At 37.5% G+C, this 126,374-nt stretch overlaps 5 protein-coding genes, 1 long non-coding RNA gene and 1 pseudogene across 6 annotated transcripts in view; 3 read left to right on the top strand and 4 right to left on the bottom strand.

The window, feature by feature from the left end:
• Window positions 1–7,679: 7,679 nt before the first annotated feature.
• Window positions 7,680–9,541, top strand: LOC124172320. Its single transcript, XM_046551764.1, has 3 exons — window positions 7,680–8,447; window positions 8,554–8,698; window positions 8,780–9,541. The coding sequence occupies exons 1-3, from the start codon at window positions 8,293–8,295 to the stop codon at window positions 8,921–8,923; spliced, it is 444 nt and encodes a 147-aa protein (XP_046407720.1). The 5' UTR covers window positions 7,680–8,292; the 3' UTR covers window positions 8,924–9,541.
• Window positions 9,542–11,554: 2,013 nt separating this feature from the next.
• LOC124172561 (RISC-loading complex subunit tarbp2-like) lies at window positions 11,555–23,506 on the top strand. Its single transcript, XM_046552004.1, has 2 exons — window positions 11,555–11,669; window positions 22,725–23,506. Exons 1-2 carry the CDS (start codon window positions 11,555–11,557, stop codon window positions 23,504–23,506), a joined length of 897 nt encoding a protein of 298 aa, XP_046407960.1.
• Window positions 23,507–23,741: 235 nt separating this feature from the next.
• Window positions 23,742–24,209, bottom strand: LOC124172019 (annotated as a pseudogene).
• Window positions 24,109–65,462, bottom strand: LOC124172018. The gene is made up of 4 exons (XM_046551418.1): window positions 65,089–65,462; window positions 64,656–64,793; window positions 30,756–30,828; window positions 24,109–24,363 (listed from the first exon to the last, which is right to left on the bottom strand). Exons 1-4 carry the CDS (start codon window positions 65,236–65,238, stop codon window positions 24,224–24,226), a joined length of 501 nt encoding a protein of 166 aa, XP_046407374.1. The 5' UTR covers window positions 65,239–65,462; the 3' UTR covers window positions 24,109–24,223.
• Window positions 65,463–66,787: 1,325 nt separating this feature from the next.
• On the bottom strand, window positions 66,788–71,372 carry LOC124172020. Its single transcript, XR_006868046.1, has 4 exons — window positions 71,016–71,372; window positions 70,336–70,548; window positions 70,064–70,200; window positions 66,788–67,233 (listed from the first exon to the last, which is right to left on the bottom strand). It is a non-coding gene; the product is annotated as an uncharacterized LOC124172020 (long non-coding RNA).
• Window positions 71,373–89,255: 17,883 nt separating this feature from the next.
• LOC124172017 lies at window positions 89,256–117,255 on the top strand. The gene is made up of 6 exons (XM_046551417.1): window positions 89,256–89,688; window positions 89,802–89,939; window positions 94,807–94,926; window positions 96,208–96,280; window positions 114,264–114,385; window positions 117,044–117,255. The coding sequence occupies exons 1-6, from the start codon at window positions 89,521–89,523 to the stop codon at window positions 117,164–117,166; spliced, it is 744 nt and encodes a 247-aa protein (XP_046407373.1). The 5' UTR covers window positions 89,256–89,520; the 3' UTR covers window positions 117,167–117,255.
• A 7,840-nt stretch (window positions 117,256–125,095) lies between these two features.
• Window positions 125,096–126,374, bottom strand: part of LOC124172560 (zinc finger protein 2 homolog) — a gene marked incomplete at its 3' end in the record, with an annotated part of 13,404 nt that continues 12,125 nt past the window's right edge. Inside the window, exon 4 of the mRNA XM_046552003.1 lies at window positions 125,096–126,374. This exon is cut by the window's right edge and continues 643 nt beyond it. Within this exon, the coding sequence (XP_046407959.1) occupies window positions 125,096–126,374 (1,279 nt within the window).

The raw sequence follows: 126,374 nt of genomic DNA, 5'->3' as shown, positions 1-126,374 counted from the left end.
GTCCCCGCAGAAAAACCTTAAATCAGGATTCTACTGTATTATTTAATGACCTCTTACTGGTTGAGAGTAGTGAGAAAATGTTGAACTTTCTGTGTTGAAAAAAAGTTATTTTGTTGAGAAAATATTTCGGAGGAACTCCTAATTTTGATGCAACACGTTTTATAAATTAGTGTTAAGCCTTTCATAAAAAGTTATAAGTTTCTTACTTTCAGCCTACATTTATGGATGATGGGGAGCCAATTGAAAGTATTACTATGGGCAACAACAACAATGAGTCTTCATCGGAGGCATTGGGTGAGTACTCGCAAGGGGCTGCAAATAAATGTATACATGGAGGAATTTTGTTGATTGAAAAATGATTGTGGAGGATGAAGCTAATGACTTAGAAATCCATCTGTACTTTCTTGTTTTTAGTTTGCTTGCCAATTAAAATGGGGGAAGAGTTATCTTTTCAATGAGTGTGTAATTATGTGTTTCTTTATGATGATTTTCCCAAGCAAAAATATTTTTCTACTGATTTTTTTAATTATTTAACCTTTTCCCCAGGGATGGCTTACGAAACTAAACGAAAGTCAAAACCAGTAAAATTTCAATAATTTCGTTCCCAGAAACAAAATGTAGAAACGAAACGAAAAGGAATTAAACCCGAAGAGCTAAACTCAGGGTCGAAATGAAATTGGAGTCAAAACTACTTCGGGTCGAAATTAAACTAAACCTCTGGGACGAAACGAAACTCGAATTACGTTTCGCACCGGAGGGACCACGTGATTCACCTTCGAGCGGTTTAGTTTCGACCCACCACCGTCTCAAAAGATTCATCCCCAAAATCGAAAGGCCAGTATGTGTTCACCGTTATCCCGTTAATGGTAAATAAATTGACCCCGTACGGTCACAGTCAACGTCATAAGGACGGCAAAAAGAATAGCATACCAAAAAGGTGTCGATTCTTGGGTTTTAAACGGTGCCCAAGTCAATGGTATTCTCCTAATACCCGTATTATCCACGAATTGCCCTTCAAGATAAATAATGAGGTCAAAGGTCATAGAGTTAACCGCCTGGCCATCATGACACCAACGCGTCGAGCCATAGGTTTTAAAAGGTGCCCAAGTCATTTTTGAAGTTCATGGATCCGTATTGTTATTTGTTGACCTTCGGAGGTCATAATGGGGGTCAAAGGTCAGTGAGTTAACCGACTGGCCATCATGACAACGAACATGTCGAACCATAGGTTTTAAAGGGTGCCCAAATCATTTTTGCAGTTAATGGATCCGTACTGTTTTTTGTTGACCTTCGGATGTCATAATGGGGGTCAAAGGTCAGTGAGTTAACCGACCGGCCATCATGACAACCAACATGTCGAACCATAGGTTTTAAAGGGTGCCCAAATCATTTTTGCAGTTCATGGATCCGTATCATTATTTTTGACCTCAGAAGGTCATAATGGGGGTCAAAGGTCATAGAGTTATTTCCCTAAATGCCCTTTTCACTAGTAAAATAATTAATATGGCATTTCAACTCATATAGTCGCCTTCCAGAATCCTCTCGTAAGCCACACTAACATTCTAGAGAACGAACTTGAAGTTTCATGTTAGAACCGTAAAAATATTTGAGGCGCCGCACAGTGGGCGGAAATCGGAAAAAGCCGGACAAAATTACAAAATGGCTTTTTTTGAGTTATAAACTTGAAACTTCGCAGGTATACTCAAATATGATTGAAATTTATTGATATGTACTTCATTTGACATTGGTCTTATCCGTTTCTGAGATACAGAGGCCCAAACGTGAGCAAATTTCCATGAAAACGCCCGTCCTCAATTTTCTCTGAAAATCTTTCAAAGTAAGTGAATAGTGAAGTTATGGGTGGATTCTTGCCGAATAAAAAACCACATAATCTGTTAGCATGGTGTTCTTTCTTTAATTTTCCGTAATCTTAAAGAATACAGCCCATAAATTCTTACCGTGCAGTAACAAAATGGCGGATACTGTTTTTCGACAAAGTTTTACATTTAGGTAGATTTTCAAATAGGTTTTCGGCAAGGTCGCGCAGAGTAACTTATATAAGAGCATTGTTTGAAGATTTCTTGAGGTCTTTATGCAGTTTTCTTTGAAATAAGTTTGCGTCGCCGGAAATTACATTGATTTTTCGATCGCGCGGCAGGGTTCTTCTCCGCGCGTCGGGAGTTGGATTAGCCGCGCCGCGGTAAGGTTATTGAAGCTGTATGGGTTTTAACGCTCAACATTCACCGTTTTATGTTTTGCTTCAAGACACCGATTCTCAAATGGTCTATGGTGAAGACAGTCGAGGTTTTTCATGCGATGTACTTGCACGTTTCATCGAAGTTCAAGGGAACGAAAAAATGAACAATTTTTGTGTCGCTTCAAAATTTGGCTCGCTGAATCCATAATATTTCCGGAATATGCCTTGCATTACTTTCTCAATACTTGTACGGGAGTAGGTATTTTTGTAAAAATCTATTTCTTTCAAATTTATTGAATAAATACTATTCCACATTTAGCTTTACGTTACAAAATTCATACTTTATTCATACGTACCGACGGATCAATATTGACATAAATGGCGTGAATAAATTATTCTGCGACAACGTTGCGCTTGATAAAGGAAACTTACCCATGCGGGACTCGAACCCGACACTTCTTTGACAGGCGAGCATTTTACCCCGCCGCCACCCAAGTCGGCAAATTGAACAAACAACGAACTGCAAAAAGCGTCATTAAATCTAATGTTTTACTCTTGAGATGAAGAGAATAATGATCAAGAAGATGGGTAATAATGCAGTGTTCAGTGACTTAACATTACTAATCATGAACATAGATTACTGATGGAAACTAAATAATCAAAATTTTATGGACGAAAATTATGGATCGCGTGACAATCTCATGTTCTGCACCAATACAGTAAGCACTAGAAAGTTGTTGAAGCAGATACGATGAAGAGAGGGTAGTTTAGGTAGACATTTCCACGGGAACTTCTAGATTTTTTAAAACATGTATCATACCCTCAGTTCTACTTTGACTGTGGTGAAGGAAAGTTAAGTTCTCTTGAGTGCGCAGAATTTGTGAAAGTGATTTTAATTTGCTTGTGGAGCGTAGAAATTTCAAACTTCCACTTGCCTGTAAGTACGTTTTTTAATAAATCCCCGAACATCTTTTTCAAAATAGTTATTTTAATTTATATTATCAATTTTAGCAGAAAATTTTCTTAGCATTCCTTTCCTAACTAAAATAAATTTAAATTTAAATTATCAAATGCCACTGTTTAAATTCCAATCGATACGACATATCCAATATGCATTCAGAAAATCATATGTGGCAGTGAAGCGTACACAAACCAACAGAATATTTATCGATATCAGGTGAACGATATTTTACATCTCCTAAGCTATTCATACCCGACGCTATTGCACCGCAGATTTAGAACCCCATGATTCAACTGTCCTTTAGTGTGTTGCAAACTAAAAACTATCGTTTTTCTTAATTTCGAAATGACTATACTTCCCTGTAGGATAATAAATTGTATGGGTTTTAAGATTAAGAAAAAATTAGGAAAATAAGGTAAGCAATGTAAGCATTACTTTTCCGTTGATCATGGCCAGTAGTGAACAGAACTTGATCGTGTAAAATCCAGAGTTGAAATCATTAAGGCCATCCACCTGCCTTTCGATATAGGTAATGTCTTTCTGATTTTGTAACTTCTTTTGTCTCTTTTCTTTCACCTAAAGCGGATGGGATGGAAAAGTCGTGTCGACGTCGGCAGTGGATTTTCCCAAATAGTGTCATCTAAAATTGTAGAGCCTATATGTGAGAAGTGCCTCCGATGCAATTTAAATTCTTAATCAAAAGTTTAGAGATAAATGTAATTAACCAAGAGAAAGTGGAAACTTAAGTCGTTACCTGTAGCGCCTTTGTTACCTGCTGCTTTTTAATCAAACTAAGAGATACAAGGGAACTCATAACTAGGAATTCATCTGAAGCATCCACTTGTTGCCACATTTGCTTATATTGAGAGTGGCCCGAACTTCCATCAAAACCGTACTTACAATTAGAGATTAATCTGTAGTTCACCACACATTTTAATTCTTGGGAGGTGGAAGTGGTGGCTAAGCAGGCTATTGTTCCCGATATGGTGTGGTTCAGTCGTGCTTGAAGGTTTACTTCGCACATGGTTTCAGTTATTTTAATTCCTTCGTTGTAAGCTGCCTTTTTTGCTATCGCTATTCTATCATAACTGGGATGCAATTCGTGTCTATGGCTCAGAGCTGTCCTACGAAAAGGCCGATGTTGACGCTTGGTCAAATCAGAGGCATTCATCAATGACAGTGCCTCTTCCACTGTCATCTCAGGGTGGACCTTTTCACTCGTCCTCCTCTTTGAAAGAACTCTCTTAGCCCGAGTAGGGGTCGTAGTTGTTATTTCTGCAATTAGGTGAGCTGCTGCAGTGTCTCCCCTCTTTCTCAAACTCACAGATGCCTCGAGAGCAAGCTCAGCAGTAGGTTTTAAAGTTTGAATTTTCTCCTGCGTGATCTAACACATTAGGTGCGACATTTTTTTAACGCCCTGGAATGCCTGGCAAATATAATATGAATTTTGTAGCATGAAGCTATAGGGGGAATTTTATTTAGTCAATCAATTTGAGAGGAATAGATTTTTACAAAAATACAATACTAAACCGGCTGTCGTTGAAGAATCGGGAAAGTGATGCATAACAAATTCTGGAAATGTTATAGAGTCAGCGAGCCAACTTTTGTATCGACACAAAAATCGTTCATTATTTCGAGAACTCTCTACCCATTTCTTAAGGTATGGCCATAGGATGCGTTTTGTCAGGAAGTCATTGAGAAATTTCAAAGCATCAGGGCCTTGTCTTGAATTCAGCCTCCGCGATAAATAATGGAGCAAAACTTTTTACCGAGTGAATGATTTTTTTACCAATTTCAATATTATTTTGTAGATATCAAGTCATGTAATAATGTGAGGTGGCATTTTCAATGGAATGGCGGATGGAGTCTATATAAAATTTAGAAATAATAAATTGGTCGAACCTATGGTTATCCAATGCCCTAATGCGTACACGGGGAGGAGCGTATGGTAAACGTGTAAAGACATGGTAATCTGTATGTCAAAGTAGAACTGAGGGTATGATGCACATTTTAAAAAAGCTAGAAGTTCCCATGGAAATACCTCCGTTAAGACGGCCAAGGGCTCCGCTCCAGGGTGTAATAAAACAACCGTTTTCGAAATTAGAATCCTGAGGGTCAGGGATCGGTGATTGAAGAAGGTATAAGGGTCTCAGCTGGTATCTTTCTGGTAGGTCTTTTTGTATGAGTCCCAGGAAAACAACTCACTTTGTCGAGGTTTGAACGCTTTTAATAGAAGCATGGTCTTCGATCGTATCCAAAGATAACGAAATGAACTTCGATGAAACGTGCAAGTACATCGCATGAAAAACCTCGACTGTCTTCACCATAGACCATTTGAGAATCGGTGTCTTGAAGCAAAACATAAAACGGTGAATGTTGAGCGTTAAAACCCATACAGCTTCAATAACCTTACCGCGGCGCGGCTAATCCAACTCCCGACGCGCGGAGAAGAACCCTGCCGCGCGATCGAAAAATCAATGTAATTTCCGGCGACGCAAACTTATTTCAAAGAAAACTGCATAAAGACCTCAAGAAATCTTCAAACAATGCTCTTATATAAGTTACTCTGCGCGACCTTGCCGAAAACCTATTTGAAAATCTACCTAAATGTAAAACTTTGTCGAAAAACAGTATCCGCCATTTTGTTACTGCACGGTAAGAATTTATGGGCTGTATTCTTTAAGATTACGGAAAATTAAAGAAAGAACACCATGCTAACAGATTATGTGGTTTTTTATTCGGCAAGAATCCACCCATAACTTCACCATTCACTTACTTTGAAAGATTTTCAGAGAAAATTGAGGACGGGCGTTTTCATGGAAATTTGCTCACGTTTGGGCCTCTGTATCTCAGAAACGGATAAGACCAATGTCAAATGAAGTACATATCAATAAATTTCAATCATATTTGAGTATACCTGCGAAGTTTCAAGTTTATAACTCAAAAAAAGCCATTTTGTAATTTTGTCCGGCTTTTTCCGATTTCCGCCCACTGTGCGCCGGGTTGTAACGGGTGTCTCTCGTCGGGTTTGCAAATTCAGCCTATTTCGACTTGAGGCCCGTCCACCACGTAAGCACGCGGATAGCTAACAGTGGAGTGAATAATAATAAGAAAACAAATAAGATAATAAGCAACGGAAAAAATTAAAGGTACTATCCAGGGTTTCTAATGACCTTGAAGAAAACGACACGTTTCAATAGTAGCTGTTACAAGCCAAGGTAAGATATTTATTTCTTCAACTATTTTGGATATTTGGCAGCACACAGAAAGAACAACAATTTAAAAATACATTCTCGCCTCATCGGCTAATATAGCAATCCTAATCACAAAATAATGTTTTCCCCCAACTAATTTAATATTTGGCAGCTCACAGAAAGAACGACAAATTTACAATACATTCTCGCCTCATCGAGGCCTATAGAAATCCCAACCACAAAGTAAAGTTTGGCATAAGGCGCACGTGGTCCCGAAGACCTGACATAAATGCACATGAATTGGAAACAGCAAGGAACACAAACCAAAATCAACGCTAAGAATTTAGATCCCAATAACGGGCACGTAACAGAAAATCCGAAAAGCAAAATTGAACATTAGAAATCATCAAAGCCCTTTAGCCACATACATCAATCCCTCACTCACATACACACGCACTGGTTTGAATTTTTAAGCACACTTGATGGAGAGATGTGGACTCCTGAAAGTTCGTAGGCCAAAGAGAGCTTTTTCGTGGCGAGCTCTTCTCTCTAGCATTTCCCTCACGGAGGGCAGCAGCAGCGTCGCACACTAGCAGACGCTTCATTCCGGTGGCACATACACCTGCGCGCGCCTCCTCGCCGGCGGGAATCCAAACTGGGCGCTCTGGTTAGTCTGCGCCATGCGTTAGCCTGACCTTTTCTCTTGCGGTGGTCAGCCGTCAGAAGAAGAAGGCGGGTATCGCCCAGACCACGGCCAGGGGTGACCAGTCCCTTTGCCGCGGACCCGTGGATCGCCGATGTTCTGAGTGCCCACAAACCTCAAATACATGCACACAACTTTATAAAAAAAACAAAACACGCTTGATTATTGACGTACGTGGCTATCGGATTTGAGTTTATTCCTCCCAATTACAGAGGCAATGAACTTAGATTTAAAAAATACGAAATCTAAAGAAAATAATTTGTGGCTGAGATAACAAAAGAAAATAATTTGTTTTTTTTTTCTTTGGAGCAAAATAGATACAATATATTCACACATTCCAAAATAATAACAGAGTGCATTAGTATTTACAAAAAAAAACTTAACATTCCTCTAATTGCTTTACAATCAACATAAGGCAATAGAAACAAAATAAATATAGCTTTTTAATCCTAACACCTCCCACCTGCTCCTTTGCCTCCGAACTTTCGGGATTCATTCTCCAACGTTTGAGGGTTACAACACGGTACATTAACCCGTACGGGTTAATGTATGAATGCGTGTCTGTTTGCATGTCTGAATTCATGGACGTTTGCGTGAACGAGAAGCATGAATGAGCGGTTCCACGGTACATGCGTTCGCACAAGTTATCACACATTTTCTCGTTATACGAGGCGTTTAGTTTTTGTCTATTCCATTTACATTGCGCAAAATATAAATGTGTAAACAGTATCATCAGGTAGGAAGCAGACGATACCTACCAGAAAATAATTCCCTTTTCGTTGTTTTCTGTGGGGGAGATAGGACCACCTGGTGGTAGAATCCGGAATATACCTATTCAGTTGTTTGGCTCGTGTAATTCAGTTTGTTTACGGCGTTTCTGCTTCTGGTTTTCACCTCGCTTTCTTCTGACTTCTATTTATACTCTCGTGATACCGACCCTGGCACCTCTTGGACTACCCGTTTGATCGATAATTGACGTTGCACCTTCGTTTGGCCCTACTCTCCCGTTATTGACCTTGGCATCACCTGGACTACGCATACGGAAACTGGAGTTTGGGAGTCAATTTGAATCCAATTTTGTGAATAATATGGATTCAAACAAGGCAGCGATTGCAGCCATAGCAGTCATATCCATTATGCTTGCTGCTGCAGAAGTTATGAGAAGACAAGGGAGGAGGAGGAGATTTGGACCAGGCCATGGATCCGGAGGAGAGAAGAAGGTCGTGGGGTGTTGGACATGGTGCATAGGGAGCTTGCATCGGAAGACCGTGATGCTTCCAAAAATTTTTTAAGAATGACAGAGGAGCAATTTTTTGAAATCCTGAGCATGGTCAGAGACGACATTCAAAAGCAGGGCACTGGAATGAGAGAGTCGATATCTCCGAAAAAAAGGTAAAGTTTTTAAGTTCGTGTTGATGAAAAAGTAATGATGACTGATATACTGTGTCGTTAAACGTGGGATAAAGTAAAATTAATGGAATGAAATAACTGGTTCCAGGCTATCACTAACCTTGCGATTCTTGGCTACCGGAGAGACCTATCGATCTATGATGTATGATCGAATACACCACAGTACCATGGGGGGGATTATTCCAGAGGTCTGCGAAAGTATTTACCGAAATCTTAAAGGAAAATACCTCAAGGTAATTATCTTATAATTTTTACCCTTACGAGAATGATAACTGGCGCATAAGATCAATTTCTACAAAGTTTAAATCTTTCAGGTACCACAAACACGCAAGGAGTGGGAGGATATTGCCAATGAGTTCGAAACAATATGGAACTTCCCAATGTGCCTCGGTGCAATTGACGGGAAGCACATAGCGTTCAGCCCACCTGCCAGCGCGGGATCCCATTATTTTAATTAGAAAGGGAATCACTCTATTGTGCTGCTGGCAGTTGCGGATGCCAATTGTAAATTTATTTATGTTGACGTCGGGGTCAATGGAAGAATTAGTGATGGTGGTGTGTTTCGGCAAAGTAAATTGTCAACAGCTATTGCCCAGAACTCTCTCAACTTCCCACCCCATAAAAAAACTACCCAATGGACAAGTGGAAGTACCATTTGTGTTTGTGGCTGATGATGCCTTCCCGCTCACTACCCGCATGTTAAAGCCCTACCCGAGTATAGACCTCAATGAAGAGAAGTGGACGTTTAATTTTAGACTTTCGAGGGCCAGGAGGGTAGTGGAGAATGCGTTCGGTATTCTGAGTAACAGATTCAGAATTTTCCTGACCACTATAAATCTTAGTCCTGCAAAAGTGGATAAAATTGTGCTTGGATCAGTTGCCCTACATAATTACCTTTGTGAAAAAAATGGTGTAACATACATAGGAAATGCAGAGGATAGTCCATTGCTGGAATTAACCCAACAGGCTGGGAATAGACCAGTGAATTCCGCAATTACTGTACGGGATGAATACAAAAATTATTTCAGAGATAATTAACTGAAAAAACTGTAAGATTGAAAACGAAAATAAAATTGAAAATATGATTGAGTACATTTCACAGGTTTATTCACCATTGTCATAAAACACCTTCCAAATTTGAAACATAATTTTATTTTATTTTCAGCATTCTTAATCGTCCTAAGTTTGGAGGCAATGGTGACCCCAAAGCTTCCCTCCAAGTCCTCAGTTATCTTTGAGGTCAGGTTTCCAAGTGCCTGAGAGGCACTTTTAAACAGAACACTGGCCTCATCTGGTGATGCCACTTTTCTCTTTTTGACGGACCCAGATGGCCCAGGAGTAGGCGGAGTATGTCGGCTAGGGCCAGGAGTAGGAGGAGCACTCGCTGGACGGACCTCGTCATCGACGAATACAAGGTCCAGCATCGCCTCTGTCCCTGCCCCCTCCAACTCTCCTTCCTCTACCACAGGAATCTCGTCCTCATAGACAAGAAAGTCCTGTAGATCATAAGAAATGACCTGATGTTAATCTTTAAGATAGAAAGAGCAAATATTTACAAATTATTTTTTTAAATTGTCTTTTCTCATGAATACCGCAAGGTAGAAAGTGGCAGCTTACTTAAGTAGTCTGTGGCATTAAATTTTGTGTGAATTAGGCACAGTATTATAATAGTTATTGGTCGTCTTAATCATCCATAAGTTTAATCCATTATTTATTGTAAAAGGCTTAATCATCCACAGTAGAATGAAGTAAGTATAACTCAAGAAGACAGTTATTATGAAGATGTTTAAATCTTTAACGTAACGTCCAAGATATCTTTCTTACAAAATTTTTAAGGAAGGATAAAACCTACTTCAGCTTCCTCATCAAGAGTAGATGCTCTCCCTGGGTGAGGTGTACTCATCAATGAATGTTAATTCGTTGAAATAAAAAAGTGATGGCACATAAACCTGGAAAAATCAGTATAAAGAGTATGCAATTACATAGCAGGTATGACAAGATCAGCAGTAAAACGTCTGTTATTATATAATATATATTTACCGATTCCACCCCTACTCCCCTTTTTTTGGACGATATCACCTTCCTCCTCTCCGCCAAATAGTTGGTTCTCAGGGAATACCACTTCTTCCTGCATTCCTCGGAGGTAGTATTCGGTCTGGAGGTAATGCAAAGAAGCCAACTTATCATACTATTCATCTTAAGCCAACTTATCACTATTCATCGCCGTTGAAACAGTATCACAATTAATTGAAAATAAAAAAGTATGAAATATTTTAGTGAAGCATCAAATTTAATAGGGTAGTTTCCTATAATTTTTTATTGCCTACATCGAAATATTATTACTCCTGGAGTACGTATTTCAAGCATTTAACATTATGAATACACCAATGGTGGTAACGAATCGCAATCAATGCCTTTCGTTTTCTTTGATGAAGGAAACTACCCTATTGTTTCATAATACGCTAAAATATAAAAGTCGACTTGGCTTTTGATATTTACCTTGCAGGAATCATCCCCTCAGCAATCTTGCGGAACCCGATCATTCTCTTCCCCTTATTTTTGTACAAGCTATTCCTAGGGTCAAAGAGGTAAGGCCTCTCGCTGACCAAAAGAATCAGCCTCTCCACTTGGCCCCTGGACCACGACATCACTTCAACAATAAATATACCTTGAGTGTCGTCCAAACAATGCGAAGGTCAAAATAGGGATAAAGCCGTCGAAAATTACGCCGAGGTATATAAGTTCCGAAAGAGTAGTCCAAATTGTTGCAGGGGTCACACCGGTGGAGTAAGGGCCAAACGAAGCAAAGGTCAAAATCACAAATTAATCCAACGTAAACAATCACGAAAGCACAAGAGCACAAGCGAGATGACAACTAAATGTGTCGTTTCCCACCAGGTGGCTCTGTTATCAACTTGTGCGAATGCATGAACCAAATTAGAACAGGTTCTATTTTCCGTTCACGCGTTCATGCATTTGTATATTTTGGGGTGGTTACACGGTGCATTTTGGCGTTCATTCTCGCGTTCATACATTTAGACATTAACCCGTACGGGTTAATGCACCGTGTAACCAGGCCTTTAAGAAAGATGTCTTACCTTGCGTGGCCATGCGAGCACTTCCTGTCGGTTTTGAGTGGTGGGGGAAACGTGGGAGCCGAAAGGAAAGGAGTTATCGCTGAGTTTGGATGGGGAAGGAAATCAGGTAAGGAGGGAGACAGCCGCCTCTAACAATAGCTACTTTTAGGAAAAATTGTTTATCTGGCGTATCAGGTGACTTGATAATTGACACATTTTGAGTATTTTTTAAAAAATATAACATCCGTGGCAAGTTATGTATAGTTGGAAACATGAAGAAAACTATTATTACAAAAAAGAAGTAATCTTTGAATCATAATGTTACGGAAGTTATATCAGAGCTACTCCAAAAGTATTTTAAAGATGTATTTTTTTATTTTAGAATGGGTAAATACCAAAACTCTGTACATATTTAAAATGCAAAATAAAATATACACTGTAAGCGCTAAGCTTAATAGGAAGGGCCAGGTTCGTAGAAGGCAGAATGAGATGACAAGTCAGATGTCTGGTTCCACATGTTTAATTCACAGAGAAAAGGTAAAATCTCCCCTTCTGACATACAGCCACTAGTTGTCACCCTTATAATATGCAACACTCCTACATTCGTAGGGTAGGCTTGAGTGCACAAGATTCAGGATATGCTTGATGTTTTATCAAGGGTTTTTGTAATGTGTAGCAAATCAGCGGTGTATTTTTACAGACATAACGAGAAAAATGAAAAAATGCTACAAAAAATACAAAATACCGCTCCTATGACTTGGGGGTCAGAAAATAAACTACGAATTCCTGTGTAAATACCTTTTAAAATATAAAAACATTTCTATGGAAACTAAAGAATCTTAAAAAATATAACCTCCGTGGCAAGTTATGGATAGTTGCAAACATGAAGAAAACTATTATTACAAAAAAGAAGTAATATTTGAATCATAATGTTACGGAAGTGTTATCAGAGTTACTCCAAAAGTATTTTAAAGATGTATTTTTTTATTTTAGAATGGGTAAATACCGAAACTCTGAACATATTTGAAATGCAAAATAAAATATACACTATAAGCGCTAAGCTTAATAGGAAGGGCCAGGTTCGTAGAAGGCAGAATGAGATGACAAGTCAGACGTCTGGTTCCACATGTTTAATTCACAGAGCAAAGGTACAATCTCCCCTTCCGACATACAGCCACTAGTTGTCATCCTTATAATATGCAACACTCCTACATTCGTAGGATAGGCTTGAGTGCATAAGATTCAGGATATGCTTGATGTTTCATCAAGGGTTTTTGTAATGTGTAGCACATCAGTGGTTTATATTTTACAGGCATAACAAGAAAAATGCTACTTAAATACAAGATACCGCTCAAAATGTATTCGAAATGAAAAATACCAAATACTTTTGACTTGGGGGTCAGAAAAACAAAGTATGAATTAATATTTAAATACCTTCAAAAAACACCAGATTTTCTTTAAAGTCAAAATAAAAATCTCAATGAGAAAAATTTTTGCATGAAGAAGATCAGTAATGGTACTGGGTACACAGCACAGCGTTGAGGGGTCAAATATGCCGTATGTGTAACATTTTAATCGAAAAAAAATAAATGAACAAACAGGTCTGCATTCTCCAGCCACTAGTTGTCATCCTTATAATATGCAACACTCCTATATTCGCAGGAAAGGCTTGAGTGCATAAGATTCAGGACATGATGTTTTATTAATACAATGTCCCCTTCCGACATACAGCCACTAGTTGTCATCCTTAATTATATGCAACACTCCTACATTCGTAGGATAGGCTTGAGTGCACAAGATTCAGGATATGCTTGATGTTTTATCAAGGGTTTTTGTAATGCGTAGAACATAGGCGGTTTATTTTTTACAGGCATAACAAGAAAAATGCCACAAAAAATACAAAATGCCACTCGAAATGTATTTTAAATCGAAAATACTCAGTAGTTTTGACTTGGGGGTCAGCAAAACAAAATATGAATTACTATTTAAATACCTTAAAAAAACAGATTTTGTTCAAATTCAAAATCAAAAATATCTCAATGAGAAAAATGTTTGCATGAAGAATATCAGTAAGTGTACTGGGTACACAGCACAGCATTGAGGGATCAAATGGGGAGTCGAGCCGTGCATATAACATTTAATTGAAAAAAATATACATCTACAAACGGGCCTGCAATTTCCAGCCACGAGTGGTCATCCCATGGCCCTTATATACTGGTTACTAATCTTCAGAAGTTTCGCATTGAATTCGACAGGGGGCGCTGTTGCCTCAACCTTCCGACACCAAATAGTTCCTTTTTTGAACCAATGGTAGCGCTAGTGTTGCTCAGAGTTTCCACGGACAGAAAATTTAACATGGTGATGATAGGGAAAACGCTGACTTGTGGTGTTTTTTTCCGTTTTTTCAGTGGTAAGGAAGGTCTCTGGAGGTTTTATTTTTTTACAGTATGAAACTGTGTGTAGTGGCTAGAAATTGGTGCTATTAGCTCAGAAAAGTCAGCGATGGTTCAGGAGTAGTGACTTGAAACAAATCCCGTGCCCTCGCTCGTAGTGGGATCCCGTTTACTTATCTGTGAACACCATGGCTTACGACAAGAGATCGTGTTTTGTGCGTGGTTTTAAGTCAGGATATAATGCTAAGAAGAATTAAAATTCCAAACTGGGCATTATAAACTCCCATTTGTGGAAGGCGGCGGTAAGTACACTGAATGTTACATGTTGTATTTTTGAATAAGTTGTTTCTCAGTGAGAATGTAACTAATTCGTGATAACGGTGAAGGCCCGAAGTCTCACAAAATTTTAGCAATGAAGTTTAATAACAATACACATGTTTCAGCTGCGTGTCCGTATAACAGCATTCGTCAAAGATGAAACACCTATCCCGCTTAATATATTTAGTCGACCTTATTCCAAGATGGCAGAATGTGGTGTACGCGTTAATTTTAATTTGTAAGTAATGTGTGCCGCCTACTGCCTATCGCATGGCACAGTGAGTGTTCGCATTTAAATTTAATATTTTTTAAAGATTGTTTTGTTCTATCTGAAGTACAATCAAACTCTTGACAAGTTATTTTTAAGTTTGTTTTTATCTGGAATGGAGTTTTTATGTTGTTATGGGTTGGGTTTCTTGTTTATATACATTACTATCTGGGAAGCCCTTTGATTTTGAGCAGCTCGGAGATGAGTTAGAGAATTTTCCTAATTTTTTGTTCATTGAAGTTGGCCGTTGTGAGTGAAAATGCAGTTGTTTATTTCTCTTCGTCACAAGATTCATAAGTTTTGTTCATGGTAGCAGAGAGGAGTGCTACTCGATCGCAGTCTACTACACACCGCAAATAAGAGTATTTTTTCTGTATCTTGGCCTCTATTTTTAACGTATATTAGTGCCTTACAGGGTTAGTCTTGAGGAATTTAAATGAATTGCAATTTAAACGACCGATAAATCTTCTTTTACGTTATCTTAGCTCGATCGGATACAAACCATATTTGTATGATGATTTTGATGTGGCAGACACAGATTTTCAATGTAGCTGTTGAGTGTGTGGAGCCTATAATTAGTAAGGCTACAATATGCTTTAAATTGTGACTCCAAAAAGTATAACTATGTTTGCATAATTGCCATTAAATGAGACAAAAGTCATCCCCGCATTGATATGTTTTGGAATTGTCGCCGCGTTAGTTCCATGTCCAGGGGCAGATTCAGGATTTCTTTCTGGGGGGAGGGGCACAAGCAAGGCCGTATCCAGGATTTTGTTCTGGGGGGGGGGGGGCACAAGGATATCTCATAATGCAAAGAGAACTCAATGATAATGTGACCGTATTAAAAATCTTGCATATTTTTGAGGGTCTTTGGGGGGGGAGGGGGGAAATGTGCCCCTGTGCCCCCCTCCCTGGATCCGCCTATGTCCATGTCTTAAATAAGGAAAATACTCAGAGTTGGTGAAACCCTTTTGGAGATAAAAATTTATTCTTGCTTCAGCTTCAATAGGTCTTATTTACCAGCCGAAATTATAAAACTAATAATTTACAGCACATAGCGCATTTCCATGGTGAAATTGTTCAGTTTATGTCATCGTTCCTACAATAAACTGCATTACACTCTTTCTCGTCCCGATATGCTGTCGAACCGCCGTCAACACTACAGGTAGTTCTACATTTCCCCTAGTGGAGGCGCGACTGTGCCCACAGTTTACTTTGGAGGGGTTGGAGGGGTAAAAGCGTACGCTGAGGCAACAATTTTGAGCCGTAAATTAGTAACCAGTATATAAGGGCCATGGGTCATCCTTATAAAATGCAACACTGTTAAATTCGTAGGCCAGAGTGGACTGCATAGCATTCAGGATATGCTAGGTATTTTGTCATGGGTATTTGTAATGCGCAGAAAATCAGTGGTTTATTTTTTACAGTCGTAATGAGAAAAATGTGAGTACAGTCGAAAACATTGGAAAACAAACAACAACAACACACAAACAAAAACAGTCAAAGGATCGGCCTTATTTTCTCGCTTCTGGAGGTTTCTTTCTTACCCAGATTTTCACATAAAAAGGTTCTGGTGAGACACCTCTAATTTACAGAGGTACAAATAAGGAAGTAGGGGGTAAGAGCAATGAATCTGCACTCATTAACTCATTATGTAGGCAATCATATACACACTTTAAATTATTCACAATGTTTACAAAGGAAGCTATATAAATAACATAAAATATAATCTATAAATATCTTTTAGATTGTCCTATGGCATTATTAATTAGTTCTTTCGATCCCATAAATCTCATTAATTTTTTTTTCCTTTTTGAAACAACTCTACAACACATCTCGATTCACTGGATTCAAAGATGCAACAATTTTAACTATTGAAATTTTCTTCTCATCCCAGCAGTGCCAAACCATTTTTCCTTAAGATCAAATCCTCGTGACTCCCTTCAGAATGGATGTAAGTAAATGATTGCTTCACTAAAAATAACTTTGCAGTCTTCTGCTAATTGGAAACATCACCATTTACCCAGGTCTCCGTTGACGGGGAATCGAAGAAATGCATTTCAGTACACCATAATCATTCATGCTGAGTGGTGTTCTTTCAGGTTGTGATGTAATCCTCCTTGGGTGTACTCTCTGTGTGGGGTTATTTTTAGGCTTGGAGATCGCTATGATGACTTCAACAGGTACAAAAAGATAAGAATTTTTAGGTGTCAACAAAATATTGAAGAATTAATTATTTGCAAGTTATTCTGATGAAAGTGCATCTTTGACAAGCAAGGATGTGTCACACAAGGGTGTGAGAGAAATCACAAGCATGATTTTAAGTACTCAACCACCAAAACCATTGCATTAGTCTTCACAACAGATTGTGAATGCAAGAGGAAAACTCACCTCATTCCCTTCCTTTTCAACTACCAGTTCACCATGTAAACGTATCTCAACTTTCTCAGATTCCAACATATCCTCCTTCAAGGAATGCATCACGAATTAATCATTAGAAAAGAAGAAATTGGAACGATCTCAGAAGGAAACAGTGAAATTTGAATAATACTTTATCTCATTATGGTACAAATACTTTTGGGTATATTCACTAAAGGGAGAATTTCCCTGCAGCATCCGAAATTCTCTGCAATAAAATCATCTACCTTCTCATAGAATTTGAAATGTGTTCCTCCATATTCTGTCAAGCAAGTAAAGTTAAGCATTCCAAAGTTGTCTTTACCCTTTGCAGTCCACACAAGAGGAACACGTGACACTCACCTCACCACTGCATAATGAAACACTTGCACTCTTTCACAAATTTAATCACTTTTTCCTACATACCTATTAGTCTCTTGCCAAATAATTTTACTGACAGTTCCATCACAGAATTAAGTCTTATATTGCTTTTGCTTGACATGAAACGACGATTTGGTTCCAGGATGATGGTAAAAAATATTCTACACTTCAGCAGATAAATCTTTCTGATTTAGAAGTTCACCATTGAGATATCCCATGCTTGACACATTCCACACTCCCTAAACATGATCATGGCTTCAAATGCACTGAATCTCAAGATAGCTAACTAACTATGCATTTGTTCCTGCAATATTCCTTCCTTAAATCAACTAAAGAAATAGCCAAAACTCATTTCACCTGTTTCTAATTATGTTACTGTTACCTAATTATTATTTACTGTGATATATCTTATGTGAAATGTTTTAGAGAAACTTTTGTTAAGCTCTCAAATGTCCTGATGGCAAACCCCACAAAGTGGCACTGCTGCAGCCTGTGTCGCGTCTTGTCAGATATTGGATCACAAGATTATTTTGGTCGTCTCAAGGAACCTCTCCTATTGGGAAGTTAGGATTTAAATTCGACTACAGTTGCATCAAAATTCATTAGTTTTCTCTCTGTATAGTGTTTGCGCTCAAATACAATCTTACTTATGAGGTAAAGATAGTAACTACTAAGTACCATTCATTTAAAGTCAGTTTAACTAGTATGTGCATTTCATGTGGCTCATCATGAAGTACTTCCACATACATGTAGTGCTTCTCCTTATTATTTAATTTTCTCTTAATTATTTGATATCTTCCAGATTTATTTTTTTTATGATTTGATGCCCAAACTTCATGCTCATTGTCTACTAAATGGTTTATTGCTCCAACATTGCTTCAATTTCCTTGCCCATAGCTGTAGTGAGACATGAATCACCTTATATCCTGTAACCCTGTCTCAACGTGTGACATGTTTACTAAGTGATCGTATTGGTCTCCTATCATGTGGAGGTTGTCATTTATCATTTGAGTCACCACAGTTATTTTTGTAATTTTCTGTGATGATTGCATTCCGCCAACTACCTGTATCTCTTTGCAACGAACTGTTGTCACTGATATTTGATGCATGTGCATGTCACATGTCCATGGAATTGCAAACTTCAAGTGAATTAATTTCCATTATGTCATATTTTAATTTAAATTATTTTACTTCTGTTTTCAGTTATTTTATAAATAAATGACCATGCACATAGAAGTAAGAGTTACCAAGATTACTCATATTATTAACTCCCTGAATGCCAATTAACTTAGGTAAAGAAAACATGCACAATGATAATTTTCTTAAATACACTGAGTAAGTTTGTCATAAGACTACATTCATTAACATAGTTTCTTATGTTGGAGTAGCATTAGTGAGGCTTAAATACACAATGCGAAAGATCAATACTACTGATACGTTTATTTTAACTTCACATCAGCACTATACCCTAAAGGTGTGAGATGTGTCAAAAATTATATGTACCATCCTTATGGATAAGTCACCCAGCTGGTAAAAATAGTGAAGCACCTGGAGCCTGAATCTGTAGGATAAATGTTTCATACCTGTGTGTGCAAGCCAGTGTATGACTCCTTGTAGAGAAGGATCTGAGCAAATTAATCATGAATAAAATTTCTCTCCATTGTGTGTAAGCAAATGCGAGACAAAGCTGCACGCAAAAGACTGCACAATAATATCAGGAATAGGCTTGCTATCCCAATTGTATACCATGTGATTGCTGAGGGAGAGAACCTTGAATGAAATATTTACAGAATATCTTGCATCAGAGTGGTTTCTACTGTGTCTTTGTATGCAAATGCATCAGTAGGTTGATCGTCCTAGAGAAAGATTTTGCACAATCATTTCACGAAAAAGGTTTTACTTCTGCATGTGTGCATTTAATGTTTCGATCAAATTTTGCAGTGATAACGTCTTTGTGTTCGCATGAGTACAGTGAGGTTTCTCTCATTAGAGAACGACTTTGCACAATAATTAATGAAAAAGACTTCTCTTCTGCATGTGTACGTAAGTGAAGCACTAGTTTGTATTTTCTACTAGTGAAAGATTTTGGGCAATTATTATACAAAAAAGTAGATGGGTAAAATAGCAGATTTCTCAATCTTGAATATCAAATTGAAATAGTAAATCATTGCTCGAATATTCGAATATGTACCTCAAATACTAGAATTGCATAAGGCATATTGAACGTATTTCTTATTCTATTTCCCTTGATGAATGTATAAATATAAAGGTATACAAGGGAACCTCGATCAACTGTTTTTCAAGGGGATGGATGAAAAAACGATGAATGCGTGAATGTTTGACTAGGTGGCCTATGCCGCACGAAACTCAAGATTTTGGCAATTAATTGTGATTTCCGTTACAGGATTCAAACAGGAATTTAGTTGATTAATGGCATATTTTAATATGATGGAAACAATTAGGGCATATAGTTGATTTGACTAATATCTCTTTCAAATATGCAAAGGGGACACCACCTCGCAAAAAATGATTGCATGCCATCTCGGCATTAAAATGCTACCATGGATTTCTGTCTGATGTATTCTTATCTACCAATCGCCATTTCAGTGGCTCGCCCATCTGATACTGGGCCTCATCCAACTTCTTATTTTCAACAGGTAGATCACTTTGCCCTGACTCCTACTGTCAAGTGCTAGCGGACAAGCAGAGGCAATTTGAAATCACACACGTGCTTCTCCGCCAGGCTTTCTTCATCAGTTATTTTCAGTCAATCTTTGGAAGTTCTCACAAGATAAGCAGATGAATTCGAATTGCTAGCAGAGAGAAACCAAATATCCTGAGAAAAATATCCCTTCATCTGTAGCTGTTACAATACATTTATAGCATAACTCATAAATTGTAACTTGATATATATTTGCAAAAAAATACCCCATCAACTTCCCAGAAGCTCGGCTGCGAGGATATCGAGTTTCGCCAGAATGCAAAGTCTCCATCGTATTTGGCATTTATTTCCTTACGTAAATGCTTAAATAAAGTCAGAAATATGTCGTGTTTGGTCTTATTCTTTTTTTGCATTATGCACACATTACTAATATTTCAATCCAATAAAGGTATAATATCAATTACCAAAAGTCATTGTTAGACACCTCTTGGGCTAGCAGATAACTCACGCAGCAGTTGACCTCCAGAAATGGGGAACTTAGAAGCAGGTAAGCAGAAAAAGGTCAGTGAGGAGAAAGAGGGAAGGGTGAAGCATGATTCTATTACTCTCCTGTAACTTGATATTTTCTTTTGAAGCTTTACATTTATGGTCTTCGTAATATGAACCCTGCGCGAGCTGGGGCCTTTTGTTTGATTTTGGAGAGGAGGAAAGCATCGGAGAAGGGGCCGATGGCTGATGGATAGAGGGGGTAGAGGATTTTGGGTATTGTGCTATGTAGTTACTATCTCACAGCATTGAGGTTCTCCTGGGGGGGGAAACTGGGGATTTTCCGATTTTTTCACCCGATCATTTTCGGTTCCCATGTCGAACTCTTTACACCACTCTAATCCGCGAATTTGATGTATTTCGTCAACTTGCCTGTAAATGGCACTGCATGCACTAAACGACTAGAGTTCTCTACAATTTGCCAAGTAAACTACCAACGATGTGCGTGCGACAGTGTATGGTACAAAATTGAAAGCATTAGAGATTTTACCTGTAGCATAATTATTCGAGATCTCAAATACTTTCTAGTATTTTAGCATTCGCGGATACTATTCGTGCATTTCTGCAAAAAAGGTTTCTCTCCTGAGTGTTTTTGCATGTGATTGGTGAGGGAAGAACTCGAAGTGAAAGACTTGCTGTAAATCTTGCGTGTAAACGATCTCTTGCCAGTGTATGTACGCAATTGTCCGATGAGACTTTATTATCTATTGAAAGATTTAGTGCAGTGACAACATGAAAAAGATTTCTATCCTGGGTGCGTATGCGTGTGTAGGATGAGTTTCTCCTTTATGCTGAAAGTCTTTGCGCAATAATTGCACGAAAAAGACTTCTCTCCTGTGTGTACACGCGAGTGTTGGACGAGTTTGTCCTTTCTAGCAAAAGTCTTTGCGCAATAATTGCACGAAAAAGGCTTCTCTCCTGTGTGTACACGCGAGTGTTCAACGAGTTTGTTCTTTTTAGCAAAAGTCTTTGCGCAATAATTGCACGAAAATGGCTTCTCCCCCGTGTGGGTGCGCAAATGCGTCATGAGGTTGCCTTTAAGAGAGAAAGACTTTGCGCAATCACTGCATGAAAAAGGCTTCTCTTCCGTATGCGTGCGCATGTGTTGAGTTATGTGAAACTTCGAAGCGAAAGACTTTCTGCAGATCGTACAGGGATAACGTTTTCTTTCTTTGTGCGAACGCATGTCATTGCCAAGAATGCATCTCCGCGTGAACGACTTGTTGCAGACGCTGCAATTGAAAGGCCCTCCTTTTGCACCTCCTAGCGCATCATTTCTGAGGTTTCTCGTGCAAGAGGTGGTGGACTCTGAGGACATATTCTTCGTGTATGGTTTCCCATCCCCATCAGAACTTCCCACTCGTTCCGCAGTTTTCCTCTCTCCAATTCCACCACAGATTTCTAACACGGGCGCATTTACTTTTTGCATCGCCCCTCGTCTTTTCCTTTTCAATCCCATCAATGTCTCAGAGGTGGACGACTCACGAGAATTATTACTTTCTTCTCTTGATGCGGGGACTGTGAAAGACTCATCTTTTCCCATAGATGATTCATCATTAGGATCCAAATTGCTGGTACCAGAATGAATTTCCATGTGTTTGATCAGATCATCATTGGTGTTGAATCCATATCTGCAGTGGGAGCAATAATATATCTTTTCGCTTGAATTTTTACGATTTCTAGGATTTTTGATGAAGCAATAACTCATCTCTTTTTTGTTTTCCATTACTGCCTCAATGCCACTTCTTCTGTTTTCACTGACTCTGATCAACCTAAGGCTACCTGTGATATTTGGTGCATCCCTTCTATCCCCTACAACAGTCGTTGTGGCTCCATTTCCACTGTTTCTAGATGCTGGAATGTGTTTCATATAACTGTGTCCATCATCAGGAATTGAGTTAGACAGTACCTTGTCAGCATGATGGGCAATGCCTTCTTTCAAATCTTTATCCATCACATTCATTCCATCCCCACATGGGGATGCCACAGTCTTGGATTGTGTCACATGCCGGGGAGTTGGATGATTGAAATCATTGTATTATCTGTTATGCATTAATTTATATTGATTCCACACCTTGTGGTGAGTGGTAGCTGTTCAGAGAAATAATGATCAGCGTTGTACTACCACTTGAAAATGCTTGAAAATTTCATTTCATGGCCGCAAACTTGAATGATCTGTAACCTTAAAATAAATAAATAAATAATCTGATAAATTAGTTCGTGCGCAGCTTCTGGTTACAAGTGGCGTTACCACAAAAGTGGCACTTGATAAGGATGACGCTGCGTCTGTGGCTGTCTCCCCGTATGCTGAGCAGGTGACGGAGAATTCTGTTGGTGCGCTGGCAGAGCTGTGTGCGCAACAGAACCTCAAAGAACCAGAGTACCAACTGGTGGCTGAGTCTGGTCCTGCGCATTCGAAAACATTTGTCATTCTCTGCCAGGTGCTTACGCTAAGGGAGCAGGGGAAGGCTCGCACAAAAAAGCAAGCCAAACAAATTTCTGCCAAGCTGATGATTGACAAGATAAGGGAACATCTGGCCATGGCCTCACCTTTGATCAGTGAGACGAGAACGGTGAAGCAAGCTGAGAAGGTGAAATTTGAGGAGAAAAATTATCAGGCTGCCATTGATGGCTACTGCTCCATCAAGGATAAAGATGGTGGGAGTTCAGCTGGCAAGAATGTGAGCCAAACGCTCAGTACGTCTCACCTGATGCTGCAAGAACTCTACGGTCCTCAGCTGTCAATTTTGAGAGGTTTTGCGTTGAGCCACACACCCAAGGAGACTTTGGAGAAGTTTGCAGAAGGGAATGACCTTCCTCTTGATTACATGTTCATGAAATCTAATCTTGGGAATGCATTGTGCGCTGCTAGTCTGGGTACCACTCCGGAGTTGGTGAAATTTGGTGAAGGTCCTGACAAGAGTGCAGCTGAAGAGATGGCGTCGGTCAATCTTCTTCACGCTCTGATGATGATGATCGGGCGCTGCGAGGAGGAGTGACCATAAAGCGCAGCAGCTCTGCGCTTTTTCAAATAACGGTGGTGCAGTCGACCACCATGTGGAGAGCCTTTATTTTTTCTGGCTGTGCTTGAAATGCATTTACATATATCTTTTGTTCTCTTGCTGATGAATTAAATTTATCTATGTTTTGTATAAAAAAAATAAAAAAAAATAAAATAAAAAAAAGTTCTTGCCGTCATTGTGTTTCTTGTCATCTGGATTTTTTTTCGGAGCGTGGTAGGGTAGTCCATCAATGCAGGTTCACTGTCGATTACGATCCAATCGTGACCATCCTCGGTTTTTCTTAACGGCGCCTCCTCCTGCTCCTGCTTCGCCTCCTCCTACCTCCAGACCTCTTGGAGCGGCCCCCCTTGCTGCGGGATCTCCTCCTCCGTCCTCGGCTCTTGGAATTTCGTCGTCTGCGGCGGCCGTCCACAGCGTCCAAAGCCACGCCTTCAGGTCTGGCGGATTTGTATCTTCCACCTTTTGCCACCACCATTCCCTTGTCCACAGCTTTCATCAGGGCAAGGGCGACGTCATTTTCGGTGATTTCTGGTCCAGTCTTGCAGTTATTTTGTAGGTAGTTGGTGATGCCCTACGTGGTGGCCCCTTCGGTTTCATGGATTGCCTGGATAGCCTCCACTACTTTCCCCGCCAGACGCGGGTTTCTTCTCTTTTCTACTCCCTTTACCGCCATTGTTTGGCAGGATTTAGATGTTACGGGCGGAGAACCCGGCTTAAAACTGAAGCTGATGAACCAATACAATCATTTTTAAGGTCAATCCATACATTTCTTTCTGCCAGCAGGTGTGAAGTTGGTGTTGTTTCTACCAGCACTCGGTCAGGAGTTGACAGCCCTAGAAAAGAAAATCATATTACAATCGAGGACTCACAGATCTAATTTTTAAAAACCATTTGATAGATTGAAACCTATTCCCTTTAATTAATATTTTTGCTGGTTGCTAAACACAAATAAGGTTTCATTCTCTTTTGGCAATTTCAATATTGGTTCAATTATGTCTGAAAAGGGAAGGCAGGCATCCATAATAATCACTATATTGAAATTGTTGATGAAAAATGAAATCATCCCCTATAAAAATTTGTTCATTCAAAAGACAAATGTGTGCTCAGTAATTTTGTATTATGTAAATTGTAATGTTCTTGAAGCTGATATTTTAAATGACAAATAATTTTTCATTTAGGAATACTTAAGGAGAGAATAATGTTTTCCTTTCGTTCCTTTGCAAGTAGATCAGAAGTCAGTCTTTTTTGGTAATTTCAATAAACTACAATTTTGTCCAAAAAGAAAAGTCAGGCATCAAGAATAATCTCATATCAAGCTTGAAATTGCTGAAGAAAAATGAAATCATGCCCTTTTAAAAAAAATGCATTTAAGAGACAAAAACATGTGTTCAGTGGTTATGGATTATACACATCGTAATGTTCCTTAACACTTTCAATGCTGACCATGTAAAACTCAAAATCGACCCCCGGTGCGGCTGTCGTTTTTTAATGCAAAACGCATGCATGGGTGCCAAAAGAGCTGGAAAAAATAATGAAAAAATTTTCTTGGCCCTAATTTGTTAGCTATGAATTTTTTTATTTATGACGTGATATCACGTCACCCGCACAGCGGGATATTAACGTAATGCGGGTTGCATACTGTCGGATTTTTCCCCGTGCCACCGTTTTCTTTCAATTTTTTTTCTGCGCTATGTATCCAAAAAATACGAGGAAAATGAATTTGTTATGCTCTACTGGTATCGCCATTGGTATTTTGCCACTGCCATAGGGAAATTTTTGGCTTAGATGGATGTAATGCAAGTTATAACTACAAGGAATCGCCGTGAACAGCTGTTTGATTGTGATGGTAATTCTGCGCCAGATATTTCGGCGTATTCCTTGTACTAGTAATCCTAAGTATCGGGGTAGGGTTCGATAATATTGAATAATTTCTACATTTTCTTCTGAAGCCACTATTCTCGTCACAAATTCCTTCACTCGTTTCGTGTTTTCAGCTCCAATTCCTTTCTTCCCATACGACCACCCGTAAGCATCAGATATTTAGCAAAAATGGTTTTCACATACCATTATGTATTCCCTTTACTGCAGGTGCTTGAGATGGGTGGCACTCTGCTTTCGAGATTATTTTCCGACGGTATATTAGGGTGTTTCTTGACGTGCACCACTCCTGCCGGCTGTTCTAAGTTTGGAGGGGGTACGTAGATGAAGAGAGGGGTGATAGTAAGATTTAGTCGGTCCACTTGTGAGAACTAGGAATAACCTTTTTGGAAGTACCATCGGCACATCAAAAAGATGGGGAAGGTATGGGGAAAGATTTTGCTGATACGTGTCCTTTTAGGGGTATAGGCTCCGTTGGCGAAATAAAAATGGATGTGGAAACAAATAATCAACCCATAACTTCCTCATTACTATCTTCTGAACTCAAGCCAATAATATATTTTTCAATATGATGTTACCGAGTTAGAAATTAATGCATAAAAACTGGAACTAATAGTATTTGCAAGCAAACATCTTACAAGTAATCTTCATTTAGGCCACGTATCGCAGTTCTTACTAAGAATATTCTGCGAAAATCTGAAAATGATGTAAATTTTTACCGCAATAATATTTTTTCATTTGGTGCATTATAATATCAATTCGAGTAAACCATTCAATAATACGTATTGCTAGGAATAGATTTGCAGCATCTATGCCCCTTATTACTTACCCGATTACCGAAAGCAACGATACGTTTTCTTTCTAATTACACGAGAGAAAGACTAATTCCATCGTGCTAGGAAATCTCTAGTAACTTCTTATTTATGTAAGAGCCCTAGACTATTGAAAAAAGGAGCACATAACATGAAAAAAAATATTTTATTTACCCAAAATAAATTCAATACAATCGAAATGATGACCATTTTTAAATTATATATTACATACCACTACGTACAGTCATGTATGTTTTACCAATGTAGGAAATACCTCTCACAAATTTTATAACAATATGTTTAACCTATAATACTATTGCAATATATGATACAAAAATATATAATACTATTTATGCCTTCTTATGAAAGAAAGAAAAAAGCTCGGGATAGAGTAGAGGAGACCTAGCAGCCAATGTAGATATCTGCGGTCTCTTTCCTACGCCCAAGAGTGCTTGAACCGCAATAGTGCAATACTTGCACCATCAATTTTTCTGTCTGCTACCTTCCTCTTGGATGAGTTCAGGGAAGTGAGATTGAGATATTGATGGTAAAAGTTGCTTGGGATAAGGAATGTGGGATGGAAGAATAAAGGATCTAATGACAGAAAGACGGAATTTATAAGGGTAATCTTTCCGGCGGGTTCACGATAAATGAAAAAGCGTGCATAGCTTTCGGGAAGGAATTATTAGGGAATCAATGGAGGAGTGAAATGAATCTGAAAGGGACGGATTTTTTAGAGGAAATACTCAGGCTCTGAATCGTTTGGGCCGGTATTCGCTGAAAAATGTAGGGCTTGAAGAATGCTAAAGAATCCATCACGACTCATGTATATCCGAAAGCAAAGCAGGTCAAACAAGATAGCAATGCTCCATAAGTCGGATATATTGGTTATAGGAATTGTGAAACCTTGTGAAATGTTATAAACCTTGTGAAATATTAGGCCTATAGAGGTAAAACTCTTCATAGGTCAATTGCTTCCAATTCCTAACCTATTCTTTCGAAGATTATGAGAAAGTATGTCTGTATACGAAAGAGGGTGTCTGGGAAAAGGAGACGCAAAAAACACTTGGGTCGTTGGAAGGGGGTGGAGTGGTGAGAGCTGGGTTTTCTATGAAAGTGATATTTTGAGGGGTCACTGAACTAAGGGTCCACCGCAAAGGACAAACGGTATTGTTAGAGGGTTCAGGAAAGAATAGGACAAAGGGGATGGGCCAGTGATTGACATAAAGGGATCTGGCGTAGAAGGAGGCAACGGAGTACCTGACTGTGAGGGTTCAACCTCCTCCCCACCCTCCTCCTCTCTAATTTCTAGCTCGGAGTCTTCAGAGAATGCCTGATCCCGCTCTCATCCAGGAGCTCCCCCTTCTTCGTGTACATTCTTCTAGAGAAGGCAGAGAGCTAAGAAGGAAATGTTTGTGCCCTTGCGGAGGTTTCCTCCCTCGACGTCGATGGCTGCAAGTCCTGATGGAAGGTCGAAGACTGCTGATCATCTACAAAAGCTGATGAATAGAGAATTTCACCTCTTTCAGGCGGCATCGACTACCGGCCAGCATGAAAAATTTTCCGTTTTACTACTCGCTTCCGTACCATCTGCAATAAATACATTGTATTTTTTTTTAATTCCGATAAATAACAGGATCAAAGTAAACACTCTCGGTGAAATAGGTCAAAGCTGAAATGCTACAAACAGCTTTACTAATGTAAAACTATGTTTAGGAACTAAATATTCACAATGGCGAGACAAAGAATTGAAAGCACCCATAAGCCATTGATTTCACGGTTATCGAGAAAATAAAAGCATTTTTATATAGTAACTCCTTAGCACTTTTTCGCCAATCCATGGGATAATGTGCAAACAGTGATTTGCAATTATAATAAGAATGTTTATAAGTGCATAATATACATACATCAACAATAAATATTATAAATAACTTACACTTTTTTCGTAAATAACTTCCTTCACTCTCGTAATATTGCCGCTTGTCGATCCCCTCCCTGCTTAGGAGTTGCACTGATAAACAAAGGAAGGGTGCAAAAGTTAGAGATATGTTACGTTGCATAAAAAAATGTAATGGCATTTTCAAATTTACATTAAAGTTTAACTAATCACAGTACTTCATGTATTAATTGAATAAAACTTATTAGCATCAGACAATAAAGGTTCGAAAAATGAAAGGCTCGCAAGAAGAAAAAAAGGCAGGATGGAAAAAATCTATATTCTCGCTAAACATTATTAAAGCAGAATAAAAAATTAGTAAACACATAAGTTAGTTCCAGTTAGTAAATACTTATGATTTGTAAAATAAAACTCAAATAAAATTTGTCATACTCACGCGTTAGTAGAAATAAATAAAAATAATAGCATAAAATACAGGGGAGAAAATGAATGGAAATTGGCTTACCTTAAGATAAAAGAAAAAATTTCTCCCGATCCTCCCAGGAAAGGTTGCTTGAAACGGCGTCCACAAATGCGCTCCTAGATCCCTGCTGAGCAACTTAGGGGGGCAAAATGTCATAATAGAACTGAACCGAGCTCTTACGGAGGGCCGGAACCCTCGGGGTACGCATGACGTGATATCACGTCATCAGCACCAGGGGATAGCGCACCATGACGTGATATCACGTCATGCCGCACTCAAGGTGTTAAGTTAATATTTAAAATGGCATAGATTTTCCTTTTGAGAATACTTGAGGAGAAAATAATGCTGTCCTAATCCTTCAACGTGAGAGCACAACAATTATAAAAATATTTAAGGAATATAATTCCTTTAATGTTAAAATACTCCAGATTTTAAATATAAGTTTAATTTTAGCAGCTACATATTACTTTTCACACCAATAAATAAACATTTTTCATAAAGTACTTAGCAATGGAAATCACGTGTGAAATCACCATGGAAGAGGCCACAATTCATGCATTTTTATTTAAAAATTCACACCACATTTTTGTCGAAAAAGGAATGCATCAACCATGAATCAAGCGTAGTTAACAATCAGAGGTAAATTTGATTAAAAAAATAAAATTTCTTATAAATTAAATAATTTCCTCCTTTTGTCCGCTTGAGGATAACAGTTAAAAAGTCATAAAGGGAGCAATTACATTTTTCCAGGTTGAATATGATATCCATCTAAATCATTTGCTGATCAACCTCCTGATGAGATCCACATAAGTATATTTAAATATTAGGGATTATCATTTTTTTAATCAATACCAGCAAACTGTAGCACACAAGTTATTAAAATTGAGTTGTGCTGCAACTTAGCAGTATTGATTTGTCTTCTGGTATTTATTTCTGAAATCCATAATTTATCTACTTACTTTCTGTTACAAAGTATTTTCTGACATGATTCACTGTTACACCTAACCAAGCAGTTGCCATGCCTACAAAAATAATTGAATAAGACTGTGCATTACAAACTTCAAGCTAATTTTATAAATTCAACGTGCTAATACCACTTCTGTGCTTACACTCTCAGTACCTTGTGTTCACTCAACTGGCTGTAATTAATGCTAGACATCCATTTTAAATTCAAAAATGCCTATATAATGTTAGTATTTCTTTTGGAAGAATAAATTTTTGAAAATCAATTGCAATATTTTGTAAAAAAAATGCACTAGCAATGCAATGAGTTGAATGTGGATTCGTGCTAAGAAAGGGTTCTACGGTCCACTTCAGTGGTTGGAGTAAGGGACCGGCTGGGTCCCAAATAAGAAGGAAAAGGATACCAGGGTAACTCACCCCAAAAAAAAAGAACTCCATGCGGAGAGGTTTCAAATATTATCATGCTACCCATAGCACAGAAAACGTTTTCCTTCCATAGACACAGGGCAGAAAGAATTCAGAATGACATTTGAGCGTCAAAACTAGGCAAAAAGTAGGCGGTGGAGTAGTGCTTAAATGGGTGGAAAGTACTACCGGTGTTATGTATTTCAACATGGATGTATCGCATTTCTGCCAAAAGAAGTCGGAAACAATTTCATTCAGTCATTTCACTGAATTCCACCCACATGTTTTATGCAAATACCACCCTTAGTTGTACAGGCACTGGTTTCTCATGCTATGCACTTGTAATGTATCATTAATAATTAGAAATTTTTGTCTATAACACCAGTCATAAAGAACTCATTTGTTGAAGTTCATTGACTGGACTAGAGTGCAGATCTTATACGAATCTTTCACTGCCATTAATGCAATATGTCACTAAAATATGAAATTTTACTAGTCAATGGTCGCACAAGTTAAATATCAATAGACTTCAGCCGAACAATATATTTTACATTAAAAGGACTTCTTCTGTGCATAAATGTTAAAGGAAATTGTGATAATTCATTATATTTAATACATTACATTTCATATTATTAGAAATCCAGACCACACAAATGTAAAGATAAACATTCTCTCATATTTAAGTGACATGTAAATTAAATAAAACAAAAGTTACACATGGATGACTAACTTAGGTTCTTCATGCTTCAAAAGAGTTACAACACCCTCTCCACGCACATATATTTGCAAGACCTAGAGTTTACTCACCTATAGCCTCAGTCATAGAGTCATTGGTCATTTCAGAATTACCAATCACTTTTTCGTCCTCTGTAAACATATGCTGAAAGTAGGAATCAACTCATTAATCAATGCACATAAGAATCAATATTCTTTTAACCCTCATATGGATTTACAAAATTAGTTACGTCGTTGGATTCTCGGCGCCGCAGCGGCGCCGCGTCATTTATTGCTATTATCTTTCAAAGTTAGCCAGAATTTACAAGTTTTCCAATTGATAATGGTAAATACATCTATTATCTTTATTTCTTACAGTGTTTTGCTAGATTTAAACCCTTATTGTTGAAGTTATAACAAAAAATCTTGAACGCTGCATTCTTTTCCATTTCTTGCCGTAATGCTCTTTATTTCAGTTCCCTTTGTTTGTTATTTTTGAGTGAAAGTTTTAATTTCATGTGTTATTGTTGTTTGAAATATTTTTATAATATGCAGAGCTTAACAAACTCCGCTTTTTAATGATTATATTGTTTATAATTTTATGTATCTAAATACTAAAAATGATGACGGAATAAAATTCGTTTATGCCCATATGACATAATTTTGCTTCACTGCGTCCACCCATTTGTTATATCTTTGCAGTTTATATAGAAGGAAAAGTTATTAAACGTTAATAATGGAACAGCTGTAGGTTAAGTGAGAAGAGACGAGTGTTACTTTCGTGATTTTTACAAGATTCTGGCGATCAAGACAAATCTTACGAATATTCTGGGAGCTTATGTCCTGCATTAAAAAAATCAAGTCTTATGGGTTTTGAAATATAAATAATATGGGATGACAAGCGACGTGTCAAAGAACCCTACGCTTCTTTGGAGTTGAAGCTAGAAGAGTCGGTACTCTTTTCCTACCACGGAGCCCTATTACCCCACTGGGGGCGTGTAGCCCAAGGGAAAGGTTTCCTTAGATATGGACGGGTAACTGTTTTGCGTGGGAGTGATTCTAGATTAGGTTTTACTCCTGGATTGGTGGGAAATCAAAAAAAAAAAATTCTTAGAAGTATGTGTTATTGGTGGTAGGGAAGAAGGATTAGCTGCCTTTTTTTCGTCCAGCTCTGCGTGAGAAACCGATGAAAGAATGCTCTGGGGTGACAAAAATACCCTCACTTTAGAAGGACTTCCCTTACATTTTCTTTCCGTTTCCTTTCTTAGCGTTTCACTGACCCAAACATTGAGACTGTCCATACCTTCCCACTAAGCTCCCTTATTCGTCATTCACCACCTTCTTCCCCCCTCCCACAAAACTTGATTGAACTTATCTCCACCCTAATGACCCACCCGAGCTGGACCTTCTTGGAAGGAAGGGAGGGCCACCGCGGGGCGTTTTGACAAGGCTTTTGTTCCCTGACCCTCATGCAGCGTTGCAAGGATGAAGAAAAAGCATTATTTTGTATCTAATTGCCTCCTTGCACTCCCAACCTTTTTCGCGATAAGGATTTTCTACTCCTACCTGTCCTAACGATCTGGGTATTCCCCGATCCTTGGCAGTCGAAACACAACCACCACTTCACCTCAAAACAACCTCTTGGCATTCCTTCTCCTCTCTCCTCCTCACTCACCCCTTTACGTTAGTAACATCCCCAATGCATAAAACATCTGTGCATTTCAGTACACAAAGAAACGAGAAATATGTTCACAAATTTTCACCTCACGGTAAATTGTCTTTTCACCTATTCATAATGAAACGATTTTTACCATGTAAAGTCTAAACTCATCGTCAGGAAAGAGAAATTATTTTACTATCACACAATTAGTTGGGTAGTTATCTGGATTTCACCCCAATGGTAAACTGTCATGTCATCAGTAACTATATAAACGCTTGCAATTTTGTATAGACTATCTTAGACGCAAAGGGATTTTTTTTTCGAATGAAAGGTACAAGACATATAACAATAACTGTGCGATGTGTTCTTCACGGTAGTCGGTGAAACTTCTGAATCTCCTGGCAAGTTACAGTTACTCATTCAGCGAGAAATATTCACACAACGGTGAGGAAGCATTATTCTATGAATTCGGATAATGCATTGTGTTAAAGTTTTCTTAGAATTGCGGCTTGGAGTAATTCTAAACAGAGTCACCCTAGGGTTTACCCAAAGGTGACTTTCACCACGGCAGGTACGTGGGCGCGGAGCGGAGAAGGTGTCCAAGCAAAACTAAGTCGGAAGCCACGGAAAAAACAAGATAAACTTGGCTAGCCATGAGTTTCTATGAATAATTCTTGCGAAAAGATGAAGTTTTGCCAATGAACATTATAACGAAGCAAACATAATGATTCTTAGCTAAAAGAGGAAGCACAATTGGTATTGTATTATTTTTCTTTTGTTAAACAATTTCACTTGGTTTATAAGTTTAAAAAATTAAATAATAGGATTATAAATATATTATTGCATTTCATATGAAACATAATTGCTTTGACATTAGCGTTGAGAGTGCAGACCCTGACGTAGCGACGAGGAAATTCTCGGCCCAAGCAAAACTAACTCGGAGGCCCATGAAAAAACAACTTTGACTAGCCATGAGTTTTTATGAATAATTCTCGTAAAGAGATGAAGTTTTGTCAATGAACATCATAACGAGGCAAATATATTGATTCTTAGCTAAAATAGAAAGCAAAATTGGTATGGTAATATTTTCCTTTTGTTTTTCAATTTCATTTTGTTTATAATGTTTAGAAATATAAATAGTATGATTATAAAGATATTATAGCATTTCATACGAACTATAAGTGCTTTGAAATTAACATTGGGAGTGCAGTCAACGACGTAGCGACGAGGAAATACTGAGCGCCGCAGCGGCGCCGATAATCCAACGACGTAACTTTTTCCATTAGAGGCCAATAAAATGTAACCTATCGATACTATGCTAACAAAATTTTATATGTAGACGAAGAAAGCAGAAAAAACAGACTACTGAATATTTCAAAATGATTCATTCGAATAGAAAATTTTTACACCATTTTTAAAACGACGAGCGCCGCTAAGGCGCAGCAAATCCATATAAGGGTTAATACACCATTCTTTTACAATATAGAACTATCATCCACACATATACAGCAATGAACACTTTGTAATTTCTTTGAACAATGAGACAGTCTTTGAATAATGTTCATTCTAAATTGAATAACTGTGCCATTCCTGTAATCATTTATACAATTTTTATCGTTGACTTCATTTTCTCATGATTCATACCGAATGTAGAGCTACTTTTATAGCAGATAGTAATTCCATTACCCAACGGAAAACTAGACTGTCCATGGAAGCGATATACATTAATAACATTACCAACCCTACCAAGGTTATAATTCCTGATTCTTCATTACTTCTGTGGGTACACATCAGACTCCCTTGAGAAAGCGACCAGAATCGGTCGGTTATGTTGGGCCATCCCAGTAATTGACGCGGTGACATAGCCCAAAAGTTTTTATTCAACAGTAATAATTCCTGTGCTGCAAAGAATTAAGGCTATATTTTGGTACATGGCAATTTTTTTGTAAAGTAAATATCTGCGTAAACGAAACGACAATTCTTCTGTTTTGGTCCATTATAAAACTAGGGGATTCCATATTTATTTAAGAAAATCATTCACTTAATTGTTCACCCAACTGCGGTCCTAACCATGGTCAGTAAGACCTTAGGCCTACACTATCATCTGAACAGGAATAGGGTGGTTTCGTGTTACAGTAAAACCTCAATGTAGTGAACCTCTTTACATCGTAAACCTCCATACTTCGTACCAACCCTCTGATCCCATCAGATTTAGATGTAAATTTATAGGCAAACCTCTATATAGTGACCCTCTTTATCTCGTAAAACCTCCATGTATCATGCCAACGAGACACCCCCAAGACCGCCTAACTACCTCAGCAAATCGTACCGAGACAACTAGAGACCGCGAGAATGCAGCCGCGATTATGTAAATGGAATGACATTTTCAGCAATAAATTTTTCACGCTTATTTTTTATACACCTTAAATAATTACGTTAACCTTTAGTTAGGGCAATTTTGTTCCATATGAGAGCATACCTGGCAGTAAATAAGAAAAAGGCATCCAACTATCGTAATCAAATTAAGTGACAGTAAATGAAGACGGAACACATCGTTTTCTCTCGAATCATGGACAAAATTGCGCAATAGCACTTGCTTTCTTTTACTTATGGCTTTATTTTCTTGCAAGTGCCTACATACTATGTTCAGTTAATAAAAGGGGCCACCAGCGCACCCTGAATCACTTGCTGGTGGAAACATTTCAACTATCTTCACTCCCGTCCATGGAGACTGAATTACTCGACCGCATTGCTACTTCCGCTTCTAAAATGAAAATATTTCATGAATTCACCGCGACTTGAAATAAATCAAATACAGTTTTTCAGTTATTTTATTCCCATATTTCTCGGTGTAGCACTTTCTTACTGTTGTAATGTGAAAACTAATATTTTGTAGGGTTTTGCATTTTGACGTTCAAGGTGATGATGAATGTTTGTTTTGTTTCTTATTTACGTTGCCAATATAAAAAAGTGATTGTTGTGCGGCCTTGGGATATAGAAGACGAATAAAATAGTTTTTTGTAACGAAGGCCTAAAGGAGACTTTTTTCGTTTTTGACAGATTATGAGACTTAAACACTAAGTGTTGATGCGAAGCGAAGTTTTCTTTTGATGGTGTGAACGGCGAATACGTTTGAGGTTAGAAGAAGTGAACCCCATAATTGTTCTTTGTAAGTTCGGAATCATCAAAAATGGCGGAAGAAAAGAAGACGTGTATCCCAATACTCGACAGCGATAATTACGATGTATGGGCTGTAAGAATTGAAGCTTTTTTAATGAAGAAAGATTGTTGGGAAGCGGTAAAAGGTTTCCATCCATACATAGCATTCGGCAGTGATGGAAACGAGATAGAAATGGAAGACGAAAGCCAACTCCCACCACAAGAGGTTAGGCGCCGTCAGCGACAAAATCAACAGGCCAGAGCCATTATCATACAATACGTAGATGATTCATTTTTGGATGATATCGTGGGACTGGACCTAGCGAAGGATATGTGGGAGGCATTAAGAGACATGTGCACCACTTACGACGTGTTCCAGGAGATAATGTTCCTAAAGGAAATGGTAAATACCGAAAAAACGGAAGACCTTTCCAGGATGGAGTACATGAGCAAGATCCAGAATTACAACCGTAAAATTACTAAGTGTGGCATTAACCCTTTCACTGCTGTTCAATCTCCGGAAACCTTCTCCTCACATGCGGCGAAAATGTTAAAAAGCGTTTCCTGAGCCCATGGAGCAGGTACTTCCAGGATGGGTGTGGTACACCCTCCGAAGGGTCGCTAATCCCTGACCCTATCCTCGACGAACTCACCCACGCAGGACCGTCTCATCGGCCCTACCAGCGGGGGCCCTACCTCCGGAAAATGACCGCTCTGACTGCAATTTTAAAATCAATCAATCAATCCGATCATCACAATATGATTGTTTTCATCGCACTCCTGCCAGTCAAGCAATCAAGTACGTCTTTAAACCGTGTCTCTGCGATAAAAAATAACGATTTTGTTAACCTTGGAACAAAACGTGGCTGCGGACCACCGGAAAAGAGCCTTTATATCAAAGTTAACAAAATCATTATTTTTCATCGCAGAAACACGTTTCAAAGACGTACTTGATTGCTTGATTGGCTGGAGTGCGATGAAAACAATCATATTGTGATGATCGGATTGATTGCTTTATTTTCAAATTGCAGTCAGAGCGGTCACTTTTCCGGAGGTAGGGCCCCCGCTGGTAGGGCCGATGAGACGGTCCTGCGTGGGTGAGCTCGTCGAGGAAAGGGTCGCGGATTAGTGGGTCCCTTCGAAGTGCTTCGGCGAAAGTGCTGACCGCATGGCGAGGAGGAAGAAAAAGTACGTCCACCGCAGTCTGCCGTGCGGACGTACTAGGTACGTCCACAGCAGTGAAAGGGTTAATCTCCCGGATAGAGCACTGGCTGCGTTCTACCTCATGGGTCTGCCTCGAGAAAAATATGCTCGGTTTATACGAAGTATTTACAGAACAAATGAAGGAGACATAACATCCAAATATGTTAAGTCCCAACTCCTGCTAGAAGAGAAGAGAATGAAAAATGAGGATTACGCGAAGACAGAAGAACACAAGGTTCTCAAGGTAAAGAAGAAGCCAAACAAACCTAAAGTAAGTAGTGAAAATAAATCACAAAATGCTCCAAAGAAACCTATTGGGAGGAGATACATTTGTTTCACATGTGGAAAGGAGGGGCATACTGCAAGATTTTGTCCTGCCATACAGAAGCAAGATGAAGAAGAGAAGAAGTCATCAGCATCAGTAGTATCAAGAGGCTATAAAGTACTCTGCATGCAAAGAAATCCAAACCATGCAAACAACGGCATATGGATACTGGATTCAGCAGCATCGGATCACATGAGCCCTAGGAAAGATTTGTTTGTTGATTTCAAACCCCTCTCTGGAGAAGTAACTGTGGGTGATGGTACATCGCTAAAAATAGAAGGTCAAGGACAGTGACCATCCAGATGTCGAATGAATGTGGTGGATGGAAAATAAAGTTAACTGATGTGTTATATATTCCTTGCCTCCAAGACAATTTGATTTCGGAAGGGAAATTAGAAGAGAAGGGCTTGACCATTGTGAGGAGAGACGGAAAGACTACTGTTAGCGACGAAAAAGCTACGCTGTTCCAGGGGTATCGTGTTGGTTTCCTGTATTACCTCACTACTGAAGGGAGTGCTTCTATTTCACAAATAAGAAAAGAAGCTGAAGAACATGAAGGTATGAAAGCATGTAAAATTGCAGCAACAACATGGCACAAGCGTTTGGGACACCTGCACCATGAAGGGATAATGAAGATAGAACCATTGCGGAACTTAATGCCATGATCACCAAGTATTTGGACGCATGCATTATTATTTTTTTTATAAATTATATAGCTCCAGTTAAAAAATAAGATCATTACCCATAATTGAGAGATAATATTTAATAACAAAGCTTTTTAGCAAAGAAGACTTCTTTTTAAATCATTTCATATTGCTATCAACCAAGGCTACTCGTTACATAAAGGCAATCCACATTAATTTATTTTTATTTTTTACTCTATTCTCAAACCACTGAATACAGCTCATATTGGCCATTTTATATTGGGTTATTCAACATATTTAACAATCATGTGTGCATGAACTACCATTCCCTGAATAGAGGAAACCTACACTGGTGGGACTCAAACCAAGGAGCTCTTGTTTGGCAGGTGAGGACTTTACCCTACTGCCACCGAGGCAACCAAATATCAAATAAAAATTTAGTTCCCATTGCCTTTTCTAACCTACAGACTAAAGTGACTTCACTTAAGTCTAATCTTTATTGTGGTGCAGTAGCTAAGCTTGAGCTTTAAGTCAACTTCAGCACCATGATTGTCTACATCTGGAAATAGTTATGTTGACAGATGAAGATCTACGAGAGGAATTAAGTGATTCTGTGATCCAAAGCCATGGATACTTGAAGTAAACTTCCAAGCTCTGCAAATTAGCCATTTTGGACTTAGAAGGTCAAAATAAAAGACTGATTTCAGTCCCTGAGCAAACGCTATTTGGTGAGAGGTGATGGAGCCAGAGGAATTTAGAATTACTAAGGTTGACTTCATGGAATGACATATTCATAACGTACTCATAATCGAAAACACTTAGTCAATTCCACTCCTTTATTAAAACCATTGATGTTAAATTTTAACTTGCCATTCCTCCCACGTCTAATGAAATTGCCATGCCATATCCCCCTCGGCATCCTATGCAATGGTTTCAATGGCAGTGTGTGGGATTTTACTAAGTGCATTTGTTTACGTTATTTTCGATTATGACTCCATGGAATCTTTAATGTTTCAACGGATCCTCTACCGTCGTCTCAGTCTTAAAATTCCTTAAAATGTTTCTAAGTTTTATAAAACGGGTGATACCATGAGCAACAGGCATGGCAATTAGTTTTCACAGAAATAAAACCAACAATTAGATGAGAGACTCCACTAAATAAATTTGTCGATTTAATAACCCCAACACTAGAAAGTTAGCTAACGAAATAGAATGCTCAAAAACCACGTCATTGAATACAGTAAAACTTAACGTAACCAACGGGATGAGCCAGGGGTGGTGGGATGGGTATTATAATGTAGCATTTACAACATTTGAAGAGCATCAACCGTGTGAAAACATTTGCCTATGCAACTTAAGTACGGGTTCTAAGTAACTTAAGTGGAGGTGTACTTAAAAGAAGCTGGTGCCACCTAAACTACATCATCAATTGTAGTACCTTAAGTGACCAACTCAAGAAATCAGCCATTGACATAGCTATTAAAGCTGAACTCCCCTGGGATTTTACCAATTTCACTTTTTTCAACTGTTTGAAGTGAAGTCATCAGCACTAAAATCTCAGTCAGCAGAAGAGTTATGGTATCCTAATTTTTTTATCTCACTCACTTGAAGATACTCGGAGAAAATGAAAGTCGTGCCTCGCCATTTTATCTTTTCTAGGAGAAAAATTTCGACTCGGTTCATAATTGGTAGAGGCGTTTAGAGGAGGCATTAGCAATTTTGTATATTGCGATCTCATTAACCTGTTGGAGACCTATTTCTATGGCCATGTCTAGAAACATTTGACCCGCATGTGACTTGCAAAACAATGTGGTTCACACCACTGTTTGCTAATAATTATTCCAATGTATAGCATATTGTAAGCGCTCATGGAGAGAAAGTCATATTTAATTTTGTTACAATTTTAATTAATTTATAAAATTGGAGATGAAAAAAATGTTTCCTACAGAGTGTAGGACACATTTTTACACCATCAGTACACAGCTATGCCATATTTGTGATTATCTGGGAAAAATCAGTGGCAGGAGCAGGAGGCTGCTGTGGGCCACTCTGCGATATACAAGGATAAATATTTGAGAGGAAAGTGTAGGTGCAAATTAAAAAACATCCACTCCGGTACAATTATTTATTTAAACCTGAAGCATTATGGCATATTTTGGGAAATATGAAGTTCACGTAAAATTCCTTTAATTTTTCCACCATTTATATTGCACAAAAAGTGATTTTCCCTCGGCTTTCTATTAATTGAAAAACCTAGAGGATACCACAACATAAAATCACAATATGTATTTTTTATTTAATATTTCTATCTGTTTCTACACTTCGTAGATATCTCTGCTTCTTCTGCGTAGCTTATTTCCTTCTTTAACTTTCATGAAGGTAACTTATACTTTAAACTCCTTCCCTAGGAATATCTTCTATATTATTTCTACTGTATAGATACATTTTTCTCAACTTATACGCAACCAAACTCTACAAATTAGGTACCAAAATGCACAGAATTTATCAGAGAACATGCGACGGCATATCTTACTTCCTAAATATTGCTAATGTTTCCTAAAATTAGTTTTTAAATACTTAAAAAAAAGGGTCAATATTCCTGATGTTAACGGCGCACAAACTGATGCATTTGTTCATTTGCAACAATATCTCGCGTTCTTTAAATAACTTTTATCAAAATGCGGCTGATTCCACATTCAAGTCTCCTGCTGATAGGTAAGTATGAGTCATCATGTGCATTTAACAGAGGATAGTGTAATTACTTCCAATGTTGTGTTTTGAGAGGTCCTCTGACCTAAATTTGTACATGAATATTCCAATTAAATTTGTACATGAACATTCGAATTAAATTTGAACATATAACCCTACCTTTTTTTTTACTACATTTTAAATTAGAAACATGCCTATCCCTCTGTGGACCTGCATTGAAAAGAGCGGGGGAAGCCCGCTGGGAGCGGGCGCATCACGCTCACATATATAATAATAGGGGCACTTGATTTCCACCGAGCCTTCATTATCAGATATTATCCCATGAGGAATAGCAAACAAAATAGTACATTTTAATCAACAGAGAGACCTGTGGGGAAAACTTAATTTTTGCTTCAACTTTCATATTCCCTGATGGCAAATTTTTCATTGGCATTTCCTCAATCGGTTGCCTGGTTTCCTCTGAAGGAAGGAAACAAACAATCGTCTCACAATTTTGATGTTTGATTTCCTTAGATTACATATACGACCAAAGAAAGAGGCTTCAACCTCTTCTGCCTTTCAGACTGCCAAGTCCCATTGAGCATTTGATCTCTAGTTTCCCTCTCCAATTTTCACGCAACCTTTGTTTTAATTTTTACTGATGAAAGGAAATCACTCATTGAATCATGGCTGGCCAATTCTGTGTCACTTTGAACATCACAAATGAATCCATAATGATTGTCTGATCCCTCTTTTCGATGACGTTTATTTTTGGATGTTGCATATAAGTACATATGCCTTTTCTTCATGTATCCCTTATCTCTTTCTGAGGAAACAATTTTTTTGTAAATTCTCCTCGGCTCTTGCCCATTAGTTCTTTGTGAAAAATGCACATTGCCTTTCATATTGGAAGTTACTGATATAATGGCGCACCTAGTTTCGTAGGACCCCTTAGACATAAATTTACTCTCTTCCCTCTTATGTACTTTGCCACGTAAGAGTTGTAAAACTCCGCAAGATTGTTAGTGACATTATATGTAATAAAAAAACAAGGGACTGACTAGATAATAGACTGTTAGCATAAACGATATCCTCCCATAAACCGCAACTTAGGAAATGAGGGATCAAGTTTTTCTCTCCTTCTTTGGGCCCTTTGCAATAATATATATCACATTTACTATGGTTTTCGAGGGTTATATTTCCTTTTCTTTAGCCAGTTACTCTCCGATATCTCCACTTCACGTAACTAGTCGGTTGTTCCATTTTCTACTTTCCTAGAATCAAATCACATTCGACAGCAAGGTGGAAAACAAAAGGGTCTCTCTCAGAGGTTGAAGAAAAAATACCGATAGGTAGTACCGAGAGTCCGGTAGTACTTGGCAGTATTTAAAAGCGGTACTACCTTATCGATACTAGAATTATCGGTACTTGTATGGAGGTACTTCGACAGCGCTGCCATTTTATGTTTTATCAATGAGGCAACTACTAAAGTAATGAGCGTTGATAATATTACAAGCGAAAATAATCTTGTCATCCCTCTATTCCCAGACGTTTATTTTTGGACGTTGCAGAGAATTCCAGATGCCTTTTCCTCATATAATCCTAATTCCTTTTGGGGGAAACGATTTTTTTGTAAATTATCCTGGGCTCTACTTCATTAGTTCTTTACAAAAATGTTATGTACATCGTCTTTCATTTTGAATGCTACTGATGCAATGGCGTAACTAGTTTCATAGAACCCCTGTAGCATAAATTTACTCTCTCCCTTCCTATTTACTTTGCCGCGTAAGAGTTGTAGAACTTTGCAATATTGTTGTGACATTATGTTATAAAAAAGAAGTATGGAGTGATGAGATAAAAGACTACTAGCATAAGTGATACCCTCCCATATGCCGCAACTGATGAAATGAGGGATCAAATTTTCCTCTCCTTCTTTGGGCCATTTACAGTAATATATGTCACATTTACTATGGTTTTTGAGGGTAATATTTACTTATCTTTAGCCGATTACTCTCCGATCTCCACTTCACCTAACGAGTTGGTTGTTCCATTCTCTACTTTCCTAGAATCCAATCACATTCTATACAGAGGTGGAAAAACACAAGGGTCTCTCCTAGATAAGATAATTATCAGTATCCATGAGGATTAAACTGCACAATTTCGATTTTTTCCAGCAGGAATGTTAAATTCCGTGGCCACTTTGAAGCATTAATTATAAATAAAAGTATTCTAATTGCATATAACTTGAAACCTAATTTTATGAAAATTGCAGCCAAATGATAAATGTTCAAAATTGGTAGGTGTTATGACTTAATCTCAAGGTATGAATACATAACTTTTACCTATCAAGGAAAAATATGAATGAATGAATAATTGCTTATTCGTCAACCTCTGATTAAATGGGCAAATTTCACAACGGGCAAGATTTGGGCCAGCAGGTTCATTATTGCCATTGCTTTAACATTTCATATGGTACTCCAAAAATTGTAGTTTCCTTGCAAGTCAGACTCACTATGTTTATACAGCCATTAGAATGATAAATCTGCCAGGGATTGCCATAATAATATTAATTGTTTTTTATTTCTCATTTATTTTTGAAACAAAAACCTGCCTGTATTACCCAACCACATAATTTTTGTAATAATAAAGGATAAAAAATAATAATTTATAATATATTAATAATACTTTTCATTTCAATTATTAAATGTGTACACCACAGTTTTTTACAAGTCTCTTTCCACAATGCGATCAAATTAATTAAGATATAACAAAAGTTCGCTAAGAGCATGATACTAATATATCATGGCACTAATATACATGGTATATTAGTATCATGGCTAAGAGCATGTACTATATGATGGCCTCAAAAGTGCAATAGGAATTATAATAGAAAATAATAGGTAAACTCAAACGTGGTCGCTTCCCCATCTCTAAGCTGAATTGTACCAGAATTTCTGTATAAAATTCTCTGTATTGTTTTTCACTATGCAATGACCCACCATTAACAATTTTGATTTACTTATAAAACAAGTAATATGGCTGTACTTACATAAGACAATGCATGTTCAATGCTCACTATTAGGATATGTCATGACTCGTACAAAAAATACAATTACCTCCGAATATGCATGGCAATGAGTAACAGGGTAACCTTCCCTAGTCCATTTCTTATTTTCGAATTATTTTATGGTACTTCTACAAAACAACAAGTTGATTGATTATAGATATGAAAGATTTTTTTTAGCCACTGAAGGCAAGAAAATCAATGCTACTGAACAGTGAAATGAAGATATTTTTCTAAAGTAAACAGAACTGTGACCAACACATCGAATTTTATTTGATCGCAGTATTTTAGGCATAATTATTTACAATTCAAGATATGTAAAACCCTACCCTGTCTTTACATCAGACAAATGTAAACATATTTTCACTCACTTATATACAACAAATATTAAAATAACAAGAGCTTATTTGTCATGTTTTAAGTCTTCAAGATGAAAAAAACACAAAACGATGATTGAATTCATTGTATTATCTGTTATGCATTAATTTATATTGATTCCACACCTTGTGGTGAGTGGTAGCTGTTCAGAGAAATAATGATCAGCGTTGTACTACCACTTGAAAATGCTTGAAAATTTCATTTCATGGCCGCAAACTTGAATGATCTGTAACCTTAAAATAAATAAATAAATAATCCGATAAATTAGTTCGTGCGCAGCTTCTGGTTACAAGTGGCGTTACCACAAAAGTGGCACTTGATAAGTATGACGCTGCGTCTGTGGCTGTCTCCCCGTATGCTGAGCAGGTGACGTAGAATTCTGTTGGTGCGCTGGCAGAGCTGTGTGCGCAACAGAACCTCAAAGAACCAGAGTACCAACTGGTGGCTGAGTCTGGTCCTGCGCATTCGAAAACATTTGTCATTCTCTGCCAGGTGCTTACGCTAAGGGAGCAGGGGAAGGCTCGCACAAAAAAGCAAGCCAAACAAATTTCTGCCAAGCTGATGATTGACAAGATAAGGGAACATCTGGCCATGGCCTCACCTTTGATCAGTGAGACGAGAACGGTGAAGCAAGCTGAGAAGGTGAAATTTGAGGAGAAAAATTATCAGGCTGCCATTGATGGCTACTGCTCCATCAAGGATAAAGATGGTGGGAGTTCAGCTGGCAAGAATGTGAGCCAAACGCTCAGTACGTCTCACCTGATGCTGCAAGAACTCTACGGTCCTCAGCTGTCAATTTTGAGAGGTTTTGCGTTGAGCCACACACCCAAGGAGACTTTGGAGAAGTTTGCAGAAGGGAATGACCTTCCTCTTGATTACATGTTCATGAAATCTAATCTTGGGAATGCATTGTGCGCTGCTAGTCTGGGTACCACTCCGGAGTTGGTGAAATTTGGTGAAGGTCCTGACAAGAGTGCAGCTGAAGAGATGGCGTCGGTCAATCTTCACGCTCTGATGATGATGATCGGGCGCTGCGAGGAGGAGTGACCATAAAGCGCAGCAGCTCTGCGCTTTTTCAAATAACGGTGGTGCAGTCGACCACCATGTGGAGAGCCTTTATTTTTTCTGGCTGTGCTTGAAATGCATTTACATATATCTTTTGTTCTCTTGCTGATGAATTAAATTTATCTATGTTTTGTATTTAAAAAAAAATAAGAAAAAAAAAGTCCCTGCCGTCATTGTGTTTCTTGTCATCTGGATTTTTTTTCGGAGCGTGGTAGGGTAGTCCATCAATGCAGGTTCACTGTCGATTACGATCCAATCGTGACCATCCTCGGTTTTTCTTAACGGCGCCTCCTCCTGCTTTCATCAGGGCAAGGGCGACGTCATTTTCGGTGATTTCTGGTCCAGTCTTGCAGTTATTTTGTAGGTAGTTGGTGATGCCCTACGTGGTGGCCCCTTCGGTTTCATGGATTGCCTGGATAGCCTCCACTACTTTCCCCGCCAGACGCGGGTTTCTTCTCTTTTCTACTCCCTTTGCCGCCTTTGTTTGGCAGGATTTAGATGTTACGGGCGGAGAACCCGGCTTAAAACTGAAGCTGATGAACCAATACAATCATTTTTAAGGTCAATCCATACATTTCTTTCTGCCAGCAGGTGTGAAGTTGGTGTTGTTTCTACCAGCACTCGGTCAGGAGTTGACAGCCCTAGAAAAGAAAATCATATTACAATCGAGGACTCACAGATCTAATTTTTAAAAACCATTTGATAGATTGAAACCTATTCCCTTTAATTAATATTTTTGCTGGTTGCTAAACACAAATAAGGTTTCATTCTCTTTTGGCAATTTCAATATTGGTTCAATTATGTCTGAAAAGGGAAGGCAGGCATCCATAATAATCACTATATTGAAATTGTTGATGAAAAATGAAATCATCCCCTATAAAAATTTGTTCATTCAAAAGACAAATGTGTGCTCAGTAATTTTGTATTATGTAAATTGTAATGTTCTTGAAGCTGATATTTTAAATGACAAATAATTTTTCATTTAGGAATACTTAAGGAGAGAATAATGTTTTCCTTTCGTTCCTTTGCAAGTAGATCAGAAGTCAGTCTTTTTTGGTAATTTCAATAAACTACAATTTTGTCCAAAAAGAAAAGTCAGGCATCAAGAATAATCTCATATCAAGCTTGAAATTGCTGAAGAAAAATGAAATCATGCCCTTTTTAAAAAAAATGCATTTAAGAGACAAAAACATGTGTTCAGTGGTTATGGATTATACACATCGTAATGTTCCTTAACACTTTCAATGCTGACCATGTAAAACTCAAAATCGACCCCCGGTGCGGCTGTCGTTTTTTAATGCAAAACGCATGCATGGGTGCCAAAAGAGCTGGAAAAAATAATGAAAAAATTTTCTTGGCCCTAATTTGTTAGCTATGAATTTTTTTATTTATGACGTGATATCACGTCACCCGCACAGCGGGATATTAACGTAATGCGGGTTGCATACTGTCGGATTTTTCCCCGTGCCACCGTTTTCTTTCAATTTTTTTTCTGCGCTATGTATCCAAAAAATACGAGGAAAATGAATTTGTTATGCTCTACTGGTATCGCCATTGGTATTTTGCCACTGCCATAGGGAAATTTTTGGCTTAGATGGATAAACTCATCGTCAGGAAAGAGAAATTATTTTACTATCACACAATTAGTTGGGTAGTTATCTGGATTTCACCCCAATGGTAAACTGTCATGTCATCAGTAACTATATAAACGCTTGCAATTTTGTATAGACTATCTTAGACGCAAAGGGATTTTTTTTTCGAATGAAAGGTACAAGACATATAACAATAACTGTGCGATGTGTTCTTCACGGTAGTCGGTGAAACTTCTGAATCTCCTGGCAAGTTACAGTTACTCATTCAGCGAGAAATATTCACACAACGGTGAGGAAGCATTATTCTATGAATTCGGATAATGCATTGTGTTAAAGTTTTCTTAGAATTGCGGCTTGGAGTAATTCTAAACAGAGTCACCCTAGGGTTTACCCAAAGGTGACTTTCACCACGGCAGGTACGTGGGCGCGGAGCGGAGAAGGTGTCCAAGCAAAACTAAGTCGGAAGCCACGGAAAAAACAAGATAAACTTGGCTAGCCATGAGTTTCTATGAATAATTCTTGCGAAAAGATGAAGTTTTGCCAATGAACATTATAACGAAGCAAACATAATGATTCTTAGCTAAAAGAGGAAGCACAATTGGTATTGTATTATTTTTCTTTTGTTAAACAATTTCACTTGGTTTATAAGTTTAAAAAATTAAATAATAGGATTATAAATATATTATTGCATTTCATATGAAACATAATTGCTTTGACATTAGCGTTGAGAGTGCAGACCCTGACGTAGCGACGAGGAAATTCTCGGCCCAAGCAAAACTAACTCGGAGGCCCATGAAAAAACAACTTTGACTAGCCATGAGTTTTTATGAATAATTCTCGTAAAGAGATGAAGTTTTGTCAATGAACATCATAACGAGGCAAATATATTGATTCTTAGCTAAAATAGAAAGCAAAATTGGTATGGTAATATTTTCCTTTTGTTTTTCAATTTCATTTTGTTTATAATGTTTAGAAATATAAATAGTATGATTATAAAGATATTATAGCATTTCATACGAACTATAAGTGCTTTGAAATTAACATTGGGAGTGCAGTCAACGACGTAGCGACGAGGAAATACTGAGCGCCGCAGCGGCGCCGATAATCCAACGACGTAACTTTTTCCATTAGAGGCCAATAAAATGTAACCTATCGATACTATGCTAACAAAATTTTATATGTAGACGAAGAAAGCAGAAAAAACAGACTACTGAATATTTCAAAATGATTCATTCGAATAGAAAATTTTTACACCATTTTTAAAACGACGAGCGCCGCTAAGGCGCAGCAAATCCATATAAGGGTTAATACACCATTCTTTTACAATATAGAACTATCATCCACACATATACAGCAATGAACACTTTGTAATTTCTTTGAACAATGAGACAGTCTTTGAATAATGTTCATTCTAAATTGAATAACTGTGCCATTCCTGTAATCATTTATACAATTTTTATCGTTGACTTCATTTTCTCATGATTCATACCGAATGTAGAGCTACTTTTATAGCAGATAGTAATTCCATTACCCAACGGAAAACTAGACACTGTCCATGGAAGCGATATACATTAATAACATTACCAACCCTACCAAGGTTATAATTCCTGATTCTTCATTACTTCTGTGGGTACACATCAGACTCCCTTGAGAAAGCGACCAGAATCGGTCGGTTATGTTGGGCCATCCCAGTAATTGACGCGGTGACATAGCCCAAAAGTTTTTATTCAACAGTAATAATTCCTGTGCTGCAAAGAATTAAGGCTATATTTTGGTACATGGCAATTTTTTTGTAAAGTAAATATCTGCGTAAACGAAACGACAATTCTTCTGTTTTGGTCCATTATAAAACTAGGGGATTCCATATTTATTTAAGAAAATCATTCACTTAATTGTTCACCCAACTGCGGTCCTAACCATGGTCAGTAAGACCTTAGGCCTACACTATCATCTGAACAGGAATAGGGTGGTTTCGTGTTACAGTAAAACCTCAATGTAGTGAACCTCTTTACATCGTAAACCTCCATACTTCGTACCAACCCTCTGATCCCATCAGATTTAGATGTAAATTTATAGGCAAACCTCTATATAGTGACCCTCTTTATCTCGTAAAACCTCCATGTATCATGCCAACGAGACACCCCCAAGACCGCCTAACTACCTCAGCAAATCGTACCGAGACAACTAGAGACCGCGAGAATGCAGCCGCGATTATGTAAATGGAATGACATTTTCAGCAATAAATTTTTCACGCTTATTTTTTATACACCTTAAATAATTACGTTAACCATTAGTTAGGGCAATTTTGTTCCATATGAGAGCATACCTGGCAGTAAATAAGAAAAAGGCATCCAACTATCGTAATCAAATTAAGTGACAGTAAATGAAGACGGAACACATCGTTTTCTCTCGAATCATGGACAAAATTGCGCAATAGCACTTGCTTTCTTTTACTTATGGCTTTATTTTCTTGCAAGTGCCTACATACTATGTTCAGTTAATAAAAGGGGCCACCAGCGCACCCTGAATCACTTGCTGGTGGAAACATTTCAACTATCTTCACTCCCGTCCATGGAGACTGAATTACTCGACCGCATTGCTACTTCCGCTTCTAAAATGAAAATATTTCATGAATTCACCGCGACTTGAAATAAATCAAATACAGTTTTTCAGTTATTTTCTTCCCATATTTCTCGGTGTAGCACTTTCTTACTGTTGTAATGTGAAAACTAATATTTTGTAGGGTTTTGCATTTTGACGTTCAAGGTGATGATGAATGTTTGTTTTGTTTCTTATTTACGTTGCCAATATAAAAAAGTGATTGTTGTGCGGCCTTGGGATATAGAAGACGAATAAAATAGTTTTTTGTAACGAAGACCTAAAGGAGACTTTTTTCGTTTTTGACAGATTATGAGACTTAAACACTAAGTGTTGATGCGAAGCGAAGTTTTCTTTTGATGGTGTGAACGGCGAATACGTTTGAGGTTAGAAGAAGTGAACCCCATAATTGTTCTTTGTAAGTTCGGAATCATCAAAAATGGCGGAAGAAAAGAAGACGTGTATCCCAATACTCGACAGCGATAATTACGATGTATGGGCTGTAAGAATTGAAGCTTTTTTAATGAAGAAAGATTGTTGGGAAGCGGTAAAAGGTTTCCATCCATACATAGCATTCGGCAGTGATGGAAACGAGATAGAAATGGAAGACGAAAGCCAACTCCCACCACAAGAGGTTAGGCGCCGTCAGCGACAAAATCAACAGGCCAGAGCCATTATCATACAATACGTAGATGATTCATTTTTGGATGATATCGTGGGACTGGACCTAGCGTAGGATATGTGGGAGGCATTAAGAGACATGTGCACCACTTACGACGTGTTCCAAGAGATAATGTTCCTAAAGGAAATGGTAAATACCGAAAAAACGGAAGACCTTTCCAGGATGGAGTACATGAGCAAGATCCAGAATTACAACCGTAAAATTACTAAGTGTGGCATTAATCTCCCGGATAGAGCACTGGCTGCGTTCTACCTCATGGGTCTGCCTCGAGAAAAATATGCTCGGTTTATACGAAGTATTTACAGAACAAATGAAGGAGACATAACATCCAAATATGTTAAGTCCCAACTCCTGCTAGAAGAGAAGAGAATGAAAAATGAGGATTACGCGAAGACAGAAGAACACAAGGTTCTCAAGGTAAAGAAGAAGCCAAACAGACCTAAAGTAAGCAGTGAAAATAAATCACAAAATGCTCCAAAGAAACCTATTGGGAGGAGATACATTTGTTTCACATGTGGAAAGGAGGGGCATACTGCAAGATTTTGTCCTGCCATACAGAAGCAAGATGAAGAAGAGAAGAAGTCATCAGCATCAGTAGTATCAAGAGGCTATAAAGTACTCTGCATGCAAAGAAATCCAAACCATGCAAACAACGGCATATGGATACTGGATTCAGCAGCATCGGATCACATGAGCCCTAGGAAAGATTTGTTTGTTGATTTCAAACCCCTCTCTGGAGAAGTAACTGTGGGTGATGGTACATCGCTAAAAATAGAAGGTCAAGGATCAGTGACCATCCAGATGTCGAATGAATGTGGTGGATGGAAAATAAAGTTAACTGATGTGTTATATATTCCTTGCCTCCAAGACAATTTGATTTCGGAAGGGAAATTAGAAGAGAAGGGCTTGACCATTGTGAGGAGAGACGGAAAGACTACTGTTAGCGACGAAAAAGCTACGCTGTTCCAGGGGTATCGTGTTGGTTTCCTGTATTACCTCACTACTGAAGGGAGTGCTTCTATTTCACAAATAAGAAAAGAAGCTGAAGAACATGAAGGTATGAAAGCATGTAAAATTGCAGCAACAACATGGCACAAGCGTTTGGGACACCTGCACCATGAAGGGATAATGAAGATAGAACCATTGCGGAACTTAATGCCATGATCACCAAGTATTTGGACGCATGCATTATTATTTTTTTTATAAATTATATAGCTCCAGTTAAAAAATAAGATCATTACCCATAATTGAGAGATAATATTTAATAACAAAGCTTTTTAGCAAAGAAGACTTCTTTTTAAATCATTTCATATTGCTATCAACCAAGGCTACTCGTTACATAAAGGCAATCCACATTAATTTATTTTTATTTTTTACTCTATTCTCAAACCACTGAATACAGCTCATATTGGCCATTTTATATTGGGTTATTCAACATATTTAACAATCATGTGTGCATGAACTACCATTCCCTGAATAGAGGAAACCTACACTGGTGGGACTCAAACCAAGGAGCTCTTGTTTGGCAGGTGAGGACTTTACCCTACTGCCACCGAGGCAACCAAATATCAAATAAAAATTTAGTTCCCATTGCCTTTTCTAACCTACAGACTAAAGTGACTTCACTTAAGTCTAATCTTTATTGTGGTGCAGTAGCTAAGCTTGAGCTTTAAGTCAACTTCAGCACCATGATTGTCTACATCTGGAAATAGTTATGTTGACAGATGAAGATCTACGAGAGGAATTAAGTGATTCTGTGATCCAAAGCCATGGATACTTGAAGTAAACTTCCAAGCTCTGCAAATTAGCCATTTTGGACTTAGAAGGTCAAAATAAAAGACTGATTTCAGTCCCTGAGCAAACGCTATTTGGTGAGAGGTGATGGAGCCAGAGGAATTTAGAATTACTAAGGTTGACTTCATGGAATGACATATTCATAACGTACTCATAATCGAAAACACTTAGTCAATTCCACTCCTTTATTAAAACCATTGATGTTAAATTTTAACTTGCCATTCCTCCCACGTCTAATGAAATTGCCATGCCATATCCCCCTCGGCATCCTATGCAATGGTTTCAATGGCAGTGTGTGGGATTTTACTAAGTGCATTTGTTTACGTTATTTTCGATTATGACTCCATGGAATCTTTAATGTTTCAACGGATCCTCTACCGTCGTCTCAGTCTTAAAATTCCTTAAAATGTTTCTAAGTTTTATAAAACGGGTGATACCATGAGCAACAGGCATGGCAATTAGTTTTCACAGAAATAAAACCAACAATTAGATGAGACACTCCACTAAATAAATTTGTCGATTTAATAACCCCAACACTAGAAAGTTAGCTAACGAAATAGAATGCTCAAAAACCACGTCATTGAATACAGTACAACTTAACGTAACCAACGGGATGAGCCAGGGGTGGTGGGATGGGTATTATAATGTAGCATTTACAACATTTGAAGAGCATCAACCGTGTGAAAACATTTGCCTATGCAACTTAAGTACGGGTTCTAAGTAACTTAAGTGGAGGTGTACTTAAAAGAAGCTGGTGCCACCTAAACTACATCATCAATTGTAGTACCTTATGTGACCAACTCAAGAAATCAGCCATTGACATAGCTATTAAAGCTGAACTCCCCTGGGATTTTACCAATTTCACTTTTTTCAACTGTTTGAAGTGAAGTCATCAGCACTAAAATCTCAGTCAGCAGAAGAGTTATGGTATCCTAATTTTTTTATCTCACTCACTTGAAGATACTCGGAGAAAATGAAAGTCGTGCCTCGCCATTTTATCTTTTCTAGGAGAAAAATTTCGACTCGGTTCATAATTGGTAGAGGCGTTTAGAGGAGGCATTAGCAATTTTGTATATTGCGATCTCATTAACCTGTTGGAGACCTATTTCTATGGCCATGTCTAGAAACATTTGACCCGCATGTGACTTGCAAAACAATGTGGTTCACACCGCTGTTAGCTAATAATTATTTCAATGTATAGCATATTGTAAGCGCTCATGGAGAGAAAGTCATATTTAATTTTGTTACAATTTTAATTAATTTATAAAATTGGAGATGAAAAAAATGTTTCCTAGAGAGTGTAGAACACATTTTTACACCATCAGTACACAGCTATGCCATATTTGTGATTATCGGGAAAAACCAGTGGCGGGAGCAGGAGGCTGATGTTGGCCACTCTGCGATATACAAGGATAAATATTTGAGAGGAAAATGTAGGTGCAAATTAAAAAACATCCACTCCGGTACAATTATTTATTTTAACCTGAAGCATTATGGCATATTTTGGGAAATATGAAGTTCACGTACAATTCCTTTAATTTTTCCACCATTTATATTGCACAAAAAATGATTTTCCCTCGGCTTTCTATTAATTGAAAAACCTAGAGGATACCACAACATAAAATCACAATGCGTATTTTTTATTTAATATTTCTATCAGTTTCTACACTTCGTAGATATATCTGCTTCTTCTGGGTAGCTTATTTCCTTCTTTAACTTTCATTAAGGTAACAAATATTTTAAACTCCTTCCCTAGGAATATCTTCTATATTATTTCTACTGTATAGTTACCTTTTTCTCAACTTATACGCAACCAGACTCTACAAATAAGGTACCAAAATGCACAGAATTTATCAGAGAACATGCGACGGCATATCTTACTTCCTAAATATTGCTAATGTTTCCTAAAATTAGTTTTTAAATACTTAAAAAAAAGGGTCAATATTCCTGATGTTAACGGCGCACAAACTGATGCATTTGTTCATTTGCAACAATATCTCGCGTTCTTTAAATAACTTTTATCAAAATGCGGCTGATTCCACATTCAAGTCTCCTGCTGATAGGTAAGTATGAGTCATCATGTGCATTTAACAGAGGATAGTGTAATTACTTCCAATGTTGTGTTTTGAGAGGTCCTCTGACCTAAATTTGTACATGAATATTCCAATTAAATTTGTACATGAACATTCGAATTAAATTTGAACATATAACCCTACCTTTTTTTTTACTACATTTTAAATTAGAAACATGCCTATCCCTCTGTGGACCTGCATTGAAAAGAGCGGGGGAAGCCCGCTGGGAGCGGGCGCATCACGCTCACATATATAATAATAGGGGCACTTGATTTCCACCGAGCCTTCATTATCAGATATTATCCCATGAGGAATAGCAAACAAAATAGTACATTTTAATCAACAGAGAGACCTGTGGGGAAAACTTAATTTTTGCTTCAACTTTCATATTCCCTGATGGCAAATTTTTCATTGGCATTTCCTCAATCGGTTGCCTGGTTTCCTCTGAAGGAAGGAAACAAACAATCGTCTCACAATTTTGATGTTTGATTTCCTTAGATTACATATACGACCAAAGAAAGAGGCTTCCTCTTCTGCCTTTCAGACTGCCAAGTCCCATTGAGCATTTGATCTCTAGTTTCCCTCTCCAATTTTCACGCAACCTTTGTTTCATTTTTACTGATGAAAGGAAATCACTCATTGAATCATGGCTGACCAATGTTATGTCACTTTGAACATCACAAATGAATCCATACTGTTTGTCGTCCCTCTATTCGCAGATGTTTATTTTTGGATGTTGCAGAGAATTCCAGATGTCTTTTCCTCATATATTCCTAATTCCTGTTGGGGGAAACAATTTTTTTGTAAATTCTCCTGGGCTCTCCTTCATTAGTTCTTTACAAAATTGTGATGTGCATCGTCTTTCATTTTGAATGCTACTGATGCAATGGCGTACCTAGTTTCATAGAACCCCTGTAGCATAAATTTACTCTCTCCCTTCCTATTTACTTTGCCGCGTAAGAGTTGTAGAACTCTGCAATATTGTTGTGACATTATGTTATAAAAAAGAAGTATGGAGTGATGAGATAAAAGACAACAAGCATGAGTGATACCATATGCCACAACTGATAAAATGAGGGATCAAATTTTCCTCTCCTTCTTTGGGCCATTTACAGTAATGTCACATTTACTATGGTTTTTGAGGGTAATATTTACTTATCTTCAGCCGATTACTCTCCGATCTCCACTTCACCTAACGAGCCGGTTGTTCCATTCTCTACTTTCCTAGAATCCAATCACATTCTATACAGAGGTGGAAAAACACAAGGGTCTCTCCTAGATAAGATAATTATCAGTATCCATGAAGATTAGACTGCACAATTTCTATTTTTTCCAGCAGGAATGTAAAATTCCATGGCCACTTTGAAGCATCAATTATAAATAAAAATATTCTAATTACATATAACTTGGAAAGTAATTTTATGAGAATTGCAGCCAAATGCCTGATGATAAAAGTTCAAAATTGGTAGGTGTAATGACTTAATCCCAAGGTATGAATACATAATTTTTTCCTATTAAGGGTGTTCTATACCTCCGCAAAAAACGGCTCTGAAGACCTCAGTTTGCTCGCCGATTGCTCGCTTATTATAATTTCTGGAGAGAAATTGTTTTGGATATGGTTTAAGCTAAGATTATTGTTCTCGGCGAGCGAATAAAAATTATTTGAAAAGCATTTGTTAATTAGCTATTGGCGCTCAAAAACACCATTAAACGCCTGTTTTCTCGATGTAATTCTGCCATGTAGAAAACGCGATTTGAATATATTTTTTGGTAGATGAGTACATTCATCCTTCTTCTTGGAAATAAAATACGTTTCATGAATGTCACCTTCGTAATAACCACGCTGTAGCTCAAATTCCCGAGCATGTTTTCTCAACGTCATGCGCTTACGATCTTTTCTTCCATGGCGCTGCTGTATGATCCCCCACTCTCGGGGAAAGAGCTTCCCACCCCACAGCAGTCTCTCTCACTACTTCCCCTCCATGGTGTCTTGTGTCCCCTCCAACTGTTTTTTTTCCCCTCTATGCTTTCGTCGTCGTGCTAAGAAGCCCGTCTGAACCCGTGGTCTGGCCCCAGCAGCCCGACAGCTTTTTTTTTCGTTATTTTCCGAAGCCCAGTGTTCTTGTGTTGCGAGCGGCATGTTTGAAACGGCGCGCCGTTGGCGGTTGAAATAGCGCGAGTTATCTAGTTTTCTGTTCTTATGCATGAAGAGTGAAAGGAAATCAAAGAGGAAGCATATCTTTTGTGGAATGGTGGAAAAGAAGTACCAGGAATAATGGTGAATATATAAATCCTTTTTTAAGTGTGCTACATTATTAACAGTTTGTATATCTTCAGACACGTATTTTCATCAACGTAAAATCTGTAAAAACGTAATGCAGCTAATAAATAGACTATCAAATTATTTAAACCATTTTAGCCATTCCAAACCTGCAACAAAAGATGTTATTTACACTGTAGAAGGAGAAACTGCTTTAAAGTAAGTACCTCTCGATAATGTATTGGCTATGACTATAATATTAATTTTTTGTAACAAAGCATTGAAAATAAGATGAATAAAGAGAATATACTGCACATTATCAGTTGGGTTCTAGGTTACACTATTGCCTTTTAAGTTCTTGCTGACGCTAACCAAGAATAAATATTTCACCGAGTAGGTAATATAATGTGCATATCTTCATTTCGTGTCTAAATATTTTCAAAAGTAACCGTTATGTCATCAAAACACGATATGAAAAGTATCACGCTGGTTTATTTGTCTTGCATTTCCGACATATATGTTTCTCGATAACTTGCAACCGAGGGGGAAAACTTCGAAAAGTTATTTTCTTATAAAAATATTCTTATCATTAAAATTACTATTATTAATTATTACGTTAGTCACCCGAAAGAAAGAATTTGAACTTGAACCACCGTATCACTAAGCAGGGGTTGATGTTTGGTCGATGTAATACAGCGATGACGTCAAGATAACCGAATTTAATCGTTAACTATCTCCTATTTACGTAAATATGCTTGTTGTATGCAAAAAAATAGATACACGAGATCCAATGAACTTGTGAACCAGTTTTACAAGTATAAGACAAGAATTTTACTTGTGTAGCAGGAATGACGAGAAAAGAAACAATACACACGGATAAAACTTGAATGTGAGATATTTATTTCGCTCGAGTGAAGTTATGAAAACTAACTTCGCGGTATATCTCTCACCAACAACCTGTTTCACGTGCTGCTTACACACTTCTGAGCAATTGATTCTCTCAATGAATGGTTCTCACTACAGGTCGTAATGAACCGAAACTCGGATGATGAATGCAACTTTTCTCAGAAGTGGGCGGCAACTTCCGCGATTTTTCAATTCTAATTTTTGTGAGAATGACTGAACGAGGTAGTTAGTTTTTTTTACCCATCCATCGACCGAATTATTAACTAAAATTACGATTTCGTGTCAGAGTAAACGACCACATTGCGATATAAATATGCGAGACTTCATATAAAATACTAGTGCACAGGATCAGGAAGACTCATCATATTTAACTGTTGAAATTCTTCGGCATAATAATGCGTCTAGAAATTTATGACAAATAAATGTAATTTCATTAAAAATTCTTCAGTTTAGAATGATACTAACATCACCGCAGCGCGGTTGTAATCTTTGGGAAGAAACTAAAATTTCTCAAGAGCATTACCCGATCAATTTTTCTCTACCCCTCAGTACACTGTATGACCCTTCCGGGATGGAACCCTGCAATGCAGTTTGGTCTTCTACTTGATATATTTCCCATTTTATTAATTCCGAAGGGAATTTTAGTTCTTATACTCCACTATTATTTAACATGAATGAGAATACATATATACCAAGACTGTTATTTGCCACGAAAAAAAGATTTCGCTTAGCCGCGATTCAAACCCAGATCCTCCCGATTTCCGATCAGCTACATTACCAAGTAATTTTTTTCTAGGCGAATCTTAGACACAACTAAAAGGAGAATTTCATATTCAAGGAAAAAGGTTGCTTCGAGGTATAATTGGTAGCATATTTGACCGGCCATCGGGGATATCCGGGTTCGAATCCCAGGTTAGTCAAATGATTTTTTCATGTCGATTATCATACTTATTTAACTATGCACTAGTGTATTTAACCATGCTCTCGTGCGCGTGACTGCGTACAAAGTTGCTTGTTCGACGCAGTACTTTGTATGAGTGAGAGCACAAAACCTTTTGCATGTGACGCTGGAGTATCCTCTTTCACAAATAACTGTAACCACTGTACGATAGATAATATTTAGTTGCCGTTCCATGCTTAACAACTTTATTTGGTAGAATGATTAATGATTTTCAAACGCTCTACATAAAAACATATACCTACTTAATTCAACTTACAAATAAAATCCGAAGATTCAAACGTTATGGAGCGGAATTTTTCCATATTGAAACAAACACTTGCAATTTTCCACGATTATAAGAAAAGTTATTGTGACCTAGATTTTAATGATATAACAACATCTTCAACGTACAAATGGCGTGTTATTCATTCAATGTATCTTCTTGGGACTAAGTTGTGTCTGATTCCGAACTAATGGATTCGACTTTGCCAATATTTGGCCCGCTTTAATTTCGTAGGGGATAAATTATTTCTAATGCCTTTACTAATTTACTTTGAAAAATTGCTAGAAATATTCCTCCTTCCGTTAATTATGTAAAAGATAAGGAGCATACGATAGAAATTCAGGGAAAAAGGTTCTGCCCAAAATAAAAGGATAATTATGATAAAGCTAGAGACTAAGCCGGTAGATACCGTAGTGGTACAGCTTTACATATCTATGACGGACTACTAGGATGAAGAAGTCAAAGGCGTCTACGAAGATATCACAGCAGTAATCAAACAGGTAAGAGGTGAACAAAACCTTATAATTTTAGGTGATTGGAAGGAGAAGTCTTTGGGTGTCCATATTAACGGAGAAAAAACAGTATGCTATGATTCGCTGACGGCATAGCAGTCATAGCCGAGAAAGAGAAGAATTTTAAGAAGAATTTGACAAATATAGAAAGGAATATTGCCAGATAACGTTTGAAAATTAACAAAAGGAAGACTATGATATTAGTATGCAGCAAAAGAGAGGAGGCTAGGACAAACATTAGGCTAGGAAATCAAAAGCTAGAAGAGGAGAAAGCGTTTTCTTACCTGGGAAGCCGAATTACCAACGATGGACGAAGCAAGAAAGAAATAGTCAGTAGAATAGCGCTGGCGAAGAGGGCTTACTGCAAAAAGATGAATCTTCTCACATATGAGAATACAAGCATAGAAGTAAGGAAGCAATTCATCATACGCTACATATGGAGTGTGATTCTCTAAGGAAGTGAGGCTTGGACGTTGATAGCAGCAGAGAAGTCAATGATTGGAAGCTTTCGAAATGTGGTGCCACCGAAGAATGATGAAGATAAAATTGATCGAATGAGTAAGTAATGAAGTAGTGCTTAGAAAGTGGGAATAAAAATAAGTCTTCTAAAAACCTAAAAGAATTTCTTCCTTGGTTTTAGCCTCACTAAGACAAGGAATTTTAGTTAAAAATTGAAATTCAGCTCCTGTCTTGTCGATTGCTTTCACAAAGTATTTCATCTGTCCTAGTTTGATGTGCAATGGTGGCAAGTGAATATTTTCTGTCGGAACCAGGGAAACATGGGCGACATTTTTATAACCATGAGTGAAGCTTTCTCGCAGAGGCCATTTCCGTAAGATGTAATGTTTTCTCGGGCGCGGCTGTTGTATTCAAGGGAGCAGCAGTATTTCGTGAAGCCTGATTGCAGTCCCGTGAGTAGAGCGACAACTTTCAGATTAGCGCAAACTTACCAATTATAATCACGATAATTAGTATTCTACAGGATTCAACTGATATATCGGTACGTCTCCTTCATATCAGCAGAGTATGCAGTTAGGACAGAAGGTAACTCATTCCCATTGGCCAACAGGACCACTTCAAAACTTGTCTTTGACGAATCCATAAACAGTCTCCATTTTTCTGGGTCACATGGCATCATAATTTCTATCAGCAATGCATTTAATTCCAGAAAAAAACCAAGCCTTCATCTTACGTAGAAATTAATTTCAGTGTTGGCGCTCTTGTCCTACAGGAAAAGATTTTTATGCCCTTTTGTAAGAGATTGGCATCCATATAGGCGCAACTTCGTGCCATATGTTACATTAGTTTCACCAAGTATTTGGTCAAATTAGTGTAACAAGTGGTGCAGCAAACACTTGGAGCTTAATCCTTGCCCTGACCGCCAATTTGGTAGCCAAAGAAAAATTTATAAGCAGTTTAAAGAATTAAATAAAGAGGTTATTGTTGCGATATTTTAGTCAATTCACCGCAAACATAGCAGAAGCAATGACGATGATTTTACACGCGTGTAATTTAATTACACATTAAAGCACGGTAATATTCACAACTCAAGCCCACATACTGACATTCACCTGGAAAAAGCCGGAGTAAAACATTTTTTACTGTTTTGCACTATTTAAATTACTGGGAAAAAAGGAACTTTGTCCAGAACACCGAAAGAGTTGACTCTGCGATCGCTAGAGGTATACCGAGGGAAGATGATGACAACTTCAATATACATAATTGATTTTAGAGGCTGATACTTTGCGGAATTCCATGATTAAAGAGAAAGAATACTTTTTTAATCCAATGAAATTATAAAATCTCAGTTTTACATTCTTCGTGGAACTAGAAAGTATTACTTTTCTTTTCTTAGCTGCGAAATCAAGAGAATTGCCGTCCAAGCCTGAGCGGGAGAGGCACTGCGAGGGCCAGAGTAGTAAAGTGAATCTTCCGAGCTATTGCTACATATTTTAATAATTGCTGCTATGCTAAACAGCAAAATATTTTTATTAATACTGCTTTTTCTTGCTGCTTTGTATTATTATCTTTCGGGGAGGATGATGTGAAATAGAAGCTGGAAATTTTTTTAAATGCGTGAAAATTTGCGAAAAAATGGCAAAATTGGTCATTTGTAATGCGTTTTTACACAGTTGACGGAGACTAATTCCCCTCAAATCTACATCTTTACCGTTAATATTATTTTTTTCAGAATTTTGCACCCCTCAAAGCCCCTAGAAAAAATTTAAATGCTAAAATAATCCTTTTAATTTCTCCAAATGACCTAAAAGTGGTAAAAATTGGAGGCTTTTCCGAAAATGGTGGGTGATGGAGAAAAACAGAGTTCATATTCGGATTTAGGAGGTCATTTTACAAACGAAATAGCAGGAATGGTGTCAGGGCCGATTTTCATGCCGTCCAGTGATAATTTAAGCAAAGCTGATCATTTGAATCCACACCCCCCTGATAGTATTGTAAAATGATATAATGCCAGGAGGCATTTTGTTACCACTTGAGGCAGTAATACATGCGTCATGGATAATGGCAGAAATAAATACTACATGGATTTTATTGAAACGTAGGTATTACAACGCGGAAATGTCGGGAGTAAAGCAAAAAGGGAAGGATGTAAGACAAGGGTATACCCAGGGTCATAACTAGGGGGGGCAAGTCATAGTCTAGAAGGGGGTGCAAGCCAAATTTTGACATTTTAGCATGGAAAAGGTGAATGAAAAAAATATTTTAAGAAAATCATAACAGCGCGTTATTAGTTTCTGATATCATTTCATAGAAAAAATATTTTTATTTTAGTTAAGTACATATCTTATACCTACTAATGCATATCATTTTTCGTGGGTTTAAAGGAAATTTGTTGAATACTTTCGTTTCAATTCAGTACCGATTTTGCTTAAAGACTTCTGCGATTTTTGCTTCCTGAGGGGGTGCAGCTGCCCCCCCCCCTTCCCCTCGCCTATGATGTAAGGTTCTATTTTTTCTTGGGGGAAATTCAGGAGGAACGTCTACTTTGTTCTTACTCATCGTTCTTACCATATCCAATCTTTTTTTGATAAAGTTCTACTGTTAATGGCATGCTGGTACACCAACTGTCACTGGTAATATTTCTTCCTCTGCAGTCAATGTGCTCTGCTAAGCGTTTGACAATTTCATGATGTGAATTGGATTCTTTGAAAGGGCATCTGGCTACCTGCCCATATAAATTTAAATTTTTAGGTAAAATTTCCTATCATCCACCACAGCAATGCCTTCAATACCATATTTCTTTGGCTTTTGGATAGATACTGCGTTAAAGGACATCGGCCTCGAAATGGTATAAGTTGCTCAAGGATCGTGATGTACTCTGATGGTGTATTTGCAAATTCAAATTTGTTGGATATTTTATTAATGAACTCAGTAACTGCAGCTTACTAGTCACTTTTCTTACTTTCTAGTCTAGTGCTGAGGTCATAAAAACTAATGCACCGTAGAAAAAAAAATGCGATAGTTCAGTGTACGGGAAAAAATTTGATAGACTTCTTTGCTCCAAATCTCCCTAATATCAACATGGGAAATTTTATACGCACCTGAGAGAAAAAGGAGACTAATAAGAGCCAGTTATTCATCTTCACTGAACTGCTTGTATCACGATCTCTTGCATAATTTCCAGAAACAGAATTAAAGTAGAGATTTGTGATTTTCACAACTATATCTAATAATCCTGCGCAAAAAGAGGCGAAATGCTGATGATTCATTATACACACTTTGCACATGGGTGTATTCCAGGAAGATGAGTCATCGGCGATTTCATCAAGCCAAATGCGAGCGAATGAATTTTAATCGTCTCCACGATGGATCGGTAGCGAGAATAAATAGTAACACTTTCGGTCGCATCGGGTCAAAACGTCGGTTGCAGCAAAACTAGGAAACACTTTGAATATTAAACGTTACTTCAGTCAGAATTACAAGAAATTAAAGACCAGAAAAACTCTAGTTCGAACGGAATCATTTTGTTAAAAAAACATCGAAGAAAAAGTCAATATTACCCGATGCGATATATTCAGGGTTATTGGCTTTATTAAAGCTGTATGTGATGTCTGTTGCAATATGCAATTTATGATGTTCTTACCATATAAATCAATAAATATTAAAGATGATTGAAAATCAATTTTCGTTCATTCATTATTTGTCATATTTCTCATTAGTGTTCTCCCTGTAGCGCTATGATTACTGAATACACATGTTTCGGAAAGTAACTGTATTGAATACACGTTTTCAAATGGACGTGGGTGGTTACTATTTCATTCATACTGAGGAATAACGTAAAAATGTAAAGTTGTACGTTAAAAAGTTTCACGAAGTACGCGCATTTCGGTTAGCGTAATTGACTTTTACGATGCTTTGAAGAACACTTAACAATTTTGAGGTGAGAACGTTGACCAGCTCTCCCCTTCGAGGAGAGTGCATAAAGAGAGAACAATGCAAGTAATCGCCTTTCTTCATTGAAGCAGGCCGTACTTCCTAGCCTCGTCGAGAGCGTGCGTATTTGGATTCTTCCAAGAAACGTCAACCGAGTGGCTGAGATGGGACTAAAGAGCAAAAATCAACCTCCGAATCCCGACCACTCTCAATATCGCACCTCCACAGTGAAATTTGATACAGCGCCGGGTGTTTTTTTTCGGTCGGAGCGAAGCTCGACCCCTCGTCCTTTCCTTTTTTTTCCTTCGGTCAGCGACTGCTCCCCTCCGCCAAAGGAGGCTTCCCATTCCACTGGGCGTTGCGGCCGACTTCGCAACTAAAATCCGGCGACGGTTGAATTTGGATTTTTGAATTAGGATAGAACACCCTTAAGGAAAAATATGAATGAAAGAATAAATGCTAATTCGTCAACTCCTGATTGAATGGGCAAATTTCACAATGGGCAAGATTTTGGCCGGCAGGTATATTATTGCCTTTTCTTTAACATTTCATATGGTACTCCAAAAATGGTAGTTTCCTTGCAAGTCAGACTCACTATGTTTATACAGCCATTAAAATGAGAAATCTGCAAAGAAGTGCTGTAATTTTATTAATATTAATTGTTTTTTAATTCTCATTTATTTTTGTAACAAAAACCTGCCTGTATTACCCAACCACATATATATTATAATAATGAAGGATAAAAAATAATATTTTATAATATTGTATTAATATAAATTTTAATTTCATTTATTTAAAATGTACACCACAGTTTTTCACAAGTCTCTTTTCACAATGCGATCAAATTAATTAAGATATGACTAAAGTTCGCTGAGAGCATATACTATATGATGGCCTCAAAAGTGCAAAATAGGAATTATTATAGAAATAATGCGTAAACTCAAATGCAGTCGCTTCCCCCTCTCAAAACTGAATTGTACCAGAATTTCTGCATAAAATTCTGTGTATTGTTTTTCACTATGCAACGACCGACCATTAATAATTTCGATTTACTTAGAAAACAAGTAAAAATGGCCCTACTTACATAAAACAATGCATGTTCAATGCTCACTATTAGGATGTCATGACGCGTACAAAAATACAATTACCTCTGAATATGCATGGCAATGAGTTACAGAGTAACCTTCCTTAGTCCATTTCTTATTTTCGAATCATTTTATGGTACTTCTACAAAGCAACAAGTTAGGTACTTGATTATAGATATGAAAGATTTTTTTTGCCACTGAAGGCAAGAAAATTAATGCCATTGAACAGTGAAATGTAGATATTTTTCTTAAGTAAACAGAAATGTGACCAACACATCGAATTTTATTTGATCGCAGTATTTTAGGCATAAGTATTTGCAATTCAAGAAATGTAAAATCCTATCCTGTCTTTACATCAGACAAATGTAAACATATTTTCACTCACCTATATACAACAAATATTAAAATGACAAGAGCTTTCTGGTATTTTTTCGAACTTTTGTTCTAGTGCCTCTTATTTGTCATGTTTTAAGTCTACAAGATGAAAAAAATACAAAACGTCCACGATGATTAATTTACATATTTCAGTTTACTTTATTCAAATTACAGTTGCAAAAAGTCGAATCCGTGAATAAATAAATCTTCCTAGATTTCTCACGACTGTCGACGAATATCCATAATAAACACTTCAGATTCTCCTAAACTAGCCAAGCAACTGTATTGAGATGACAAAAGCAGGAAAATCACTCACCCTGGAATAATTTCTCGACGAAAACTTCCTCAGTTCTGCGTCCGATTCTAAACAAATCCTTTTGAAATCACTGAATTCAATTAGCTTTTCCATACATAGAGGACATAGAGCGGAGGGCAGGCCATCATCCACAGCAACCTGAGATAGCAACCAACATGTTCGTAATACGAAATTAAAGTAGAAGAACGACAACGAATAGAGTCATTCCATGTCAACTCAACCAGGGTCCCATGCCCACCATCTTAGATTTTGATTATTTTTTCCCTGTTGTTAATGTCAACCTTAGTTAAGAAAAATCCAAAATATTACAGACCCATTGCAAGTATTTTCCAAAATATGAGTGTTTGAAGTCAGAGAGGAGCACACAAAAATTCTCCGCACCGGTCAAATTACTCAAAACCACCATATCGATATAATGTACTTGTCAACTTACCCTTAAACCGACTAATTCATGAATAGCATCTTCTACAGTCATTGTGGACGCCAAATTTGAGGTGAATATATTGTAATAATAATTATCATTTTTCTTCATGCAAAGCCTGCACGGAGTACCCTCGGAATTCCTGCCAGCAGTAACACTCATGTTTTCCCCGTAATACCTCCTTCAACCTTCAATTCAGGTCAATCGTCAACGAAACCAACAGCTCAGCATTGACACAGATCTCAAATTCCCACAGGTAAACTACATTCACTGCGATGATGTATGAAAATACTTTGAAATGCTCAACGAAATGATTAATAAAGCAAACAATTAATTACTCAACTTAAAGATAAGTCACATCGCAACAGCTTGAACACAATATACATAACAATTCTCACGCTCATTGACACGTAAACACCACTTGATAATATGAGACATAGATGAAGAAACTAGTGTACTGATCACGAATATTACAATAGAGGATTCTCATGTACGCCGCTAGAATTGTTGTCGCTCCGCGCGCATTATATTCAGTTTTCAAATATCGCCACTGGCGGCGCCACCAGGCAAAAGTGTCTATCTTTCACGACGAAATACACGGCAGCAATACGGAACCGAGCCAGTAAATCACATTAACCACACAAGTAAAGCATGTGAGGCAATTGCCAACTGAAATGAAACAATCTGATCACTCCTACCATCGACCAAAACGAAAAATCAGAGCTGACAATCAAGGGGGAATCTGTTATTAGCAATTTTTTGACGCATTCACATACACGGCAGCAATACGTAACTGAGCCAGTAAATCACATTAACCACACAAGTAAAGCATGTGAGGCGATTGCCAACTGAAATGAAACAATCCGACCACTTCTACCATCGACCAAAATGAAAAATCAGAGCTGACAAGCAAGGGGGAATCTGTTATTAGCAATTTTTTGACGCATCCACATTTAACGCACTGGCTATCTCCCTACCGTCTGACGTCTTGATCACGCCCAGAACTTTCACGTCGTACCATGGGCATTTCACCATCCTAAGGAGAAGCCACGGTGTCACGTCCTCCCCCAAACATTATTTTTTGAAGGAAAACATACTGACGTAAAAAAATTATTTTACTTAACCATTGTTCACAAAACAGCTTCATGACAACCCACGAATTTCATAATTTAAAGGCCCAAAATAGCATAAAATATTATCATTTCCCCCAGAGGAGGGTTTCCTTCTCTCCCCCCCCCTGCCCCTCCAGGTAGTCCTGGCTATGCCCATGTAAGCATCAATAATATTCCTAAGCTGGAAACATATATATTATATAACATATTTTGATATCCTTTACTGTGATCAATGGATCCATGGCCGTAGATGAACAACTCTCCTCAACAAAGAGGTGATGCCTCCCAATCATTCCAATACTAGCACCTCAAGACTGCACAACAACCAAGACGGTATATGACTTCACAGAAAATTGATACCCATTCAATATAAAAATAGTACCCTTAGAACTTGATTCATAAAAGGATGAATTAAGCATAAGTGAGCAGCAGGAAGTTGATGGCAATGCGAAATAATTACTGAAGATTAGTGCAACCTATCAGAACAAATTTTAAATGAATGAATCATAGTTCTTTCACTTCAAGTGAAATGCTTCTACAACACTAAGTTGCTGAAAAAAGTTAACTCATACAGAAGAGCAGAAAAAGATAAAGTCAAATTGAAAATCATGCTCAGTATTTATTTGACATAATAAAAGGTGGTTCAAAAGACAGTTCACAAAAATGTAGCACAAAAACTTTGACTCCACGGACACAATCAAGGTTATTCTCACCACAGCATTTTCTCATGCAATAGCCCTTCCATTTCCATATTTTTGAAGTCAGCCGTAATTAATGTACACTTTCACGGTAGAACTACAATGATATATATTCCAGAAGGGAGCCAAAATACTATTCCACAATGGGCATAAGTTGTAAGAAAAGTAGTCAATGTTCTTTCTTATAGATGATGTTTGGCCAATCAAAGCATATCTTTGAGCAGCTGCTGCTTGTGTAGCCTCTTGCAAAACCAGAAATGGGTGGGATGTGATTCAGCTCACCACAGCCATATGTTCAAAAAAGGTGCAGGAGTCTCACAATGCCAACGGGTGCTAGTAACATTGATCTGTAATATTGAAAATGCAAATAAGAAATGTGTACACCATGGGCATGCGTATAATGAACAGCAATTTGAAGCAATGCAAAGCAGGAGTTAGTTCACTCAAGGTAATACGAGGTAGGTTGCAAAGTTGAATAGCAATGATTAAAACCACCAAGGAAACTGTTGTCATCACCAACAAACCGACGCGGTTGCACCGGAAATATGGAGAAATTGTGAGTCAGTGGTACTGGTTTTTCATTGGAGGCCATTGTTATGGTTCTTACGGGCTTGGGCCATGGTTATGTAAAATGGACAATAGAGGGGAAATTTCTCACCATTGACGTGTTGAGAAAGTATTGGTTTTGACTTTATTCATAAGTTTTCATTAGTAAGTAGAGTTTTTCAAATTTTTGAGTCTTTAATTTTCTGTTGGTGCCGCTGTCCCTTCAGTCATATGTGAAAATAAAACTTTTCCTGAGCATTCAAGTGGTGATTAACTCTCATATACCCTTTTGTGAAGTGGTAGCATATCAGACAGGGGCAGATTAAGGATTTTGTTTTGGGGGGCACAAGGATACCTCGTAATACAAAACGAATGCAATGATAATGGGCAACAATATTAACGCAATTAAAAATCTTGCATATTATTTAAGGGTCTGGGGGGCACGTGCCCCCTCCCCCCTGGATCCGCCTATGATATCAGATTGTTACTTGATAGATACCTGTGATAATTATGTGAAGTATGCACCTTTGGTAGTTATGTTTTCCGTGCTTTAACTCCTTGGTGGTTTAGAAATTGGAACCTGAACACCGCGGAAATCTACGTAGTCCCACTGACTCACAGTTTGATGAAAGTTGGCAATTTTCATTCTTCCACGTAAGAATGAAACAGTGTAAAATATTTCTTGCCTATGTCTACTAGTTTTTTTTCAAAACATTTGAAGTTTGGGTGAAACTACAGTTTTTCAATGAATGCGGTCACCAGAGGCACTTGTACTTCCAGAGGGAAATAATTTGTCTCAGCCATACTTTTCATCAAATTCTGATGAAAATTTGCACATTTACTATAGAAGTCATGAGGATTTCAAATACTAATTAAAAGTAATGCTAAGTGATATTGAAAAACTCTCTAAACTGTTATTTTTCACAAGAATTTAGAAAATTTGTCGTCAAAAACATGGTCCTATAAAACATCAAGTTTTGACCTGAGGCAATATGTGAATCAAGCCAAATTATTTTTTCTAGTATTCCTTATGATATGACCCACCACCTTAAAAATAAAATACATATTAGAGATTCTTTTCTCTTTGTTGCTAAAAAAAATCCTTTTCACGACTGTGGAGGTCAGGGTTGGGTCTTCCTTCAAGTGTGATGAAATGTTTGTGTTCTATGTCCAAGTAAATATTCATGACATGACTCTAGTACATAGCAAGTGCAAAAATTAAAACATTTTTCATGTGCAGGTTGTTTTTCTCCTGATATGAAAAATACATATAATCTTTAAAATAGAACAAAGAACAAACTACAGTGGACATAGTTCAGTCATTTTACCATGAAAAAAAATAATTTGGCTTGATTCACATATTGCCTCAGGTCAAAATTTGATGTTTTATGGGACCGTGTTCCAAATTCATTTAAAATTTTTAGTCCAAAAATTTTGATGCAAATTTGACCGCGGGACACCAGTTTGATATTTGGATGAAAAGTATGACTGAGACTGCATTCATTGAAAAACTGCAGTTACACCCAAAATTCAAATGCTCAAATAATTGGATAGTTAATATAGAATAATAGAAAACTAGACCATTATGACTATTAGTTTTCCTGACACATTAAAACCTCTTTACATCATAGTGGAGGGGGCTAAAATTTATGCGATTTGATACAAAAATGGGAGATTCACTAAAGAGAGGTTTTGGTGATATGCACCATTTTTTCATATCCTTTGGAAATGAAAGGCACTACTGTCTTTTAAACCATTAAATTTATGCATTTAATTAAACATGCATGCATTAGTAAACATATATTTATTGGTTTAATGTGATTGTTTAATGTAATTGGTTAAAGTGAAAAGCATTGAAACTAATAGTTGGTATGTAGTTATGAAGAGAATATAATAAGAGCATTAATAGAGTGGAATATTTACATTCACAAAAAGTAACTCTGCAAACTTCTGTATCATGAAAAAAAGGCACTATGAAAACGCAAGCATTCAGTGTCAGACATAATACAGGCACTCAAATTTTAACTGTTTCCCTCTTATGGTTAAGTCTGTGAATGGAGACAAGAAATGACTAACAGCTTATATCCCATTGTAGACCAGGCGTAAGTCATGATATTTATTGCTGAAATTTGATGGAAATGTTGGAAAAAATTCGTGAAATATGATAAGGCCAATTACCATATCATGTGCATCGCATTTCACACACCTAAGGCAAACAAAATCAAGTAATTTCGCCCCACCCATCAACAGGCTACTGAGTATTGCCTTCATCCTCCCACATAAAAATAAATTTGACATTAGAAGGGAAGAAACATAATCTACAATAGATTATATTTCTTCTATTACAATACGAAATTTATTTCTTCACCAGCTCCATTACTTCATGAACATTTACTAAGATGATTTAAAAGGATGTAAGAGGCAAGAAAGGAATAGGACAAATGACGCCACATAAGTAAATCCAACGTCGACTGCATGGTACACCAGAAGAATCAGTGAGTGTAGCATAACAAATGTAGACCAGAATTAGGACACTCCAACAGTATAAAATTCATCAAAAGTGAAAGAGTATTTTTGAAACTGCCCACTTAATTACTACACTATAGTAAACAAATACAGTAATATGATTACCTTTCACCATTGACGGCTTGAACAGACAGACCAGCACATATCTGTTACTCATTCACATCATCAATGAGACGAGAAACATCAGCGAGGTTAAGAATTTTGAGTCCAGGATTAGACATCTCTCTTCCATAGAATAACACCTGAAAAAATCCCATAAAAATATATTGACTCAAAGCACAGCTTGCGATTGCACAGACACTACATATATATATATATTGCATTAAGCACACTTCATAGGCGGAAAACCACAAATCAGCGACAAACGAGGACTTCACCTTCACTTTTAGGAGAGCGCTGCTCTCATTTATTACCACTGTTTTTTCGCACTGGATCCCGGCCACTTGACGATGGAACCGTCTTAAAGTTAAATGTCGGTACACCGCTTAATTGATCCCTCTGGAAAGCGGTCCTAAAAGCCAACATCTCGTTCCGATAACTCCCTGTTCACGAGGTATCACCCGCCACCATTTCTGCATTTGGGCAACATTCTGAAAAAAATTCATCCAATAGCAGCTCCGATTAAATAATACAAGTACATAACTCCAAAGCTCACGCGCAAATTAATAGTAATCCTGCCACAACGCAAGACGACCAACGACGCCATTAGCATAATACGAATGGCAGAATTCTGAGATTAATCTAGACCCCGTGAGTTTCAACATGATAATTCCTAATAATGAGCAGTATTACACTATAATCACAGCTTTTTAACAGATAAAACCAATTTCTTTCCATTCTCCTGGTCTTTGAATGCATATTCTTAAAGGAACGTTGCAATCAAGCCGGCATCCACACACAGCGACCAAGACACGCCGCTATATTGCATTTCTACCCAAAGCTTCACGGTACAATCACTTGTTGCACTCATGGAATTAACCTTGAGTCCGGTAATAAATAAAAGTTTCAATTTTTAAATAATTTCATCAAAATGTACCAAAAAAGGTGATTTACTTACCCTTGCTTGGAAGAGGCTTTCGTTGCGTACGCCCAGCTCCTTACTACGTCTCTTTTGGCAATAGTAGCCTCCTTTCCACCCAGGGACACAGCAACGCCGGTCAGGCCTCATTGCTAAAGCCGAATAAAACTGAATCTACGACTCTCACTACAAAAATTACTGCAAAAATCCGATTAAAGACGGAGCGCGTCGCCCCACTTCCATTAAGCTTAATGGCGAAAATTACACTGACACAGATATCAATGCCTAGTGGCGCCGCTCTACGGCCAATGTTGGCGATCGAATAAAATGCGCGCCAAACGGCAACAGGTGAAAGGCTACCCATTGGCCCTTCTGGAGACTCCTGTAATGGAGTCCCCTTGGTACTGATTTAGAAGGATTCTTAGTTGCGGTTTTTACCACTAGAGACACATCTGCAAGAAGCCGAATTTCTAGCCTCTTTCCCTTAGATACAATACATGAAAATTTCACTGAAGTGATATGACCTATCCGTTAAATGGTTTTAAAGTAACAGAATAACTATTGATATTAATTTTTGGGTCAGGAGTGTAATTTAAGCCAGAGTCCTCTGGATTGTTGATAATACACTACAAAGTTGAGTCGTCGCATCCTATCATCTTTGTTCTCTGCACTTGTTGTTTACATATAGACAGTGAATGTGGCTGGCAGTTGCTTGGCAAGATTTTCCGTTATTTGTAGTAGAAATACGGCACAATAGGTTGTAGTTCGGCTCCTAATTGCTCCATTAGCACCAAGGACGTGTTTAAAAATTTTAGTTTCCCTCAAAATACTGAGAGAAGAGCGAAATGGCTTCAAATACGCCGAAGGGACAAGTGACACCAAACAACGTCTTCCCGCCTACGTGAGGTAAGTTTTTCTGCGCTTAATGGTTACTTTAATACTATTACCTTAAATTTTTATAGTGTTGATCCACGTATTTCAATTATTAGGTTTGAACTGTGCATAAGTTGTAATTTTTAAAAATATGTATTCCGGTTCAGATAATCCGGCGAGGTTCTTGACGAGTGTTTTTGTGCTTCTGTGTTTTCTATTCATCAATGGAATATGTGAAATTTTGTGACTAAAATATAATATTTAGTCTGGGTTGCAGAGATGATTGATGTAGTTATTTACTACGTACCAGAAAGTGTAACAATAACTATTAGTGCTGCTAGTTTTGTATTCAATAAAAATATTTGTTTTTGTCAATGCCGGTATGAAGTAATCTTACGGTCATTTACATCAATGAAGAAAAATACGTTTTTGACTAGAATCTGCATATCCGGATACATATTAGTGGACGAAACTCCGCTTTTCATTGCTTTATTTGTGTGTTGTTCATGAGAAGAATGGCTATTATATTTCGAAGTAGTGTGAATGCTTAATTTTAGGATGCAATTAAAATCTCGACGAGTCGCTTTTGCGACTAATCTTTTCCTTGACTCATTCCGAATTTTTAATTCCAGTTTTGTTTGAAGAGGATTACATTCCTTGGGCTGGTTAAAACGGAAAAATACATCAACACCGAACTTTTGTCGTGGCCCAGTGCTTATACTGCTGTCTGCTCCTGTGTACTTGAAGTTTCAACATCTTTGGCCGAATATTTACTTGTGGTACGTATTCGAGCTTAGTAACTAATTGTAAAATATGGAAATATATAATTAATTAGGTTTTTCTGAAATGGCTTCAGTGATTATCAAAGAGGATAATCACTAATTTTTTTAATAACTCTCAATAATTAGGCATATGCCTAATTATTGAGAGTTATTAAAAAAATATGGCTATGGATAACTAGAAGTTTTTGATTATTTCTTCGTACACCATTTCAATTTCAATGCGTTATTGTCAGTGTGTATATTATTCATGTACATTTCTCTAGAACTTATTGTTTTACTTTTATATTTACTTTTATTAAGCCTGCGCGTTTAATTGTGCTTTTATAAATCTTATATAAATAGTGATTGTTAAGAGTGGAGTGGAAGCTTATTGTTAATGTGTAGATATAACTTATTCAAGACCTGATGCGGTATTGTGTGAAAATAATACGGTTTTAATGATATCTTGGAGATATCATGATTTCTGTTGCAATAAAAACTTCTTTAAATGCATTTCTTAGTGATATGTTGCGATAAACCTAGGATATTGTACTCCTAAATCCATTTATGGTGTTTATCCTTAGCCGTAGGGGGACTTTCTGCCATTTCCTGTTGAGATTATTAAATCGGCAGTGGATAAATATGGACTTATCGTGGAGGAAAAAAAGAACACACCAACTTAGGAAACCATCACCGGAAGACGACGCTCATTTATTTAAGCATAACGGTACAACGGCAAGTGCGCCAAAATTCAAAAACTTATTCCATCTCGATTACCCTCAGAAATACATAACACCCTCACTTAATCGAGATATACATTTACCATATTCATACCCTCAATACACTTCTGATGTTTGACCTTCACCAGTCCTTTAGTCAATACATCAGCCACCATCTCATTGGTTGGACAATATCTCATGATCACCTTGCCATTCTCAACTAATTTTTTAATAAAGTGGTACTTAATGTCTATGTGTTTGGATCGCTCTTTGATATCAGGTGAGTTGGCATTTTTCACAGCAGATTGATTATCATTAAATAATACAAACTTTCCACACAACTCATTGATAGCACCAAGCTCGCTGCTATTCAGAACAGCCCTTTTAAACACCTTGCACACATGTTCTACAATATTGTGGAGTACTATAGCCTTTTTTGCACACAACTCAAGGCTAACATACTCTGCTTCAGCAGTTGATGTGGCAACACAGTCTTGTTTTCTGCTAGCCCAGGCCACTGCACCATTAGCAAACTTTATCACATAACCAGAACAAGAAACTCTGTCTTCTTTTTCACTAGCCCAGTCAGCATCCACAAACCCTTCAATTGACTTTCCACTCCTTCTGATCAATAGAAATTTCATCACCATTTCTTTTGATTCTCATGCCAAGAACATTTTTGGCTTCACCAAGATCTCTTAATTCAAAGTGATTTTTGAGTGCATTCAGCAAATTTGTTGCAACATTAATTTGACCAAAAACCAAAAAATCATCAACATATACAGCAAGAATACACAGAGAATCATCATCACCCTTTACATATACACAAGGTTCAGTCAAAAAATTTTTAAATCCCATATCAGTTAATACCCTTTTACACTTATCATACCATGATTTTGAAGCCTGTTTAAGCCCATAGATCGCTCTTTTTAGGAGACGCACTTTGTTCTCAGCCCCTGGTTTGACAAAACCCTCAGGCTGTTTCATGTAAATTGTTTCCCTCAGCTCACCATTTAGGAAGGCAGCCGTGACATCAAAATGGCGTATCTCTAAATTAAGTTCTACTGCTAAGGCAATCAAAACTCTAATAGTAGCATAACTTACTACAGGAGAAAATGTCTCTTTGTAGTCTTCCCCATACTTCTGGCTACAACCCTTGGCTACTAGCCTAGCCCTGTATCGCACAATTTCCCCATTTTCATTCTTCTTCTCCCTGAATACCCACTTACAGTTAACAGTGGATTTCCCCTTGGGAAGGTCAACTAATTCAAAAACTCCCTTTTGAACCAAAGCATTCCATTCATCTTCCATGGCCTCCAACCACTTATCCCTATTCCTAGAGAGTGCCTCTCCAACAGTTTGGGGATCCATGCAGCTATTGACAGGGTCACACGATTCTCCACCCATTGTTGTCAGATATAGAATGAAGTCAGCGTACTGTGTGGGTTTGATAACTCTCTGAGACCTACGAAGTACACCTCCGTCTCTGACTCCTTCAAACCCTGAATTACCCTCACTAGACCCAATGCCTACATCTGTTGTTTCACACTCACCTTGACCCTCACTGGACGTGCTAATGTTTACACCATCTGACTCATTGGGTTGTGGCAAAGCAACATCAATATCTGCACCTCGATATTCCACTACTGAGGTATTTAGAGGCATTAGCACAGCATTGCTAGAAACTCTGGTTTCTGTTTCCTTAGGGGACCTGAAAACATTCTCGAGAAATACAACATTTCTAGCCTTTTTAACTCTGTAAGCCTTATCAGGGTCCACTAAAAAATAACCCTTGGACTCTTCACAATACCCTACAAAGTAATGCCTTTTAGAGGTTGGATCAAATTTCTTCCTAAACTGTTTTGGAACATGCTCATATGCAACACATCCAAAAACTTTCAGGTGACTCAAATCAACCCGCTTTCCCGACCATTTCTCCTCTGGTAAAGCATTGACCAAAGCTTTAGTGGGGGACCTATTCTTCAGGTAAACTGATGCCCTACATGCTTCCACCCAGAGACATTCAGGTAAGTTAGCACCCTGAAGCATACAGCGAGCCTTCTCAACTATTGTTCTATTTGCACGCTCTGCAGGACCATTTTGCTCAGGTGAGTACGGAATGGTAGTTTCATGTCTGATTCCCCACTTTTTTAGCTCATTTAGCATTGCATCATTTACATACTCAGACCCATTGTCTGTACGCAAACACTTAATTTTTTCATTGGTCTCATTCTCGACCCTCATTCTGAAGATTTTAAAGGCTTCACATACAGAATCTTTACTCTTTAAAAAACAAATAAACGTATTCCTGGTAAAGTCATCAATAAACGTTAAAAAATACCTATGACCGTGAATTGAGAGGGGGTCCATTGGTCCACACAAGTCAGAATGAATTAATTCTAGGACTTTGGATGTCTTTTCTAGACGAGGACTGCTAACAGGAAATGGTTTCCTGCACTGTTTGCCCTCTACACAGGCCACACATGGCTCAGACTGATAATATTCACCCAAATTCATGCCATCAGCTAAATTTTCTAAGACAGACATATTCTTGCGCCCTAAATGGCCTAACCTCTTATGCCACAATTCGAAGGGGTTTTCTTTTTGAAATGCTGTAGCAAAACAATTTTTAACAGGCTTACTTTCAGCTACTTCCCTCCCTTCACTGACATCCAAGGTGTACACACCACCATCAACAGAACCGGTTGCAATTAAATTTCCCTTAACACTTAGATTGACAGACTCATAGATTTCACATCCCTTGTCAGTGAATAAAACTGAGGCCCCATTGTTAGTCATGCAACTCACAGACAACAAATTTGCAGATAAATCTGGCACATGAAATACATTAGAAATGCTTTGCACTCCACCTTGTTTCAGTCTTGCAACAGCAATCCCTTTCCCTGCAACACCAATCTTTTCATTGTTTGCCACAGTGATTTGCATGTCTGTACCAGCATTAGAATCGAAATCAGACAGCCAATCTGCGCCTCGTCATGTGAGCAGACGAACAAGAGTCTATATACCATTTTTCAGGCCGTACTTGACATGACATGGCCGTGAGCCAGGCAACACTTTTCTCTCTACCCTCAGAATTTAAAGAATTCGAATAGCCCTTAGCATTTACATTTTTACTCACACTTTTGTCTGGGCAATCACGGGAAAAATGCCCATACTCGTGGCATTTATAACATCTGACCTTGTTTATGTCGAATCCCGTTTTCTTTCGACAACCTGTATCAGACTTCTTCCCACCAGATGACGGAAAGGTGCTCTTTTGCTTCGCGGTAAAAGCAACTGCTGACGTCTTCATGTCAGTTGACACCCTGTAACCCTCTTGGAGCAGCTTCTGCTTCACTGTCTCCACCTTGAGTTTGTCCGTCGCAGTGTTCTCCACAGCCATCCGGAACGGCCGGTAGTCCTCCGTCAGCCCTCTCAGCATCAGGACTGCGAGGAGCTCGTCGTCTACCTGCTTCCCCATGCTCTTTAACTTAGTGTCAATCTCCGTGAACTTATTCACATATTCCTCCATGTCGGAATAATTCACTAATTTTACATCGAACAACTGATCGATGAGAGCAATATGTCGGTTCACACTTCTGTTCTCGTACGTGGCCTTCAGATGCATCCACATTGCATAGGCCGTCTGCTTACCCGTCACTTCCATTTTAGGGCCGGACTCAAGAAGCATGTAGATTTTAGCTCTCGCTTTTGAGCTAGCTTCTTCTGTATCGCCGTGGCACTAGCAGACAACTCTTCACTCACGAAGTCCCACATATCCTCATGGATGAGATACATTTCCATGTCCATGGCCCAAGTCTCGTAATTCGCTGCTCCTCGCAACTTCTCCATCTGCGGCAACGAACTCGCACCGTAGTGAATGTTCGTGATGGATGTTGCAGTTTCTTCGCCCATTTTCGACGCACAAACTAGAAACACTTAGTTCGCCACAACGTGGTCTCGCGACACAGGCTAAAAAAATAATTTTTATAGAAACGCACACGAATTACTGGGAATAAACGTACCCACAGACTTTAGTCCAATTTTTTGCGATTGCCTGGACCCATGACCTGTTGAGATTATTAAATCGGCAGTGGATAAATATGGACTTATCGTGGAGGAAAAAAAGAACACACCAACTTAGGAAACCATCACCGGAAGACGACGCTCATTTATTTAAGCATAACGGTACAACGGCAAGTGCTCCAAAATTCAAAAACTTATTCCATCTCGATTACCCTCAGAAATACATAACATTTCCTTTTGCGTTGATTCTATATTCTAGTGATTAGTAATGTTTACCATTGGAATAAATTAATAAATTTGATTTGCATTATCACTTGCATGTTGCTGCTGCTGTTCAAGCAGGTTCCAAGGGTGTCATTTGGCGAGGGAGTAACATAGGAAGAACTAGTGCAAGATGCTAAAATTACTGATTGGGTAAGTTCTACATTTTACACGAAATACCCTGACATTGAACGTTCAACTATCCTTTCTCACCAGTATGTATGAATAGGGTACCACATTGCCATTTATTTGTTTCTTAAGGGTTGAGGTTAGTGTCTGTAGCTTTGAATATATTTGTTGAAGGTAATTCATTAGGGTTCCTAGAGGAAAATGGTGCACTGCAAAGTAAAAGCCAAAAACCTCATAATGAAAGTGGCATATAAATATTAGACACATTGGTTCTCTTTGAGTTCGAACTTAACTTTAATTGTAGTATAAGCTTTACTTTTTTTATACATCACTGATTGGCTGAATTTTTATCATTTTAAGCTTGGCATCATTCTCTTCCAAAGATATTATGGCTTCATCGATAAACATGCAGAAGATAATTCATATTTAAATGTAATTTTTGGGTTTCTTGTTTAGTTCTCGTATCTGTTGTATAGAACACCAAAGAATCATTTTGTCTTCAGTAGAATACATTATAAAGGCCTACTATACTGTATGGTTGAAGTACAACAGAGTGTTTTAAGCATGCTGTAAAGTTGTAATTCTTACTTTCAATTTTCTACTTCAGCATATGGTTAAAATAATTTTGCAATAGGTCATTGCAACATGGTTGAATTTTTTAATCAATGATATTGTAAACCACATACTATGAAGCCACTGCTTTTTATCCTTCAGTCAAGTTTTAAAGTTCCAGTTACGAAGTACCCCCTTATTTTTGCAGAGGAAATTAGTGTGTATGAAATGTTATTATGTTCATGAGATTAATGCTGAAATCAAATTACAAATAAGTGCAACAGTCGTTCTTAGAGAGGGGGGAATTCAAGCCCAAAACATGTTTAATCAAATTAAATATTGCAAGTAATTTGATTCCATACTCAAATCCAAGTCGATATTTGGCCTCACCAACAAGTTGTCTCTTCAGACTCCTCTGTCCTCCATAATGTCAACCTTTTCCCCAACTCATCCCATGCCCTCAAACACTGGGTCATTGCATCTTACAATTAGTCATGGTCTTTCTTGTGGGTGTCTTCCCTCTGGTTGACCTCTCCACACTCCTCACTTCTTCTTACATGACCAAGCCATGGAATTCTCCTACTTCTGATCACAGTGACAATATCTTGTTTTATGAAGTTTCCTGCTCTATGTTTTTCAGTATTCTCCAAACCCCTTCGTCAAACGTTGGACCATATATCCTTCTCAATATTTAATTTCCAACAGTTATTTACTTCTTCTAAGGCTGCTTTGTTAGGGTCTTTACCTCAGCCTCATTTAAGAGCACTTGCTGTATTATGATAGTATACATTCTAATTTTTATCTATCTTGAGTTGATATATACCTGGAGTTGGTATATTGAGAAGTTGGATCTATGATAATTTTGATAGGCTCCTGTAGCATCTATTAGCTTAATTTATCCCCATTTGTATCTCTTCATCTATTTCATTTTGGCAGTTAATGGTGACAGAAATGTTAGGCTCTGCCACTCTTCCAATTTTCATATATTTAGTTTTATTTTCAATTACCTGTAATCCTACTTTTATTACTATTCTACTTGGGCTACTGATTTGAGGTTACTTTTACTATAGGCTATTAAGGCTACATCAGCAGCATGGGCCAATGTATTTATTTCTCCTTCGATACTTGCCCTTCTTGGTATAGCTTCAGTTGCTTTCAAAGCTTTTTCTAGTGCCAAGTCTCTTCTTCATAATTGAGAATACTTCTTTTGATGGGTAAGTTTAGTTTTTTTGTGCATAAATGCACTGCAATTCTGAGATTCCTCTTTAGTTTCTTTCCAGAAGTGTGGATTGCTATATCCTTTTGGCAAATTACTACATTATATGTTGTACTTAAAGAAAATATATATATTCCATGACGGTGTTAATGGAGAGTGTAAATGTTGTTCATCTCATTGATTTGAGGGTACCATGAAAATTGACTTGAACTCTTCACTGAACAGTTTTCTGGGGTTGAAATCTGTTCTTCATAATTACTAGTGTCTCTTTTGATAAGCAAGTTTGGTCTTGCTGTGCATAAATTCACTACTATTCTGAGATTCCTCTTATACAGTCAATTTTTTCCATAACTATTGACTACTTAATCCTGGTCTGAATGTTATTATAATGGATGTAATACCGGAGGAAACTGTATGACTCATTCCATGATGGTGTTAATGGAGATAGGTAAATGGTGTTCATCGTTATAATGAGGGTCATTAATTGGGGGGTACCTACCTTCACCATTGGCATGAATTCTTTGCTAAACAGTATTCTGGGGTTAAAATATGGGATACGTTTGAGAATACCTATTAAATGTGAAATCTATCAACCTATTCCGCTGTTTGGAATGTTTTAAAATGTAAATATTTTTTAAGGGGGAGAGGATACGATGGTCGAGATTAGGCAATGGAGTAGTTTAATATGACTGTATGCCTTCAATTTGATAATATTTTTAGATGATCTGATAAATGTTGAAATATTTGTGTCAAGGAGTAATGGCAATGGCGTAACTATAAGGAATATGCTTTGGGAAGGATAGGATGGCCTGGGGTGGCCCCCATCAGACAACGAATCAGTCCAAGAAAATTTTTGAAGAATAAAATTCCTGGAAATACATTTGAAATCATTTTGGCACTAAAGATTTAACTTTTAGTCGATGCAGTTCAATATATAAAATAATTATATATAACTTTTTATTTCTCTGAGGCTTTGGGGAGGGATCTTTCCCTTCCTCCCCCCGTAGTTATGCCACTGAGTAACAGTGTTGTGGAATGTTAATGTCATATTATTCCTTTTTATAATTTTGTATGCTGACAGGAAGATTGCCATCTTGGTAATTAATTTCCCGAAAGTTGTCTGCCAATTGAAATTTAATTTATTAATTTCCTATTGCTCAAACCATGAAATATGACATAGAAACTTAAGTGATTGCATGTTTAATAAACATCTACACATTATAGAACTTTATCATGACTGTTGATTGTGAGAATTTGATGTATCACTGAGATGCTGTTCATTAAAATTATTTGTGAATTAATGCTTTTGGTGTAATTAACGAAATTTTATTTATATTTTTAATTACAGGTTCATGTACTCGAGTAGTCAATGTCATTGGTGGTAAAGGAACATAGCAAAATTGAGAATAATGCAAGATGTGTGGCAGCTGTCATCACCTGTACATCATTCTCTCCTACTAATTTGAATCCATTTTAATAGAAATGTTACATCTTGTGCACTTAAGATTTATTTTTTATTTTGCAAATTGTAAATAATCTTAGTTTCAATGGAATTGTTAAATCATTCTGGAAATCTTAAAATGTAACATTTGTGGTGTGTGTACATTATATACTTTGGAAAAATGTGATTTTTTTCTTTTATATACCTCCTTTGATGACATATTTTATGATCTGCAACTCTCGTGAAAAGTACATAAACTGCATGACAGCTTGTGACTTCTGTAGTTTTTCTTGTCTAATTTTGGGGTAGGATAATATTTCCGATTTTTCGGCTCTAAAAATTGACCAGACTTGTCCTCAAATTCCTCGTATAATATCCATTGCGCTGTTTTCATGGAAGTTTACTCGGATATTACATGCGAAATCTCTTCCGATCTGAAGACAACTCAAGAGTCTCTCTCAGCTGATATTGGACTATTCAAAATCTGAAATTATTCCTTTGACGAGAACAAAACGCTATATAGTAGCCGTGGGAGCAGTAATATTAGTTTCGGAAATAATTTACCCTGTTTCAGACAAATATGAGTTTTTCATATCTAGAAAAACGTCCAGTGAAAATAATCAAAACTTGGCTGAAGCGCGATTATTTGTTATTTTTCACGATTTAAAATTTACAAATTGATAGTAAAGTGTTCCCAGTACATCAAGATTGAATATATTATAATTTATAATTACCGAAAATGCGACAGGAATCGCGTATTTATGAAAAAACTGGCATTATATCACTTTCCCCCATAAGACTCTATAGAGACGGAAGAACTAAAATGGCGGACGTCTCAATTCCCATAGTGGAAGTGTATGGAACGACTCGACCCTATGAGGTAGTAGTGTAGAGAACTGCCATCCAGAGGACTCTGATTTAAGCGCCATATCCATAGAGTTTACGTGTAGAGTATTTATGGCCATATCGGTGGCCTCAGTGACCAACATAATTCCCAAATTTCTTTAATATGCAATTCAGAAAAGGTTTTCTAAGTAGGCACTTCGGAGTTCATGCAAATAAACTCAATTTTATATCAGTTTACGTTCAGAATGCAAGATTTCATCTTTTTCGATGGTATACAAGGTTCGCTAGCGGGAAGAATTGCAGCTACAAACCTGGACTCTAAAACACTCTTTGCTTATCTTGTCCGATATAAAATAGGGAAACATATACCATAAAAGGGACTATAATAATAACATAACAAGGCATAAGAAGCTCACATTAAATATCACCTAAAAATCACATTGCAACAAATAGACATAAAATACTTAAATACTCTTTGACACCCTAGTTTACAACGAGTCTTAGAGAATGGAGAAAGAGTCAACCTCAAGGTATACCCGACGGCAGCGCCACGTACGGCTAATATTGGTACTGCTTCCACTTTCTAATTACCGTTTTCGCAATAAATAAGACGTTTTTCATGAAATTTCGTAGTCTACCAAAAAGGTTGACTCTTTCTGTGGATTAGTTGTGATTACATAAGAAGTAATGGATTAAATCTAGTAGTCTACCAAAGAGGTTGACTCTTTCTGTGGATTTGTTTTGATTACATACTGAGGAATTGATGAAATCTAGTAGTCTACCAAAAAAGTTGACTCTTTCTGTGAATTTGTTTTGATTAAATGCTGTGGAATTGATGAAAGGTACTATAGTCTACCAAAAAGGTTAACTCTTTCTGTGGCATATATGATTACATAAGAAGTAATGGATTAAATCTAGTAGTCTACCAAAAAGGTTGACTCTTTCTGTGGCATTGTTTTGATTACATACTGAGGAATTGATGAAATCAAGTAGTCTACCAAAAAGGTTGACTCTTTCTATGGATTAGTTTTGAATACACACTGAGGAATTGATGAAATCTTGTAGTCTACCAAAAAGGTTGACTCTCTCTGTGGCATTGTTATGATTACATAAGAAGTAATGGATTTAATCTAGTAGTCTACCAAAAAGGTTGACTCTTTCTGTGGCATTGTTATGATTACATAAGAAGTAATGGATTAAATCTAGTAGTCTACCAAAAAGGTTGACTCTTTCTGTGGATTTGTTTTGATTACATGATGTGCAATTGATGAAATCTAATAGTCTACCTGCCCCGTTCACACTACGTCCTTTTTACGCCGGTTAGCCCCGACCATGGTTACAAAACGAGGTGTGAACGCAAGTTCCCGTTAACCGTGGTTGGGATTCTGACCACCGTTTTCCGACCATGGTTGGCGGTAGTTCATGCGTGTGTGAACGCAAGTTGGTTAAAAGCTGGTTAGAAAAAGAAGAAGGCGAAGCAGCAACGAAGAGGGATAGGAGGAAAGAAAACAGAAAATAAAGCATTCGAAGAGGAGACGGCCGTTATTGTTGAATTATATTCGCCAGAATTAATTCTAAGGAATGTGCTATTGATTCATTCCGTAATGTGTTGTATAGTATGAGATTTTAAACCAGATTCAAGTTATGCGATATACTTTATAGTTCGTAGTGAATTAGCTATTAGCTCGTATTGTATTGTTACGGACATATTGAATAATAGTGTATATTAATATTTTGCTAGAATTAAGTAAAATGTGTGAAACTACCATAGTAAAAATCCGAAGGTCACAATGATTTTAATGTTTTGGTAAGAGTTCTTTGTCCCAGTTTGAAAAAGATCACTTATGTTCATCCTTGAACAAAAGTTCTTCCCATATCAATATAAAGTATCAGGCTAACGGCTAGTCAGATGTAACGATAGAAAATAAATTTAGAAACGTCGGGTGATACCACATATCGCAAAAATTACCACGTTCTCTCTCTTATTTCACAAGTTAAATTTCAACAATCGTCACATTTCTGCAAGTTATTCGTCCACATTTGAAGAAGAGGTAAAAGAGTTTTAATTTACGGTATAGCATCCCAGACGGCACAGAACCCTCCGTATCTAATTCGTATGTACATAGTACCCATTGACTAAGGGGATACTATGCCGCTTCGTCGCTTTTCGTCAATGGATAATTTCCGTTCGCGGCCTGTCGACGAAGCGCGTACGCAGCATGTGAATGTCCGCTACTAAGCACGTACGATTGGATACGAAGCGCGCAGGAACACGGCACTCAGGCTAATCTCAATCGATAAGGTCGACATTAGATATATCGTAACTCGCACGATCGAAAAATGTATCGAACGCAACATAATCGATAGCTACCGACCGTAGCGAGAACCTTGATACGAATCATTATGAATTGTAAGTTCTCAATAGGTAAATAACACCATATCATGAATTCTAATTACCATGAAAGACTCACGACCGACAAAGTTTTGTCGGTTGTGAGTTTTTCATGGTAATTAGAATTCATGATATAGTATTATTTACCCATTGAGAACTTACAAAACTTACTCGGCCACTTAAATAACTCTGCGAAAAATGAGATTCTCATGGCTAATTCACGCACCCCCAGCATCCAGCATTGTTAAGTGGCTCGTACTTACTTGGAAACCTTGAGATGTTAATGAGAGTAAATTCTTATTAATTTTGACACTAAATAAGACATCACATAGCCCACGAGCATTAAAAAGCTTACCCTAAAGCCTGACGAAATAAAATTTTTAAATAAAAATTGCCGCTGAAACAGGATTGCTGACACATCTGCTATTAGTATGATCGAATTCATCAAAATGCAAGCAAAAATTAACGTATAGTTCAGTCTCAGCTACTAAAACTTACCCATATCAGGCGCTAAAGTATTTGAAAAATTATTTGGGATGAGTAAAAGTCCCTAGGTCACTGCAGTAAATGTATCACCCTATTAAAAATATGAAAGTCCTGCCAAATCACCAGCATAAACACTTGTAAAATAAAACATGTTATCTCTTAGATCACACCTCCGATTTTATACTTACTTTGCATGAAGTCACCACCGCAAGAAATTTTAAAGAGGCAGGAAAGAAAAAACCCACAGAAATACAATACATATATTATGTATTTTCTATTGTCAACCACAATAATATTTCCAATTTTCTCTTCTATCCCACATCTAATTTAGCGAAACAATTACTCTTATTCTCTTTCGAATAGAAAATTATTTAAAAGAGGACTGGTCGATACATACAAACTATCGTCAATACTTTCTCCGATGAACGTCCACTATCACTGCACCAACTTGCACAAATCAAATCCACATCCACAAATATGTCACTTCTGCCACAATGTCTGTCTTCTTGGCGACAGGTAACAGTGAAGCAATGGTACCTTCCTCCAATCTGGGCACCTCCAATTCAGCAAGAATTTTCTCCTCGTCTTCTCGTCCAAGGCCACAGATTATTTTCTGATATCACAAGGTGCGATGTGAAGCTCAGACACCTAAAATTAATAAATAATAAAATACCATGTAACTTATTAGGTCAAATCATTTCCAATTTTTGGTATTTCTGCATGAGAAATCAAATTACTAGGCTCGTAAATATAGTAAATATTTTTATGCCTGATATTTTTATTGTTTTAAACTATAGCATAAGATAATTTGAAATGATGAAAGCCGACGTGTAATACACCATAGGGCAAGATAAGAAGCAATATTCGAACCTATAAACTTGGCAGCTTATTCCTATAGTTTCTCCTTTAACCACACGTTTACCGAATGAATTAATACAAAAAAGACAACTAAAATGCAAGAATTTTCAAAAGAATTGCTGCTACAATATTTTGAATCACCATTTTTAGTACTGAATAGTACTATAGTACTTCATTACTGAATAGTTCGGGATGTTGATGCATCAACATCCCGAAGCCACTTCTAACTTAAAATTACATCCAAATAATTACAGCGAGAAAGAGTACATACCTCACAGCTTTTCGTAGGGGTGAAATGTTTTCTTCTTATCGCCCAAATGCACTTCTTCTTCAACTCAGGATCTTTTGGAAAGCTAAAACCTTGAACCATGTCCCGGAGTTTCCATTACGTCATCCCGACAATAAACACACGAAAGGCATTTTTAACAAAAATATCTCACAAACACGTTTCTGAAGCCCAGTGAATGAAATTAAAGAATAAGGGAAACTTCACTATTACCAGACACTCTATTTTTCACAAACTTAACCACAAAAATCCCTGAAATGTGGTAAGACGTTACGTAAACGACGCGATCTCCAACGCCTTGTGCTAGCTTGTGAAGACATGTGATCTTTCTAGGAGGATATGGCACGATGGCACCAGATGGCACCACCCGCGTAAGAAAATAGTCCCAGACCGAATACAGTTTTATCGATGAGATACAATTTTATCGATGCATATGAATTTGCCAGTCCTCTTGCATCTTTATTCGTCATTAAAGGAAATAAAGAAACAAAACCTTCTAAGTAACTTCCTAAGCGCGATTTTTGTATCTTGATTGTCCACCCTCGTATTTAGGTACGAAAACTTCCTGTGCCGTCTGGGATCAGATTGGATCATGTCCTTTGTCAAAGTCAGAAAACAATAATAGCTAAGAATGTAATGCAGCGAAAAGTGTATCTCCATCCCAAATCACAAGTGTCTCAAATTGAGGCTCAAGTCTCAAGATTAGGTCCTCGATTTTCTTCACCTACATCAATTATTTGTCGACACATCCGAATCAAGGGCAAGTAGTAGTATATGTTGTTGATATCAACCTAATTATCACTAATATTCGCTTTTATTCGTATTAAATAGAGCAGTAGAAGAATGCAAGCCACACTATGGATGAAATGATTAGTTGGACGAACACATTTGAATTACCTTCTACGTAGCAAGGAACAATGATTGTCGACGCTGGAATGCAATTTTTAATTCATAAGCAGCTCATAATATGCACATATGCTTAAATCATTGCAATTAACACAAGAACTTTTCCCTGCACATTCTATACTTCCTTCCAACAAGTTATTCGCTCTTGTCAATTCATTTCTCACTTGGAATTACTTTACCACTCATCAGATGTCGCCAGGGTCTAACCATTGTAAGTGTGAACGCGCGTTGGTTCTGACGTCATCTTACGCTGGTTAAGAAAGATGGTAATGTGAACGGGGCAAAAGAGGTTGACTCTTTCTGGGGATTTGTTTTGATTACATACTGAGGAATTGATGAAATCTAGTAGTCTACCAAAAAAGTTGACTCTTTCTGTGAATTTGTTTTGATTAAATGCTGTGGAATTGATGAAAGGTACTATAGTCTACCAAAAAGGTTGACTCTTACTGTAGATTTGTTATTATTACATGCTGTGGAATTGATAAAATATAATAGTCTACCAAAATGGTTAACTCTTTCTGTGGCATTGTTATGATTACATAAGAAGTAATGGATTAAATCTAGTAGTCTACCAAAGAGGTAGACTCTTTCTGTGGATTTGTTATTATTACATTCTGTGGAATTGATGTAAGCTATTAGTCTACCAAAAAGGTTGACTCTTTCTGTCGTATTGTTTTTATCACATATAAGAAGTAATTGATGAAATCTTGTAGTCTACCAAAAAGGTTGACTCTTTCTGTGGCATTGTTATGATTACAATATGAAGTAATGGATTAAATCTAGTAGTCTACCAAAAAGGTTGACTCTTTCTGTGGCATTGTTATGATTACATTAGAAGTAATGGATTAAATCTAGTAGTCTACCAAAAAGGTTGACTCTTTCTGTGGAATTGTTATGATTACATAAGAAGTAATGGATTAAATCTAGTAGTCTACCAAAAAGGTTGACTCTTTCTGTGGATTTGTTTTGATTACATGCTGTGGAATTGATGAATGGTAGTAGTCTACCAAAAAGGTTAACACTTTCTGTCGTATTGTTTTTATCAAATATAAGAAGTAATTGATGAAATCTTGTAGTCTACCAAAAAGGTTGACTCTTTCTGTGGCATTGTTATGATTACAATATGAAGTAATGGATTAAATCTAGTAGTCTACCAAAAAGGTTGACTCTTTCTGTGGCATTGTTATGATTACATAAGAAGTAATGGATTAAATCTAGTAGTCTACCAAAAAGGTTGACTCTTTCTGTGGATTTGTTTTGATTACATGCTGTGGAATTGATGAAAGGTAGTAATCTACCAAAAAGGTTAACTCTTTCTGTCGTATTTTTTTTTATCACATTTAAGGAGTAATTGATGCAATCTAATAGTCTACCAAAAAGGTTAACTCTTTCTGTTGCATTGTTTTGATTGCATACTGAAGAATTGATGATATCTATTAGTCTACCAAAAAAGTTGACTCTTTCTGTCGCATTGTTTTATCATATATAAGAAGTAATTGATGAAATCTAGTAGTCTACGAAAACGGTTGACCCTTTCTGTGGATTTGTTTTGATTACACACTTAGGAATTGATAAAATATAGTAGTCTACGAAAAAGGTTGATTCTTTCTGTTGATTTGTTTTTATCAAATTCTGAGGAATTGATAAAATCTATGAGTCTACCGAATATGTGGACTCTGTCGATTCGTCTTCATTGCATTAATGAGGAATTACGTATTCGTTTATAGTAGAGTGAATCTAAAAATTTAACTCTTTCATTCAGATAGTGATAGAAAAGTACTTTATGTCCCTACATAAAAATTCTTCACTAACATGTTTCATACAATGAAATCTTTTCTTATACCTCCATAACCTTTCGTCCATTCCCCGCCATTGCTTTATTATTGTTTGTGTGGTTTCCCTGCATATTTTCAAGTAGTTCTTCTATCATCCGTTTTGGCGCTGTCGTCGGGTATACCGGACGGTTGACTCTTTCTCCATTCGGAACGACTCGTTTACAACAGCCCAGTCAAGCAAAGATTATTTTAGACTCAGGGCTTTAACTGCGTATCTTACCATGAGAAGACCAAGTATACAGTGGGCCTACCATCGACAAATGAAGAATTCTTCCATTAGCATTAATTTAAACTGATATATTATTGAGCTTTATTGCAGGAGTCCTGACATGGTTATTTTGGAAAAAAACATTTTTGAACTTTAAAATAAAGAAATTCTGAAACCCTTTTGCTGACAAAAGGGGGTTAAGCACTGTAACCGTAAGGGAGCTGAAATTGGGCTTAAATTCCTTTATGGTCTTTTATATACGTAATCCTAACAAAAAGTTGATAATGTACCGTAAATAAAAGGAATATTGTTGAATTTCAAATGAAATGACCATTTGATGTATCAAATGGAAAGCAAGTGGACTTCAAACACGGATATTTGGCCTATTATATAGGTATGCTCTCAGCGGAAGAAAAACCAACTATAAAACCGCGATTCTTAACTAATCTTGTATACATGGTCTTACGACAATATGGTTATTTCACAGATGATGTGACCGTTTCAAATGATCATGAAAATTGTGGATAATATTCTCTATCCATGCTGTTGCATCGTGATACATATTTGAGGTGATTTATTAATATCAGACTTATATGAACCTTTCCTTGAGCACTCCTCATTGTTTTCACATATCATCCAAGTGAAAGTAGTTTCCTTCTGGGATTTTGTGATCGTCGTCAGTGCTGTGTGGATGATATCTTTGAAGATTGATATGATTTAAAGATTGCATGAGATTTTGAAGGGAAAAAATGAGTCGTACCACTGGAATTATCACGGATTCGTCGGGAAGGGATTCAGGGAATGAACTTTGCAGACTTTGTGGGAAGAATCATGGTTATTATTACAACATATTCAATTCGGAAGTAGAATGCAAAACAACTGTTAAGGATGCCCTGCATGATTTAATCGGTCTACAAGTAAGGGGCATATTATTTCTTATCAATGTTTTTACAATGGTGTTACTTCATGTCGCGTTTGCCCAGATAATTTCTAATTATGTTGACGAATTACTTGTTTTTTGCTATCTCAGGTTTCTGTGGGAGATGGCCTGCCCACTACCATGTGTCCACTGTGTTTGAAGAAACTCACGGAATTCAGTGTTTTCAAAAACACTTGTTTGGAATCAAACGCCGTTCTGAGAAAACTTTTACCGAGAAATTACTGCACGGTGAGTACTTTCCGTTTTTTTCTATTCTTATTAGAAGCCTGGTACATCATAAGTTTCGGTGAGTGTAAAGTGACACCCCTGCGTTGTGTCGACAGCAGAAAGAACTGAAGGGAAACGAGTGTTTGCGGAATGAAATAGTTATTGTATAAATTAGTAACGATTAACTGAATATGGTGATAGATTACCCTGGTAGAAAAAAGTGTGTTCATTCAGTGTTCTTTTTATGTTCATTTAATGTTCAAATTGTGTTCCTTCTATGTTCACCGAATGTTCACTTTATGTTCTTTTTATGTGTTTTGTGACAGAAAGAACATAAAAAGAACACAAAATGAACACTCGTCTGTGAACATAAAAAGAACATAATTTGAACACAAAATGAACACTTTTTTGAACATCAAAAGAACACAAAATGAACATAAAAAGAACATTTTGTTGAACAACAAAGAAAAAGCTTTCATGGAAGTCCCATCATTACCATGAACACTTTTACATCTTTGCGAATCAGAAGTCAGTGTTTGGATAAGTTTCAAATCATTTTATTTTCAGCTTTTTTTATTAGAAACGAACTTAATAGTAGAAGCCAAATGCTCAGGCCTTATCCCTGTTTAGTATGCAATAAAGTACATATTGAGAGTGTTTTCAGGTGTTCCTTGATTGCATTCTCGGATCGTTCAATGTCCATTTTTTGATGATATGCCTTCATTTTGGGATAATTTTCCCGGAAATTCATTATTTTAAATTTCTAGAAATATTATGGAAAACTGCTAAAAAATACAGTTTTGTGGATTTCAAGATGGCGAAATTCAAACTCATTTTTGGTAGACAAAGTCTCCAAAATCATCTGTATTACTTGTTTTATGTAAAGCTACTTGTCATGACACATGAACTGCAGTTATCCACAATCACCTCCAAGGAATGAGAATTTTTATACTGGTTTATTTTAAAGAACAACAAAGAAAAATGTTCATTTTGTGTTCAACATAGTGAACATAAAATGAACATATAAAAAAATGTTCAATTTGTGTTCACCATGGTGAACATAAAATGAACACAAAGTGAACATAAAATGAACACATAAAAAAGTGTTCATATTGTGTTCACCATGGTGAACATAAAATGAACTCAAAGGGAACACAAAATGAACATAAAGAAAAATGTTCATTTTGTGTTCAACATAGTGAACATAAAATGAACATATAAAAAAATGTTCAATTTGTGTTCACCATGGTGAACATAAAATGAACACAAAGTGAACATAAAATGAACGCATAAAAAAATGTTCATATTGTGTTCACCATGGTGAACATAAAATGAACTCAAAGGGAACACAAAATGAACATAAAGAAAAATGTTCATTTTGTGTTCACTGAGATGAACATAAAAAGAACATAAATTGAACATCAAAAGAACACACCAAGAAATTGGTGAACATAAAAGAACACCAAAAGAACATCAAAAGAACACTTGAACACTGAATGAACATATAAAGAACACCAAAAGAACACAATTTTTTCTACTAGGGTAATCACTTGGTGGCTCAAGTGGAGGAAAAATATTGTGTAATTGCTTGATGCCGCTGAATCCCATATTAACTTTATAAGCACTTCGATTAACGATCAATTGTAAATTGAGGCTGCTTTTTGTCAAGCTACAATAATGGGGGAGAATGAATGGCCCTTGTACGTGGTCTATGTAAAAGTGTTAGAAGACCAATTTCCCACAAACGGTTTTTCCCTTTCTGTGAATCCTTGGAAAGATGCTATTTATGTTGCAGTTGCTTGTTCAGTAGCAACGACTTAAGACATTAGTCTTCTGGCAAAACTTGGTGTGTACTAAACAATGATATCCAGGAAAGTATGGCATTCAAATTGAACATTGTTCAATTCATAAAGGTAATAAATCCATTAGGCTGTACCACACTCCCTCTTTAAGTATTCCTTAGGGTAACCGGAGCATATGAAAAGGAGCAAACAAATCCATAGCCATTTGCTACTAAATAATGAAATGTGAGAGACCTAAAAGTTAGTTTATCAGTTGTCGAGCATAGCCTCATGTGGATGTAAACATATGCAAATATATCGGCTTAAACGAGATGCATTTAAGTTCATGCATAGATTTTTGATTCTTATGATCTATTTTGAGGCCTGTTTCCTTGAAACCTTTTTTTATTTGTTTCGATAGCATTTTGTATAGTAATTGCGTGATATTTGAAATGGGATAATGTTTTATTTTGTTGATCAATTTTATTCAGTGAGATTGAAGTATGTGGACAGAAATCATTTTTTAAAGTCACAATGGAATGTTTATTGTTGTTGAGTGATTTTTTTCAGGATATATTTGACTCTATGCAGATTTCTGTGGTGAAATACTTTTTCGCCTACATGTTGACTTTAAAATGTTCATTCCCTAGATTTATTTATTTTGTATTATAATGGCTGATGTGATTAATAATTAAAAAACTGTGGGCAATGTATTCTATGGGTTTGATTCACCCTACTATAGAAATGGACTATCTGGATTTCTTATAGGTGACATGTCAGAGGAAGGAAGTTGTCCATCGCTAGCTGCAATTTTTCCCGGTCACTGTAACAGAGCTATAAGACAATAATGGTTAAAGTGTTCATCTTTTGAGGCTCCCCATGAATCAAGCCATTTATTTTTATGCCTTCAAATGAGCGAAACTGCTGATCTGCCAGAACGTGTACCATCGAACGGAACAAGTAATTATCAGATGGTGCAATGTTTGGGAAATTCTGCGTGTGAGTTCGGTCTTGCCATTTGAGATTTTCCTGTTAGATTTTAGCAGGTTTTGCAATGCCAATTCAAGCATTGTTATGCTGTAGAATCGCTGTCGAATAATTAGGGACCCTAGGTTCTTGGTTTTGCATTACTTCCAACGCATGTAAGTGCTTGGAAATGGCTTTATGGTAATAACTAATACAAAGCAAGCTCTTTTGAGTTTGGCATTGATCTTCTTTGAGCAATGGCTCCAATTCAGCTTCTTTGATGGCTTTTGTTCTTTATTCTCATGGACAGTTGTCAACATTGAAACACCTGTCTTTGAAGCAATGCAGCCAATCATGGCATATTGTTTCCTATAGAGCAGCATCACCATAAAATTTTTGGAGCTGCCATGCATTTCAGCTACTATTTTCATTGATTAAAAGAAGATATTCAACTCTTCCCGCGATCACTGGTTAATTGGCGCAAACTTAGAAATTATCACCCAAGAATAAGTATATATTGCGGAGACAAACTGATCATAGTTGTTGAGTAGTTTGTGCACCATGTGTCTAAGCTTCAGTCATGGTGTTTCAAGTATGTCGAAATCCAGCAGCAATCACTCCCACAGCCATCTATTGATAGACAGCAGGAACTTGGTTTCATACCTGATACATAATTTTCTACATGATATGTTTTGTTAGGTTTAAGGATAATAATATTAGGGATAGTTAAAAAAACAGTTGAATGAAATAATTTTAGTATTGAAGGTTACTTTCAGGTGTCTTTTCTTTCTGTATAAATATTACACCACGGGTGCGGTCCGTTGAACGCTACCAATGCTTCGGAGCGCCACCAAGCGGTCCGTTATTCGCTACGGAGCGCTACAGGTTAGGCTGTGACGTCACGGCAAACGTCATACACCCGTTTCCCGCCTCGCTCCGGACCAGCTCCAGACGCTCCCCTGAAAACTTGGGTCAGCGGAGGAGCGAGTCAATTTTTGGCGGAAATTCGAAGGGAATGCACTGAGGCAATGGAGAGTTTACTCACGTTGCAGATGATGGACGCTGAATGTGGACGCCTTTCTCCTATATATGTGACTACGAAGTAACGGAGTAGACGCACTTAGTAAATAGATGTAAATTTAATTGTGATTTAAATAAATATATAGCAAGAACTAAATATCGACAAACATTCTCGTATCTCCCCCGAAATGGACTCAAATGTCTTTGGAAGCAGCCTTTACATACAAAAGGCAACAAAAATTATTAAAAGGGGCATGTAATATAAAGAAAGGATTGTAAGAACATATATCGACAAATTTACTCATGCCATCAATTAAAATCTGAAGAAAAATAGGATATACATGAAATAGATTAATGTTTTTTAATAGTTGTTAACCATGATAAGTTAATATGTTTCAACTGGGAAAACGGTAGAGTACCTACTTTTTCCTTTACTAGGGTAATGAGTTTCATTGAGAAGGGTAGGCGAGGGTTGGTGTGAGAAATACAGTCCAAAGTTTCTTCCTTTACTATGTGGAGCCTCGATATTGAAAAATAAAATTCATTTTAATGATATTCAAACATATTTATTAATATTCAATGATCATAGTCACCTCAATTCGCAATTAAAACCACATCTTCGATTTCATAATCCCAGTTTGCCCACCCTCGTTCATTTCCGCCATCTTGACTTCGCTCCTGACCGGTCCGAAAAGAAATTCTCGTAGCGAACGTAGCGCCTATGGACCGGTGCTCCGGAGCACTTCCGTCTGTAGCGTCTGGTAGCGAAAGTAGCATTCATTGGACCGCACCCCACATATTCTCTTTTGGAGTTCATATTTGAATATTAAAAGAGATCCAGAACAGAATAAATATATTGAAAATATGTTCTACGTCAATGGTTCCTATTCTAAGGCTCCACAGCTAAGATAAGAATAAATAGTTATTTTGGCCTTTCATAAGGAACGACTCTGAACATTATATTTGCAGAAGCAAATTAAGAGTTAGAATGAGAATCTATTTTTCCCATTTCCTTAACTGACAATCCTAATCCTCATTCCTTATTTTGAGGAGCCCTTATTTAAAAAAGGAAAATTTGATTTTAAAAAGATGTTTAATTATTACTCTTACCTTCTTTGTAGAGTATTGAAGGAGATGGATTAGCTGATAACAAGTCTGGGCCTTCTGTGGAGACAGAAGACCAAACCACTGAAATATGCATTCCTGTGCAAGACTGCCTACTGCCCAGGAACGATAAGCTGGTAAGTTTTATTATCATATGCAGTGAACCGTGAGTTGGACCACCTTCAGCTGTACAAAGGTTGTAAGAAGAAAGAGGGTGTGTCTGTCATAAATGTTATTATTCCAACGTACTTTTATTGACACTTTGGCAAGTGGCCTTCTTGCCTCCACTGCAAGGGAAGGGGTTGAGGGTGCAAGCGAATTAAAGCTCTATACAATTGAAGAATCTCACCTCTTTCCCTGCTGTGAGTAACAAAAGGCTGTGCTCCTGCAATAAAGGAGTGTGGATCCCCAGTGATAGGTACTGTTCGTTGAAAGTACAGTGAGCGTTCTTCAAGATTCCTTTTCTCTTAATTACGATGATGCTGGAGTATTTACAGGCAGTGTAACCCATTTTGCTCCAAGTTTGTAAGAACTGAAAACAGGCATTCTTATCTAAAAAGAAGCCATTTTTTTCCTTTTTATGTTGTCTGCAAGTGTTGCAGTGTACTTGCTTTTAATGTTAGCTAGTTAAATTCTGCTATTGATAAATCACATCTCAATATGATAACTATTATATCATGAAAAATCCTGGAACCAATAAATCGTATCTCATGAAGATGCTTATTTTACCATATAAAATCCTAGGCTGGTAAATCATAGCTCATTAAGAAAACAAGGTCTCAGATTGCAATCAAACTTTTTAGTGATGTAGTCCATCAGGGGCTGTCCACAAATGACCCACTATATGGGTATGTATGACCAATGAATGACCTTTATACTAAAAATGAAGTTCAACATTCACAGGTCACATTTTTTCACATTGAGCACTTAAATCATAATGCGTTTCTACTTTTCACTTAACAAATGTGAGCTGTTCATCATTATCTCGACAATTTTACTGAAAAATTTGGTTTTGGACATCTTTTTCTGAAATGTGGCAACATCATATTTTTTCCCATTTTTTTCACACAGATACTTAGTTCCAATTATGTTATTTCGGTTCTTTCACTATCAAAGAAAACTTAATTCTTTTACGATATCGTTTGAATAGAATAACATAAATTGCAGCGGTATCTAATGAAGATAATATTGCAAAGTAGCCGTAACATAAATCATAGACTGCTTTCATGATGAAAGAAATGCGTGAAATATTTAATTTTCTGAGTGTTGAAAAAACATTTATTTTGTGCAGAAAATATTCCTTAGGAATACCAAATATTTATGTTACATGTCTTATAAATTATTTGTAGTCAATCATTTATAAAAATATCCTGAATCCACTGTTAATGCATGATTTGTATCTTGATGATTGCTTCCAGCCTAATTTAGGCGAGGATGGGGACCCAATTGAGAGCTTGACTATGGCCCAGCACTCTACTACAGAGGCATTCGGTGAGTACTATTATGGGTTGCAAACAAATAACTTCATGCATGGAGGAATTGATGTCAATAATAATGGAAAATGTACTTGTTAATCCTTTAATTTAGCCAACTTTAACTATGACTTAGAAAAAATTGAGAATTTGACAGTGGCCCATGAATTCACAGTGGACACGAAGTGATCTCAATGGCTACAAATAGCTGTATACAGATAAGGCTTAGGCTACCATCAGATGGCACGGCGCCGCACTTTCTATGATCCAGCCCCCTCCAACTCCCGGCCGCTAGGTGGCCCTAAAGCTTCCGTGCGAGGGAATCGCCGATAGATGGTGCTAGTGGGTGTTTGCGCGTCCAGCATTACGAAATTGCATTGAACCAAATACAATACTTGATCGCTGGAACAACGAATTTAAAATGCCTTCAACTGAATTGAACACTAAGAAGCAATTTAATAGCCTTTTAATTTCATTGACAGCCAGTTAGAAAGTCCATGTACAAAAAACATTGCCTTTAGAAGAAATTGAAAATGAGATGTTGTCGTCTGCTAGCAGTCGTATTTTATTAGCTCTACTTCGTAAAAAAGAAGTTATTTGCGTCCTGATCATCATATATTTATCGCTAACGGCATACTGCCTGACATATAATTATCAAGGTATCGGTCCCCCCAAAAAAATTGGCGATACAGACAATCGAGTCGGCGTTTTCTCCTCCAAGGAACTCCAGCGCAATTATGCTGAATGGGGAAATAAGTTTTGGCTGCAGAAATCTCCTTTAAACTCTCATTAGGTCACCTTAAACAGGCAATCCTAAACTGGTAGCTACGAGGATACGGTTATCTCCGATTCAGAAATTACAAGATCCGCAATGAGAAAAACTGGCCCAAAATTAATTACTGAAAGCTTCACATAACGACTCATATTAAGATTAGATTAAGACTTAATGGTTACTCTGAAATGGAAAATGTACGTTTGATAACCCTAATTAAGGCTTTGGGCACAACAAAAACACCTTGCTAAATTCTTAACCCAAGAAAGTCACAGAAATACACATCACAAGATCAACCGAAACAGCAACCAATGTAAAGGAAAAGGGGACGTCTGGGAACGGTAGTTGAAGGAAGTGATTGTTGTTAAATTTAAAATGCATTTATTCATGAAAGCACAAGCACTATCATTAACACTGTACAGGCGAGCTTAAAGGATAAGGGCAAAGGTTGGAAGTGTGAAAAATGTAAATAAATCTCGAAGTTCATGAAGATTTGAGGGTTTTCCACGGTTGTGGCAGTATCACTTCCACCAAAAGATCTGGAGATGAATGACCGCCTAGAAATAGAAATTTTTCAAAATTAGGCAAAATTTAAAAAAATATATTAAAAAAATGAGTTGCAATCCTAGGTCGTATCAGTTATAAATGTGGAATGACAGTACTTTTACCACGAAAAATCTCCACAGTTAGCTAATAATGGCGTTACACGAGGTTATGTCTCACCAAAAATGTGAGGCTTTGAGGCACGAGAAAAATATCATAATGAAAGGGTGGGGCCAAATTTTCGATTGCAAATATCAAGAGATAAGTTCATCCTTTCAATTCTTAATATTACCAACATTTACTCTATTCTCATGACTTCCTTTTTTATTACAGATAGTAACCCCTGCCCCTTTTCAGCAAAAAATATCCTGACCACATTACTGTTGTTGCACTTTGTTTACAACTACAACAATTTCTAAACTGCAATGGCAGCAAATCCACAGAAGTTAAAAAAATATGAAATTAATTATATTTCAACATCCGTAGGCGGATCACCGTTAGTCCGTGTATATTATTGTACGCTAAACAACATCAATACTTGCATAAAATGAGCATGGATGCAAGCATAACTATCGCTAGGGCGCCATAAATCTTATCCCACCAGATAACAGAAGCTACCATTATAATTTCACTGTCATTAAGTCCTAAAACTAGAGTAGGATGCACATTAACACTTTCACCATGATCATAAAAACATAAATTCACTGCACAACTGTATCTAATAGGAATGAAATAATACAAGTTTTCAATTCGTGGTGGAGCGATATGTTTCCTCCTCTTTCTGTACTGACACAAAATTCTTCACTAAATATCTAAAGCCATCAATTAATTGCAAAGCGAGCTACGAAACCACCGAGGTTTTACAATTGTAATTAAGTACAATAACACAATTAGTAAAAACTGATGGAACTATGCCTCCACGGCAACATGGCATGATATTATTTCGGTATTATGTGAAAAACATGAACCATTGATTTCCCGCGAAGATAAAAATAAAAATTTCCGTAAATAAATATCGGATGCTTTGCCATATCCTCTTTAAAAACAAGAGAAAGGGCATGCATGGAAGAGTAAACAAAGCCGCCATTGCAGATACTGCAGTATTTCCGCTATCTATTTGCACCGCTAATTTATTCTTAGCGAATAACACATATTTTCAACTAAAAAACGAGGTCACTGAGATCTAAAACCACGAAAAAATTACCAAATTAACGTTAATAGAGCCATAAAACTAACATCGGTAACCCACCGCATTTTGAGTACTTACCACTGCTTTGAAAAAACTTTTATTTTCAGCTCAGCATTCCTTCCTGGTTTTCCTGTATCTTGTAGAATTATTAGACACATATCAAAAGCGCGATGCACGAACCATCTTCAAATTTAATAGCTTTTTAGCAATATAACACATCTTCCAAGTGATGAGCTTCGCTGGTTCACCATTGAAATGAATGTAACAGCAACGCGATACTGGGCGCGCGACAGGCTCGCAGCGCCACTCTGTAACGAACTAAAAAAATTGAATAACGTGGGAGGATTTTGGGACCAGCCAACCAACGACATAGCAGCCGAGTTGGAGGGGGCTGCTATGATCATACGTCTCTACGGATGGCTTCAAATGAGTAAGAGCATGCCATAGTCTCCACAGCACCCATTTCAATCTGGCTGGGTGCTTTGCCCTCGACGGGCCATGAAATTCTGGCCGCTTTCAGAGGAGACAACACTGGATTCCACGGTGCCATGCCATGAGTGAGGGAAAGCGAAATGTCTTCTCTTCTGTAAGTGGCATTACTGTAACTGATTGCAAAGGATGAAGAACTTGGATTAGTCATCTATCCACATTTTCTATTTTTTTAAAGTTGTTTAGTTAGACAGTGGGCCATGAGTCCACAATGGAAGCAGTGGGTAACCGCTCTCAAGAAATAAAAATAGCTGTATATAGTTGGAGCTTAGGCTGCTTTCAGATGAGACAACGTTCACGGCACCGCACCGTGCTTTCAAATTACCATATTTGTGTATGGATGGCTTCAAAGGAGTCAAATCATGCCATGGTCTCCACGGCACCCATTTTAATCTGGCCCGGCACAATGCCATCAACGGAGTGAAATATGTGCAATTCTATATTGAGGCTTTCTGACGACATGAATCTCTGGATTTAGCAGCACCATGCCGAGAACATAGGATGGCAAAAATTTGTCTTGTCTGAAGGTGGCCCTATTGTAACCAATTGTGAAGGATGAAGGACCTGTATTAGTCATCTGTATGTTTTTTAATGGTATTACATAGCAAAAATTTTTGTTTTACTGAAATGTTTGAATATTTACCTACTTGAACCAATGGCTAGGAAAATTTCCTTTGTCCCTTAACCAGTGACATGCAATTCTTGTTGCACTACCAGTGACGTGCGGTCTGGGAGACCGCAATAAATCAAAAATTAATAAAATGTTGCAACATCAATGTTATTGCTTAGTTTAATGTTTCCTTAACTGCATAACTATTTTAAAACTTAAATTTATTTAATGCTTCCAAATACAAAACAATTTTTTTAAAAAAATTGTTATTTGAAACAGGATCAAAAAACTGAAGTCAAAAACACTAGAGCTATTATTATCGTATTTGAGCTTTAATATTTTGCCAGATTTTAAAATAAGGCCTTCAATGTTAAAGTTAGAAGGCTAAATAATAAGTAAGCATTTACCCCATTAATGCCTAGCATGAAATTTATACCATTAATACCTTTTCTTGATGCATTCTGCGGGTCATTAAAATGACATTTTTTCACAATAGCACACACAGCCTTTATGCATCGGAAACATAAGATAGAGGTTTTCCATTGTCTGCCTCCCGAACCTCTCAACTCTTCACCTTCCTCTAATGGTAGATGGAGAAGTTATGCAATAATTAATCCTAGCTGTCTCGATAGTCTAAGATATGATATTCTCCCTCCCATATGGGCTCTAACAAGATCTGCAGCTATCGATTTAATGGAAATAAATTGTGTTATCTTATGCAGAATGCTGAAGCACAAAAGAGTTGATGAAGGAAATATATATATTCTGAAAAATACTGCCATTGGCAACCTCCTCGTCCCTCGGCCGGATGTGTAGCTACAGCACATTTTGTCTAAAGTATCTATGCCACCCTTGGTCATGTTTTAAAATGCAGTTACCTCTGGTTTCCTCTGCTGTATATCACCACTTACCCTGTAAAGTATTAATGAAACTAAACAAACAGCCTTATTTATTTTGGGGACATGGGATATTACAGTCATGCTGGCCGAGAATCCGTAAAGAGAAGAACCCATTATGCACCCTTTGGATGGCATAAAATCACAAGGTATGCCCCTTTAATAAGGTGGTTTCCTTCATCAAAGAAAACGAAAGGCATTGATTGCGATTCGTTACCCACCATTAGTGTATTCATAATATACAAATTATTTTGTTTTAGAAATACCGGGTTAGACAAATGGCAATGGTCCATTGTTATCCTCATTTGAAAAGGGCCAGATTGGCGCCCATGCGATGCCACTCCACATGACGTCACAGGGACCTAGTTTCTATACGAGAAGATAGGAGTTATATGTCGTCTGAGGTTACCATTGCATGCATGAGGCGCAGAGCTCAGGGAAACATGTCTTAACAATCACTTATTAAAACTGGCTAAGGTTGGAAAGTTTTCCTCGTTTGATAAGTTATTAATAATCCTTATTTAAGCCAAGCGCTACCAGACAGCACGGTACTAGGCTAGCCGCTAGCAGCCTGCGTTGTATCAGCGCTAAGCCTCGCCTCAAGGTCACCTCGCAGGGCGGGAAGGGGAACCAGAAATACGTCACGCGGAGAGACTTCCCGAAATTCATACTTAACACTAGAACGTCCGAGGGGATCAATTTGATCCTTTTTCGATTTTCAATGTATTTATTTTGGAAACCATAATAGGTAGAGTGTTTTCCTCTCGTGACTTTTACACATTTTTAAGTTACTTTATGGACCAAGAAGAAGAACCACCCGATTTCATTACTTTGTAAGATAATATCATTTTCACCTTAAACGTCCGCAGGGATCAATTTGATCCCTAAGCGAGAAAAATTGTATTACGTAGGGTGATAGCCTTTAAACTTGCCGCGATAGCATTAATATTGTTGCAACTTATCATTCAAACCTTTTCACCGTCTTTTCATGAATGCAAGTTGATATCCCTCATTTCCATTACCTATTTCATTCACTCTAACTGCCTTCGGTCGGACAATCTGTAATCGCCAGCGTGCAATTTTATTGTGGTTCTCAACTAGAACGAAGACTTCATCTGCGTCCTCAAGACTATATTAGAGTTAGCTAATATTGACTATGGGAAATCTAATGATAGTGATTTATCCTCAGAGGATGAAGAGTGCATATTAGGTAGTGATTCAGAGTCGAGTGAATCTGGGGTAGAAATGGAAGTGCCCGAGACCAAAGGAAGGAATTCCGAAAATGACAGTGATAGTAACGGTGAGCTATACTTCCACATTTCTTTCTTACTAACAATGTTTCAAGTACTTTTGCCCACCATCCATGCTGCAATGGCATAATGATCTAAATACAGATTCTGATGACGAGCCTCTCAGCATACTTCGACGCCAAGATATATTCCTAAACTAGCGTCGAAGTTTTGACAAAACTAGAAGTAGTCGTTGCGCTAAGGAAGCTCAAGGAGTTTCACAGGAAAACTTTGCAGCCAGCAATAACCAAAACGGTAGGTGCATTTCACTAGTATTATCTATCCTTATTTTGATAGTCCTTTTAGCTGTTTCATGCTTATATTTGTTCCCAGGTGAAACAAAAGAGAACCAACACACAACCCCCGATGGCACGGTGTGGTTGAAAGCGGACACAGGCACTTTTTTCCTGGGCGTAAACCTCAGCAAAATGTCCTGAAGGAAAAAGCTGGACCAACCTCCTATGCAAAAATTCACGTAAGCGGTGAAAGAGATGCTAGCGCCTGGCGTATGTTCATTGATAATTCCATACTCCTCCACAAACGTAATTCCACCGAAGCAGAGGGTAATCGTGTTCTTCAAGGAAATTCCTGGTCCATATCAATACCTGAACTGGAGGCATTCATCGCAATTCTTTATGCAAGGGGCGTTAGTGTATCAAGAAACATTGAACTACAAGCGCTTTTCTCCTAACATCTGGGTCTACCATTTTGAAGTGAATTTATGCCACGAAATCTTTTACGTGAAATTATGCGTTTTCTCAGGTTTGATGAGAAGACGACTCGCTCTTTTCGATTGTAAACAGTTAAATTTGCCTTAGTTTCCGAAGTTTGGAATAAGTTTGCAAAGAATTGTTGTAGCTATTGTAGACGAGAGGAAGATAGCACTGTTGATGAGCAGTTATTTCCTTGCAAAGCCAGGTGTCCGTTCACGCAATTTATAGCTTCAAAACCTGACAAGTACGGGAAAAAGTTCTGGATTGCCGTGGATGTGGATTCAATATGTGCTGATTGGCTTTCCCTATCTCAGCAAGGATAATTTACGACCATCAGCGTCTACCGGTGATGCGTCTGATGGGGCCATATCTAAATAAAGGCAGAAATGTTACCGTGGATAACTATTTTTCATCTCTAAAATTGGCGAAAATGCTAAAAGAAAGAGCTCTAGTTGGAACGATAAATAGGGTAAGAAGAGAAATACCTGCATCTGTGAAAACATCAAAAACGGCGATTCACAGTACACAGGTTATGACACATGATGGAATTTCACTTAAAATGCATCAGGGCAAGAAAAATAAGAATGTTATCTTACTTAGTAGCCAACATCCCAGCGTAAAAATTCTTACAAACAAGAAGAAGACACTGGAAACAATGAAGTATTAAAACCACGCAAAAAATTATTGTTGACCAAATGACAAGGCACCTTACGGTAAAAGATTCATCAAGAAGGTGGCCCTTGAATAGATTCTACAATATTCTTTACCTCGCTGCTATAAATGATTTCGTGATATACAAAGCTGTCACGGAAGAAAAGCTGTCAAGGAAAGTGTTTCTTCAAAAATTATCAGAATAGTTAAGATTCAACAACTTAAAAACAAAAAGTGATGGAATTGAGCCAGTACCTGAACTTAATGAAAAAATTTACAACGCAGCACCTAAAGGATAATTGCCAATGGCAGAAAAACTGCAAAAATAGTGAAACAAGGGAGATGTTCATGAAGTGCAGGAAAATTGTTTGCGAACAATTCACTGATAGAGTGAAGTAATTTTGTGTTGACTGCAAGGAGTCTTTTAATTAGTAAACAACAATTTTTAAAGTGATAATAAATTTTAAATATATTCATATAAGTATTTAGCATGAGAACGTATTTGAAATCTTTACAATATCTTCTCAAACTTCATTTTTTGAAAATAACTGGAATAAAAAATTCAAAAAGAAAATTGTCTAAAAATGAGTTTTTTTTTACGCCCTGCCCCGGGTGTGATTGACCTCATACTAGTAAAACGAAATAAATGGACCAGTAAAACAATAATATTTATGTTATAATTTCATTTCCCACACCTATTTGCATATACATGCGGATAACTCGAAGGGGATCAATTTGATCCCCTCGGCCGTTTAAGGTGAAGTGGAAGTCCGGACGTTCTAGTGTTAAGCGTCGCGTTTTCGCGTGCTTGAAAATTTTCACTTTTCATTTAATCGCGAAAAATAGATATCGCCATTTAAAAATCTAAAAGCGTGAAATACGTACTCCAGGAGTAATAATCTTTCGATTTAGGCAATAAAAAAATAATAGGAAACCACCCTATTTATTATGAGGGTACTGACGTACGTAAGCCCTTTTTCTTTTAATTTCTCTACCAGTTTAATAGATGTGAAACAATTATCCCATATTTGTTAGGGACCCCATGATTGTCTCAGAGAGATGAAGAACTGACTGGGATGGTTTTGATAACTTTTTGTGTTTGTCTGGCAAACCTATGCGTTGAACAGATAAATATTTTCGGCATCAGTCAAGTGCATTATTGCACACGTCTTAATTGCGGGGTATATATATATTGAAATGGCATAGGAATTTATCAGCATCTGAATGAAATTTATATTTTATCAATGGAAGTTACCGTTCCCAACAAATAACAGTGTTTTGAGTTTTTTACTAGAGAGCAAAATAACTCAAAAATTGGAGCTACTGGGTCAGTTTTGTATTGGGTCATTCGATCTGCTAGGTTATCAAAATGAAGACTCGTAAGAAGAATAGGAAACCGTTGTCCTGACATTACTGATTGGAAAATTTTCCTTACTGTGCCATCTTTGACAAATATTCTGCAAACATCTTTAACATTAGATTTGAAAATCGTAGAATTAGTCAAAAGACCAAGAAAGTTTTTTAATTCCATAAATCAACATTTTGTAGCCCCAGCCTGGCATCCTTTTTTAATTTTTTTTATAGCGTGAAGCTTCGTATTTGGTCAGTGCAAAATCAATGGCAACATTTGCTCATCAGAAATCTGAGAGCAATAATCAAAACAATCAATATCCTTACCTAGTGATATATTGCAATCCTTCTAATCAGGTTTCTGAGTAAATATGTTATGGAAGTGTGTACGAATTTTCCTCTTTGGCTCACTTGATGACCACTGCAAGCGATCTCTCCTGTAAAAAAATTTTCCTTGCCTGGGGACAATTTTTACTACATCACTTCTGTCATAATCTATGCTCCCTCTTTCAGTAGCAGTTGTTTGTTGGCATGAGTTCACAGGTTTTTGCAATACTTTAGAAACTGCACATGCAAGGATTTTTGTGGTTGCTTTAAAAAAAATATCTGACAAGAATAGTCAAAATAATAAAAAAATCGCTTTGAACAAATGTAGACGTAACGGCACTTCCATTTTGACGTTTTACTTTTAGTGTTTCCCAGGCCCTTTCTATTTCTTCTTGCGGTAAAACTTGCTGATTAGATGTTCTGTCCCCAAATACTTATAAGGATAAACACTGACCACATGTCTTAAGCTTATGTCCATTTAGAATAGCATTTTGGCTTCCTTACCATTTACATCTCATTGTAGACCAAACTTAACACATTGCATACCAGGGTATTAAAATGTAAAGGAACAACGTGCCTGGGTAGAACGAGACCAAGTTTCAATAGATAGGCACAAATGAATCTTTCACTCCATACGTGGGTGCGCAAAATTTTGGGGTTCAAATGGTACCAATTACAAAATATATTATATGCGTACTGCCTGCTTATGAGAATTTTACCAGTTTCATTCAAATTATTGTTAACATTTATGAAAATCTTAACATTTAAAGAAATTAATGGAAGATATTAAAAAAAAACGATTTCATTTATTTTGCGTTCACCTTCTGCAGAGATTTGAATAGTTATTTATTCGTACATGATGTAACTATGAAAAATTTAGTTACTAATTATCCATGTTGTGTGAGTACAAATATTTCCTGAAAAATTATTAATTATTTGTATACTTGAAAAATAACCATGAATTGTTTTTAACAACTTTTTGAATTTCCACGAGCATAATGTTTAGGGGAGACTGGGGCACAGTGGGACAGTTTTAGCATTTAATTTTTATTTTCCACAGAATTAATGGTAAAAGGAAAATGTTGGTACCATGGCTTGGAGAAAATATTCTAAAACATATAAAAAAATCCGCAAAATACAATTAGCCTAAAATAGTTCAAGTACTTAAGTTTCTTCTTTGATGAAAAGTGTCCCACTCTGCCCCAGCCTGGGGCAGAGTGGGACAGGCTTGCATTTGTCAATAAAATCCAAAATTTAAATTAATTGAGGGTACAAATGAATTTATTTACATTAATGTGTGAAATATATATGCAAGTGAACGTATTAATCAAGAAAATTATTATTCAAGACACATGAGCGGATAAAAAATATTTAATCATGTTATTATAAATTTTAAATCACTGCTTGCAATGTTTTTCATCAGAATTTAATATTTTTAATGGCTTAACACGTTCCCTGCCACGCGCCGCCATAGGGCGTCTCACATAACTTCAAATTCGAGTTAGTGAGACGCCATATGGCGTCTCGCATAGCTGCTGGACGCTATTAGTGAGACGCCAATGGGCGTCAAAGTAGCGTTTTCCTTGAATCATCAAGCGATGTATAGAACTTGAAATTTAAGCTACATTTCCTTATGCACTGACGAGACAATGTTATCTTCTGTGAAGGGAGGGTATTGGTAACACATTTCAGCTCGAATTTCATTTTTTTTTCGTCTTCGGTTTCTCATGTTTTTTTCGAGAGTGCCATTTTTCAATGGCTATATCATTCTATGCTTCAAGTGGAAGCTCGAGGTATTATATCTCCACACAATGTTTCAAATTACATTTGCAGAGCTTTTTTCGTTTTTTTTTCCTTCCCTCACTTGTCCCTCGTACCTAACCGAGTTTGGAGCGTATCAGTATACCAAATGTATTCTCTGTGTCTGTGCCTTCGATACGGAAGTGATAACCAGTTTAGTGAATATATCATGTGTACTCCGTCACGCATTATTGGGGGAAAAAGACGTTTTAACGAAGAAGAAATTGAGCATATGTTTCATTCTGACAATTCGGCTTCCACCAACGACCTTGAAGGATTTTCTGAAGGAGACACCGCTAATTCAGGGTGTCTGAGGAGTCGTATGAATCCTCAGAGTCAGGTAATCTTTCTTCTTCTAATACAGGTATGATTCCTTATTCCATTTTTTTATTCACAATCTAATAACTCCTGCTCAGTGGCGCCGACTCCATGGGGCCTGAGGGGGACCGAGCCCCCCCAAAAATTCGTTACAGATGTGAGGAAAAAATGTTCATGCTTGTCAATTTTCCCCGGAGTGTCCAGATATAGCGATTCGAGTGATCAGGGTTCTAATGTCGATCATATGACTATTCTAAAATGCTTAAAAAACATAAAATTCACTACTTATAAAATTTACAGAGACAGGGTCCCCGGTTTGGGCCCCCCCAATATTTTTTGTAAGTCGGCACCCCTACTCCTGCTGTAATGTTTAGATACTTCTAGTGATTTGATTCATCCCACGCTTATGGAAAGAAATGTTGTGAGATAAGTCTCATTTTGTGGGTACCATTAGGAAAAATAGGAAAGGGCTGTTAAGAGAAATAACGACTGCTAACTTAAAGAAAGGCATTTCAGTGCTATGAAAAACTTGTGGAGCAACGGTAAAGAAATGAAAAGATCAGCGTGACGTATTCATGATCTCCACCACCATCAGATAGGAAATAATCCCAACGGGGAAAGAAACCGAAGAGGGCCATGGTTACTAAGCCAAAGATGGTGTTTGAGTACATTAAAATAAAGGGAGGAATTGACATTGCTGAGACCCTTTCGTTGTATCACTGCACCCATCGAAGAAAAGTAAGGTGGTACCACAAGGTGGCCGATGATGCTCTTTTTGGGACTTGCATTGTTAATGCTTTTATACTGTGGAATGAAACACGGAATCCAGGTGCCCACATGATCTCTCTCCAGTAGTTAAGACGATAAATTATAGAAGAATGGCTGCATATTCTTCGGGATTCCGTTGATAGGGTCTAAAAAAATTGACGCACTACCTGGTAAATACAAATAACACTGAAGGAAGCCTTCGAAGTCTGGTAATTTAGAGGATAAAATTATCATAATATAAAATCAAGAATTAGTATTTTTCGCACTATTAGATATTAGCGCTGTTTCTTCATTTTAGAAAAGCCCGTGTTGGCTGTCGTGGATGTTACAAATCATTCTTGCAGACGATGAGTCGCAAAGTTGCCCTCAGTAAAGCCAAACGTGTTTCTACAAAATTTATGATCTCTCCGGATCAGCCGTACCCAAGCCTCCCAAGTATAAATCATTGCACTAATCATCTCCAGATACGATAGCAAATATTATTAAAAGCATAATCAAAAATTAAAATTTGTTTTAACAGTATTTTCAACCATAGCTTTTGAGTGTACACTAAAACGTTGGAACGAAGATCCAATGGCCTGAGCCGCCAAATGGCGTCTCATCAAATTTTAGGCATTGTCAAAAGTGGGGAGACGCCCTATGGCGTCGCACGTGACTAAAGTTACAATCGATAGCGCATCACATAATGAGTCCAAATATACCGAGAAATATTAGTAACACCCGGAGATAGGCTCAATATCGTTATTGCCGTTTGGTAATAGGTTCGAAAATATTCGCCTGGCACACGCGGAATGACAGTAGAATTCGGGCCCGGCAGCGAACGTGTTAAGTACTATCAACTGTTCTTTATGATAAATTTAGTGACTTTATTCAAAAAGTTTAGCTATTTCTTACATTTCCAATCCCCTTTTGAAGTCCTTTTGTATGAAAACCTTTAATTTTCTTGACAATTTTTCGCTCATTTTTTAATATTTTCTTATAAGCAGGCTCTTTTTTTCTCCCTTTCTTTTGATCATATTAATTTTCCAGTGTCTTTTTAACTAGTCTATCCATTGGGATCTCCTATCTTTTCTTCTGTCTAGTATTTTTAGATGTTAGCCTGGTAGACGTTGGACGTATTTCCTCAGGGATGACAACTTTGCCCTCTAAAAAGAAGTTTCAGAAGGGATGTCCTGGGCTTTCGAGATTCTCCTCGGATTCTAAATGAAATTCTGACTGATCTTCGACATTTGATTGTGCAAGGTGTTTGTCATTAAAAATACTTGGGTTAACAGAAAACGTAGAAATAATATTATTAGATGTAAATTATTTTTATATGATGTATCCACTAACTCTGCCAAGTAACAAATAGTAATTCTCTCTATTGAGTGGTTTATAGACCATACGCAGTCATTTTAATACTTTTTCAAAGGGTCGAACACAAAGTTATCTAATGACTGCGGTTTGTGACTCAAGTGAGGTGGCAAAGTAAACATTACCACTCCATTCATTTTTACTAACTCAATATCATCAAAAGAAATATGCGATTAATGGTGGTGGAAAATTAGCAATGGAGTATTATCTTGAGAACACTTTGCATGATCAATGAAACTCTTTAAAACCAGTAAAAATAAATTGATAGTCATCCATCCAGATGGGTTTGCGGCACCTACTGACCTCATTAGTTAAACAGTATTTTTGGAAGGAATTTCATTCTAGATAACACAAAAATGGAGGAATTGTATTAACCTGAGTATTTATAATATAGCAAAATATCATATAGGAGCCTCTTTAAAAGGAGGTAACTTCACCTTTGTTTGTTTGTTTTTCACCTTTGGGGGCTATCACTTTTCCTTGGAGTTGAACAGTAGTGGAACCACTTTCATCATGATTGTATACACTTCCAGCAGAAAATACGTGTTTCACATAAAGACCTGATAGATCGGAAAAAAATGCACTCACAACCGTCCTGTAGAGGCCCATGGCTTTTGCCAGTGAGGTTTCCTCTAGTTTCTGAAGGCTAATCGAAGGATTCCGCTTCATAAAACCATAAAACAAACCATCATCAGTGACTTCTTTCTGATCGCAGGATGGCAGGTATTTCATTATATTGTTCTGAGCAAACTCATATGCTAATTTTTTCGTGTGCAGGGGAGAAGGTCTGTGGTGAAGTCGTGCCGCAGTTGTTATCCACAGTTTACTATGGTGGTAATTAATTTTTTTAGCTATGAATCTCAAAATTTCTACTTATAAATAATATCAATTTAATAGATAATACGTTACAAACACTCTTGCCACAAAATTCTCTTTAACCCTTTCGCACCGGACGTCAGGTGGAGCCGACGGGCATTTTATACGTAGAACACCTGACGTCGGGTATAGCTGTTGCAAACCTTTCTACACAGACGACCTGATGTCGGGTATAGCTGTCGCGGGGGATGGGAACCGACCGCAGCGGTAGCTATGGTCAGTTGTATTCAGGCCCGGCCCGACACCCAGCTTAGCGAGACCCTTGTGCCTCCCCTTAGGCAATCGTGCCCGACCCTCCCACTCTTTTATGATCCTTCCCACGGCAGGAACTTGCGGTGAAGTGGTTGAAACGGCAATGGTTTTTGCAAAGAATAATGTGTTGCAAACTCAAATTTTTTATTTATTGTATCGAATTCTTCGTTTTGTTCTGTGCGTAGGCAAATTTTAAATGAAATTTTAGTGTTATTTTTAACGAACTTTTCATGTGAATGCTTTAATACCTTGTTCTTTCATCATACGGGATGAAAAATATGTAATGGGGAGATGCTGTTGTTTTATTGTTTTATCGCTCATGAATGTTACAATCCAAATAACTTCCTACATTACATACCCTTTATTTTCTGATCCATTCATTTTCCCCCGAGTAATTACTAATACGCCGGTATTCCAAAGTAATGTAACTTGTACATCCAACTTCGTACCTGCGTTGTATGCCCTATTGTTAGCTACTCATTTTTGGTGGAACATGTGCTCAGCTGACTGACGATGTCTCGGGTAAACCTCGCGGAAAAACCAAACCTTCCACTCTCACAATGATATCGCACGTGCATTCATACAGTTCAGGTGTTGAGCGCTAATGACATTTTCGCCGAATTTTTCGATGACCCTCTCCGATTCTAAGAAAAGCGATCCTCAATATGCTATTGTGCTAGTTCTTTCATGGGTTTTCAGGCTTGCATTCCTTTTTCCCTACCCTTTTTCCTTTATTGCTGAATGCATCCTCAACTTCTATGAAAACGTTATCACTAAAACCCATTTCTTAGTACTCATGCCTGCCCATACGAGAATGCATTCCCTCTCTAATTTCTCACCTTACTTTCTAAAAAACTTCTAACCTTCTGAAAAATGAAAAGGTCCTAACTAAGTTATTATCAACGCTAGAAACCCGTTTAAAATTTTACAATGCTTAAAAATATGTCAGTTATTATTATGTAAGTGTTTTTTCTCAGAAATCGTAATCAATAATTATTTATAAAAAACACTGGTAAAATAATAAGTTGACCACGGACTCCCGCTAAGAAAGGGTCCGAGGGTCGGGTGAGAGGCAGGGATAATGGCCTGGTGCCCCATTGAGTTGGGTCCCAAATCCGAGGGACAAGTGTACCCGGGCAACTCACCCCCAAAAAAGAGCTCCGTACGGAGAGTTTTAAAATGTTCTTATGCTACTCGTAGCGTGGTAAAGTTTTGCTTTCGTAGTCTCCGGCAGGAAAGGGTTAAAAATAAATTTTAATTGCCTGTTATTCTTCCTTTCACGCAAATCACTGAATGTTCCCTGAGCAGGTCTATAGAAAGGATAAATGTCGCAGCAACTAATATTTATGAGACTCTCTCCTCACTACCTAAAGCTCGCTTATGGCCAAGACTGAACTGTTCTGTATTAAGAGCATTATCTATATAAGAGTTGTGGGATTCAAGAAATTTAGACAAATTGTCGCATACGATCGGGGTTCACACAAATTATTCACTTCGGCTTTACTTTTCTTATGTGCATTGCTGTTGCCATTCTGTACATTTGTCCTCACATTACTGCATTGAAATTTACTGCTTCAAATCCTAAAGCACCAATATGGAGCCAAAACACTATAAAGTCACCGTGACATGAAATAAGAGTGCTTTTAGGTTACGGAGATTGATAGTTCGAAGCGCCTGGGCTGTAAGTCGGCATCCAACTATGACCCAATCTGAATCCCACTGTGCCCCAATTTTAGGTGTCCCACTGTGCCTCGCATGTCCTGAAGTCTTATATTTGTCTGCAAAAATTTTAAACATGTTACTTTCGGAAAATATGTTTTAAAAAATATTATACAGTCTCTAAATAATGTATTCGACAAGTAATTTTTTATGAAGCTTGTTATAATTAGAAAAATTGCATAAATATTCACAACATGAAAGTTAAGAAAATTATAGCAAAAACATATTTTATAACATTCATGCAAAGCTACATAACATTAGGAATTAAGATTTTTGCGCATTATTTCTCGTGACATGACTTCCTTAATTTTAGTACATTTGCTCTTTGGCCAAGTAAATTGTTCAAATAAATCAATTGTCCCACTGTGCCCCAGTCTCCCCTACTTATTTTTCCAATTTAGTGATGTGGTCTCTCAGACCGCTAATCGAATTCATTGCAAATTTACAGAAATTAATAATAGGAATGTTCAATTTCAAGAGTGTGATGTCCTTATCACACAAAAATATGAAGCTATCGAAAATTATAGATAGATATCTTCAAACAGTAATTTTGAAAATATTCATAATTTTAGAAACACAGCGGTCGATTGGTGGTCAAAGCACACATCAACGGTTAAGGTTTAATTTCTCTACTAGGCATTTTTGACAGTTACAGATTCATACCGGAATGTTGCCTTGCTTCAGCCAAGCTTTGAGGTCAGTTTATTGGAAAAAAATACTGACAACTCAAAATTCACTAATTCTTGATTTAATTTGTGGTATTCCTTTATAAGTTTTTCTGGATATAAGGCAATTACTTATGTATACCACTTATTTTTATCAGAGCATGACCTGGGTTTCGATGAATTATCATCATCTTCATAATTAGCGCCTGTAGATGATGATAATTCCTTGAAACCCGGGTTGTGCTCTGATAATAAATAAGTAGTAAAAGTAATTGTCTGATATTCAGGAAAACTTTTAGTGACAAATCACCAAAATTTAGCTCTTGGTATAAAAATGTATCTAAAAGTAAATTTCAGTGTTCATAGAAAATGTGAACATGGAACTTGGTCAAATGAATGCAAAAATTATATTTGCTTTTCGTCCATTTTACATTAGTGAGAAAATTAGTGAATATATTTTAATGAGTGCATTTCTATTCACCCTTTTTTCATGAGGTTGACGTTGGTTCTTTGTTAGGTTTAACAGAGAATCAAGTTTGAAGCCTCCTTGGGGTAGAAAATATCATTGACATGATATAGAATTGAGATAAATGCCCGGAAATGAAATCAGTGTGGCTAAGAAACAACCGAACTTGATTTCCATCCCATAATTGTAGGAGCTTGGAATCGTAGTTCTGCATAGTAATGATAGAGGGGTCTCATGCCAATTTTTCTGTGTTAGATAATGTTTCTAACTATTTGATTTATCCATATTGCCGCATTGAATTCTGGGGCAGTCACATCTTCCCTTTAAACCCTTTCGTGCCAACACCAGGTGGAGCCGACACGCATTTTCATGTGCAGAACAAATAACGTTGACTGTAGCTGCTGAGGATTTTTCGAGGCAAATGAGGGGACGTTGGCTCTCACCCTTAGGGCCACTCTCAGGCAGTTTATCCTTTCCTGCCGACATCTACAATTGGAAAATGCTTTCTTTCTATGAGAACCATGAGAATATTTTAACCTCTCTTAATGGAGCTTTTCTTAATGGGGCGAGTTGCAAAGGTATTTTCGTCAATGAGATTTTGGACCTAGCTAAACTAGCATCTGTCCCATACCCAGGCCGCTGACCCTGTCGTAGAATTCATCCACAGTCAACTCATAGCGTTACCATTGTTCATTCAACCAAACATTGTATTTGATTTTGAATAGTTTACTCTTTTAAAATAATGCCTTCGGTGATGATGGTCATAAATGAGTGGGAGGGTCGGGCTTAATTGCCGAGGGGTAGCCCTAAGGACTAGCTAAGCTGGGTCTCTGGCTGGGCCTGAATTCATCAGAAAATTGCTGCCTCAGCTGTCACTCCCCTTCCCTCGTGTTGGTAAGAGCTGACGTCCCGTTGTGTGCCTTGCGAAATCTGTCACTTATATACCTCTTTGTCAGGTCTTCTACGTATGAAAATGTCCGTCGCCTCCACCCAATGTCCGGCACGAAAGGGTCCCACCCACCTTGCAGCCCCACACCATCTTCTACAGAGGAGGCAAGAAAGCAGGGCACTTATCCAGGTACCCATAATACCAAATTCATTGACAATATAACCTCTTCACGACAGAGTACTGGGGTGAGGATATAAATGAGTGGGTGGGTTTGGCTTTTGTATGATATTTTTCTACTTTGATGGAGAAACAATGTTCGACACATTTATCTTACTATTATGGGTATGTCGGTAAGTGTCCTCCTTTCTTTCATCCTCCGCAGGGGATTATGTGTGGCTGCATGCAACCTAAAGCTCTAGTTTTACGAGTGATGAAGCTCAACCCTATTCCCCACAGTGAGTAACAAAGAGCTGCACTCCTACAATGCAGGAGCAGTGATTCCCATTAGTACGGTATATTGAAATAAGCCTTCTTCAGGATTTCTTTTCTCTTAGCTTAGCCGATGCATGAGTGTTTAGAGTGTGTGTTGCTCGCCTGTAGAGTTTCGATGTGTGCGAATCGTCCTATTAGAAGAATTGCAAAATAGTCATTGGAATTGGAAGCGTTCCGTGATCATTTTCTATGCAAAGTATGGGAATAAGCGGTCCTGTTTGTGTGACAGTTTTTCATGGTAGGTAATATTTTAATAGAACTTATTTTATATATTTTTACGGCCCAAAGGACCGTACTGAAGTAGAAATTCAGCTGAAGATATTGCTATTTGATCAGTTGAAGCAGTTGTGGGTGCTAGCAGGAATATTATTGGTGAAACTGGTTCATTGTGACCTGGCCAAAAACTTTGCTGGTGGAAATAGGCTTACAATCGTTGGTTTGATAAAAAGTAGTAGGTAAATTCAGAAAGAATTTTTACCCAGCAAGAGCAGAGCAGTGAATTCATTCCTTTTTGGTTTCCAGAGGAAATGTATGCTCATTTTATACTGCCCCAAAACAATAAATCAGTTATTGTTCTTTCCCCAATGCATCACGATTCTGCCATTGATGCTAAAATATAGTTACATTCTACAACAGAACTAAAATGGTCGACTATCTACCGGACCAACTCTGTGCAAATTGTAATGTGGCATGAAATACAAGATGGTGGCCAATGGTAATTTTTTATAATTTGTTTAAAGTATCTGCTATTATATGGAAATGGTTAAACTGAAATAATGAAAAAGAGTGGAATTACTACTGTACTTAATCTCTTACTGTACTTACTCCCCTGGAATACAATCCTTGCAGTCATCTTAAGGACCTTTTCCCAATTTTAAAAAGTAATAAGTCTACAGCCAATCTTTTTGTCAAACCCCCTACTATCACCTGTAGGTGACCAGAAAACCTTTCTGATTTATTTCGCTCGACAAAACCCTTACAGAAGTCACCCATTACTCCCAGTAGTATACCTTCGCCTTGTGGTCATCCTAAAAGTAGAACCTGTCCAGTTTTAACCCCTCTCTCTGTCCCCAGTCTTCTCGCCCCTTGTCTACGACCCTCCTGTGGCCTATTATACTTCCAAATATGTAATTTATCTTATTTAATTATACCGGGAATAGCCACGGTGATATCTTTTATGGAGTCACCCGTATTGCACAAATTGAGCGAAAAATCCACAGAGGAAAAATCATTCACCTTGACCGGGATTCCAACTCGGATCCCTGGATTTCCGGCCGAGTGCTTTAGCCAGTTAAGCTACCGAGGCGTCATTCTCCCTTGTGGAAATTTGTGGACTATTCCGGACAAGGTGGTATGGACTGGATTATGTGACATGCGCATGGTGCACAGGTCTTGCGCATGGCGCCACAGCCGGAGAGCAAAGCCCGAACTTTGAACACGAGAGGTGTTCGCTCTAGACTTATTTAATTATACCGGGACTAGCCACGGTGATAACTTGCAAAACCACCCGCATTGCAAAAATTGTGCGAAAAATCCAAAGAGGGTCAAATCCGGGTTCGAATCCCGGTCAAGGAGAATGCTTCTTCCTCTGTATATTTTTCGCGTAATTTATCTTATTCAATGTCATCACTCTCCCTCCTTTTGCATAGGTAAATCCTTAATCTAACCTAAGGATCAACAACCTCAGGGCATCATGCACTCCCTCCCACTTTGTATCCCTCCCTGTGGCAAAACATACAGCCACCCATAAATGTCAATTCAATGATTTTTACTGTTTAAGTTTTGGCCTCCCTTCCCCCATAGACCACCCACTTAAATTTCATTCCACTGAATTAACCTACATATGGCTTTTTGTAAGCATTACTTCCTCCAGGCTTAAATGTATACAGATAATCCCTTTAATTGCCTCAGCACACTCTTCCCCCTTGCACCCTACCTACCCTCCATTCCCACCCCTTTCCCTCTCCCTCAGCTCTCCCATCCTTAACCTAGTCATCTGCCTAACTCTGAGGAAGGTGGATGTGTCCTACCAAAAATTTAGTTCTGTGGATGCTTTTATCTTTGTTTCTTTTATATGTGCTCAACCTGGGATATTTTTATGTTACATATATATTCAATGTTCATGCCACAAATATGAAATATAGACACATAAAAAGGAACTGTCACAAGAAAAATAAAACTTGGAGCTTTCAAAGCGGTAACCTTCTTTCTCAACCAAAAAATGAGAAGCTCTCTTAACAGAAGAATGTTTCTTTGGTTGAGAAGGAAGGTAACCACTTCGAAAGCTCCGATTTTTTTCCTATGAGTGTTTTTCGTGTTTGAAAGTTAAAGTTATAATTTGAAATTCTTTTACAGGGCTCCCAGCTCCTGAAGAAATGCCCACGCAAATATCATCAGCTTCGTATCTCCATGATGAATGCATTGATCTCAAACCTTTGGTGGCACAAATTGATTCCAAGACTGGAGCATCCCAAGTAAGGATTGGAAGAAACGTTATGGATAAAGACGTGGAAAATTTTGGCGCTCTTGATACTGATAAGATATCATGTTGCTCAATACCTGATGATAGATTATGTAACACAAAAGAAATTGAATCACTTAAAAGCAGCGGAAGCAGAGCCACAATGACTGTTGCTGTGGACGAAGCTAGTTTTGTTGCACCAAATACTACGGATAGCCTTAGGTGTATCGGAATCTGTGGAAATGACAGGAGTGGCTGTGAGGCATTCATGGGAGACATATAAGAGGTACTTGATTGCCCAATCAAAAATCCTGGGAACAGTTACAGATCAAACGAAAATTCATATCATTGCTTCAAAGGCAGCGATGGATTCAAGAAAAAAAGTGAGCTGATCGATAACACGAAAACTCATTTTGATGTTCGTAATTTTATTGCTGTAGCAGAATCATCAAACCAAGATGTATTTTCAAGCGTAAATGGCAGTTCTTGCGAGCCTATCTCCTCCAAGACCATAAGTGGAGTGGTGAGAAAAAGACTAGAGCCGAGGCAAAAGGAAAGTGGGCTTGCCAGGAAAACCAGTGGGGGGAAAGGCGATGAGAAAAATATAAGACGAGTGACGAGAAGCATCGATGTTGAAGAGAAATCGACTTCTCAAAGTTCATCCTCAAAGTCATCATGCAATAGAAACCTATGCGATCATATGGGTGCGAGGGAGAAAGAGAGACCATTTTCATGCAGTGAGTGTACCAAGTGCTTCACTCAGAAAAGTTACCTCACCTTAGTCTTACACACGCAGGAAATAAAACTTATTCATGTGCTAGCAAGTCTTTAACTCAGAGAGGTAATCTCGACAGACAGGGAGAAAAACTTTATTCATGCAACGAGTGTGGAAGGTCGTTCTCGACAAAGGGCATCTTATTGACACATTTGCGTACGCATGCGAAAGAAAAACCATATTCATGTAATGAGTGTGAAAAGACTTTCTCGTATAAGAGCCACTTAGTTAGTCATCCACGAAAGCACACGGGAGAAAAACCTTTTTCATGCTTCGAGTGTGGAAGGTCTTTCTCGACAAAGGGCATCTTAGTGACACATATGCATATGCACACAGGAGAAAAACGTCATTCATGTAACAAATGTGAAAAGTCTTTCTCGTATAAGAGCCACTTAGTTAGTCATCTACGTACACACACAGGAGAAAAGCCTTTTTCATGCTTCGAGTGTGGAAAGTCTTTCTCGACAAAGGGCATCTTAGTGACACATTTGCGTACGCACAGTCGAGAAAAACGTTATTCGTGCAAGAAATGCAAAAGGTCGTTCTCGACAAAGGGCATCTTAGTGACACATTTGCGTACGCACAGTCGAGAAAAACGTTATTCGTGCAAGAAATGCAAAAGGTCGTTCTCGACAAAGGGCATCTTAGTGACACATTTGCGTATGCACAGAGGAGAAAAACGTTATACATGCTACAAGTGTGGGAAGTCTTTCTGGACAAAGGGCATCTTAGTGACACATATGCATACGCACAGTGGAAAAAAACTTCATTAGTGTGGCAAATTTGAAATTCTTTCTCGACAAAGAGCCTCTTAGTATAGACATAAGTACACTAACCCTCGAGGAGCCTTATTTTTGGTACGTCTGCAGCAAGTCTCTCACTTATTATTGTGGCCTAGAAACATTCCTACACACATAGGAGATGAATCATATCAATTTAACATTTACATGTGAGGAAAAACTATTCATGCATAGTCTGCAGCAAGTCCGTCACTCCAAGGAACAGCTCTGACTTCTACATGTGTGCACGTGCAGTTGTGAAATATTTTCTATGCTGATCTCTGTTAGTTCTAACCTCAACTGCCACTTCCACACACACAGAGGCACTATTCATGTAGTGTAAGTTATAATATTTCACTCAGATAAGTCACCTTTGCGCATGCAACATGTTTGATCACAGACAGGATAATTCATATATATGTTACAAAATTTCTAATTCAGCCTCATGCATGTCTGTACTGAGGCGGTCAATTCTTGATTCTCGCCTTCACAACGAGGAATGAATGATAGTATAGTGCCAATAGGGATGATGGGCCATCTTTATATTTTCATGAGGTACATATCAAGTCATATTTTTTTGGATTTTCATAATGAATATTGAAGGAGCGCGGTAGCATAAAAGGACACGCCCTGGCTAGCAGATCGGGATCGTAAAGCGTGCATACCAATTTTTGGTTGCAGGCATGCCCATAATTTTCTGTCAATGTTCTCTTCCTCGGAGTCCATTCTAAATTGTAATGTCCGTAATGGTTCTGAATTTTTCTGAAATGAATATATAATGTTTGCTTGCAGCATACTTGGTTGAAATAAACAAAATATTTGTGTTTGTTGGTGATAATGTATTTTTTGCATAGTAAAAATATACTGAGTGTCAATAAAATAAATTTAGTGTTTTTTTTTGTTTCTAAGTATTTGAAGTTTTATTCCCACTTCTCTATTTTCAAAAGTTTTTGTTCAAAGATCATTACATAAGTTGAAATAAAAGCAACGATTTCTATGACTTTCTTTCAAAATTTCAAGCATTGTGACATAGACGTTCTTTTCTCGTATTTATTAATTGAAATATTGTGAATGATTTACATAGACGGTCCTTCACTTCAGCCACCAATTACTGATCTGCTTCAATCTGGCTTCACTCATTTGTCTCTAATAATTCTATCATTGTGTTGCAGTTTAATCTGTCTAACAATCACCATGCAACAATTTACTTTTCAATTGAGTGTGTTCACTTGTTTTATATTCTTGTGCTGGCCACGGTCTTAGAAATAGAGTGGTACTGCTGCATGTGGTTTATTAGCTGCATGTATATATTGGGTCTCAAGGAGATGACACAAGGGAAAGACAAAGACAGGGCAGTGAGCTAATAAGAAAGATATTTTATCTCATGGTAAAGGAGTTGACACCTTTTGACGTCTCACTAGCAGAGTAGGCGGCAGTTTTCAAGATACTACAGTTGAAGGAAGGTGTTTACTGTTAAGACCAAATTCGCCAACTCACCAGTGTGAAACCTTAAGTCATGGAAAACTACAAAATAAAATTTTTATAAATGAAATCACAATGAAAATTTATTGGAAAGAAAAAAACGTTCCTTCAAAAAGCAGAGTAATCTGTTTAAATTCAAAATAAAAAATCTCAATGAGAAAAATTTTGGCATGAAGAAGATCAGTAGGCGTACTGGGTGCTCATCACAGTGTTGAGGGATCAAATATGCCGTGTGTGTAACATTTTCTTAAAAATAAAATAAATGAACACACAGGTCCAGCCACGAGTTGTCATCCTTATGATATGCAAGACTCCTGTATTCGTAGGAAAGGCTTCAGTGCATAAGATTCAGGATATCCTTGATGTTTCATCAATGGTTTTTTGTTATGTGTAGCACATAAGCGGTTTATTTTTACAGACATAACAAGAAAAATGAAAAAAATGCTACAAAAAATACAAAATACCGCTCCTATGACTTTGGGGTTAGAAAATCAAACTACAAATTACTGTGTAAATACCTTTTAAAATATAAAAAAACATTTCTATGGAAACTAAAGAATCTTTAAAAAATATGACCTCCGTTGCAAGTTATGTATAGTTGGAAACATGAAGAAAACTATTATTACAAAAAAGAAGTAATCGTTTAATCATAATGTTACGGAAGTGTTATCAGAGCTACTCCAAAAGTATTTTAAAGATGTATTTTTTTATTTTGGAATGGGTAAATACCGAAACTGTGTACATATTTGAAATGCAAAATAAAATATACACTATAAGCGCTAAGCTTAATAGGAAGGGCCAGGTTCGTAGAAGGCAGAATGAGATGACAAGTCAGACGTCTGGTTCCACATATTTAATTCACAGAGCAAAGGTACAATCTCCCCTTCCGACATAAAGCCACTAGTTGTCATCCTTATAATATGCAACACTCCTACATTCGTAGGATTGGCTTGAGTGCATAAGATTCAGGATATGCTTGATGTTTCATCAAGGGTTTTTGTAATGTGTAGCACATCAGTGGTTTATTTTTTACAGGCATAACAAGAAAAATGCTACTAAAATACAAGATACCGCTCAAAATGTATTCGAAATGAAAAATACCAATTACTTTTGACTTGGGGGTCAGAAAAACAAAGTACGAATTACTATTTAAATACCTACCTTCAAAAAACCAAGAATTTTGTTTAAATTCAAAATAAAATATCTCAATGTGAAAAATTTTTGCATGGAGAAGATTAGTAAGCGTACTGGGTGCTCATCACAGCGTTGAGGGGTCAAATATGCCATATGTGTAACATTTTGTTGAAAAAAATACATCTACAATCGGGCCTGCAATTTCCAGCCACGAGTGGTCATTCTTAAAAAATGCAACACTGTTAAATTCGTAGGCCAGACTGGACTGCATAGCATTCAGGATATGATAGGTATTTCGTCATGAGTTTTTGCAATGCGCAGAAAATCAGTGGTTTATTTTTTACAGTCGTAATGAGAAAAATGTGAGTACAGTCGAAAACACTGATAAATAGGTCAAAGGATCGGCCTTATTTTCTCGCTTCTGGAGGTTTCTTTCTTACCCAGATTTTCACATAAAAAGGTTCTGGTGAGACACCTCTAATTTACAGAGGTACAAATAAGGGAGTAGGGGGTAAGAGCATGGAATCTGCACTTATTTACTTATTATGTAGGCAATCATATACAAACTATAAATTATTCACAAAGGAAGCTATATAAATAACATAAAATATAATCTATAAATATCTTTTAGATAGTCCTATGGCATTATTAATTAGTTCTTTCGATCTCATAAATCTCATTAATTTTTTTTCCTTTTTGAAACAACTCTACAACACATCTCGATTCACTGGATTCAAAGATGCAACAATTTTAACCTTTGAAATTTTCTTCTCATCCCAGCGGTGCCAAACCATTTTTCCTTAATATCTAAACCTTGTAACTCCCTTCAGAATGGATGTAAGTTAATGATTGCTTCGCCATAAATAACTTTGCAGTCTTCTGCTAATTGGAATCATCACCATTTACCCAGGTCTCCGTTGCTGGGGATTCGAAGAAATGCATTTCAGTACACCATAATCATTCATGCTGAGTGGTGTGCTTTCAGGTTGTGATGTAATCCTCCTTGGGTGTACTCTCTGTGTGGGGTTATTTTTAGGCTTGGGGATCGCTATGATGACTTCAACAGGTACAAAAAGATTAGAATTATCAGGTGTCAACAAAATATTGAAGAATTAATTATTTGCAAGTTATTCTGATGAAAGTGCATCTTTGACAAGCAAGGATGTGTCACACAAGGGTGTGAGAGAAATCACAAGCATGATTTTAAGTACTCAACCACCAAAACCATTGCATTAGTCTGCACAACAGATTGTGAATGCAAGAGGAAAACTCACCTCATTCCCTTCCTTTTCAATTACCAGTTCACCATGCAAAGGTACCTCAACTTTCTCAGATTCCAACGTATCCTCCTTCAAGGAATGCATCATGAATGAATCATTAGAAAAGAAAAAATTGGAACGATCTCAGAAGGAAACAGTGAAATTTGAATAATACTTTATCTCATTAGGGTACAAATACTTTTGGGTATATTCACTAAAGGGAGAATTTCCCTGCAGCATCCGAAATTCTCTGCAATAAAATCATCTACCTTCTCATAGAATTTGAAATATGTTCCTCCATATTCTGTCAAGCAAATAAAGTTAAGCATTCCAAAGTTGTCCTTACCCTTTGCAGTCCACACAAGAGGAACATGTGACACTCACCTCACCACTGCATAATGAAACACTTGCACTCTTTCACAAACTTAATCACTTTTTCCTACATACATATTAGTCTCTTGCCAAAACCTAATTTTACTGACGGTTCCATCACAGAATAGTCTTATATTGCTTTTGCTTGACCTGAAAGGAAGATTTGGTTCCAGGATGATGGTAAAAAATATCCTACACTTCAGCAGATAAATCTTTCTAATTTAGAAGTTCACCATTGAGATATCCCATGCTTGACACATTCCACATTCCCTAAACATGATTATGGCTTCAAATGGACTGAATCTCAAGATAGCTAACTAACTATGCATTTGTTCCTGCAATCTTCCTTCCTTAAATCAACGAAAGAAATAGCCAAAACTCATTTCACCTGTTTCTAATCATGTTACTGTTACCTAATTATTATTTACGGTGATATATCTTATGTAAAATGTTTTAGAAAAACTTCTGTTAAGCTCTCAAATGTCCTGAAGGCAAACCCCACAAAGTGGCACTGCTGTAGCCTGTGTCGCCTCTTGTCAGAGACTGGATCACAAGATTATTTTGGTCGTCTCAAGAAACCTCTCCTATTGGGAAGTTAGGATTTAAATTCAACTACAGTTGCATCAAAATTCATTAGTTTTCTCTCTGTATTGTGTTTGCGCTCACATACTATCTTACTAATGAGGTAAAGATAGTAACTACTATGTACCATTCATTTAAAGTCAGTTTACCTAGTATGTGCATTTCATGTGGCTCATCATGACGTACTTCCACATACATGTAGTGCTTCTCCTTATTATTTAATTTTCTCTCAATTATTTCATATCTTCCACATTTTTTTCTTCTACGAATTGATGCCCAAACTTCATGCTCATTATCTACTAAATGGTTTATTGCTCCAACATTGCTTCAATTTCCTGTACCATAGCTGTAGTGAGACATATCTCACCTCATATCCTGTAACCCTGTCTCAACGTGTGGCATGTTTACTTAGTGATCGTATTGGTCTCCTATCATGTGGAGGTTGTCATTTATCATTTGAGTCACAACAGTTATTTTTGAAATTTTCTGTGATGATTGCATTCCGCTAACTATCTATATCTCATTGCAACAAACTGTTGTCACTTATGATGCATGTGCATGTCAAATGTCCATGGAATTGTGAACTTCAAGTGAATTCACTTCCAATATGTCGTATTGTAATTGATATTATTTTACTTTTGTTTTCAGTTATCTTATAAATAAATGACCATGCACATAAAAGTAAGAGTTACCAAGATTTCTCATGTTATTAACTACCAGAATGCCAATTAACTTAGGTAAAGCAAACTAAGGTAGGTAAATAACTTAGGTAAATACACTGAGTAATTTTGTCATAAGACTACATTCATGAACATAGTTTCTTATGTTGGAGTAGCATTAGTGAGGATAAATTACACTGTGCGAAAGATCAATACTACTGATATCTTTATTCTAACTTCACAGCAGCACTATACCACAGAGTAGGGATATACAGAGATGACAAAATGGCTGAAGGCGGTAATCAGCTCATTGTGCATTTCACCATGTTCTAAATAAGGAAACGTGACTTGAGTTGCTATCGTTGCTATCATTCGCCAATACCAATTATGTGCGTGCCACAGTGTATGGTGCGAAATTCAAAGCATTCAAGATTTTAGCTGTAGCATAATTAATCGAGATCTCGAATATGGAATACTTTCTAGCATTTGAGCATTTGCGGATACTGTTTGCACATCTCTACAAAAACGGTTTCTCTCGTGAGTGTTTTTGCATGTGATTGGAGAGAGAAGAACTCGAAGTGAAAGACTTGCCACAAATCTTGCATGTAAACGGTCTCTTGTCTGTGTGTGTACGCAAGTGTTGATGAGACTTTCTTTTCTATTGAAAGATTTAGTGATAACATGAAAAAGATTTCTATCCTGTGTGCATATGGATGTGTTGGATGAGACTGTCCTTTCTAGTGAAAGTCTTTGCACAATAATTACATGAAAAAGGCTTCTCTCCTGTGTGTACACGCGAGTGTTGGATGAGTTTTTCCTTTCTAGTGAAAGTCTTAGCACAAAATTTACATGAAAAAGGCTTCTCCCCTGTGTGTGCACGCGAGTGTTGGATGAGATTTTCCTTTCTAGTGAAAGTCTTAGCACAAAATTTACATGAAAAAGGCTTCTCCCCTGTGTGTACACGCGAGTGTTGGATGAGTTTGTCCTTTCTGGCGAAAGCCTTTGCGCAATGATTGCACGAAAAAGGCTTCTCCCCTGTGTGGGTGCGCAAATGTTTCATGAGGCTGCATTTAAGAGAGAAAGACTTTGCGCAATCAATGCATGAAAATGGTTTCTCTTGCGTGTGCGAGCGCATGTGTTTAGTAATGTGAGACTTCGAGGCAAAAGACTTGCTGCAGATCTCGCATGTAAACGGTCTCTCCCCTGTGTGTACACGCGAGTGCAGGATGAGACTGTCCTTTCTAGTGAAAGTCTTTGCACAATAATTACATGAAAAAGGCTTCTCCCCTGTGTGCGTATACATGTGTTGGATGAGTGTATTTTTTCTAGTGTAAGCCTTTGAGCAATAATTGCACGAAAAGGGCTTCTCCCCTGTGTGTAGACGCAAGTGTAGGATGAGTTTCTCCTTTATACTGAAAGCCTTCGCACAATAATTGCACGAAAAAGGCTTCTCCCCTGTGTGCATATGCATGTGTTGGACGAGTGCATTTTTTGCAGTGTAAGCCTTTGAGCAATAATTGCACGAAAACGGCTTCTCCCCTGTGTGTACACGCAAGTGTAGGATGAGTTTCTCATTTATGCTGAAAGCCTTTGCGCAATAATTGCAAGAAAAAGGCTTCTCCCCTGTGTGGGTGCGCAAATGTTGTATGAGTTTCGCCTTACTAGCAAAAGCCTTTGCGCAATAATTGCACGAAAAGGGCTTCTCCCCCTTGTGGGTGCGCAAATGCGTTATGAGGTTGCATTTAAGAGAGAAAGACTTCGCGCAATCACTACATGAAAAAGGCTTCTCTTTCGTGTGCGTGCGCATGTGTTGGGTTATGCGAGACTTCGAAGCGAAAGACTTTGTGCAGATCGTACACGGATAACGTTTTCTTTCCTTGTGCGAACGCATGTGATTGCTAAGACCGCTCCTCAGCCGGAACGACTTGTTGCAGACGCTGCAATTGAAACGCCCTCCTTTTGCGCCTCCTAGCGCATCATTTCTGAGGTTTCTCACGCAAGAGGTGGTGGACTCTGAGGACATATTCTTCGTGTATGGTTTCCCATCCCCATCAGAACTTCCCACTCGTTCCGCAGTTTTCCTCTCTCCAATTCCACCACAGATTTCTAAAACAGGCGTATTTACTTTTTGCATCGGCCCTCGTCTTTTCCTTTTCAACCCCATCAATGTCTCGGAGGTGGAC

Source organism: Ischnura elegans (assembly GCF_921293095.1).
Source record: "Ischnura elegans chromosome 13 unlocalized genomic scaffold, ioIscEleg1.1 SUPER_13_unloc_1, whole genome shotgun sequence".
Lineage (NCBI taxonomy): Eukaryota > Metazoa > Arthropoda > Insecta > Odonata > Coenagrionidae > Ischnura > Ischnura elegans.
This window is presented reverse-complemented; position numbering and strand designations above follow the sequence as displayed.

Bases quoted from the DNA above. Each gene is read 5' to 3' on its own strand.
- LOC124172320 (XM_046551764.1), top strand. From the start codon at position 8,293: ATGGTGCATAGGGAGCTTGCATCGGAAGACCGTGATGCTTCCAAAAAT. The intron at 8,448-8,553 runs GTAAAGTTTTTA...AACTGGTTCCAG, and splicing joins TCGATATCTCCGAAAAAAAG to GCTATCACTAACCTTGCGAT. The intron at 8,699-8,779 runs GTAATTATCTTA...TAAATCTTTCAG, and splicing joins TTAAAGGAAAATACCTCAAG to GTACCACAAACACGCAAGGA.
- LOC124172561 (XM_046552004.1), top strand. From the start codon at position 11,555: ATGTCTTACCTTGCGTGGCCATGCGAGCACTTCCTGTCGGTTTTGAGT. The intron at 11,670-22,724 runs GTAAGGAGGGAG...CTGATAAATTAG, and splicing joins TGGATGGGGAAGGAAATCAG to TTCGTGCGCAGCTTCTGGTT.
- LOC124172018 (XM_046551418.1), bottom strand. From the start codon at position 65,238: ATGAGTGTTACTGCTGGCAGGAATTCCGAGGGTACTCCGTGCAGGCTT. The intron at 30,829-64,655 runs GTGAGTGATTTT...TCCTACTTTCAG, and splicing joins CGTCGAGAAATTATTCCAGG to CATATGTTTACAGAGGACGA. The intron at 24,364-30,755 runs GTGAGTAAACTC...TTTCTTTTCTAG, and splicing joins CTCTATGACTGAGGCTATAG to GGCTGTCAACTCCTGACCGA.
- LOC124172017 (XM_046551417.1), top strand. From the start codon at position 89,521: ATGAGTCGTACCACTGGAATTATCACGGATTCGTCGGGAAGGGATTCA. The intron at 94,927-96,207 runs GTAAGTTTTATT...GATTGCTTCCAG, and splicing joins TGCCCAGGAACGATAAGCTG to CCTAATTTAGGCGAGGATGG. The intron at 96,281-114,263 runs GTGAGTACTATT...CCTCTTTGTCAG, and splicing joins CTCTACTACAGAGGCATTCG to GTCTTCTACGTATGAAAATG.